At 42.7% G+C, this 121,896-nt stretch overlaps 1 protein-coding gene and 1 long non-coding RNA gene across 38 annotated transcripts; one reads left to right on the forward strand and one right to left on the reverse strand.

Annotated features, from left to right (window-relative positions):
* The first annotated feature begins 5,666 nt into the window (after window positions 1-5,666).
* On the forward strand, window positions 5,667-16,948 carry LOC129347362 (uncharacterized). Of its 2 annotated transcripts, none has more exons than XR_008599428.1 (4): window positions 5,667-6,987; window positions 7,750-7,883; window positions 8,864-9,012; window positions 10,233-10,732. It is a non-coding gene; the product is annotated as an uncharacterized LOC129347362 (long non-coding RNA). The 2 variants fall into 2 exon arrangements; XR_008599429.1 differs by lacking the exon at window positions 5,667-6,987 and adding an exon at window positions 15,004-16,948 and having other exon boundaries at window positions 7,356-7,883; window positions 10,233-10,529.
* Window positions 16,949-30,081: 13,133 nt separating this feature from the next.
* tcf7l2 (transcription factor 7 like 2) lies at window positions 30,082-121,584 on the reverse strand. 36 transcript variants are annotated; one of them, XM_055004384.1, is made up of 16 exons: window positions 121,017-121,584; window positions 120,754-120,820; window positions 120,330-120,454; window positions 89,330-89,431; window positions 82,423-82,482; window positions 48,330-48,462; window positions 45,778-45,880; window positions 44,700-44,786; window positions 40,420-40,560; window positions 40,157-40,319; window positions 39,852-39,960; window positions 37,741-37,803; window positions 36,771-36,821; window positions 35,538-35,610; window positions 34,287-34,347; window positions 32,220-32,358 (listed from the first exon to the last, which is right to left on the reverse strand). In XM_055004384.1, exons 1-15 carry the CDS (start codon window positions 121,203-121,205, stop codon window positions 34,305-34,307), a joined length of 1,509 nt encoding a protein of 502 aa, XP_054860359.1. In that variant the 5' UTR covers window positions 121,206-121,584; the 3' UTR covers window positions 32,220-32,358; window positions 34,287-34,304. The 36 variants fall into 36 exon arrangements, with proteins under 36 accessions (XP_054860346.1, XP_054860345.1, XP_023141892.2 ...); XM_055004388.1 differs by having other exon boundaries at window positions 34,287-34,311; window positions 121,017-121,583; XM_055004386.1 differs by having other exon boundaries at window positions 34,287-34,314; window positions 121,017-121,583.
* Window positions 121,585-121,896: the final 312 nt, after the last annotated feature.

Below are 121,896 nucleotides of genomic sequence, written 5' to 3' on the forward strand. Positions count from 1 at the left end.
GGGGACTATTATCTAAAATAGTGCAGATTCTATAGTACTTCCAGGTTTTGGAGCCAAGCGGAGCCAAAATGTTACTTTTTTAAATACCTTGCATCAAGATTTTTGTTTCTTTGTCACACACAATGAGCTGTGCAAAAACTTACTGTAAATAAAATACTCTAAAATTATCAGCACAGTTTTGGTATTGAAACATTTAAATCAGTAAAAAGCATATGCCTTGTAATAGAACGCAGCATGGTACGTATTTATATTTCATGCCTTGAAAATATGCTTCTATGAATACATCAGTCTTTTAAGGCTGGATTTACTGTCATGTGTCTATGGACCTCAGTGAGGCAGATACTTGGGAGATCAAATATCCCCAATTTTAATCCACATATTTAGCGCTCTTCAGTGATTTCATGCAAGATCCTCCTGTTGTCTGCTGGGATTTCCAGAGGCGTCTTTCTGCCACGATCATCATGGTTCAATTAGAAGCCAGTGGGCAAAGGTGAGCGCAGCGCTGAGTTTGCTTTTGGGAAAGCAGGCCCTGATCCCCTCAGGCACATTGTTCCAAAGCATAGCCGTCCTGACAGAAGAAGACTTTTAACACTCTTGACCTTCAGTCTAGACGTTGGAATGACCAAAAGACTGAGGTCCTAATGCACGTCTCAGATATTCAACAATATTTCTGAACCACTTACAGTTAGGATAAGACTGAAAATATGTGAATATATCTCCAAATGTGGGAAGAAGTAAATCGGTAGGTTTAGTTGCAGGTTGTTTTCCCCAAAAATGGTTCATCTGAAATTGCCAGTTTCATGATAACTTCTGTAATTTCCCCTAAATTAAAGATTTTATGGGATATTTAGAGATTGAAGCTTCTCAGAGTTGCTCACATGCATGTTTAAAAGTTTCGGGAATTGTGCCAGTGGCTAAATAGCTGTTTATAGCAGATAACAAAAGTTAGAACTAAATGCGTTTAAGGTGCTCTTTGGGAAATTTAGCAGGGATAACATCTAGTGGTCAGTTAGAGGATCTTATTTGAGATACTGTATATTCAAGAGCTAAAGGCGCATTGAGTTCAAAACAGCTCAACAGCTGTGAAGTTACTGATAGCAGGTCAACAGGAGAGAGGGAGCAGGCAATATATGGGCTATTTCGAAAAGAAAAACAGATAAAAAACCTCAGTCTGCACTCTTCTTTAGCAAGGCTTGACTGCTGAGGGAATTAAAGCATGATGTAAGTGTGTATTTCAGACCGGCGTAAGAATTTTTGGATGAAATGATGGAGTGTTGAATCTCTAATGCCGAACTCAAATTAAACCGATTGTAAATCTTCCTGCACGGGGATGAGAGAGCACCGCAGTGGATTTCTACTCTCTGTTAATGCCACTTAATGCCCTTCAGGTTGGGTCTGGTAGATTGCCAGTACAAGACACACATGGACACGCACACACTTTTACATAAATACGTATTCCACCCCCTTGTAGGAAACGCTCAAGTTTGATTGATGAGGAAATAGATGGCAAATTGCAGTGTCCGTCCTGATGGATGACATCATTTGGCCCGATGTGCTGATCACGTATGCCAAACCAGAGGCTCGCCCGCCCGCCCGCCTCCCCCCTCCTCCTCCCCTGCCTCCACTCCCTTTTTTGCTTACAATTGATCAGTGGGAGTTTTTGTACGCCAGCCTCCCTTTGAATTTAATGCATGAGGAGGGAGAGCAGTTGACATGGCTCTTTACTGCCCATCCCAGTCCCTCGGCCCCCTCCCTCCCTTTCCACTCCCCCATCCATCTTTATCTAGAGGGGGGTCCAAGCGATGACAGATCCAGTGGCACTCTGTTTGTTTACCCATATATGCAGACAATCACTCTGTGTTAAATGGCCCTTCTGCTTTTAGATGGATTATTGTTTACACATGTTCAATTATCGGAGCCCGTCTAAATGGAGACTTATTGAAGGGGAGGCGAAGAAAGATGGGCAGTGATTGTCAGTCCTTGATATTTTCTGTCAATGTTTGTTCTCATCATCAAACTAGAGCAAACATTGTCGAGCTTTTCATTTCTAGCCAGTGTGTTTGCCAAGGAATTTTGTAAAAGTCTGTTCAAACAATGAGCGTCAACATTAGAGGCAAATATTCAAATTGACTTGTAAAGCCTTGACTTTTGCCACGAGATGACGAGATGCGCCTTATAATGTGTAAATAAGTCTGGAGAAGACCTCTGACTGGGGCGAGAGCGGCTGTCAAATCTATTGGCACAGGAGAGCTGTGCATATTCCTCAATCAAAATTCTTACATGTGTAAACAGCTTTGCCAGGCCTTGTTCTCCCAGAAGCTTATTTTCTGGAAGCCATCCAAGCGCCACCTCATATTCAAATGGGCTGACAGGTGAAAAAGAGTCGGAGGAGGAGGGTGGGGGTGGAGATGTCTTGATTGATGGGCCAATGGCACGCGGTGGCGGCTGAGTTTATGAGCCAGAGCAAATCTGAATATTGAGAACACGGCCATCGTGTCACACTGGACATATTAAGAATTATTTGACAATGCATTATGTTGGAGATCTGTCACGCAAAAAAGATGAGCATGCCCTCCCCTGTGGATGAAATTACAACCTGCGGTGCGGTGAGAAGTAGCTCCCACTTTGTCAATTCTCTGTGGACGAGTTTTGACGTGGGGCACCTCTGACCGGGGCCCTCCTCACTTATTCAGAGTTAGCGACTGCCAAGATAAATAATAAAAAACATCAGTATGCATGGATTCCCCTGTCATTTTGTGGCTCCGTTTTATACTGTATGCTGTGCTCCGTAGAAATGACTTTTGAACTTGAGGTAGCAGCGGGCCTATAGGCCTGCACTTAGAGACATAAGATTAAATGCACACCTTAATACCGTAAACTATACCACACATTAATGCAGAAAAGCTGTTGTGTAGAGCTAATTTTCTGTTCATTAATCTACCAACTATTTTACAGAATACTCAATTAATTTAATCATTTTCTTCCAAAAAGCTACATTACCATTTAATTTAAATAGATTTTATTTTTGAAAAACTGTATATCATTTTAGAATGCAACACAATACAAGATTGTAAACAAAGGCTTAGATATTTAGGTGCAACTCCAACAAGATAAAAATGAATAAAAAAGAGGGATTGTTACTGAAATTACTACAGAAGCTGCAAAAGAAATCCAAGTGTCTATCAAACCCTTTAAAAAAGAGAAAAATCCTGTGTATTTAATGAAGTGCAACATGGACGGGGTTGATATTTTACAAGCACAGAGCAGGTAACAGCATTTTTTTTCTTTCTTTGCTGTGTAATTCTTCTCTGACTTTGCTAGTGACCTTCAATTCAATAAAAATGCAGCTGAATTTGCACCACAGCTATTACTTTAACTCATGTAATGATTAGTTTGTCGGACATAGTGGCAGTTATAAAATCAGGGCTTTCGAGGTGCACCTGGGGATTCCCTCTGGTTAACATGTAGTTTTAATGAGCCATGTTTCAGTCACTGTTTCATACTTATTCTGTGGTTTCAAAACAGAACAGGTAAAATGTGTAAATGAGAGCAGCTTTACTGAGAATCTAGCAATGGTAAAATACAGTATATGGAGGCACAGAGAGCAGGAGAGAAGCAAACAGATATTAAAGTATCCTGGCTGAGTCGAGTTTTTGTGTTTTCTCTTCAGGTGTTCATGCATTGCAGTGGTGTACAAGCAGTCTCTTTGGTTCTTCGATAATTTGAAGTACTCCCATACTTAAAAACTCTTCGGCTTTTGGAAAATTTTACACTGACCCAAGTCAGACATTGCTGCAGCCATGGTTGTTTAAAACTATTGCAATGAAACAACTAATGTCATAATGCCACTATAAGTAATACTGGGGGAAAACATTTGCTGTAATGAATGAAAGTACAACAATCTTGGGTCAGTTAAAACTGTTGATGCATTGTTATCAATCGATGATGCTGACAACAGCAACAGTTTTGTTTTTTTTTAAAAAGGCGTTGTGTAATCTGAATCTTAGAAAAACCTCCTACACTGTGATGACTGTCTATTCTGGCTGATGTTTTAAAGAGTTCACAGCTCTCATGTAATGTGGTTTACTATTACATGGAAATTATTTGGCCTGTAAGCGTGCCACCTCAGGTCCATCCCAAGGCTATTTTACGCTGAGAAACGACATGGCGCTAACAAATGGCTTCCACCTGGACCTGCTGGATCGGGATTGTCCTCCTTGGCTCTTCCCCCTGCAGCTAATCTTAGCTTTCTGAGCAGCACATGACCATTTTTGTCACCATGAAGGAATCCTCATCTGGTTACAAGAGGCACGGCTGGACTGCTATGATACAAGTGATCTCTGACTGCCATGTTTGTGTGCGTGGAGCATGTGTGAGTCTCATTACAAGGTGTCAAATTGTTTCCAATTTGGATGTTTTTACTGAGAGACATTAACCCTGAGGCTGTGTGTGTCCGCTGGAGATACACATGAAAAAAATAAAATCTCCTGAGCGTCATCCCATTTTTATTTTTGTGTGTGCGTGTGTTTAGCTTTTCGTGCTGCATGGACTGAACATGACAAGAGAGCGCTGTAATAACTTCAAGGTATTAATCTGATATTCATTTAGATGTGAGCCATGTTCCTTCAAATGGTGGAGGAAACAAATCATTGGCCCTTTAATAATAATCAATGCCTGCGCCCCCACCCACCGCCGCCCCCTACTTTCCCTGTGCATCATCTGGTGTGCTGTTTGTGTGTGTATATGCTATGGTGTGTGGTGTTTCTAGGTGTACTCTGTGAGCCATGTTTTTTCCTCTGGGGGTCTCTTTGGCTGACCCCTCGACCCCTCTTTCTCTGAGGACAGCCAGCTAAGAACCAAGCAACATATCAAAGAGTGGGGGGGCACAGCCAGGCCACTGGGTTTCTGGCAAAATCATCTCAATAAATAAATATCACAAGACACCGCTGGAGGGGAAAGCTTTGATGTGGGGGGGTTGAGCCCCATTCTCTCTTTACTCTCTCACTCTTTTGCAACCTCAATACAGGCGCTTCTCCTCTGGTGTCTTCACTCACCGCCAAACCCTCACCACTTGCTCTGACAAAATGGCTCATGTGTGCTCCTCTATACAAATCTCAGCAGCACCAAACGTTCAGGGGCTTGTAGTTTCCCTCTCGGAGGAGGTGAGAGTTGGAGGAGAACAGTTTTGTTATCAATAGATGCAGGGCACAGGATTGGTTGTGAGTAGTTGGCACCGAAAAGAGTTCGAGACAAGCCTTTATTTTCCTCCACAATGTTGTGACACTCAGGAGAAAAAAACAAGTTTAGTCTTTGAAAAGATGTTTCAGTTCAGCTTGAGTTGTTTCCTCAAGGTAAGATAAGAAAGGATTATTGGGTAGAACTACTCTGTCGTCAATCATTCTTTTGATTTCTTATGTTCCTATCTAAACAAAGCTGCGTGTCAGTTCCCAGCTGTGAGTAAATGAGAAATAATATAGGCTGCAGCTATATCTTTATATCCACAAAGCTCCCCCACGACAGAATAATCATCTTCTTTCTCATTATGCACCAAAGCTTTATCAATATCCATTCTTACTCTAATTACTTACTCATGATCCATGTAAATTAGCTGTAATCTGCTCTTACATTTAACAAGACAGACAGGAGTTTTGTCACTGGTGATTGTTTTCAGGCCTGAAAAAAGATAATAGCTGAAGAAAATGTCCTGATGTAAGTGTCCTAAATCTGTTCAAGAGAATTGCAACACTTTTGCCGGCTGTTGCCTCAGTCTATCACTAGACAGAGAGGTTTTTTTATAGGGTGACCCTTAGGGATGAATCTCAGTGTCTACTTTATGGAGGAATAAACACACACACTGGACAGTACAAGCTATTATGTTTCTCCTTTTGCAGAATTGCCTCATGCCCGTGTCTGCAAACACTGAACTTGAGCACTGAGCATTGAAAATAGCTGACTGCTCTAAAACATATCTGGTGCACTTTCCAGCAAAAAGATATGAAAAAAAACTCTGTAATGTTTACGGAACACAAAGCTGACAGCAGCATTGTCAGGTATTTTGTGTGATCTACATGAAAATACAACACTTTAACAAGTGGTGTTGTGGGTTTCAGGTCAGTGCTAAGTGTTTTTTTTTTTTCTCCCCCTATTTCCTGAGGATGAATTTCTGAAGGAAAACATTTCTCTTCGACAAAACCGGAACAAATCACCCACATTATTTATTTGTTGAAAGGTGCAAAAAAGTGCAAAAGCAAGTCATGTCAAATTAATCTCAAAGCTGCACCACTTACAGTAGGTTTTAGAATAACAACCTGGAATTAATATTAGGTCCGTGTATATTTTGGCAATTGGATTTTCCGTTCTGAAACGGGTATTGAAAAACAAAAAAGGAGTGGTTTTGGATTTTCGTTTCAAAATACAAAAATTAAAATTGAAATACAAGGTGTTTTTCCTTTTCATGATCAAAAAGATATATACAAAATTTTAAAAATGCTTTGATTTTCATTTTATATTTAGAATAACAAAAAAGTAAAATCAGTAAGAGATAGAAACGAAAAAAGGTCCGTTTTTTCCATTTTCTGAGACCGGAAGTGGTCATCAGCAAGTGTGGAGCCACACAGAGTACGGTGCAGAGACTGTATATATATTTTTAGTTAGTTTTCATGGTCAAAATGGGAGATCGGGTGGCCGATCTTAAAATAAATCAATATTGATTTTTTTATAGACCGTTAAAGTTTTGCGAAGCCAGGGGGCGGGACTACTTGACTGACAGTCCGGTCTGGAATGATTGACAGGTCCTATGGAGGAGGCAGCAGAGACTCTGCTCTCCTCGTTTGGATTAATTCTGATATAATAACTGTTGGTTTATTTATCGGTGCAGCAGCACAACCTTTTCCACAGACAGTTTTCCTACCCGTTGGCTTTTTTTTAACCAGTTTTCTGCCTTCGGCTGATTCTACCAGCAGACACTGAAAGGACTCTGATAGTTCGGTAAGTTAATGTTTATTTTCGTATCGGTGCCGCTTTTAATGCACTTTATATGCAGCTGTAGTGTCAGATATAATGTGTGCCATGCACTCCAGATGTTGGTGGAGTTTATTTCTGTGTGTGTTGACCAGAGAAGAAAGTTAGCAGAGTAAATACTAGTTTTAATGTTACCGATGCTAACCGAGCTAGCTGCTCAGTCGTCGTCTGATTAAAGCTAACATAGCATTAAGCTAACGATGTTTGTGTTGACTTTTATGTAAACACCTGAAGTGTGTTGTGTTACTGTAATGTGGTACATTTAGTTAATAAAACTGTTCATGGAGACGCTGGTTCACATTAATGTAACGTTTAGGAAACCTAAATGTGATTAAAACAGTGAGGTTAAGGTTCTGTGTTGTCAGTAATCCTGAATATCTGCTGAGTCTTTGAAGTTAAACTGGAGAAAACAGTAAATTTACTCTCTAGTTGTTAATATTGTTTAATGATTGATTCACATGTTGTAGTACGTATTCCTGCAGTGTAGACTGGAAAAAATAAACTCCCAGAATATGTCCAAAGTAATGATGAACACTACAGTTACTACATTTAAATTACAGCACAGATAAACTGGATAATAAAATCCTCTCCTCTAAAGCTAAAGTGACTACAGGCCTTTCTGTCTTTCAGTGCTTGGAAAACTATATGACAGAGGAAATCCTTCCAGGGATACTTTAAAATGAACCTCTGCTGTTGATGCTGATACTGTGACATCTGTCTTCATCTCAGGTGTCTCATGTTCACTGTGAGGATCTTCTGAGTGAAGCCAGCAGAAGGAAAACCTCATCTGGATGTGAAGAAGGAGACTGAATGGACGGACATCCTCAGTGAACCACTTCCTGTTTAACTTTCACTTACAGAAGGTCAGACCAACTGTTTAAGCAGTTTATTATTCTCTGTTCCTAGTATTCACAGGTTCCACTTATCATCTTTAACATCATCTCTGCTATTGGAGCAGAAATACAATATAAAAAGTCCATGTTATTTATAGCAGATATGCAGCATTAAAACATCAACACATTCAGGTCAAGAGCTTCATTATTTCCTTTATTGCACATTTAAAAACTGCATTTAACAATTCTGAACTGTAAAGATGTGTAAACACATGAAATAAATGGATGAAATAACTAACGTTGCTGACAGTGAAATGTAAAAACTGAACAGTCATAAGACAAGTTGTATTCTGAAGAGAGGAGCTGAATCTGCAGCATTATTGATATTACTGGAAAGATGAGGAGGACATCAGTGCTGCTCTTCCTCACAGTGATGAAGGAGAAAAGACTCTTCAGACAACCACAGATGGATGTTCATGTTCTCTGTAGCTCTCAGTCCATCAGACCAGATGTTCCCAATGATCCAGACCAAGAGTGGAAGGAAAAGACACTAACAGTGAGGAAATGATCTACAAGGTTCTTTCATTCCAACTGCAGGAACGTTAAATATGAGAGTGAACACAGCAGGATATGAATGGAACACAATAGGGTGTTGTATTTTGTCCTATTTTTTAATCATATGGAAATGTTTCTTTTCCTGATTGAGGGTAAAGACCATTTTACTGCCTTAAATGGACAATAAAGTTTATTCTTTGTATTCTAATGTATCATTAGCATTAACATGAGCTCCACAGTTATCTGACCATACACTGTTGAGGAGAAAAAAACTGAAGCAAAGAACAGAGATATTAACTCTGTTCTTTGCTTCAGTTTTGCTTCTGCTGTTTTAATGATCAGCAGATATAAATAAATCTATGTTTATGTTCTGTAATTCCGTTTTGATGGATGTTAAACTTTCACTCAAAGCCGCCAGGAGCTGGGTCTTTAAAATAACCACCGTCTCGTTACAGAGTGAAAGTAGCAATTCCTCCTTAAAGTCAGAGATTGCAGCATCTGAGGGCCTCTTCAAAAGAAGACGTAGTTGATGAAGGTGTTCTGGAGCAGGACCAGAAAGACCACGACCAAGCAGCCTTGAGATCTTAGGCAGCGTCTCCCTCAGGTGGGTGTTAACGGTGTTCATGGTCAGGTCTGTGGTAATCCTGTCAAAAAACAAAACAGAAAAAAATCTAGATTATAAATCAACATGTAACCAAAGCACTCTGTGTATAATGCCATAGTATAGGATGTAGTTCAGAAAATGTCAAAGTATAGTATACTTTTCAAGAATAACAGAGTATGGCCTGTAGTTCATAGTATAGCATGTTGGCAAAAAAAAAAAAAAATTGATTATAATGTGGTTCAAAAAGCGCAAAATGTTAGGATGTTGCCTAAAATTGTCATGTATGATATGTGGTTCCAAAAATGTGATAGTGCAGTATATTGTAAAAATAGTATGTTATTCAAGAAAACAGAGTATAATATGTCGTCTAAAAAATGCCATAGAATAGTATTTCATTGCACAAGTAAAAGTATAGTAATTTTTAAAACTATTCAAATTCTTGTAATATGTTGCTTAAAAAAAAAAAAAAAAACTGAAACAAAAGGAACATCATGGTAATATGTCAATTAAAAAAGCCTATAGTATAGTGTATCACCCAACAAACGTCATAGTATAGCATGTCGCTCTAAAAAATATCATAGCATAGCATGTCACGTAACAATGTCATAGCATAGCATGTCATTCAACAAACATCATGGTATTGCATGTCACATAAAAACGTCATAGTATAGCATGTCGTTCAACAAACATAGCATGTCGCTCTAAAAACGTCATAGTATAGCATGTCGCTCAACAAACAGCATGTCGCTCTAAAAAAGTCATAGTTTAGCATGTCGCTCTAAAAACGTCATAGTATAGCATGTCGCTCTAAAAACATCATAGTATAGCATGTCGCTCTAAAAACGTCATAGAAAAGCCTTTAGTCCACAAAACGTTGTTATGTCCCGGCTGTCTGAAGTAGGTGAGGAGCAACACAAAAACAGTCCAAACGCTGGTTTCCAGAGGGGTAGACGTTTATTTATTTGAAAGAGTAAGTTTACAACACAACATGTGAGGGGGTTAAAAGCAAATGGGTGTTAGTAAAATAAAAAATAAACAGAACTAAAAGTGAACTTCATGTTGACATTGATGGGCATTCCAACCAGGAACAAAGTAAAAGACAATCAATACAAAAAAAACCTCTTCCTGTTCACCTCTTAAAACCCCAAAACACACCGCAGTAGCACCCTAAACTAAAACTACCAATGGGTTCCTTGTTTTCCTTTCTGAACAATTCAAAGGTCCCTCTCTATCTCCCCACACATCCACCAACCACTGGAACACATCTCCAAAGTTCTGCTGGGCCAGCTCAGCTTCCCCTCAGAAGAAGTGGCGCCACCTGCCAGATGAAGGAGCCTTTTGAGAGGCAGCTGGCATCGTGATTGGACTGTACTTTGGTCTGTTCCAATCCAGCTTCAGCTCCAGAGACCTCAGGCGGGACGAGTCAACGGAGGCCGGATGGACGAAGGCATGCAGCTGAGTACAATCCAGAAAACAACAGAGGAGGAGTGCAGGGCCAGAACAACCAGAGTAGCATGGTATGTCTCTTAGAAAACATCATAGTATAGCCTTTGGTATGAAAAAACGCCATCAAATACATTGTATATTGTACAAATAACAAGTCAAAGCAAAGAGACATACATTGTAGAATTGTAGTAATTGTGGACTGACTGATTTACTGATTATCAGTATTTTATTTTTTACTGAATTACGGTAATAAATCAATTTAAAAATGCCGCTACTTTGGCTCTGAACCTTTATCTACCTGTGGTCGCTCTGTCTTCTGGAGTGATTTGATTGGTTATACGTCACGAATAAAACTCCTTTAAGTTAACATCTGTAAACAAAACAAAAACGTATCAACAAAGTTTTCTGTTAGAGTTTGTGTTCTTCTAAGTTTAACTCCAAGATTTTAAATACTTTCATTTACTGCAAATGAATATCTACTCCAAATGTCTCACTAATAATCATTATCAGCCTTAAAAACCCACAAAACACCCCTCTATACTCGACCACACTTAGTACAGTCCGGTTCCCCCTTCTATAAATCTGCTTGGAATCTTCCACTTCCTGTTTGTCAAAGTGGCCTTCTACCTGGACAGGTTTTGTTGGAGCTCATGCAACAAACATTTTGGGTAACTGCACTTTAATATGGATGGATGACACTGAATTAGAGTCTGTTTTAATGAAACTGAGTTCAGATGTGTAGCTCTGTCATTAAATAGGAAATTATTTCTCAGAATTCACAGAGAAAAGTCTGAAATGTTTGCTAGGTTAGCGTCCCACATGTTCTTTGGCTCAGCTAAAGCTAACTCTCTCCAACTTCTGGATCTCTTGAGTTGCTTATTGTTAAAATATCTTGCTAGAGGTGCTGAAGCTCAGAAAGTCTGAGATGTTTGTTCAAAATAAGCTCATTCTCAAGTCTGATCTGAACTGTCCTCTTTTGTTTGAACTTTCCCTAAACTTAGGAGTTAATGACAGAGCAGCACATCCAGACTCAGTCTCATTTATGTAGCGATTAAACTTCAGTGTCATTCATTGATGTTAAAGTGCAGTTTTTCAAATGTTTGTTGCACATGCTCCCGACCAAAGCAGTCCAGGTGGAAGACGATGTGAAGAGAAAGCTCCAGAGGATGAATATCACACATTTACATTGGAAATAAATGTCCTTTAATTAGACATTGTCATGCAAAAGTTGGATTTCCCTTTAATGATGTTCAAATCTTTGTTGAGTGTTTTGTTGATGTTGGTTTCTAAATGTTTTTTGACACTTGGCCCCAAAGATTAAAACCTTTTACGGCTCACAAGCTGCAACAATTCACACATTATCAACTATCTTTCTGACTAAACTAAGAGAAAAAGTGGAAAAACTGCCTGATTCCTGCATCATGAATGTAAATCTTTTTGGTTTTTATGACAGTAAACTGAATATATTTGGGTTTGACATTTTGTAAACCAAAACAAGAAATGAATTATTGGAGAAAACAATCAACAGATTAATGGACAAAGAAAATGTGTTTTCCAGCATATATGGCTGAATTACTCCAACATTACAAGATACATACAATTTTAATTCAATTTTATTTATATTTTGCCAATTACAGGTCAAACTGTCTCAAGACGCTTTATTTTTATAGTAAGAAATTTAAACCTCTTGACTAATCCAATTTATAATTTGGTTTTTAAGAGAGTAATGGACAATTAAAATAACTTTCTCCACTAAAACTAATAAACATGAGGTCAAATAGAAGGAACAGTTTTAAATACTGCAGTAACACGACGACAAGAATAAAGTTTCTCAACAAAAACTAAATCTGCTGATGGATTCCATTAAAGTCCTAATAAATGATAATAAAATGTGATACTAAAGGTTTGTGGTGCTAAAAATGTCAAAGTCAAGATATCGAGTTGAACATGTGGATGGAGGTTGATAAAAGTTGACCTCCCTTCAATTCTCTGGAGCGACTCCATGGATTTTATGGATGGTGGTTAAAGACCTGCTCTTCTAGTGGTCTTCCTTCTAGTGGCTGTAAAAAGTCAGTCCATCCTGGCCGACTTCAACACCTCTTCATGACAAGTTGTTCTGCCTCCGACCTGGTGGAAACTCCAGAAACTTGGGAAAACCTGTGGAGACTCGAAGAACTCGTGGAGACTCGAAAAACTCGTCGGGCGGGGGAAGGTGTGGTGGGCCGTGGGGGGAGTCAGGGCGGAGAGTAGGCGGGGAGGTGGGTGGTGGCCTCCCTCTCTACTCCCCCACCCACCTCCCCGCCTACTCTCCGCCCTGACTCCACCCAGACTCCGCCCTGACTCCACCCATGTGGTCACACAGAAACTACGATGTCAAAGGGACGACGAATTTATTTCTTTTTATCTGATCTGTAGCTCAGTGAGTTAAGGATTTGCCTATGGAGCTGCAGGTCGCTGGTTCAAGACCAGACACTTCTTAAGTTTTCTCAAAATTCTGACAAAGACAAAGAAAGAAAAAGGCCGGTGGCGGGTCTTGAACCTGCGACCCTCCAGTCCGCAGTCCTCTTCTTATCCTCCTGAGCTACTCGCTCAGATACTAATTCTTCTTTTTTTTGCGCATTTATCATCTATTTTTTGTCGTTTTCGAGATTTTTTTTAACTCGAGTCTCGACTCGACCGTTTTTCTCAGGAGGTGGGACTTCGGCCTTTGTGCTGGAGGGTGGAACCCTCAGTTCCAAGACTTTCCAAAGCCTCCACACCTCCCGAGTCCTCAGGACCTGAGCTTTCAGACAGTCTGAGGGCTGAAATTTTCTAAGTCCCACAGTACTTCTCTGTTAGTTTGAACCTTTAGACAGTCTGAGGACTGATATCTTCTAAGTTCCTGAGTACTTCTCTGTTAGTTTGAACCTTTAGACAGTCCGAGGACTGAAATCTTAAAGGTTTCTCAGTACTTCTCTGTTAGTTTGAACCTTCAGACAGTCTGAGGACTGAAATCTTAAAGGTTTCTCAGTACTTCTCTGTTAGTTTGAACCTTTAGACAGTCCGAGGGCTGAAGCTTTAAAAGTTTCTCAGTACTTCTCTGTTAGTTTGAACTTTCTGGTTAACAGAAGCCTTAAAACTTGTGACCATGAGTCTTGATTTCACATTTAGATCATCCATCTGAGTTCTTCTCAGACCTTCACCTGTGGGTTTTTTAGAAATCCTCAACAAACTTTGATTCTCTTCACTGAACAGTAAAGTTTGTCGAGATCAGAAGGTAACATTAGTTTGATCGATGCCTTCAACTACTAGTAGACTTTATCTGGAAAGCAGTTTTCTGAAACGAGTTCTTAGTAAATCTGTCCACAATCAAACCAAGAACATAGAAAGAGGAAATGTTTGAAGAAACAACTTGTTTTCATTTCAGACTAGAAAACGCTTTAAGGCTTTTATCTCTTTTTGATCGTTTTATTGTCTCTTCTGTTGAATTTGATCTTCTAAAGTGTAACTGGTGTCTTTTCAAATGTTTTGTCCTTAGTTTGATTCTTCTTAAATGTTTAGTTTTGTCCTTTTCTCACCTTTTATTCTTTTCTAATGTCTGATTTGATTTCAAAATGTTTAGTCTTTTTAATGTTTGTTTTTCTTCAAATGTTTTATCAGCTTGTTTGAAAAATTTCCTTTTCTTTCCGTGTTTAATTTTTTGATTAAATCTTTAAGGTTTTTCTTTTTAAATGCTTTACCACCTTTTAATGTTTTATTTTTTTAAATGCTTAATTTTATTTTGTTTAATTCCTATTTAAATTTTTGTCTTTAAGATTTAAGTTTCTAATTAAACATTTAATTTTTTAATTAATTGTCTTTTTAAAGGTTTCATAAGCTCATTAAATGTTTTGTATTTTTTAAATGTTTAATATTCTTCTTGTTAAATTGTATGTTTTAAATGTTACATTATCTAACATATTTCATCTTTAATGTTTAATATTTTTGTTTAAGAAAATGTTTGTCATAATTACATTTTGTATCTTCTGTTTAATTATCTAATTAAATATTTTGTCTGTTTAATATAATTTAATTATATTTAATGTTTAATTTTCTTTTTAAATGTTTTATTGTATTAAATGTTTTTTCCTTTGACTTAATTGCTTTTTTAATGTAGCTTATTTCTTTAATCTTTTTTCCTGTCAAACCCTTAAATCACAATGAAAATACTTCTGTTGTCACAATCATGAGTTTGTCAATTATTCAGTTTATCAATTCAACTTTATTTGTTTAGCACCTTTCACACAGATGACAAAACTAAACAAGCAAAGACAAAAAACTGCTAAAACTATGATTAAAACTCAAAAACATATTTTTGAAAAAAAAAAGATTTAACATGGTAATAAAATCTGTTGCGTCCAGGGGATGGAGGGAGTTTATTGAAGTCTTCTTGGGCTCACATGGGAAATCATTTAAAATATAAACTTGATATTCAGTCTAAGGAAACTGGAAACTGCAGAGCGACAGAAGAACCAACAATATCTCCTGTTTTCTCCTTTCATGAGTCGATTCTTCTTGTGCTTTCAGACCAAAGAACTACAGACTCTTCACAACCTGCTCAAACTCTTGGTACAGGACCTCACCACACGGGTCAAGAAGGTTTCCGTCTCATTTCTACTCTGAAGCTCACCTTCTCCTGCTCAAACTGCTGACAAATGTTTCTGCTGCTCTAAAGTCTGCTCTCCAGAACTTCCTAAAAACTCTCAAAGTCTCTTCTGCTGCAGGTTGCTATGTAGAACTGTTCCAGAAAACCTCACTAAACCACATGGAGGGGCCTCAAGATAGTCGTCCAAATGAAACCGTACAAAAACCAAACTAGTACAACCCAAACGCTAAAGTCTCCTGCAGCCTACCAGAGAACCTCTGAGAACAGAGAATCAGGACAGGAACTCTTACCTTCTGGACAACCAACGCTAGTTCTCAAACAAGAATACAGAATGTGTCTGAGCAAAAACCTCTAAAGACTCACTACAGCCAAGATAAAGACACAACTCAGCTGTACCAAATCCACTAATCACTGCACACATTAGCACCATGTGCTAACTGTGGCTAAAGAACCACATTTACCAAGACAACTATCCGGTACAAAGCCCTAAAACACACCAAGAAACACATTAAAGACGATTTTACTGCTGGAAGCTGCAAGCCAAAGAACAAACTAAAGCAATGGAGCCAAACCCGGTTCAGTGGTCAAGAGAAGCAGAGGAAATGTTTGTCTGCAGCTAAATAAACGAGGAAGACACTGAGCTGCTCAGGTGTTCCTGATAACACCAAGCAGCCACCTGGACAGCCAATAGGAACACAGCTTCCTGGAAGTCCAGAGGGCTGGGTCAGTGAAGTAAATTTAGTTTAAAGTTGAAGCAGAAAGTTAACAAAGTTGAAAACCACCTTCTGATACCTGATGAGTTTTCACACAAAGAACACCTGAACATGTCAAACTGGCTCCATAGTAGAACCCTCATTGTAAAACGTCATAGTATGGTGTGTTGCTTAAAAAACATTACGACCTGGCTGTCTAGGGTTGCCGAGGAACAACACAAAAACAGGACAAACGCTGGTTTCCAGGGGGTTAGGAGGCTATTTATTTGAAAGAGTAAGTTTACAACAATACAACATGTGAGCAGAAAAATCACAAAGTCTGTCTTTAGTTCAGCTGAAAATAACAGTTTTTGTCTTTTTTATTGACCAAACTTTTCAGGAAGTAGAAAGAAAAACACCTTAGTTTAGTATGTCGTCCAAAATGTGGAAAAAAAGGTCATAGTTTAGTATGTCGTCCAAAATGTGGAAAAACACCTCATAGTTTAGTATGCTGTCTAAAATGTGACAAAAACATCATAGTTTAGTATGTCATCCAAAATACCGGCGTTACTGAGTCCAAAGCTGCTGTTTCAACACAGAACGTTCACATGCATCCACAAACCTCTCAGCACTCAAACACCCACAGACAGGAGGCCGGCTGGGCCGAGGCTCGGCGGCGTCCTCAGACCCACGAGTCCGGGAGTCGGTGAACTTGTTGGTCCGGTTTGAAGGCCTCCGTGTGGTCCAGTAGAAGTCCATGTAGTCGGTGTTGGCTTTGAACCGCAGCGACCGGCCACCATCAGGTGGACCGGCTCGTCCTTGTAGGGCTCCTCCTGTAGCCTTGAGGGGACCACAGGAACATTCAGTAGCTGTTGGAGTTCTTCCTGTCAGGCTCGTGGAAGAACGGCTCTGAAGAATCTTGTACTTGTCTTATCTGGAACACTCTAACAGCCTAAACTGTTAACAGCAGTGTAAAGAAGCAAACACACAGGCATAGATTAGGACTCAAACTAGATTTATTTTAGAAAACAAATCAACTTAGAGGCATTTGTTCACACGTGGCTGAATAGGAGGCCGTCCAATCAGATTTGAGGTCTTCACTCTGTAGGTTGTTTGTTGCTTTCAGATGGAAGGATTTACTTCTAAGTTCTAATTCAACTTTCAGTTGGAGCACATTGCATTCACAAAGAAAAACAGCGAAACTTTCATAGCAACATTTAATAAACCTAAAGCTTCCCTGTTAGCACATTGGTGGAGTTTGTTACTGAGCATCTGAACCTTAAATCCAGTGAGACGACCATCTTCAGTCGAGGCCAGTCAGAGAACTTCAAGACCTTCCATCGGCTGGACCAGATGTGGCATCATCTCCCTCTGAACATCTGGATGACAGGAGAAAAGACAGAAATCAAACACAGATCACAGAAATACAATTTATTCACTTTCATCATTTTATAAAAGTAGCATGAACTTTATTAAAACTTAACATAAGTAATGAAAGTAAATGTTTTTATCTCGTGTTGAAGCTAAATTTAAAGTCAATTTTAATGACAGTTTATCCTGAGAGGAGTGAGAATGGAGCTTTTCTTTCCTTTTTAGAATATTTCCTCAAAATATTCTGTTTATTATTGGCTTTAGAAGCATTTTTCTTTACTTATTTATTTTTAGATACTTCAGACTGATGCACTTTGCTGGTTTGCAGATAATTTCATGTACAATGACAAGATCTTCTATTACAACATATTTTGCTAAAAGAAGAACTGCAACCCTTCTCAACCATCTCTCAGTCTGCAAAATTCCAACTGCGAAAAAGAATTATCTGATGTAGTTATTATTCTAATCTTTAGTGAACCAGCCCTGGAATTAATAAAAATCTGTATATGGATATGATTTTCTCTAATGAGACCACTATGGAAGCCGTAGTAATTATTAACTAACCTTTGAAGGGACAGACTGGGTCTTCATTCAGGTGGATAAAAAAATGCTCTCCCTTTAAAAAAAAAAAATGCATACAATAAAGTAAATCTCTTCTGCACTGCACACATTCTACACTTTTGTATAACTCTGGATGTCAGAGTAAAGGCAGACAGATCCACCCATCAGCCACAACATTCTGACCACTGACAGCTGAAGAGAACAACATCCATCATCTTGTTTTAATGCAACGTTCTGCTGGGAAACCTTGACATTCATGTGGATGTTTGACATGTACCACCACCTAAACACTGCAGGACAAACAACCCCCTAGTCTCCATGGCAACAGCAGTCCTTGATGCCAGCTGCCACCCTCAGCAGGACAAATTAAAACTGTTCAGGAGTGGTCTGAGGAACACGACAGAGCTAAGCTGTTCACCTGGGTTCCACACTCCCCACATCCACATCTGATGGAGCATCTGTGGGATGGTCCAGGATCAGCCTGGTCTAGGTAGGATCCACCCTGCAACCCACAGGACCCACAGAATCCACAGGACATCCCCAGAGGTTCTGATGAACTACTGGGTCAGAGGAGTTTTAGCAGCATAAAGGGACCAACACAGTATTAGTCAGGTGGTCAGAATGTTCTACTGTTATACTGTCATGCTGATTATATGATCAGTAAATGTTACCATCAATTATAACGTCCACATTGATCAGGAAAAAAACATACTATCAGTTCATTCAGAAACTGTGGGGTTAAACCTACAAACACAGACCTAAACAGTAGTTTGTTTCAAAGTAGAACACCAGCCAGTTTTCACTAAAGAAGCTTTCAGAGCAACAATTAAATGACAGTTTTGTTCTCAATAAGTTCAGTCAGCCAAAATAATGTATACACACATCAGGAAAACAGCAACTTTTATAAATATTTAATTTGTATAAGTACTTCTATACATATAGATACCTCTTTCAAACTTTGATCAAAGTACGTTAACTCTGTGTCCTGTTGTACGATGTTTTCCCAACAGATGGCGCTACCCTCATGAATGGAGCATCAACAAGTGACGTCTACAACACAACAGAAATGTCTGGAAGCCAGTGGCCACCACTTTGAGCACCTCTTGTAATTGTAGAGGTCAAAGATAACTTTTATTAATCTCGTAATGTCTGAATAAATTTGGTATTGAAACATTTATGCAAGTTTTTCTCTTCCTGAAGTGTGTAAACATTATTTTGGCTGACTCTGTATAATGGGTTTCTGACAGGTCACCAGGCAACATCTTTTTATAATAATGACAAACATACCTGCATTCTACAGGAGTGATTTTCCTCATGTGCAGGTAAAGATGTGTGAGGAGCTTAGAGATGAAAGGAGCAGGAGTCATCCTCACTAATTCAGCTTCCACCTAGAAACAGAAAGACCACAAACAAACACACTGATATACTCTCAAACGTTCAACCTCACAGCCTCAAAATATCTGTTTAGGAAGTGTTGTGTTTCTAAATTCTGCTGAAAGCATTGACAGACATTCTCTTACAAGGTTGTGTAAAAAGCAGCCTGTCCTCTGAGCTACTGAGAAATCTTCCTGAACAAATTTTCTACGTGTAAATGGGCTCAACAAAAACTAAAGCCTCAGTCAGAGATAACAGGTATCGCAAATTATAAACAACTTTCTTTGTTAACTCAGACTTTCTGCTTCAACCTCACATAAAAAGAGGAGTTTAACTCATCAGGTGACTGAAAATGAACGGCTTGTGCAGTTCTAGATCCAAAAGTAGGATGTTTCATCTCATGTTTTACTAAAAATACATGCAATAATAAATAAATACAATGGCTGGTTGTTAGTTTATTCACCATTAATGTCACTTTATATACTGGATTGAACTTGAGCAGTGGAAGAGAGAAGGAATTTATTGAAATTATGGAGATTCAGAGAGGTAATGTTGCACAATGTTAAGCGCGGTTTAATTCAAACCAGCTGAATGTTAAACTTCAGTGCAGCTCAACGGGTTACAGTTAACCTTAAAGTAAAATAACTTTTTTAAAAGCTAACATACACAGTAGAGAAATACAGGCTGAGAATTTCATTCTAACAATGACGGACTGCAGCAACTAACACAGGTGTTCAGCGGTAAGTTAGCCACCTGTGTTAATTAGCCCGCTAGCTAACTTAGCCGCTTAGCTAGCTAACGCGTCCGGACCAACTGCTCGAACACAACAAAACTCTTCACAAGTCGCTGACTTAACATAGAACAAAACAACGCTGCTGGTTAGAAGTATTTATCTTCTTACCGTGTTTCACTCCAAAAACAAGGTCAACAGCTGCCAGACATGCTACAAGACCTGCCGACCGTATCTATAGATAAGACGAGATCCGCTAGCGCGCTGTCTTCTACAGTATCTATGGTCTGACCAATCACTGCTCTCTTGCTCCGCCCTCTGAGAATCTTGTTGTCGTTTGGCTCCACACTTGCTGATGACCACTTCCGGTCTCAGAAAATGAAAAAACGGACCTTTTTTCGTTTCTGTGTCTTACTGAATTTAGTTTTTTGTTATTCTAAATATAAAATGAAAATCAAAGCATCCTTAAAATTTCATATATCCCTTTTGATCATGAAAAGGAAAAACGCCTTGTATTTCAATTTTAATTTTTGTATTTTAAAACGAAAATCAAATAACCACTCTTTTTTTGTTTTTCAATACCCGTTTCAGAACGGAAAATCCAATTGTCAAAATATACACGGACCAAATTATCATTTTAGAGATATAATATAATGTGCCATTTGGTAAAGTACTGGTTATGTCATTAGTTTATGTGTGATTTCTCCCATCAATATTCAAAAAATATTTATCAGATCCTTCAAATCAGTAAAGGACACAAAGAAAAACATTTAAAAAACTACATTTACCAACTTGTTTTCTTTCAAATCATATTGTGCCATTAGGCTTTTATATAAATTATTTAGGTCTATCTTTTCAGAGATAATAGTTCATTTTTTAAAAATTATCTGGTCGGTCTGCTCTATGAACACTTGACATCATCATCATCACAGACACTTGTCACTGGAAAAATTCTCATCTCATGGCGCAATGAATGAAAAGACCTTGTGACAGCATGATAACATAACAACACGATAAAAGTGGGTGGAGGAGGTGAGGCTGGATTGCCTGGAGGGTGAAATGTAGGTACATTAAGCTCAGAAATTGGTCAATAATCCTTTCCTCTCACTATTGAGGGGCAACTGAGTGGAATGTGGATTTGAGTGTTTGCACGCTGTAATACATCGAGCACTATGGGGGTTAAACTGTGCGTCTCTGGGGACCATGTTATCGACTGTTGACCAGCCCAAATTAATTTTCAACAAGCCTCTTCAGGGGAACAATGGAGATGGATTACTATTGCAGAGGGAGGGCCTCGTGAGCTTTAGGTTCACTAAGTGGATGACTGGCTTCTTAATATGCCTCCACTTCAGCTGAACCTCACTGTGCTGCTTTTGTTCTAACTTGTTGTCTGTTAGTTTTTTCGATTATCCGCTGTAGAATTTCGACACGAAGGTATGCTGACAGAAAATCTTCCTTTTTTGCCGCCAAAAGTCTTTTTTTCCCCCTCTTTCCAATGACGCTGAGCACAGTCATTATTTCCAAAGTCTTCTCCTCATATGGATTTAAATGTGCCTGTGTAGTTGATGTGCCTCGGCTGAGGAAGTCAAACAGCTGAGTTAAACAAGAGGCCTCATTGTTAATTTGAGCATCCTGGCTTATTAGTTTGGTTTTGATCTATTGGAGGCGGCTGGGTGTCATCCCATCGCTTGTTTTCCCTCTCCCACTTTGAATGGTACAAGTGACAAAAGGCCTCCCACACACAGTAGCTGGCGCAGTGTGATCACTGCATGCTGAGACACAGGGAGGTGTCAGCACTAATCTCCTTTAAAATGGCTCTCTTGTCTTACATCCGATGCTCACAGCACATCCTCAACACTGTAATTGTGTCTAGTCGATGAGACTTGCCGTCCCACTTTTACACCACTTTTGTTTCATACAGTGAGCGGGTGCCACTGAAGTTATGATACATTGCACTTGACTGAGGAGTTGAAATTCAGTGAAATGTTTTTACCTGCTATTCTCAGCCACATCGGTGTGTCTTGTGCTTTCTAATCTCCCATCACTAAAAGAGGTAATAAGAAGTAATATGCAGTACAAACACACAGTCTGCTCCCATTGTCAGCCTTGGGATGAAACCAACTTGTTAAGTATATACTCAGGCAAAGTGATTGAGACTGCTGAATTTCACAAGGGCTTAGGAATACTAATTGACGACTGCCTCTCCTCCAGGACTTATACTCGGTACCTTGCAGGAAAAAATTGGAGCAGGATTTGAGGTTTTATTTTAGGGGGCTGCTCAAGTTTTTCTTTGGCAACTAAACCGAAATAGGATCACTTTTAACTGATTAATGTTTTACATCCAGGTCTGTGCATTAGTGCATCTCCTTATATCACTGTTAAGTTCTTACACCGTTTGTGCTTCTTTGTAAGGTTTTCTTACGTATAGTTCAGAATTTGCAAGCCAGACTACTCGACATTAAATTTAGATGCTCTATTTTTAATTAAACTTTCTTTATTTACTGCCTGTTATTAAATCATGATCTGCTCTCTTTGCGAAAAATGTGGCTCAATGACACTCCTTGATTGTATACAGCGGAAAAAAAATTATTACGAGACATTTTTTTCCCTTTTTAATGTCCCCTTGCCCGCCCTGTGTCAGCCTTTTACAAATTGCAGTAGACTGCAGCTGGGTAGACAAAGTGGAAAACATCTTCTACATTGACCTTCGTGTTGTTGTGCAGGATAAGGTCAGGGTCAGCTCAATAGCGTTGCCTCTAATGCAGGAAGAAGAAACTGAAGGGGACGAGGATGCAAGTCGCTCCATTTATTGAAAATTAACAGAAGAGAGAGGCGCAGCCACATGGCATTTGGAAAAGACGTTTGTTTCTCTGGAATTTTCTCATCCTAATCCCTGTGCAGCGAGCTTGGCTGCTGTGTTTTCTGCAGTATTCTGTATGAGAAGAAGGCCTGCAGCTGAGGTTGTTTTCCCAAGGTCACCGCCTGTGATGATGAGGAGCAGAGCTGACTTGATGCATCTGGACTTCATTACAGGAGGCTGGAACATGCTCCGCTATCATTCCTGCTATCTGCTGAGGGAGATGGAAGGCAGCCACGGAGTCTAACTTAGCAGGGGTTGTCTTCCATCTTTCCTCATGTTTGGGGGGTTCGCCTTCCATCTTTCTCTCATTTTCCCTTTTGTTATTCGAATAACTTCATCTTTATCTCGTCGCCCGCCTCTGAAGTGCTGTGTGTTTATGCAAAACCCATGTTTGGCATACTTGTCGAGACTGAAGTGAAGATTGAAGTGCTCGTCAGTACTTGAACTTCAAGTCTGCCTCACTTGGATGCTTCCCCTCCTGTTTCCCCCCTCCTTTTTTCACTTTGCTGAGAAAGTTTCTTCTTCCTCTCCCATGCCTCGTTGTTGCCCCGGAAAAGTCAGAGCTCTCCCTGTCTCGCCCCCAGGACAGAGAGCACCTAGCCACATGCCTCGTAGGCTCGCCAGGAGCTCAGCGCCTCTGAACCGACTGATTGCCACTCAGACAAAAAAAAAAGAAAGAAAAACTCCCACACTGTTGCCATTCTGCCATTTGCCGCCACGCGTGCAAACATGGAGCACATCAAAGGGGCATATTCATTTACCCCTTTTCTCCACAACCTCATCAAGTCATACACCACCGTTCCCCGAATGCTTCCTCCTCCTCCTCCTCCTCCTCCTCCTCCTCCATCACCATCCAGCCTTATTCTTCTCTCTTTGCCCATTGCAAATTATTGCAGATGAAATAAAGGAGACTAATTTTCATTGTGTGTCAGAAGCAGCGCACTGAAACGTGTGGCTAAGAGGAAAAATCAATGCAGCCCTAAGTGGGAGATCAAACTCAATATGTAGGTTTGGATTGAGCCATAGTGTCTTCATTACACCAATAAATCCGTCTTTCTCTGTTGAGTGTGTGTGTGTGTGTGTGTGTGTGTGTGTGTGTGTGTGTGTGTGTGTGTATGTGAAAAGTCCACACCAACACAAGGCTGCAGAGGCTGTATTTGTTCTCATCTTGTGTAGAATGAAGTGTCATCTCAGCGAGTAAGCAGTTTTTATTGTGTTTCCAGAGCTGCCTCGGCTCCTTTGGTCACCCCACCGAAAAAGGTGAAGGCTCGGGTATTAGTGAGCTGTTTCATGCTTTACCTAACTTGGAGAATAAGCTGCGCTTTCCTCGTCCAGCCATAACAAAACTCCTCCTCAACCTTGGTCATTAGCCGTCTCATAAGCAGCCAGCCTGTTAAGACCTTGCCTTTACAATTCGGTAATTAAAACGAATGTAAAGATGTTTTTTTAAAAAAAACCTGTGCACTTCATCTCCTGTCCTTGTCACCTTGTATTATCGGCAGCTGTAATTTATTGAAAAGGAAAAAGCAGCTCTTTCCGTGCGAATGACACAAGTAGCCACATTTCTGTCTTCATTTGATATGTCATTGCTGGACCTTGTACCATATCAAGAAACAACAGGGATCCATTATTGATATCTGGCAGCTAAAGTTGCATCACCTTGAGAGTTCCGAAGGTGAAAAACAGCATAGCACAACTGGGTGTTTTTTTCATTTTATTTCTTTATTTATTTCTGTTTCCCTCTAGTGAGATGTCACTTCAAAAACAACCCGACCAAGGAATGCTATTATGCTGAGAGAATGTCAGCCAGTTACAATAGGCTGCTTAATGAGGTAGTGTGGCAAACTTTCAGGCAGGCCATAATATGAATTATTTGTCATTGGCTCTGTGTGTGTATGTGTGTGTCTTTGGAAAGGGCCCAGTGTAAAGCGGGATGAAGGCAGGCCTTGATGGAGAGATGTGGCACTAGCCTGGGGGCTCGCTCCACTGTGAGGGTAGTTAGCTTACTGCACACCGCCATCATTAGGGACTAGGGCACTTGTGCTGGGAAGGTGAAACACAAGCCTACATTCAGACAGCAGCACATGCATGTAACACCTGTAAATATGCTGCACTTCTTCTCTGCAAATTCTCTCTGTCTCGGTCTGAAGGTGCTTTATAATCGCCCGGACTCAAGTCGCCCTATGAAGTGCTGCTTAGCTGAAATGCAGATCTTAACAATAAGCATGCTTGATGATGATGATGATGATGATGATGATGATGAGACTGGAAGTAAACTTTTACAGTGCAATGATTTGGATATTTAATGTTTCTGAAAGGGACATCAAGTGACCCAATAGAAACTTTTCAAGCTGTTCTGAGCTAATATTCGGATAATTTCGTTGAGGAGGGAGAAAAATGTTGAAAATATAAAGTTATTATCACCTTTCAGAGCTGATATGAAACTCTTGTTGCTTATTTACTTGTTCAGCAGATGCAGAGCTTCATTAGCATCTAGTTGTGTTTTCCTTCATTTGAGCCCAGATTTAAAAACTGCGAAAAGCAGTGAATTGTAACACTTGAGAAGCTGCAGTCGAGAAATGTTTGGTATTTTTGCATAATAAATGACTTAAACAATGAATTGATTGTTTTCAACCCAGTTTCTGTCAATCAGATAACAAAATGTCACATTAATCTCCCAGGTAGCACATGTTTGACACGATGAATCACGGTGGCTACTGTCTGGATCACTGTTGGCCTTAAACTTGTCACCAGTGAGGAAGCTCTAAATCCAAGTGGTCTCTCATGCGGCATATTGTGTGTTTGAATCTGTTTCTTCTCTTATGTGTTGTCACCCAACTCTTGTCACCGCCTGGCCTTTGGTTTCATTCCACAGATATCGTGGTATTTCATTTTAAAGGAGGGCTGCAGGTCTATGAGAGAGACTGAAGCTGAAAAAGGAGACGCGCTCTCCATGTTTGGGTCTGAATTGCTGAAATTTTCCTCTGATGGAACATCCCTGCCCTCCCTGTTGCTTATCCTTCCTCTCTGTGTACTTGATCGCTGCTTTGCCTGTCCCTCCCATCAGAATCTATTGTAGTGCGACACACACAATATGGCCCTTATGGATCCAAAATCTTTCTGATTAAAGCTGGCCTTGTTGCTGGCACCCCACAGATTAGTCCTTTAGGAAAAGCATTGTGCACCAAATTGTACCAAATTTTCCCTTGTGTGGTAGCCGCTATTTATATCTCGGATAAAAGGGACTCTTTCATATTGTAGGGAAGAGAAAATCTCTCGAAATACCTACCTTTCATGTGCCTCATTTAGCTCTTCAAGGTTAAAGGACAATTGTTACTGAATAAAGAGTGGGATGATTCTTTCAACAATAGTTTTGGAATAGAAGAAGATATTTAGTCTACAAGTTACTCAGTGTACATATTAAAATGTATGAAAACAAGAGGGTTTGAGCATCAAAAGCTAATGACGTGAGAATGAGCAATCGCAAATAATTTCTGAAATCAATGTTTTTTTCGTTGTTGGCTCCTGCAAGTCAGGAGGTCCTATCTTCTCTGTTTTTAAGCACCTCGCATTGAGCTGAAACTGCTGAAGAGTGGTGTTTCCACAACATGAAGCATTTAGCAACATATGTAACAAAATATCTACAGATCATTTTAAATGTAGGATGGGGGATAAAAATTTAAAAAAGGTGCAGCAAATATCAAAAGTAGCTTCATATTTTCATTTACTAATTTCATTTAAATCACAATCTAATGGATTTTGAGGGATGACATCTTCCCTTTAATATTTAAAATGCCGTTGTGTTTATTTTAGCAATTTTTTTTTCTCCAGTAATGGCAGCCAGGAAATGATGTCATCCTGGACTTTTATTGAGTTAGTTTCATTGTCTTATTGAAATTAATGTAGGCTTTGGTTGCATCCTGCACTTTGTGTCTGTATGACTCTGATTCTGGTCACGTCGGTTGTTCATTTTTCCTTTTCAGAAACCACTTTCTTCAAGATTTCCGAATGGCTTTTCACCCCTATTGTAACACCATCTTTACTTTCTGCAGACAACGTTTAAGGACAGAACACAACATTGTTGGAATCTTACTGCAATGTAGTTTTTTCAATCCCATCTCCTTTATTATCTATACCGTGGAGTGCAAACTTATAGTTATTATTGACACGACCTCAGAATCCTTTAATTCTCTGTGTTTTCTTTATTTTTCTCTGACAATTTTAATCAAAATTTCCAATGTCATGCCATGATCAGGGTCAGGGGTATACATCCCTCTCCTTTAAAAAAATAAAAATAAAAACGCATCCAAAACAATATCTTTTTGTGTCTTGTTTGTTGTAACCTAGGGGACATATTTAATGTTTTGCAATGTTTTCTGATTTGTATGCTCGCCTGAAGCGATGGCCTTCAACATTGTTCCTCCATGCCACACTGACATCAAAACACATCGTTTCTCTACTCAGGTATACAAAGGCTTCCCTCCTTCTTAAAATGTAATAGAACCGTCACGGACGCTTCCATGTTATACGTAGCTAGTCAGTTTATAGTTCAAGGGTATATTCCACACAAATGCATTAAGTGTGCATACTGTATACTTTCAAAGGGAACAAAGGAGAGTCCTGCATTTTCTTGATCACAACAGAATCCTTGGTTTCAGCTCCTCTTTGCTCGGTATTCACTCTATACGTTATGGCCATGTTCAAGTACAACGTGCTCGCTGTATTTCAGCTACACTTTAATACTTTTGCGTTGTTTGCTCGGCTACTTTGTAGATATAAGCAAACTTCAAATAAATAAGAAATCAATGCTGCTCTCCTCGGTGTGAGGAGTGAATCCATAAAATGTTGCTCTCACTTGTGAGCATGTACACAGAGACTGTTTTCTTGCAAAGCTGCTGTTGATCCATTGAGAATGTCATGTAAGTCGAGACCAGCTCAAAAACAAACGCAGGCTGCTGTGACTGAAATATAATGTCTGTTGAGTTGTTCTTATTACGGAGAAATTTGTACACAAAATGCCTCACGTAGAACTCCAGCAGAGGAGGTGAGATAATATTTAACAGACGGTGATTCTGGAACCTGATGCAAAATTAAAACGTCTAACAACCTCCTGTTGAAGGCCGCGTTACGTAGTCAGAATACAGAATACATTCTAGAGCTAAAGTATAATCTTAGTACAATGTACAAGCCCCTTTGTTACCTAGAAAAAGTCTGATTTAAATGTTCTCCCATGAGTCAGTAAATCTCCAGTTTCAGAGGTCCTGTTGCTCTGCTTGAACTCTGGTCTCCATATAGATAGAAACAAGGGATTCAGAGAATTTCCCAAATGGGATTAGAGAAGTTTCACCTTGTTATTAATTTATTGTAAGAGGTCCACTTAAATGAAACACAGGTGTGTGTCAAATAGATTCAGATAATGTCTGCAGAATGGATGTGCGCAAATTTTCTCACCTTTCCCACCAGTTTCCAGCTTGTTTCTAAAGTCCTCTCTCACATTTATGCTACTTTATGCCACTATTTCTACAAAAGCACAACGTCTTTTACCTGTTCTTACATGACACTGAAACGCATCGTTGGTGATGCAGACAGTTCAAAGAGAAGACGGGGTACAGGCTGCATCCTGCATGTTTATGTGCTGCAATGTGGATCTACATCGATCTCAGATGTTCAGGTTTATATTGCACATATAAAGCACAATAACACCTTTCACTGAATTTCTTCTGTGTCTGATGAAGGATACTGAACACTAGAAGTCCTGCCTTCCGTTTGTATACATGGCCTTGTGCACATGTATGATTAGCCTGTTCAGCAGCAGTTGTTGTATTTGTGGCTAAAGCAAGATGCAGTCTGGTCAATATTAATATCTGGCTATGAGATATAAAATGTTCTCTGAATGCGGTATTAACTGAAGTGTTGCAACATTTGTCTGTGCAAAGCGTCCTGAACAAAAATGTATTAAATAAAACAAATACATCATTATTAATATGGTGATAAAAATGTTGGTTCTCACATGATTTCCGTTGATACTTAAGGAATCAACTACTATAAAACTGAACAGTTTTTCTGCCAACAAAACCAACTGCTACAGTTTTGTCCTTGTTCTGTTTTCTCTTTCTTTTCTGGCTGTAACAAGACTGAGTGTCCCACAGACAATGAATATAATTAGACATATAGATTCAGTGGTAGTTTCTGTCATTAAATATCACTTTAGAAGAAGTCACACTGCCCTGCTATATAGTCTAATGTTGCCTAAAAAAATTCCCTAATGATTTTGAATGTTTATTAGGTGCAGTTTTCTGTTTCTGATGTGTCTTGATCATGGGAGTAACTTGCAGTGTTGAACCAAAATGATTAAAGATCTATAAGGAACACTAGACGGAGGACAGTTGGACTAATTAAGGACGATTACCTTAAAACCACTTTGAAAACTATATTTACACATAAAGGTTCCTTTGAACTCAGCTAGAAAGTGGTACTTTACCACAGCTAATAGAGGTGTGCAGTCTTTAAGGCATTCCTGAAAAGCAAGTTTTGTGTGTTTTTTATGATCTTCGTGTTGTTGAGTATGTATTTCGTTTTGCATTCCCTGGCCTTTGCACAGCAACTTGAGGAACTGTTTGCTTGATAAGATCCAACAGAAGAATCCTGATTAGTTTTGGTTGTCTGAGGCTGATATGCTGAGTTGTTTTTTTAATGTGGAGACTTGTTTTGGCAAGATTTATAAAAGTTGCCTGGCGGCTGAGACAGAGGACACTGAATTCAATAAAACAGGGCATCTCTGTTGTGCAAATTGAACGTTCTGAAATGCACTGCTTTTTTGGAAATTGTACATCATGATTTGTCTTGCAGCCACGCAGGTTATTATTTAGTGTCTTATAAACCCATTTGATTGTAGGACTCTCAAATCAAAAATGAATCAAGTGATTGATTGCATGGATACATTTATACCCTAAAAAAAAGTTTATCTTGTCCGTAACATTCAGTAAACGTACAGTGGAAATTGGTTCAGATCTGTAGTCATTTATTTCAGAGTAGGTCAAGTTTGTTGTTTGAAGCCAATTAGGGCTTTTTGTGAGTCAGTTTGAAGTGAAATATGAAGTGTAAGATGAAGTGAAAAGCTTAAATATTGTGTCATCTGTGAAAAACACGTGGCACTAAGCTGCCTGTCTCAGATAATTTCTTGCTTTCTGTTAGTGGCTACACAAGTAACCTGTTTAAAGTTAATAGGTTTCAAAATAACTGTTTTTAATAATATATCCAAATTATGCCCAATTATTTGTACATTCTCTGTTATTAACTAGGAAAACTGTAGCTGAATAAGAGCTACATGTCGAGACGCTGGCTCAACCTTTTTTTTTTTAAGCTCCTTGCACCTGCCAGCGAGGCTCTGAATAAAAGGAAACCACAGATGTGCACATACTAAGTTGCTTTTATTAATACAGAACTGCATGCTACAGAGACTGTACAGCATAAACATTTATTCATTACAAAAAAACATGGTTTTAGAACCATTTAAAATAACAGGAAAAAACAAACAAACAAAAAGATAAGAGCATAAAATAGAACAGGAACATCACAGCCGTTAAGGAAACATTCAAACTATTTATCATTAGCATCTTAATAAACCAGAGAAGAAATCGACAGATTACAGTCGCGTCATGTCAACTACAATGGCACCGAGTGGATGATTCTCTTGTAGCTTTTTTTACAGCCTCTTGCAACATCAACATGCCTATTTTTTCTATCTACCTATATGTAGTAGTGTACTTAAAAGTGGCAGTTTGTGTATTTTTTTGTATTTAATAGTTTTTTTATGAACCTCCTAATATACATAATTTGGCCCTTGTGGGTTTATACAGTATGATGTCCGTCTTTTTATTAAGTTTAAATTTTAATATTTGACAATTTGCTACCAAACACATTTGTTATAGCAACATTTATACTACATACATAGCAATCTATGTAACGTCACAGCAAAGAATGGTATCGAAATAAAAAACAAAACAAAACAAACAAACAACAACAAAACAAAAAAAAATAGAGAGATCCCTACAGCATGGTTAGGGGGGCTGAGAAAATTATCACAAAATTTGGCACGGAAAATCTGTACACGAATCTACAGTCTGAGAGATGTGACTGTGCAATAAAAAAGAAGGGCTTTAGACACTTTTCCAACTACTGAACACACGGTACCCACTGTCTCTTGTTTCAAGTTTTCTTTTCTTCTTTTTGTAAAATGGCTTATAGACGCATTTCTTGAAATGAAGTTGTGCATACTTCTGTTCATGAGATCTACACAGTACACTGAGTGGAATCCAGGTTTTTTTCAGCGAGGAAAGAAATCCATAACAAAAGATTTGCCTTTGAAAACCTCCTTGTAAAAATGGATCATTCATATAGTTGCTTAACCTTAAGAAAAAATATTTGTACAATGTATTAAGAAAAAAAAGTCAAAAAGAGACACATACAAGATACAACAAGCAATCTCTAAAGCAATAAATACTACTGGTCCTAGCGTTGTGACATTTTGAATTTAATAACCCGCAACCCTCCCACCCGAACCGCCCCTCAACCCCACCCAACTCGCCTGACTCCGCCCCAAAGGTAAACAACAAAGAAAAAAGACAACGCAGTGGAAGAATGCATATTTAACACAGTAATCCCCTCCCTCCCCGTTATTCTGTACATTTAAACAAGAACAAGTAACATCACAATTAAAGTTGTTCCTCAGAGAGGTGTCACCGCTAGCCTCATGCCCTCCTAGAGTTTGAACAGATGTCAAATGATTGGTTCGCAAGCTCGTATTTAATACAAATAAAGAAGGAGAACCAACTCTTTCAAGAAAAGGGCTCATTGAATAATCTAGCCTACCTTTTTATATCCGTCTTTTAAACATTTTGAAGTTGAACTAGATAATTTTTCTGTTTGCACTGTTTTAACACTACAAAAAAGACAAAAACAAAATTCATAAAAATTTTGGCAGATTCACAAAGCTATACTACAGCTCATTGTATCATTTCTTTATAATAATTAGATTTTTTTTCGATAATGACGGGTCAAATATTGACCAATGAACTTTAATAAAACAAAACAAAAATTTCAAAGCCGTATGGCACAGAAACGTAAAGAAGGAGAAAAAAAAAGAACTGACGGCAAGTGAAATATAGCAGAGAGGGCCTAGAAAGGTGTGTGTGTGTGCAGAGCTAAAAAAGAGGAGAAGAATAGGGTAGACTATTCTATAGACTTGGTCACTAGCGACAGAGGCTGAGGGGCTGTGGAGGGGAGGAGCGAGTGGGAATGACACAGCGATGCCGAGGGCCGGGCCATTGAGGACGCCACAGAGGAGCCCGGCTGCCGCGAAGACGAGACGTCACCGTGCTCCAGAGCTCCGTTGTGGGAGGAGGCGCCGGGCGTTTTGCTGGCTGCAGCAGAGTTTTCCAGCTGAACCAAAGATGGCGGTGGAGGCCCAGCCAGGAGGTGCGGGTGGTGGAGTGGCTGGTGGGCCGGTTTCATAGTCAGTGAGAGAGGTTGCATTTGTTCAGTCTGAGGTTTGGACTCTTTTGAGGAGGGGGAGGGAACCACTGAGGAGGGGGAGGATGGGGGGGAGTCTAGTAAGCTTCCGTCCGTAGAGGGAGGACTGGCACAGCTGCCTTCACCTTGGATGTAGCGAATGCACTTTTTTTTTCTCCTGAGGGACAAGGCGAGAGAAAGAGAGCATCTTTTAGCATCTTTTGAACTGCATCGCCTCTTAGCACTGTTGCCAACTTAAATGCACCTTTTTTTTTTAATAAAATAAAATTAGAAATTACTTGAAGCAACACGTTGGATTAGAGCTGCAGGTGCATTTAAGCAGCTTTACAAGCTTCGTGCTAAGAAGTAAAAGTGGTAGAAAATTCCAAACACTAGATCGTCAGACAGGACAGACATTAAGGAAAAGATCACAGGTGCAGCACCTGGACAGGAAGCAGAAGGGGAGGATGAAAAGCGAACACACAGAGAAAGGGATGACGACAAAATGAAGCAGACTGGATGTGGGAATAGTTGCTCTCTGGATCTCCTTTATTACAGAAAGAGCTACAGCTGGGGGTCGGCCTGTTCTCTCTCTAGCAGACGCGAGTTTACTGGACCCTCCTCTACTTCTATCTCTTCTCCTCAGGGTGTAGAGTTTGGAAATACGAAAAAAAAAAGTCAGCAAGATCCACACACTACTCCGCAATCTGCCCCACAGACACGAGTGTGTGTGTGTGTGTGTGTGTGTGTGTGTGTGTGTGTGAGGGGTCAAGGCATCATGTTTGCATTCCTGCCTTGGGGTTGCGAACCTCCCCCCTTTGCTTGCCGAGTCCTGAGGCCAGGCCCCGTTGTGCTCAGTGGAACCCGATGAACCAAACATAGGAGGGAGGGAGGGATTGCTGCATTTATCTGCGGTGACTCTGCTGTGAAGGCTGTGCTCAGATTTGGTTAAGGGGGAATCTCTGCCCACCTCATCTTTACCCTGACCCTGGCAGTGACCCCTCTCTCTCAGCTCTCCATTCTATCACAAGGATGCCTGAAGGCCATGAAGTAGTGCTATTTAAGACTTGCAGGGACATGGAGTAGGTCAAAAAATATATAAAGGTACTTAAAAAGAACAGTTGAGGCTTTTTTGGAACATATTAGGCTGATCTACTGTTTAATTACGACTGGAAAATTAAACCTATTCCTCTTAAGGGGACACATTCTACATTTAACAAGAGAGCAGATTACTCACAATAATAATGACATTGAAAAAGTACATACAAAAGGCCCACAAAACCTTGATCACATGCTAGATGGAAGACAGACATGCATTTCTGATGGACTTAGAGTGCAAGCACACAACATGAGACAGTACAGAACATTAGAAAAAGAGTGAGGATGAGGCTTTTTAGAGGACGCTGTAGCTCTGCTTGATCGACCGGCCGTAAAAAAGGTATCATTTTGCTACTACATAAATATCTTGGTTTCGATATCTGTCCGTCAAACTGCAACAAATGAGCTAATATCCATTTTTTAACAGACATATTGATTTATAGTATGTGCCCATGTATGTTATTGATTTCTCCGTCTCGGGGGAAATTATAGCAGATGCATCTTTTAGGAAATGGAGCCCAGAGAGAACTTTTAACCTCTCTGCTCCTAAAATGAAGCGAATTACTGCACTTTTCAGTCTCCTGATCTCATAATGTTCTATTATTATTTAAGGATTTAATGCCGTATTTTGGATAATGGGTAAATCAGCTGGATGGGGAGTAAGAGGCCAGCGATGGTGGAGTGTAGGAAGAGAATAAACCAAAAACGTGTGGGCGAGCTGTTAAACTGCTATTGGTCATTCAGTGCATTTAAGTTTGTGACAAAAACAGAGAAAAGTGCTTTGAAAAAGGTTCACAAACTAGTCAGATTAAACTCTTAATATGGTAAATTGCATAAAAATACGAAGGCTAATGGTTGAATTTGAGTCAAAGCGCATTGAAAACAGTGAAGATGAAACGTGTTGCAATGTTGGCATGAAAAAGAAGTTGTGTGAAGAACGAGGAGGGGCAGGGTGTGGTCCAAGCCAGACACAAAGAAGGGTATTACGTAGCAGAAACAAATACCTACCATGAAAATATTCCCAATTCAAAGACTGCTTGTGTCAGAACAGAAAGACAACAGGTAGGGACTAAGTAAGGGTTATTGAAGAGGAGTTTGGAGGAAGAAGAGGTGGAGAAGGAGGAGGAAGAGGGCACAGAAAAGAGTGTCACTGAGCAGGCCCTCAGAGAAAGCAGGGCTAAATTTGTAAGCATAACATTGTTATTCAAAGGGTGCCAATTAGAAAACATACAGAACAGTTAAGATGGGAGGGAATTATCCACTGCCTGGAGAGAAAATGGATTTCAACCATAGCAATTTAGGTGGAAGAAATGCTACTCTGAATTACATTAGGAGCCGTGATGTTGCAACAAGATGTTTTGTTTAGATGAAATATTCAGCAGCCTTATTTAGAAATCCATTTTCTGCCACTGGGCTTGAACTGAGTTCAGTGAAGAGAAAAATAGCAGTGCGGGAATTCAGAGGAGCAGGAAACTTCTCAGTGAGGAAAAGGAGCTGAGGAGTTTTCCATCTGTTACCACACTAATGGAAACATGTTTTAGCAAAGACATCTGAGCCAGTAAATCAAGAAGAAGATGCTCATTGTGGATGTCTTCCTCCCATTGGTACTACAGCAGTTATACCTGCATGGTTTGCACCATAAACTCAGCTGGTCAAGCCCGAACAAGGCACGACACTTCTTTGGGGTATTTGCATCTGTTAGCCAAAGAGGTAGACACAAACACACACACAGAGACAAAAAAAAGAAAGAAAAAAGAAAGAAAAAGAAAATGGACACGTCATTGCACAGACAAAAACATGTAGCCAGGGCTTAGATTTAGGCTGGCAACACTGGGATGTCCTCCATATTGACCAAACCATCAGGCCCCAGATCCTCCAAGCCCCCGACCTGCCAGTTTAGGACTTCTGACCAATCTCAGTAATTGTACTGTAAATCCTGTAACGGAACCCCTGTGACCCCACAAATATTTCTTTGTCAACACATACGCACAGACGCCACTCACACAACCACTCAGGCATGTGCTGTTAATACCCATCTTCCCCAAACAGGAGGTAAAAAAAATCAAGAACCCAGAGATAGACCGGCAGGGCGTGGCTGGAGGAAGCTGAGAGGTCATGATAGCCTGGCGGGACAGACAAGGGAGAGAGGCGAAGAGGAAGAAAAAGGCAGCAGCAGAGAACAGAGGAGGAGGAGGTCCCAGCGTAGCGTTACCCAGCCTTCACCTGGCCCTGGCCAGTGCAAGCACACACCATACACACCTGCACGGGCCACACCAGTTATTCTGTTGATCGAGCCCAAAGCGCGCTCGACACTTCTTAGGAGCGCTCAGGTCTGATGCCGCAACAAGGAAGGGAAGCCAGCAGAAAGGAGGAATAGAACCAAAACCCATAAAATAACAGAAGAGAAACCAAAAGGAGGAGAGAAATGAGGAGAAAAAACAGATAACAGTGAATCTATGAAGCTTGGCAGTGGCTCAATGTGCAAGAAATCCCCCCCTAAAACCCCCTTAAAGCCATAATCAAGAGTGCCTTTAAAGATAGAACTGAACACAATTAGTGTGTTTCACACATTTAAGGAAAAAATGCATGCATATTGTTAAATCATATTAATATGGAAGCAATCGCTTTTAGCCTCTAAACTCTAACTGGAGTTAAAGCTGCAGGTAAACTTGTTTGGTCGAGAGGATATAAACGGAGCAAATGCAGACTAGATTCATTTACTGTTAGATGTTATCAGTGCACTATGGTTTCCAAAAAGACAAGGTCAAGGTGGTAGAACTAGGCAGCAGTAGCAGATTGCTAGAACAGCAGAGTCGTGAGTTAGCCGTAGCCAGGGAAAGGATTAAAAAGGCTGGAGCCTGAAGAGGGAATCTACTCTTCAGACCTGGCATCAAACAGTTGATTGTTTTCCATCAGCATTGGCTGTCTGCTGCAGGAACAGCAGCCAGTCACTTGCAAGCTCTACCCAGTAATAGTGTCATTATCAGAAGTAGAGCAGAGTGTAAGTGTTTGAGTCCAGGCCTTGTCTGAGTAGAGACACATTTTAAAAGGGGGAGTCGGCCAAACTCATGCTGGCCTATAGGAAAGGCACAAGCGCAGCTACTGAGGCATATAGATTAAGGAGGTTTACCCTGACATCATACCTTCAGGTCATACTTCACAATGATAATCTAACTGTGTATATCTCATCACTTTCTCAAGCATCCTGCATAGTGGTTATTGCCAAAATATGGAAATGCTCTAAACTAAAATAGCAACAGCAAATGGAGGTAAATCAAATGAAATATAATCTAAACAACAGCAACATTTTAAGGAAAAGAAAGCAGCAAACAAAGCAAAAAAAAAAGAGTATATTTCAAAATAGAAAACTTAAGCTTAACTCTGCCCTCATATTGCACATTCATGGATAGATAGATGAATAAATATACATTACTTTAAAAGGAAGAAAAAAAATAACAGTTAGTGATTTAATACTCAAAATGACATTAGCACCTGTAATCGGAGGGAGTGAAAGGCAAGGGTTTGGAAAATATTCTCTGTGTTCTGAAAAAAAAGAACAGATAGAGAGGCCTTCAAGAAGAAATCCGTCACCAGAACGAGCGCAAAATACATGATAACAAGTCGGCATTGCTCCTTTACAAGAAGAATATGAATCATTGGAGTAAAAAAATAAATAAATAAATAATGGATCAATCACAGAATTAGCAAACCTCCTTAATTTTAAGATGTAAGTGATTTTTTTTTAACTTATGGTTGGTATAAAAAGCATGCATGGAAGCAAGCAAAAGGGGGAGGGGGCGGGGTAGCCCAACAAGCACGCACATGCACAGTCACACAAACGCACACACACACACACACACACACACAAACGGTACAGTAGTGGAGTCGATCTGCGGGGCACAGGCAGCTTTAAAACGGGGGGCCACGCACACAACACTGGCAAAGTTAATGGCTTTCACGATGCTTCAAGTTCACATTCTCAAAAAAAAAACAAAACACATATCACAATACCAGAAGGCTAAGGAGCCAGAGGAGGGGGGAGGGAGGGAGGGGAGGGTGAGAGGGGAGGTGAGGAGGACTGTGGGGGGTCATGCATATTCAGTTGTTATTAGCTAGGGAGAGCTAGGGGTAAAAAAAAAAAAAAAAAAAACAGGAAAAGGGGAGGGGTATTACAAGCAACTCTACCATTTAAATATTGCATTGGGTAGCATAACTATACCAAAAAAAAAAAAAAAGAGCCAGGCACAATAATATATACACACACGCACACACGCACACACGCAGACACACACACACACACACACACACACACACACACACACACACACACACACACACACACACATACACACACACAAACATAACACAAAAAACTAGCTTGACTTTTATCTTGCAAGATGTCACATCTGCCTGACACATGATGGGGCTCTTCTAATATGAGAGATAATTGCAGCTCACTTACCATTGCTCTCTGCTTGCTGCTTTTCCCTTTTTCTCTTCTTCCTTTTCCCCTGTTGGTTAGCCGCCAAAAAAATAGAAAGAAAAAATAGACAGAGACAGGAACCTTAGTTATTATATTGCAGAATGCCCAAAACATGAAACAGAGAATAGGACTCATCTTGGTGTTTACTTATTTATTCATTCATTCTTTCTCTGCCTTTTTTCTGTCTTTGCCCTCCGGTTTGTAACAGCCACTGCAGGCCAGACCACAATTCTCCCTCCTCTCTCTGTTTTTCAATCTTTTTTTTCTGCCCTTGTCTTCTTTTTCTGTAATCTTTTGTTTTATTTTCCTCTGTTCTGCGAAACATCTAGACATCTTGACACACTTCTGGTTTTGGAAGACAGATTTCTCTGGGGCTGCTCATGGAAGACTCCACTGGTCAGCTTGATCCCCAAACTGGACAAAACTGATGAGAATCTGGCATTTATGTGTCAGAACAAAGTGTCCAGGGTGCAAAACATTCACCAAGGGTTGAAATCAAAAGCTTTTGTTGCAAATACAGTCCAGACCATACGTATTTGGACAGTTTCTTTCATAGACTTTGTGATTCTGAACTTTCAATCTGAAATAAAGAACTCCATTCTACATTAACATTTCAGCTTTAATTTGAGCCAATTTAAAACAATATAGAAAGAACTGTGTGCGAGATATGGTGTATTTTAATCCACTGTGTCCAAGAGTTTAAAAATAATTGGCCACTCAGCTCGTAAGTTATTTCAGCTTTAGTGCATGTACTAAAAAGCTACAAAGTTGATTGAGGTTGAGTTGTCTGAGTAAAGAGTGACTATACAAGTGAAGACGTGAATGAAGAGGCTCAAAAACCAAAAATCTGCTAAAATAAACAGATGGGTACATTTATAAAAATAAAAAAGGCCGCTGTGCACAGTAAAAATACCAAACCACTTGCTACAACTCCTGTGGATGACCAAAAATTCATTTGCATGGTTAAGAAAAAGCCCTCTATGACTGCACACCAAGTCAACAATGCTCTCCAGGATGTAGGCGTGAATGATTCCTTGTCAACAATCAAGAGGAGGCTCCATGACAATAACCTCGGAGGATTCGCCACAAGATGCGAAACCTCTGGTGATCCTCAAAAACAGCAAGGCCAGCTTCCAGTTTGTAAACACATGCAAAAAGAAACCAAGTTGTGGAACAAAGTTCTACGGAGCGATGAGGCTAAATCAACCTCTAGCAAAATGACGAACTGAGGAATAAGTAGCACTATGTTCTTTTCAGGTATGTATTCCTGCCTGGAGAGCTGGCACACTGGCATTTATTGATGGTTTCACTGCTGGTGGAAGCAACAGGATGCTATAACAAGAACACACTGTGAGCCGAGATTCTCCCACATGCATTAAAACCACCGTACGACATTTCGCAGCTCAGCAGAAGAGCGAATCTAAACATATAGCTGAAGCAACCGCAGAGCTTTTTACAGTGAAGAGGTGGGATATCCTTGATTGATCTCAATCCAATTGAGTTGCTTTCCTTTTGCTGACCAAAGGCAGAGATTCATCACAACAAACACGAGCTCGAAGTGAAGGCTGAGGTAAAAGCCTGGGAGAGCATTACCGAGAGAAAATACAAAGCTTCTGGAGATGTCTACGGCCTGAAGGTTTCAGGTAGTCAATGACTGCAAAGGAGTTGGCAGAAAATATTAAATATGATGATTTAGTTTGAGTTGATGTGCATGAGTCAATTACTCTTGATCCCCTAAACTTTGGGCATTGTGTGTTAAAAGGGCTGACTGTTCTTTCTATATTGATGTAAGCCTACTCAAATTCAACTTCATCCACCTGTTTAGTTGGAAATTGAATGTGCTGCCGCACAAGGCCTGTACATCCAATAAAGTGTAGATCTATCCAAATACTTATGGTCTGGACTGTATTATTCACAGCACAACAAAAGATTAGACTTAAGTCCTGGCAGTTTGTCCAATCACAGATAGATGAGAGGAATTTCATCTCTCAGGCTACATAAGGAATAGAAACAGAACTCGTCCTGGATATGTGACCTAGTGAGAGGAGGGGAAAGAACAGGCAGTTACGACTTGTAAACTTAAAAACTTACATAGTTGTCTCGTGCTGACCAGCCTGGGTACAGCTGCATGTGGAGCTGTCGTTCTTTCCTGGCCAGCTCGTAGTACTTGGCCTGCTCCTCCCGCGATAGGGCGTGCCACTGTATAGGAAGAAACAAGACACAGAAAGAAGACGTAGAAAGAGTTTGAATATGGACAGGAAATATTAAGGTATAAGCATGCGAATCTGTGAATCAGGCCTAAAATCTGGATTTGAGCTCCAGGATTGAGATCTATGTTCCTTTGGGTCTTCAGTTTGACCATTACAGTGTTGGTGTGTGTCCAATAAGGACTTACCCTCCGCCCCAGGATCTGGTTGATGGCAGCACTTTCCTTCAGTGTGCACTCCGCCACCACCTTGGCCCGCATCTCCTTCATGTAGAGCATGAAGGCGTTCAGAGGCTTCTTTATGTGGACCTGTTTCTTTTTCTCTTCCTCCTTTTTAGCGTCTGACTGTTTCCTGTTATGGGTCAGAGGACAGGAAGGTGAGTAGAACCCAGAACTGGATCTAAGTGCATGTTAAACTTAGTGCGGGGTGCAGAAAAGCAAAGGGTACTCACGAGCTGTTGAGAGAGCTGATGTCACTGTGGGAGGATTCCTGCTTGACGTTGGGTGTGACGATGGCTGGGTGAGGGATGCCCGTGGTGTGCAAACTGTGGTGAGGGGGCACCATGTGTGGGGGGAACCTAGAGGACAGAAGACTGTGTAAATCGTCAGAATGGACACGGGTGAAATGAGAAGATGGAGCACATGTACACACAAGACTCTACAGCTGGGCTGGCTCAATTCCATTCTCATCTTTCTATCACATATCAATGTATATAGCGTTTTATTGTTTTTTTTTATTCAGTTTCTCTCATAGAAATGGAATTGAACTTTAGCCTCGAGAAACAGATACAATAAATGTACATACAAACGCCCACGTGAAAACGTCCGAGGCTGATTTCTGTATTAATCACAGCCAGTTAGAGGAGATTTTACAACTCAAAATGAGGTCAAATATCATACGATTCAATATAAGCAGAGAATATAGCCTGGACAGTTATACAACACAGAGAAAAATACTGCAACAAATCTAAAACATGATTTGGAAAAGGCTATATTGTGTGGCAAGTGATAAAATCTTTTGAATGCCATGTTTGACCAACCCAGAAAACCTATACACTTGAGCCAATGTCACTTAATTACAACCCTGTGGAGATGAATAACATCTTTATCAATTTGCAGTGAGGACTCTATGAACTTTTCTATTTATAGTTGGTGCCTTCCATATCAATGCTGAAACAGATTAAGCATGTGTTTATACCCACAATAACATTTATCATCCAATAAATGAGCAGGTTGTTGCCAAGTAAGATTTTATTGACAATGAGTTTTTATATCTCTCAACTGTAGACGACAAATGCCAATCGCATAACTTCCCTGCATTGTACTACTTGAGGAAACTGCATTTTGGCAGTTAAACTGATATGAAGATGCCAGGTTTTGGAGGGGGTGAAGCTTGAACCATTATCTCTTATCAAGGCATACTGCAAAGTAGATTAAAATGTTCTATCAAAGTCTAGTATCACTTCAGGTATTGGGTCTCTATTTGCTTCCTCCTGTTCTTTTCTGCCCATTCAGCACTGTCAGCAGCACTGACATTTTTATCTTCATCCCTCTACACTCCTATCATCATTTCATCATCTCCAACCGTTCCACATATCGAGGCCAGAAACCCCTTATTTATGAAATCATTTCACAGGCCAGAACAGCCACAAGACACCGCTGTAGCGCATGTGTCAGTGGATGTATGACACTAATTATCTGTGGGGGATTATTTGAACATGTATATCTGCATGTGTATGTTTACAGTGCTACGTCTCGCTTCCACGTGACCACGCACAAATTTAAGAGAGGAGGATGAAGGAGAAGGGGAAAAAAGGAGGAATAATTCCTTTTTTTTTTTTAAAAGTAGCTCATTATCCGGCTGTGTCTGGCTGCATGGCTCCGAGCCAGAATATAATGATGAGGATAAACTCGCCAGGAACAACTAGTTTCTGTTGGAGGCCATCTCAGGGGAGTGCCAGTGCTCCCCCCTCAAACTCTTTCCCTCTTTTTCTCCTTTCCCCTCTTCTCCCTTCATCACTGACACACTGGTGTTTGTGCCATGTCATCCGTTGATGGGGAGCTCGGCAGCAGTGGCTGCATATCGCCCATCATTAAGGCTGCTGCATTTTCTTCACTCGCTCCGTTTCCTCTCCCTGTTCACCCTCCCTCCTTCTCTCTCTGTGCACTTGTTAAAATTTCCTCTGTTCCAAGATCTATTTTTTCTCCTCGTCTTCTTCTTCTTCTCTACTCCTCCCTGTCCCCTCATCACCTCAGCGCTCCTTCGCTTCCTCTCTCCATCCCTCCCCTCCTCCTCCCCGCTGCCACTGCATGGCCCAGGTTATGGTTTAAACATGACGGCCATCCCTTTGAAGCACGGGGGCATCATCATCATCACCACCATCATTGGGTTCATCAGCAGCAAGCAGCGCCTTGGACCAATTTAACCAACACAGAGAGTGGGAGACGCAATGGAGACCCCCACCCATCCACCCCAACCCCGGGGCTCCTACGTCTCAATCTGAAAGGTAAGAATGGCTGCCGGGAAAAGGTGGGTCGGGGGGGGTCACTGCCGCAGCAAGCCCAGTGTCAGCCAGTGCCATTTAATTGCCAGTGCGAGGCAGTAGCCCCCGTGCCTGTTTAATGTATAATGATCCGGCCGGTGCGCTTCTCCCGTTCCCCAGGAAAAGAGAGGGAGCGGGATGATGGGGGGAACATATCAAAGGGCAGGCTTAAGCGTAAGGGGCAAAGGGGCCTTCACATCCACCCACCTGTCACACATACATTCACACACACACACACACACACACACACACACACACACACACATATACACAATATGGGGGACCTGCACTGCCTCCAACCCCATTATCAAAATAATGTCTTTCATTTGCTCCGCTGACTGTCTCTACTCTCCTTGGCTCTTTTTTTCCCCCACCCTTTTCTACAAGAATGTATTTTTTAACAGGACCTAGGTGTAAGGGGCTCATTGCAGGACTACGAGGTACCAGATTCATTCCCTGCATCCTAATTCAGTTCGGGGCTACAGCACAGGGGACTGATATGAAGCAGCGCTCTCCTGCAAAGACCTAACTCCCCGACAAGAGTACAAGGCCAGGATGTCTTTTCTCTCAGATTTCCTCCAGTCAGCCTGCTCGCTACAAATCGTTTGAGCTATCACAACAGTCTGGCCCGTTCTTTGAACAAAACCAACTAGCTGAAGGCTATGTATGAAGGGAGTCTGCTATTTTGCTGACACAATTAGACAAATTGTTACTCGATTGTGTCAGTTATTCCAATTTTTTTTCTCTACTTTGGTTGGAGGGTTTTTTTTTTTTTGGGAAGTGAAGGGGGGGTAGGATGTGCTAAACCCTCCCATTCTCTAGAGAACTCCCAGAGCCCTCCATCTATTCAGTTATACTAATTCAATTAGGGGCCTCATCACAGGGCATTAGCTCTTCCCCATGGCCAGTCCTCCCCACACACCCCAGCCAGTATATTCAATTAGCTGCACTGGAAATAAGATGATCACAATGTAGAGGCTGTCATTAAGGGACCAAATTAGCAGTCACTTAAAGCCCAGGTTGGCTGGGTGCTTTTGCCAGATGCCAATGTCTGGACAGATCCAACATCTGACCCTTTGCACCTGAGACTTACTGGGGATGGGCAGCGAGGGGCGAATCTGACTCTAATCCAGACACCATTCCAAGGAGCTCATGCAAGGAAGGGTATATATTTACAAAAAAACTGAGCTCACAAACTAAGCTTTCACTTATTCTAAGGGCTATACTTTAAAAAAATATATATCATCCCCCTCCTTGCAACTGCTCTCTCCCTGCATCTACATGATCCATCAATGTCACAGAGGTCTAAACAAGCCGCCCTCAGGAGCTGCTTTTCCAATCAGGCTGTAATTAAACTAAAGCTTGGCTTCATCCCTAGACTCTAAACCAGCCCAAAGTCCCCTGCTGAAGGGGCATGTAGAGGGGAGGAGGGAGGAGCAGTGGGAGTGGAGCGAGTGGGAGGCTGTTTGTTTTATTTTGTGTGTGTGTGTGTGTGTGTGTGTGTGTGTGTGTTGCTTTTTTGGCTCATCCAGACCCACTAATCATGGGCTTTTAGGCATCCAAAATTAATTATGTTCGCTTCCCACACAATATAGAGGACATGCATTCCTCAAGGGAACAATGAGTAGTTAAACACCAGCTGACAAATACACACACATGTATACAAGATGGCAACAAATACACATACCCCCCATGGGTGCACTAAATGTCCACAGCAGCACTTGAACTGGACCCTAATGGGGCTGGACCAAAGCGCTAGCCAAGTGTCAGGCCCCGGCTTATATCATCTCGTCCCCCTTCAAAGTGTTCCTGTTTGTTTATCTGTCTGGCTGCTCAAAAACTCACAGCAAGGACATGCCCCAGCTCATTTCAGATCTGCCTGACATGCAGTGGGGGTAAATGTTCTTCAGGGGCCTCATTAGAAAATGATAAATATAATTAATATTTGAGCATGCTTGCTGGAGCCCCACACTAGAGAATTGCCCTTTTGAACACAGAGATAGGGAGTGCAAGCTCTCCTTAAGGGAGAAGTTTCTGCTCACTGTCTGTGCACGTGAGTGTGTGTTGCTTGTGCATTGCCCTCACAGCCAACACAAACACACACAAATGAATGTTATGTAGCGAGTGAGAACGAGTGTATGTGTGTGTGTGTGTGTGTGTGTGTGTTTAGCTCCTAGGGCTTAACTCACCTTGACATGGATGCGTTGACAGTGAGCGCAGTTGGGTAGGGGTGTCTAAAACCCCCTGTTGTGATTGGATAAACAGGTTGACCTTGCCTAGGAAGGGGGAAGAAAAGAAGAAAGACGAAAAGGTAAAGGATCAGGGTTGATGGAAGAGGAGAAGCCAAAGCCCTCTGTCTCTCACTTCTCCCCACAGTGGGCCTCTTTATTCTCATTTGATCAGGACAAAAATCTAGGGGATTGCAGAGTGCAGATCAAAGGCATGAAAACTCTGAACAATTTGAATGCCACAAATCTTGATAGCAATGGCTAATTAAATTTCATAACCCTTCGCTCTGTGTCGACAGAGTGGGGCCCTGTTCCTCCCCAAGCTGGAGCTAGGTGTTTTGTTGTGATAATTAAAGACGAAGCGCGGGTCTCTTTAATGGAGCCATCACACTAATTGAGGTCTACACATCCAAAGACAAACAATAATGAATGTAAATTTATACCAAAATAAAGTGCAGCAAATCAAAGGGCGCCATGGCTGCGCTCAGGGCCTCTCTCGGTATTTAGATCGCGGTGAGAAAACATTAAATTAACAGAGCTTAATTTGTAGCCTTTTGTCATATTAACAAGTGTTGACAAGAGTTACCAGGGGAGAGCCCCTATGTGGAATTGTGTGTAAAATACGGGCAATCACAGTTCATTACTCTAATTGAACCATACACAGACATGCAAAATAGTATTTGCCACAAAATAGCAAGTTGAGGCTGCTGAGGGCCTGAGGAGGCTCCAGTGGGCTGCTGTGGTCCTGGAGCAACAGTGTTGGAAAGTTAGGGGTCAAGTTTCAGTTTCAGCGAGAAGATCGACTCCGCAGGGACGAACAAGAGACAGAGAAAGCTGCTGTGACTGTATATACAAAGCTCAACATCCTGCTGCACTGTATACACATGAAAGGTAATGTTTATTGTTTACTGTTTTTCTCTTTAATGACTTGTCTTGATATGCACCTTCCGCTCATTAATCTTGTGAATATTTCTAGCCTTTTCACACAACTCACAAGAGAATGCAATAGAAAGAATAATAAAAAAAGGGATTCGCTTACTGTGGTACTAACCATCCTAGCGGATGGGGTATCTGGCCGACGGTGCCAGGTGACAGTGGGTAATAGGGAGATATATCTGGAGGATGTGGAGGCCTTGGAATTCCTGTGGAAGAAACAGGACGACAGGAGCAGAGAGGAGGTGGACAGACAAGACGATGACAGAGACAGAAAGAGAGAGAGAGAGAGAGACAAGCAAATCCTTGTCAGTGCTGAATTCATTCTTTGTTGAGTTTTCACATCTGAACGGGGCAGACATCACAGGAGTGCAGATGGGAGGAAGAGGAGGAGGAAGAGGGCTTGTTGCTCGCATGTACACAGTGCTAAATCACACTTCCTGATCAAAGGCCTTTGAGGCGGCGCAGCGGCACAATGTGTTGGAAGAGGCAGAGGGGAGAGAGGTGAGGAGAAAACACCAACACGATTCTTGTCACATTTGTCTGGCGAATCAGGAGATTAATGATATAAAATGACTGAGGTTTAGAAGTTAACAAAACACAGCAACATAATTAAAGCCTTCTCTGTGATCAGAGAGCTGCCAATATGGGAGTCGCAATGGAGTCTGCCTATTTATTTACACTGACATTCTGGCTGTATGGATATAAATTTACTTGACATTATATACACGAATAAACCAACATGTGCGCAAACTCTGCACCATCTTTCAGCTTAAGTCAACACTTCTGCTTAACTCGCATTAACTTCTGTAGCTCTATATTCACTGTAACCGTAACTTCCAGCACAATTAATGACAATCTGAACCACATTTTAGGGTCGCTGGTCCCCAATTGTTCAACTGATCCTCACATTTAGCACAAGAAACAGCAGTGAATCTTGTTTGTTATCCCCCACTGACGAATGGTGACAAAGATGTCCAATTTAAGGACAGCTCTTTGTGAGGGCTTCGCCGAGCAATCACAGCATCCACGGTGTTGCCTTTACTTTCCGTGGCAGCTGACAGGCAAAGAAACTGCATCGACAAGCTGCCCTGAATGAATGCCTTGAAAAGGTCTTGTACACAGCCGGGTGTAAAAATAACTTTCTCTCTCATGACAAACTTGAAACAGGGAACACTAGACATGTGTAAAAGCGCGGCAGGCAGGGACCAGAAACTCAGGGGCTTTCATTGTAGCTGACATGTGGTTCTTCCACACAGCTGGTTTTGCCTGTGCAGCTGTTGTTGCAGGTATTTTGGTCAGTGCCACCGCAGCTAAAGTAAAGCCAGAGGAATCTTTAAAGATTAGAAATTGGCTGCAGCTGATTTAGCTTGTCAATGCCTACAGCGTGATGGGCTGCACTTTGCGTCTATGTGCGGAAACTTAACTTGTCTTCGAATGCCGCTATAACAAAGGCAAGCTCTATTAAAAAGGAACGCCTGAGAAACATTATCCCATCGCCACCCAGCGCTCAAGACCTAATATAGCTCATTAATTAATTAAACACTGTGCCCAATTAAGCAGCGCCATTAAGCACTACATTAAACAGCAGCTGGCACATTATTTCCCCTTTGTAAGGGCCATCATAATAAGGGAACATTATTACCTAAAAACATTGACTGAATCCACCAGAGACCAGTGAAAAGCACGAAATTATTCCCCACACTGGAAATGCATTAACCTGAAATGACGGGCTGAATGACAGTTAACAAAATTAAGTGCTGGGTCAAGATGTTCTTGGAAATTAATGGAATTACCTACAAATGTTTTCTGAATGGTTGTGGGAGACAGATGTGTGGGTAGACGCTGACTGCTAAGTCTGGACACTGACTGCAGAACCAAAAGAAGAAACTGCCCTTCTAACAAACACAGAGGTGGTCATTGTCAACCTGCATAAAACTTGAATAATGTGCTCCACTTTCCCATTTTTCTCATTTGAGGACATCCTTCCAATAACGCAGTCGGTTCACCAGTATGTAGATGTGAAGAGCTCCAACTACAGTGGCTAACTTGTTTTGACTATTGGCAACTGGAGCTGTGGTCATGAGAGTTCATGGCTGTTTGCTGAATTCCCCGTTTTACGAGAACTTTATGAGCCACTGTTGGGGCTCTTGTTCGTGAATGCAAGGCCGCTATTCCACTGAAACCACGTTAATGAGTGTGATAGCTAAATCAATTACAAACAGATGAGAGCAAGTTGTCAACAAGAAGCACTTGGGTTGACCTTGTCCTACTTTAAAACTATCACAGTCTTGTAAACAGTCACATATTTGAAGTCATCAAATAGGTAATTAATGGAGAAAAAGAAGCATCTCGTCTAATTGATTTTCACATTACCTGCATTGTAAATATTGCTTTTCAATGACTGAACTGTTTTCAGAAGAATGTGTTTACAGACTACATCAAATGGTGTCAGAAAAAATGGAAACGCTTTCTAAGAGCTGCATCTACATCTGTGAGACTTAACTTTAACAAGTTTTAAGCTTACTGGGGTTTTAAAACACGCTGCTTTAAAATCAGATGGTGTTTTTAGCTAGAATCACGTAGAGCTCCATTCTGAAGATAAATCTCCACGTCATTTAAACATGGATGCGAAGCAAAAACACTCTGGGTTTTTACCTGTTTTAGGATCCACGTCTGTCTGTAGGTGAGGTGGGGGGTTCCCCGGTGTGAAGTGCTCATTGCTGTAGGTGATCAGAGGCGTGAGAGGGTGCACATGGTGGGGGTGCTGTACCACTGGAACCTTATTAGACTGAGAGAAAGATGAAGGACGCACAGAAAGAAGAGAGAAAAAGGGGAGAAAGAGAAGGAAAAAAAACAGGAGGACAGGGTGTTAATATTTGCGTTAGGGGTTAGAGATTGCAGGCGCCTGCCACAGAATTACAACTTGGTCTCAAAGTTCTGCAAAGAGGAGCTATCAAATTCTGGGTACACGCGAGGCGCCAAACCGCCAAAGCCACAGCGAAAATAGCATGGTTTGTAATTAAAAACACTTGTGTGGTGTCACCCTGGAATCCAGTAACACAATCTAAGAGGCTTGGGGGGTTGCCAATTCACATTTGGGTTTGATGTGTGATGAGGCACTTTTAACCACGGTTGCAGTCAAGTAATCGATCATCTGTAAACCACGAAATCAAGGCAGCGCGTGTAAATCCACAGTCATTAGCCGCACCGCTCGGCTCTCGGCTCGCCTCTCGAAGCCTCCTTCCATCCTCCCCTCTTCCTCGCTCCCCTTTCTCCCCTCATCTATTCCCCCAGGGCCCGGTTCATGGAGGGTATGGGTGTATTGTAATAAAAGGGTTAGGAGAGAAGAGGTGGGGCTGAAAATCCATTTCTGCATTTTTGCCAAATTAGTTTTAGCTATGTAATCTTCTCTTTGTGCTCCTAAGTGGTGCAGGCCCCCTTTTTTTCAATTACCCAAAGATTACAGTGGAGCTTTAGGGGTGTGCTGCCGTGGGCCCCCGTGTTAACCGGAGCTCAGCCCCTCTCATCAGGCCAGACTGGGACAGAGACTAATACACGCAGTCCCCCGACCACAAGATAACCAGATTAGAGCGCTGCTGTAGATTAGGCTGGTGGCAGAGGCTGCTCTCGCCTCTTTACCCACACATCCTTATCCTGCCCTCAGCAGTCAAAGAAGCAGCACTAATCAGGCTTATCATAACATGGATGATATGTTCAGGGGGAGAGGAGTGAGACACCAAGCCGTTTGTGTGTGTGTGTGTGTGTGTGTGTGTTCAGTGTGCTCTCTCATAGGCCACACACCCTCATTAGCGACTTTAACCCATGCAAGAAAGAAAGAAAAAAAAAAGCTCCACTGTGGCACATTTCCAACAGACTTTGAAAAACATTAATGGGACTAGATGTTAGCAGGGGGGCATACATACATAAGATGCTCGGTTGCCCGATGCTCATTGACAATACAAATGCAAAGCTGTGGGCCCAGGGCAAGACAAATGTGAGCGGCGCTTAATGCTGCAAACTAATCATCTGCTCAGGCTGTTTGAGACCGGAGTTAATATCAGGTTCGCGTGAGAGCCTAATACACCAACAGTCCATTCAGAGCCCCATGCTAAACTTTCACTGGGCAGTTAAAGCCGTCTATCTGCATGGTCGGTACAAGCATGGCCATCCAGACCTCTATTCTAGAGTGGCGGTGGTGGGGGAGTTGGGAGTGTGTGTGTGTGTGTTGGGGAGGGGCGGGGGGGCATTCCCTATTGCCGTGGTCCCAATGAAAGATTAATGAACCCCAGCAGAACTCCAGGGAGGCAGAGAGACTCCTGGGACTCATTCACAGCCCTGAGCTGAAAAGGCTAGAGGAGGGGGGGAGGAGGGGAAGGAAGGGAGAGAAGAGGGGTTCGGGGCGGGGGTGTGTATATGTGTTTGTGTGTCAGGGGTTGGGGGGTGAGTAGAGGGGAGGCGGTAGGTGGAATTGGGATTCGTTAAAAAAAAAAAAAAAAAAAAAAGAAACGCCAACCCGACGCACGCATTGTTGCGCAGGAGATGCTGATCTGATCCAGGACGGAGGGATGAAAATGGTGGAGAGAAACAATCAGGATGGAGGTTATGACAGCCAATGAGTTGGCAGCTAGAAGATGCCTCTGTCTCTCCCCCCTTTTCTCCCCCCGTCTCTCACCTCCTAACCTCCTCCTTCACGACTCCCCGCTCCTCCCTCGGGTAATGATGTGAAAGAATGTTGTCAATTCTTCATCTCTCTGCGCTGAAAAAAGCTTTAGTGGCCATTTAAATGAGTTCTTTTGTCCAGGGACCCCGGCCATTGAGGAGACAGTTCAAAATGCCCATCCACTGAGTCCACATTTAGACAGAGGGTGTTAGAGAGGGTGTGTGTGTGTGTGTGTGTGTGTGTGTGTGTGTGTGTGTGTGTGTGTGTGGAACTGAGAGAGAGGCAGCTAGAGGCCAGACGATTTACATCATAGTCACTTGTGGTGTAAGAGTGTGCGCTTTTTTTCTTTACTGAAAAGCCCAGAGTGATGCAAATAGCAATAGGCTGGACTGACAGCTGCCTCCAGTCACTTCAGTCCATTACAGGCAGCAGTTGCATGTAAAGGCAAGAAAGAGAACATAAACTTAAGTTTTGGTAGCAAGTCTGTTGAAACAATTGCATTCACTTAGAGGTCTTAATCCTCAATTCCCATCTTCTGACAAACTCAAGAAACATCCGCAGCACCTGATGCATACATCGTCAGGCAGCTGATGTGGACCGATGCCTTCAATCAGCTCATCCACACTCTCCCCACGTCCTCTGATCACTGCACACACACGGCAGCATCCACTCTGCATCCTTTTGCTGACGTCAAGGCAGCACCCGGTGGTCCCTGGGGAAAAAGGGAGGCCCAGCACCTGCCCTGTAGCCACTGTGGGACAATGCGAGCCCAGGACTCGTCTGGCAGGCTGCTGGGTGCTTCAGCCGCACAGAGCCCACAGAGCACAGAGTAACAAAGGCAGGCAACGTGGGAGGCTTTTACTCTCCCTGTTCCACATAAGCCAGGGGAAAAGAAAGAACACTTCCTGCCCCCTACACCCCCGCTGACTTGCATCCTTCCTACCACCTCTGTCGTTACAACAAACAAATATAGTAGAAATCAAACGCTCTGCTCTCCAGACATGATAACCAGATTTCCAAGCGTCAGAAAGAGATTCAAAAGACCCTGCAGAAAAATTTAAGGGCACCCTCTTGCATGAACATCAATGAACACATTTACTCTTTCCACATCCAGGACACATACTGCCTGCCTGCTGGAGAAGAAGGCCGGTGCTGTGAAATCCACACACCTAAACACAGCAAACACAAACAGAGGCAGGAAGTTGTCGCCTCTGGTTGTGTTATTGATATCGCCTTGGCTCTATTTATTCTATTCAGCTCTTCGAGGCTCATATGCTTGTAAAAAAAGATGCCTATATGCTCCAGTATAGTCATAATGTAGTCATTGTGATTGCCCTCTGTTCACAGTGGTGCTTCTCTAGAATCCCTGTAAATCGACTGGCCATTGATGGATAACAAATGCTGCTAAAACTTCTTTAAAATCCAACTCTGCAAACTCACTCTGCCACCAGAAGTGAAAAATATTTCCTCTACTGACTGGCTGACTGATGCTGTTCTGCCACCGTGTGAAAAAAAAACCCTTTGGAAGTGGACAAATGAATGAGCTGCTTCAAGTCAGACCTCTGGGGAGGGAGAAGTGGGAGGGGGGGAGAAAAAAGCGACAGCAGGACAGAGTAAGACAAAGGGAGGGCAGACAGAGAGGGAGGCTGGACAGGAAAAAGCTGTTGGCCTTGCATTTCCGCCTGGTGGCACCTCGCAGGGCCAATTTGAGCCCTAAATGTGAAGGTGGCGACCTTGCGAGCCCAGTGGGTGGCTGGGCAGGGGGCTGGAGCCTCCGTCTCTCTGCTTTATGTCATGATATGATGAGTTGTCACAACAGCTTGCGGGGCGCTAATGAGCTGTAGTGAGGCCGGGGCAAGGGGAAGGGGAGGCCGGGAGGAGAGGAGAGAGATGTGGTGGATGACAGTGGAGTGATGGATTGGGGTCCTCCAAATTCCAAAGCAAGCAGAAAAAGCTGCCAGAGTGCTGCCTCTCCTCTAACCCCCCCCACCACCCACCCCACCACCAGGACGTGCAAGTGGCCCACATCCAAGTGACACCACGCCGAAAACCCACAACACTGGGGGAGACAGCGTGCACGATTTGATGTGAGCAAAACTGAAAGTACAAACAGCGCGATCGCCAATCTAATGAATCATCCGGTGTCGCTCGATATTGTTGAAATTTGTTTACACACAACTGCTGCTGTCCTCTGGGAGGTGTAGAGTGCCCCCTCCAGGCTAAAGATCTCCATCTCCAAGCGTATCACACCAGCTAAAGGTCCACACACACACACACACACACACACACACACACACACACACACACACACACACACACACACACACACACGCCCTGGTAGCACTCACTCAAATCAATCCTCAGATTCAAGCAGACAATCTAAAGGAATACTCAGAGATTAACAGCAATGGAATATGAAATGCTCCGACAAATTAAAGCCTTATCAGACCTTGCAGCATGCCATGCTGATTAAAACCCTACTACATTACAGAAATTTCTATTTTTTTTAATCATGAGAAGAAGAGGACGAAGAAGCGAGAGGAAGAAATAATGAAAAAAAAAAATTCACAATATTAAAAACCTGGGAATTGTAGGGGGGAGGAAGAGGATTTAAAAAGCAGATATGGAGGTGTTGATCAGTTTTCTCTCGCAGAGAAGATGCGTCTCTGAGGGCAAGAGGCTCCCGAGACCACAGTATATTTAAAAGTTAATCTATTCACTTTGCTGCAGTGACATGCCGACTGCTTGATCAGAGCGCTGAACAAAAATATTATGTGGGCCAGAGCCTTTGCTCCCCTTCCTCCTGCTCTCTTCGCTAGCACTCAAGTCGTTCGTCACCATTTATTTTCGCTTCCCATCTTTGATAGTCGGCACATCAAATAGAATCGCAGAAAGGACATGTTCTGATATGTCACAGATAAATAAAACTGCGCACAAATAGCTTAAATATGAAGTGGTATTTGGTAGAACTGTTGTATTCTGTGAAGACAAATCGCCTCTTAGACACACGTGCGTTAAAGCTTTTTCCCTTTTCAGCGTAAACAGCCTCTTGAACTCCCATACCTGAGTTAAAGGGGGCTTCTCTAAGAGGTGATATTGTATGACAGTGTTAAGAGCCAGACTGAATTCTGCCTTTTGAAATGCAATCAGCCCCTCAGAATTTCAGTTGAAAGCCAAGCAATTAAGAATTTGAATTGGATGGCAACATTAACAAAGGAATATGTTAATCTGTGAGGTTATTGAAATCTTATTTTACATTTCATGGTTAAGACATGAGCTTGATCAAATAATGTTTTGTCAAGTAAATAATATTCCTCTTGAGGGAAATCGTGTCTCTGAAAATGCACCTTTTCTTTTTTTAGATTAGATGTATTGTTAATGTAGCCTTGGAAATGATTTGTGTTTTTTTAACAAATTAAAGTGTGTGACAAAATAGAATCGGATTGTTGTGCAATTTTGCATGCATGGATAATGACAATTAGCACACATGAAGATGCACAAAAGTTTCCGATGTGTCAGACTTTTTTTTTTTTTTAAATCAGATGACCACCACACTGTCCCCCCCCTCCCCTCCACCCTCCCTCCCTCTCAGCCTTCTTCTACTACCAACCTGCACCACCACCACCACAACAACAACAACAACCTGTCAAAAAATAATGCTAAAAGCCTCCCGCGGTAAGAGAAAGCAGAGACAGTGCAGAAAGCAGGGGAGCAGTGCTGCGTTACTCACCCAGCTGCTCAGATTGAGGTGCCAGCAGCCCACCTGCTGGAGGAGAGAGAGCCCGGGGCCTAGGACTCCTGCCTTGGCTCCCGTCTCCTCCGGCCCGGCTGGAGCTCCATCCCGCGGGTACATGACCCCCTCGGTCCCACCCCCGCCCCCGTCTCCTCCTCCTCCTCCTTCTTCTTCCACCTGGCCCCCCCCAGCTCCTGCTTTCCCCCCTGTCTACGCCGGGGAGAAGCCCTCTCGCTTCCCTTAGCCGCTCCTTTCCTCCACTTCTCCTCCTTCTTTGTCTGTTTCTGTCTTGGCTCCTTCCTCCACCGAGTGTGTTGCACCGGGCATGTGTGGTGTGGTGTGGTGTTTAGTTTATCGTCCCCCCCTCTCTTTGCACTTGGTGCCGCAGCCAGCTGACCATTGTTCCCCCAGGTTTTGACATTAGTGTATGTATCTCTTAGCTCAGGGTCTGAGGCCTAGTTTGCCCATAACACACACACACACACACACACACACACACGGTCACCACAATCCTCCTCACCCACCACCCACTACCATCCTTTTTTTTAAGAAAAAAAAATCCCCCAAAATCCTTCACTCTAACCACAGCAGCCCTTGCTCTTAGCAGCCAGCAGTCTCCTCTTCTTTCTCAGTGAAAGTTTTGATGCCGGTGACAAGAAGTACAAGAAGTGAAGCGCCAGAATGTGGACAGAGAGAAGGAAAAAATTACTGTGAGCAGCTTTTCAGCACTGCAGTAGTCTTCCCACTAGCAATACTCCAGAAAAAAAAAAATATACTCACAAACACACACACACACACACACACACACAAAAATCAGTTATTAGCCAAATCCCTGCTGTACGTTGGGTCTGTGTATGTGTTTCTTAAGAGTGTGTGTGTGTGTGTGTGTGTGTGTGTGTGTGTGTGTGTGTGTGTGTGTGTGGGCTCTGCTGTGCCTCCAGGATGCCCAGAGACGAACTGGCAGCTTGAAAAGCTTTGGCTACAAGGTAAAGCGAGCAAAGCGAGAGATGGAGACAAAGAGGAGAGAGCTGGAGAAGGGAGAGAGATAGAAGAGGAAAGGAAAAAAAAAAGGAACAAGACACAACAACATCCACAAAGGGAGGGCAGGCTCAGCAAAGTGTGGCCAACAGTCACTTTATCTGTGTGATGCTGACAGTCCCCTCTTCATACCCGCTTTCCAGGGGGGAGGAAACCAAGGAGAGAAAGTCTTCACTCTGACACGGACGTGGCACCTTTCGTCGCGTTCTCCCTCTTTATTTTTTTTCCTCCACGCTCTCCTCTTTTGCTTTTCTTCCCAAACAATACCTTAGAGTGGAGAACAATTCTTCTCTTAACTCCCCCCCTCACCCTCAACTCCATTCAAGGTTCATGTGAACAAGGCCTCGAGCCCCCCTCCTCGCCGCCTTCTTCTCCCTATTCTCTTTTTCTCTGCAACTATTTCACCCTCAAAAGCCATTATTCTTACTGAATGCTAAAATCAAGCTATGAGCTTCATGATGTCAGGACGATTTGTTTTCTTTTTTTTCCAAACAAGCGCAAAGAGATTGAAAAGATCAGTGCAGACAAGATGCATAAAAAGGGGAATTCCTTCAAGCAGCACTTTTAATTTGTCAAAATTATTATTTTTGTAATATGTGAAAACTAAAAATATTCCTAAAATGTAAAAAAAAAAAACAATTCAACTAAATAAATAACTGAAAAGATTAAAACATTTTTAAATGTTTTGTTTCCAGATTAAACATCTTATCCTATACAAATATTATAAAGATTCTTAATATATAGAAAACACAAATTTGAAAAATGCTACATAATAAAGAGAACTAATTTTTCACAGCAGCTAGTAAATTATAACAAAACATCTGACGGCAGAATAAACTGTCCTAAATGTGACAGCTATTTTAATTCTTCCATTCTATAATTAACTAGACTTGTCATTCTTTAATGATCTTTTATAATCTTTAACTACCTGAACCTGACTAATGACCATGACAAATTAAATATTTATTGAATAAATTATTGCCATTCAAGCACAGTAACATTTAATATATTTTTAATACAGCCCAATGAATGGCAGTGACGAAAAAAATAATGAAGAGAAATCAAGCATGTTAAAGAAATAGTGAAATCTAGGTGGGAAAAATATCTTTAAAAGTGAAGCTAAAAGGAGAAAAACATTCACATTTCTCAGCTGTATTAAGATGTTTTGTTTTTTTTTAAAGTTGGCAACATAAACAATTAAAAACTTTTCTTTTAATACAACAGAGACTTTGTTATTCCTCTTAAGACGCTGTTGCTTTCCTTTTTCCTCCTGTACTCGCTGTCGCTGTTAGGACCCTGCTCTTCTCTTGGCCTGCAGCAGGCAGTCCTGAGGCCCTTAAAGCCAAAACAAAGCCCTGGGAATGTCCTTTACACAACTTGGACAATAGCGCCGGGGCTCCAGCTTGACAAGTAAAAGAGCTCCGACAAGGCGGTGGCTAATTGCCTGCCCTCCCTCCATTCAGCCGCCCTGCCACACTCCTGCCATCTCCTTTTGTCCCACGTGCACTTTCTTAAGTAAACTGCCAGTTCGCCAGCGAGTGATGGACAGCTCCCAATCACCCAGCCACAATGGCATCAACGCCACGACACAAGAGAGCAGAGGGGGGGATAAAAAAAATACTCCACTGTCTAAGATGTTCGCACGAGACCCAAAAGTGTGCGAGAAAAGAAAAAAGCAAAACAGCAAAAAAAAAAGAACAAAAACTTTGACAAAACAAGGAAACGGAACAACCTATGACCTTTACCAAGCCGTTGTTTTCGCTCGTAAATGTGAACAATTAGACAAAACAGCAGGGGAAAAAAATGACTATTAACGCACAACTTCAAAGTCTTGCTTCTCTTCTTCTAGCATTTGATATAATAATAATTACAGCACAATTATGGTATTTCCACAAATTATATTTGATTAAAAAATACAAATACTTAACGATTTTAGACATGAAATGGAAAAGAATATGCAAAATACTAATTAAATAACAACGCTGATTTATAAAGATTAACAGAAGCAGAGGAGGCACAGCAGATGAGACCAACGATCAAATTCCCTTAAATTTAAATCTTAATCCAATATATATTTTAAACTGACTTAATATAAACAATGTCTAATATTAATCTGATTTAGTATAATTGTGTTTTACTACACAATAAGCAACAATCATATTTAGTTTGATGTCTTAGAATAATACACCCCTGTCAGGCTGTCAGGACAAAGCAATCAAACAGTGCCTTTCATTATCCAAATTGTCAATCTGTCACTTAGCAACATAAGTGGTATAAATTGCCAAACGGAGCCCAGAAAAATACCCATGAATAAATTCAATCACAACATAATATTTAAAGTCAAACAAGCGCGAGGAAATAAAACACAGCTGTAATTAAAATCTTGAAAAGTCTTACCATTTAAAAGAGCTGTATTTGGGATGCTGCTCGGTTCCTGGTTAAAACAAGCATGCTGGCACTCATGGTAGTGCACAGACTCCAAGCAGACTCCCACCACCATGTCAGCCACTAATCCACTGGGGGGCAGCACCTCATCTACAGCAGCCCCTCGCTAAAGCCCGATGGGTTAAGCCGATAAGACAGCGGCCGGAGGACCGGGCGAGAGCCAAGGCTACGCTGGAGCGACTTAGGACGGCGGCTCTTCAGGTCCCAGAGCGCAGAGGAGCAGCGAGCGGGCGAGCGGGCGGCCAGGCTGGGCTGGCTGTTCACTCGCAGCCACCTCACGCATCTAAACGCACACTCAGGCTGCGCTGCTCTTCTCCGCGTCCGACCGGGACTCCCTCTTTCACCCTCGCCCATCTTCATATCCCCCCTAATAAGCTCTTTTGTGTCCATCTCTCTTTCTTTGATAAGTTGAAAGAACAACAAAAAGAGGGAGAGAAAGAAAAGGCTTTCATTCAGCGGCTTGGCAGACATAAAGGTAGTGGAGTGCCGTCTATAGGAGTTGCCCTAACTTGGCTAAACTCAAGCAGCGGGGTGTCTCTCGTCATGTCATTAATCCCCAAAACTAGCCACGCTCCATTCACCGCTAGTCACACTAAATTAAATGCAAAATCAAAAACACAAACGCTGGGCAGAAGAAGTGTCAGAAAAAGAAGAAGAGGAAAAAAAAACGCTAGAGAAAGCATTCCGATCCAGGGCAAAGGGTGTGTGGTGTTGCAGCCACGTTGCCCCCAAGTCCTGCCCGTCGGTCGCCCCAATTTTTGATGTAGGAAGCAGCGGAAAAAACAGCCACACAAAAGACAAAAAAAGCCAAACATTTATCACCAAAAAGAGCCTGTCACTGCGGTGCAAGCTTTTGCACCTCCAACTCTCCTGCCTGAACTCTCTTAAGACAATTGAAGGGGGAAAAGGAGCCCCAACTCCAAAGTACAAACCTGCCAGACAACAAGGCAACAACAGCAGTTAAAACAATACCAAAAATACAAATAAATGGATACAAGCCGTGGATGGTTTTCAGGAGAGCTGGCAATAGAAAATTCAAGCCGGCCAACTGGTGGCTTGAAGAGAGGAAGCCCACTCTTAAAGCCGTGATCCGACCATCCACTATACCACCGCTGTGAGCCTTTTAACCACAGCAGAAAAAAATTACTATTGATCTTCAAATGGCGATAATTGAAAAGATCAAAAAGATTAAACAAAAAAAATCGAGAATGTGCTGACTTACCATGTTATGCTCCTTTTTTGTTGTAAGTTTTTGTTTAAATAAAAAAAAATATTTGCTCAAAGATGCAGCATTGGAGGTGTCAAATTTTTGTAGCCGTCTCTTGATCGTATTACTTCCACAGTCCTGGTTTCCAATGCGTCTGAACTTTTTCCCTTTCTCTTTTATTTTGTTTGTGGTACCTAGCCTTTTTTTCCCCTGCTTAAGACTTTAAAAGCCTTCAGCTCAGTAAAGCAGCACAAATTATCTTGCCACCTTGCTCAGCTCTGATGCTTTGGCCGCTAACTTTGGAAGGCCCTTTACTACTGCATCAAAATTAGCATTGTCAAAGCAGTTAATGAATATTAATATTGTATTTGTCATTGGAGCTGGCCCATTGCTGAACTCCAAGTCATCCATCAGGGACAAGATTAAGCACACAATTATTTCTGACTGACAGGGACCAAATCTGGAAGATTTTTTTTTTCCTCCAACAATTTAAAGAAAAAGACACAACATCATCTTAAGGTACCTCCCATGAGACGAGACAAGATTAATACACTTTTAATGAAGCAAGATTTCATGGTGCATGAACAGCAGGAACCTCAAGAAAAAAAAGGAAAGGAATATAGAAATATTTTGACTCAATTTTAACCATTTTCTAAGGATCGCATTTATAAATTACAACTGATTTTGATGACAGGAGACAAAATTTTAACTCAAAGAGCATCCTCTTTTTTTCTTCTTTTGATGAACTACAACAGATTTATTCTCCTTGATTTTTTTTAATAAGATCTGGATTTGATTTTTCACCTTTGTTGGAGCACAGAGATAAGAAAAAAAATGAAGATGTACAAGCGCTGCGCCGAGAACGTCGCTGGCACTAAATTTAACATGAAACATTCATTAAAATCCTGGACCTCCAGCGCTCTGGGCAGAGCCCGGCGGAGCACCGACCGCTGAGGACCACACAGGCAGCCTGCATCAGCACCACCCGCTGCAGCGTTTCAGCACCATCCAGGAGCTTTCAGCCCTCAGAAACAGCAGAAACACCGCCGCTCTGTCACACACGGCTCACACCTTTATCAAATACACCACAATGCACAATTTTAAATATTTCCCTCATAAAAAAACCCCACTCCAATTCCTCTGTTTAAAATTATTTCTGGGGTGATTCAATAATTCTAAAGCATTATATTTATATAGAGACAAAAATCACTCCTACCTGCACCTGACTTGAAAAATTAACCGGATGACATTTCATCTTCTTCACCCAAAATATCACAGTATTTTTCACACTATTTTAAAAAATCAAACATCTTTCACATTTCTCACGGATTGTAAATTCTCAGCATCAGCTTTTGCAAGTCCTTTTTTCCTCCACAATTATCAGATTACTTTTCTCCACTCGCTGATTTCGGAGAGAGGAACGGCCAAACAGAACATCTTATTTGGGTCCAATTAAAACTTATTTTTCTGCTTGCACCCTCTCAGAAGAATACGCTATAAAATAAAAGGGGGAAAGCGCTGATGGGGTCGCACAAAAAAAATGGCAGATGTGGGGCACTAATGCCAGCAGCCCAGTGAATCGGTGTGAGTGTTGGGGTCAAGCTGCGGGCTCACCTTGGAGCGCCGGGCCCCTGCCGACCACCCTGCCGGCTCCCTAATACCATTAGCAACCCTTAGATGAACATACTAAATTGGCCTTTTGTTCTCCAGGTGCCGATCCAGGCCCCACCAACTCTCTGGTATCACGGCACCAAATACAGATGGTCCTGCCTTTTTCTGAAATGAATAGCGCGCCTAAGAAAGTGCTCCTTTTTCCCGATTCTTCCCCGTCTCCAAAAGCCGTCGGCATCACAATTTCTTTTTTCCAGCATTCCGTTTCACTTTTAAAACTTCAAATTTCACTCCCTAATATTTTTCCTAATTTATATATGTCACAATGTTAATTAAATATGTATTAAAATGCACAATTTACTATTAAAAATTAGAACTTATATTTACAAGATCTCACAATGAAAGCAGTAAAGAATTAGAAATGTAGTAAAATTGGGAAGACAAACTAGATTTTTAAAAATTTATTTCAAATTTTTTGTGTGTTTTAATAATTATTTTGATGAAATAATTTGTTGCCAAAACTATCAGAGAATCTAAATATCTAATACACAGTCATTCCCATTAATAAATAATGCCTTTGTGATACAAACACAAAAGATACCGGCACAAAATACAGATATTAAAATTCAAAAGACTGCGAAGGAACGCCGTAAATTAAATTCTAATTAAACAAATGATCTTTTAATTGTTGTGACAAAAGCACAGACACTGATTAAGCGTTCACACAAGGCCGTCTATGAAAACAGGCACCAAACGCCGCGACTTAATTCAAGTTGAGAGCCTAAAACAGGTCCAATCTAGGTGAGGAGGAGAGAAGGGAAGAGAGAGACGAGAGCGAGCTGAGCAGGCAGCTCTGTGGCCCAGCGTGATCACATCAGCGCTAGTATCAAATTAACTCTCTGACTTTGAAATTTATTGATCTGCTATTAAGACACTAGTGAACTTGATGAAGTGAGTGCTGTAGGTGACTCTGGGACTTCAAAGTCTTGCACCAGCCACATAAAACAAGCCACTTTGATCCCCGCTCCGCTCCTCGGATCTGGAGAGGGGGCTTCAGAGGAACCCCCAATTCTGCTCTCCTCTCTTCTCCCACTCACCCCGGAGCCTGGGCTCCAGCTCTCTCTTTCCCTTTTCTCCACGTCTGCTGATGCCCCAAGAACCAGCAAAGCGCCGGTGCCACACAATGTTCAATCGCGCCACATTTTACAGAATAGTTACCAAGTCGAGAGCACAGCGGCGTACGGTGGCGCAGACAGATCTCTTTTCTGATTCACCGAGAAATAATAAAACCAACACACACACACACACACACGCACGAGCTCAGAAAATGCAATATGATGTCAAAACAACTACTAGAATAAGGCGGCCATCTAAGCGTATTGGCATTAAAATTCAGTGTCGATAAGAAGGGGATTCTTCATGCCAAATACGGCATGTAATAAGGTCGGCGATGAGAGAGACAATGCAGAGTGGGAGATAGCAGCACTATTGTGTGGTGAATACATCCCCCTCTTCGCTTAAGGCAAGTCTTCCCACTACATTAAATACTGTGTGCTGCCAATCACACCTGCCTTTTTTTCATTTTGTGCCACTGGGTGGAGGTAGTAGTTAATGTTTTCAACATGCACTGTATCACTACAATGTACTGAAGCAGACACAACCCACAGCTGGCCCACAGAAAAGCTCACCTCTCCTTACCAACGTTACGGGACAAATGCAAAAATAACAACAAAATAAGAAAACTAAACCAGATAAATTTTTTCCTCCTGATTTTGCAACCAAACTGCCCTGCAGAACTGGCAAACTCCATCTCAGGCTCACCCTCCACTGAGCCGCTAACTTAGCAGGACTGAGTAAAATAAATATTAACGGCTAAATTAATCATCGGCAGGACAGTGTTTGCGCTCCGGCTCCAGCGCTCAAAGGCAGGGTGTGCGTGTCTGTGTGTGTCTGCGTGTGTGTGTCTGCACTTGGAGTGCCGGGGCTAAGCTGCGTCTGTTTAATTAAGAGGGGTAAAACAGATGACAAATGCGAGACAGTTAAACATTTAATGTGTGCTTATCTCCCCCCTCATTTATTTAGTTGGGAGAGATTCAGAGTGGGTGGCGTTTAAGAGTGATGTGGCGGCGAAACGCTGGCGGAATTAGAACGCAGCCCCGTGTGCCGAGAGGAGTCAGCAGGCAACACACAGCCAGTTCCTGACAATTGTTTTGACGTTTTGCAACTTAATTCTGTTTGATGAGAAAAGAAAGGGATTAGGTGATAAATCAAATAAACACAAATATGGATTCTGCTACACAGCTGTTTCTGAAAAGCAACGAAGGAAAAAAAAACAAGAAGAAGAGTTTCAATGTAAATGACACAGTGTCACTTAATTAGGGATATAATATTTTTAGCAGCATTGCCTAAATTGTCAAAACAAACCATGCAATTAAAAATGCAACTACATCAAAGGCCTTAGTTTCTCCTTCATTTCACCTGACAAAGATTTAAATTTTTTCTCTGGTTGATCCCCATTGTGTATCTCGCACTGATGCACATTGCCTAGAGTCAATGTCAAATCCCAGCTCCAAAAGTCCCGCAAAAAATACAGAACGAACAGCGCCCGCGGCACACACACACTCCCTTTACTCAACCCACTTGCAATATCTCACCCAAAGTTATCGCTTCCAATGTGACAACGTTAAAATGGAAAACAAAAAATATATAATATTTTAGACACTGCATATCTATACTGTATTTATATTATTTTTATATATATATATATATATCACAGTATAGAACGAGGGAGATAAAAATGGCTAGTGGGGGGATAGATGGATACATGGGGAAAGCTAAAAAGGCAAGAAGAGAGAGAGAGAGAGAAAAGAAGAAAAGGAGGAGGAGGAGGTGGAGAGAGAGGGGAAAAAAAGCCCTGTGCCACAAGCATATATAAGAGAAACCTTCACCAATTAGTGGGGAGAAACGGGAGAGGGAGCTGCCGCGGCGTCGGCACTCAAAGAGCCAGGCCTCGCGGCGAAGCTGTCATGTCGGCAGGATTGATCAACAGGCCTGCTATTTCTAATGGCATGTTGTCATGAAGCTGCAGCCATGGGGAGCCACCTGCCTCAGTCCTCGCACAGCGCTCTGTGTGTGTGTGTGTGTGTGTGTGTGTGTGTGTGTGTGTGTGTGTGTGCACGCGCATGTGTGTTTATGTGCGTGAAAAAAGATGGGGTTGAGGGTATTGCAGCAGCCATACCTATTCTGCGCCCATATATCTTTTACTAACAATTTGAAAACAGCCTGGAATTCTCCTCCCACTCTCTGGCAGTCTACCTTGCCTACCCCTGAAAGAGGAAGAAATGTGCCATCTTGGATTGTTCTTTATTCTCACCCAGCAAAGCCAGACTATGGTAAAATCCCACACAATGGATACAAAATGTGTGCCAGACTGAGGTTTTACTTGCGCAATAATAATAATAATAATAATAATAATAATAATAATAATAATAATAATAATAACAATAACAATAATAAGAATTTCAAATGAAAGTTACCTTTGTTTACATGTTTTAATCAATTCCATTATCCTACACGGAGAATATCTTTACCGTTTAAGAAATAGATTCCTCGCTTGCCCTCTATGAAACACTACCCCACATGTAAAACTATCCTGAAAGGCATCGCATTTAATTTAAGCGCGCTTCCTTAACATGAAAAAACAAACAAAAAAGCAGGCTGTCAAATGATCAGCCAACAATGGAAACTCGTCTGCGAAATGTCATCGCAAAAAAAAGAGCGCAGTCAAAAACAAGAAAATTACTTTATACGAACAAAAAGAAAACGTCACGCTATTCTCGTTTTTCAGTAATACGGCAACAAAAAACTGCTTCCGCTGCCAAACAAGCCCGGACTCGCTAACAATAAAAAGTCAAATAAAAGTTACAGAACTTGAGAGTTCAAGGTAGCGCCGGCTACTTGGAGTGCGTGTCACGTACAGTTAACCTTTTTATCGGGCATGCCTGTGGTCTCATCAGTCGATGAAATTCTTTGCCCGCGGCGGTGGCTTAGCCGAGGGACACGGACCAATAGAAAAATATTTCATTGTGTTAGCATTTCAAATGGCGAGTGGAGGGTGGAGAGGAGGGCATTTGGAGGGGCGGTGGGGGAAGAAGCTCGAACCGATCGTTGCCAGCGGAATTAATTGCCTATTCTGAGAATAATGTCCCTTAACCACGATCCTCGGAGGGCCGAACGCTAGCAGAGGCCACTTTTTTTTCTTTTTTTTTTGTTTGGTGTCTTCAAAAGGAAGAGCGCTTAGGGGTACTGGCCGTATTAGGGGTTTAGCTCGGTCCCCTTTAGGCTGAGAAAAATAATCAGAAGCACTGAACCAAACTCAACTAATCCGTACTCCAATTAAAAACGCCGGACCCATTACACCTAACATTAACGACAAATAAATACTTTCAAATGAACGATAGAGTGATGAAAAACTGGCAAAATTCTCACGAATAATTTGAAAATTCGTGGAAGTTCACTTTAGGAGAAAGAACATAAGAAATAAAGCATCTTCTTTTGGCTTTCGGCCAGCGCTCGATAAATGGCTCAAGATGGCGCGACCCCGGTGGTGCTTCTATCCTTTTATTTAAGGGGATTTAAGTTTCGGCTCTGCTACACATTGGCCAAGCATATGCAATGACCCTAACTGATATTGGTGCATCTTTTAGCCACATCTTAATCTAACCTTTATAAAGCTCTGCGGCTTTTCAGGCTCAAAACAGCATTAAGAACGAGTATTGTTTGGAGCAAGGAAAGAGGCGGCCCTGGGAGACGACTCAACAGAAAAGCTGGACCCGGGCCGGGGCAGGAGCCCTCTGGAAAAACAGCTGCTTATGCACTCCAATCAGTAGCAAAACAAAACCCAAATCCAACCGCTAAGAAGGGAGGAAAAAAAAAAAACATCGCTTTTTTTTTTTTTTTGTGAGGTGGATGGGGCATCCCAAATGCTCCATCCCTCCATATCGACCTCTACGGGCCCATTCGCGCTCGGTGTCGATTTCATCCCTCGGCAGATGGACGGGCGAATTCGCAGCAGTCCCCATTACACGCCTCTCCTTCGCTCATTGTGAATTCAGTCAACGAAGTCAATCTTATTAACTTCCGCGCCGGTTCACACATGACATTTTCTTCAATTTTCTCGCCGACATCAAAAACATCAATTAGCAGCTCGAAAATGGGAAGGAGCGAATGACAGAGTCCGATAACGCAGACTTATTTGAAGACGAGGGTAAATCTATTCTCCAGTTTTGAATGTGTTCATTACAATTGCGTTTTCAAAGAAGACCTCCAAATAGCAAAGAAATTAAATTTATCTCCTAGAAATGTCCAGAAATTGTTTTTTTTCTTTCTTTCTTTTTTTTTTTTAATCCTGTGTCTATCTCTCAGCCTCAGTGGGTGACACAAAGCATTGTGGTGCTGCATTTTCTTTTTCTCATTAGAACAGATCACAACTCCCACAGAAGTTGAAACCCTATACTGTAACCTCTAGCGTAACCCGTAAAAATTATTTTAAAAAGAGTCCAACATTTCTTCACGAAGAAAAGAAGGCGATAAAGTAGCTGGCCCGTGACCTACGTTTTCAACAAAAAAAATACACGATGTTGATAAATGCAGGATCTATTTTTACTCTACAAGAGGAGCTATTATCAGATTAAAGAAAAAAACGCTTTACAGGAAAAATGTTCCTTCTTTTCTTTTGTGTTTATCAATTTTTAAAATCAATCTTCACATATGCATTTATCATTTGATTTGCAGCACCACCGTTTAGAATGTAAGGTTTTATTTTGTATTGTATTAATTCATTAAATTAACCTCTGCAAATAAAAGAAATTGCAAAATAAATTGCATACATTTAAGACATTAAATGATTTAAAGACACATTTTAAATAAATGTATTTCTAGACCAACTGGTTATTACTAACAAAGCCTTCAATCAATAGATTTAAGACTGCTCTCTTAAAAAAAAGTAATGTAAAATACATTTATAATAAATTTATATTAGACTCTGTATGCTATCTTGAGATTTTGTTACAACCTATATTTTAAATTAATTCTATATTATTTCTGCAGAGATTAGATGTTGCTCCTTTAGACTAAAAAAAAAAAGAAAACTACCATTTTATCCACAGGCTCATTGATCATTTCCTGCTATTCCACATCACGGTTACATCAAAATGTGAAATACAAACCTCCACATTAATGAAGCTCTCTCATGGCTCAACTCTTCTGCCTTCCATCTCTGATGAACATGTAACTCAATAAACCTTGGCCCGTAACCTTTAAGTAAAAGGCTATTTTTGCCGATATCCAAACATTGTCAGACGGCTTCCTCATGCTTGAGTTACGTCTCCGAGGGGGTGAACAAAAGCAACTTTAGTGGCTGTGGAAAGACACTCGTAATGCGAAGGGGGGGAGCGGGCCGGTCGCATACGGAGCCGTGCGGATCACGTTCCTCCGGCCCATTGATTTCTGATCTTTTGACATTATTTAGTTGCTTTTTATTTTCTTGCCCGTCTTTTATTCCATGTCACAAAAGACAGAAATGTCCAAACAAGTGATGTTGGGAATATCTACTATCTGTCAAAAGAGCAGGCTTTTCCCGGCATTAAAGCGACCAAATGCTCTGACGCAGTGCCGAGAATCGGCGGGATGAAAATATCACTCTTTATAATGGAGGCTAATCAGATTTCGGATGCCGTTTGCCTTCTAGCTAAAAGGAGATGGAAACTCGTGGAGCAATAGGGCTGTAACCAATACAGTTCATCGCCGGCCTGACCCTCAACACAAAAGGCCTGCACTTGTCTCCTCGTATCTAAACTGGTCGGTATGGCCAAGAAAAATGGGTCATGCAGTCAAAATCTGAATTAAACCCAAATGTAATTTTTAGCCTGATTTCTGTTCTAAATAGACGTGGCTGAGGGGATGAAGTGGGCATGCTAAATGCAGAGAAAGACGAGGCGATGCATCTGTAATACGGCTGTCGGCTGAATGTTGAACACACAGTAGTGATCAGTTCCATTAAGCAGGGATTTGATCATCTCCCCCGTGCGCCTTCACAGCCCGGCTTCCGATTAGATCACTGTGAAAATGGTCAAATGGTGTGTTTATCTCTCTGTAATTATTTTGATGCAGATGACAGGGATTGGTTGTTTGCATGAAGCTAGATGAATGTGCATAGTGTGAGCCAAGACACACATACACACACATACACATGCACAAATGCACGCTGCACGCCGGCGTGGAAAGAGCTGAATGGGTCCTCTCGATGCCATTAATGCATTAGATAGTTTCAACAAAGGCCTGAAAAATTATGTTTTATGTTCAGGAGGGAAAAAAAGAAGCACTGTGCAATTACTGTGCCATAATCCTTAACTTATGACTAATATTGATGCTGTTGTTGGATGACACAAATGGACTTTCAATGAGATTGAAAGTGAAAACCCCTGACAACAATGGAATGTGTTGAGCTAAGCTTACAGATGCTGCAGGAAAACGCCACTATGGAAAACATCCAGTACCTTCTAGTCTTCAAATTCCACAGCAGACTATGTGCTTCCTAGCAAACATATCTTGCAGAATAACACTGTTACCATTGTTTTTTATAGTTACTTGACATGTACGTGGGAAATTTTCGCAGAAAAATGCTGCAAAATATGAAAATGTGCAATCAGTAACAGTGCCATGTGTATGAAAGTCGTTGCTCCTTGAAACAATTTGCAGAACAATTGAGGCGCCACATGAACTGATCTCTATTGTGTGAAGGAAACTCCCAGCTTCTGCTGCACTCAGGACGCCCCTCAACCGTGCAGTGACCTTGACTGAAACCGTCTTAATCCTGAGGGGTAATTTTAAGATCTACTGCACACCTCCCGAGCTGATAATATATTCAGATTTTATACCGTCCAAGATCATCTGCGTGATCTCTCCGCTCGCCCCACTGTTCTCCATAATCACCTCTATTTTCACTTCACTCAACTTAGGCTGTGTCACTAGATTACTGGCCCTTCGTATCTACCTTTCCAATTACTTTTAAGAGTTTTGGATGGACAAATTTGTGCTTTCATGTCCCGTGTTAGCAGATGAGTTGCTGCTCCTGGCCATGAAAGGAGAGTTTTTAATGAGCTGAGGTAAGGTTAATTGGTTCACTAAGATCCTCTGAGTCATGTGTCTCTATATGAAATTAAGTCCATTTCCTGGAGTTTCCCTGGATGTATTTAATAACAAACACTTCAGTCCAATTTTCATTTTCCCCACAAAGAGGTGGAGATACGGCGAGGCGTGGTCGAGGGGGAAGAGTTTGGCTGTTTGGGCTTGTGTTGCTTGCCTGCGCTGCCCCAATACAATAAACGCTATCTGTGTTAATGTTTCTTCAAAGACCGGCGGTGTAATGTCAGCTCCCATTCTGAACTCCCATGAATGCCTTGTTGTTTCCAACTGCAAATACTGCTGTGTTTTCCACAGATACCTCAAAGCTAATTACCTGCTGAATACTTTTCTGTGGTTTGTTCTTTTTTAAATCTCAAATCCTATGAAGCTGGACACTGTATTTATGTAGATTACTGTGGTTACATGTCACACAGACATCACCACATTTGGTTGTGGTTTGTTTTATTTCTCCAGCAGCGTACAAGAAAAGCATGTCCTCGGTTACATCTAAGGAAATTTAAAAAAAAAAAAAAAAAAGGTTTTCTTTATGTAGTTCTGCAACCTGACTGTACTGTGCTCTAAAATTAATACAAGTAAACAATTAGGGATGCTTCTGTATCTTAATATTTAGCAAATGCAACATTAAAACAATTTGAGTGCAGCAACATTTATCTACAAAATTCATAATTAATCATGAGCATAGGCTATATGATAAGATTAACTATTTGTAAGAAGCACGAACACCCAAAACCAGTTAGTCCTGCAGGAATGCAAATCAGCTGTGGTCACTAACTGCTGTGGTCGAGAAAAAAAAGTCCCTTAAACCCTTTGTCTGCATACAAACAAAACACACGCTTCCCTCTAAGTATGCAGCAGTGATAATTCAGGTCCCTTTCTGACTCAAGTGGCTGTTTTTCTTAAAATATCTCTCTGCAGCCTAACTCCAACATGATTGCTCCCATGTGCATTTGTTTACAAGGAGACTGCATGAAGCTTTTGCTACTGTTATCATTTCTCTTACAATGAGGGCAGATTTGCAGCCGATCACTTCAGCACAGAGGAACTGCTGCACACACGGTTACACTGATCTCCCACAAATGACTGGGCCTTTCACTTGCTATTAGGAACTACATGATGTGAATCTGCCCAGACTAAAAGACCTTGTAATCAACACTGGTGTAAATGTGTTAAGTTCAGTGTCTCGTTGAGGGGGGTTCAACGGTCCTGACAGTGTAATTACGGGTTGCCACCACAACGCAGCGGCCGGCACACTCAACACTAATTCAATCCATCTTCATTTCCAAGAGTAACGCCCCTGCCATTGATGGATAGTTATCATTAGAGAGTGACAAAGCACTGAAACAACCGAGGCGTGAGCGGCAGAGTGTGTACGTACGTGTGCGTTTGTGTGTACACTGGGCATAAAGTCAAGGAGCGGGAGGATGTGTCCTCTCAGACACACACTACTGCACTAGACAGCAGGATTATATATTACAACAGGAATGAATACGGAGAGATGGGATGGGGAAGAACTTTGGGTCAGGGAGCAGGTCTGCACGCACAAACACACACAGACAAATAAATACACAGAATACTCACACAGAGCGTGCGGGTTTGTGTACGTGTTCACATGCACGCACAAACAGTTTGGCTCGCTGTGACCCCGACACACAGAGAGGCTATGGCTCAACTCACCAGCCTTTTATAGCATGCTGCTCACACTGCTGACAGACACACACACACACACTCACACACTCACACAGGTCTGGGCACCGTCTGCAGCCAAACACTAAACCACAGGCTGTGATTGAGGCCGACTGGCCTGCTCCTCTATATTTTCAGTCTATATATTCAGTCCACCCTGGGCTGTATATCTTAATTATGTGCTCTGCCTCTTTTCCTAAAAGAAGGGGGTGACAGAGTCTGCTAGTCAGGCTCTGGAGCAGCAGCAGGCCACTGAAATGAGGCCTTTCCAGTCTTTATAGGGCCTCCAGCTCAGCCACTGCATCATTACATGACTTTTAAGCTCCGGACAAAAACACAGTGGATGCCTCGTTCCCCGTGTCTTTTCTGGTGGAACACGCTCTAACACTGCACAATAGAAACAATCCCGTTTGTGGCATTTTTTTGGTATCCTGCTGCATGCCTTCAAAACAAACTGTAACTCCAAAACTTTTTTGGGAAGACTAACAGGCTGTGAAAGGCTGTAATGAGTAAATAGCTCAAAGGGTAGAAGGGGAACAAACGGACAGAAGGATTTTAGCGCTGTGCTGTGCTCACTGATTATCTCCTTTTTCCTTGTGGGTCGCAGCTTTAGGGTCACTGCCGCCTCACACACACACACACGCACACACACACACATACACACACACACACACACACATACACACACACAGGTTAGGCTTTGCCATTTCAATGACTCAATTGCATCTGCAGCTCTCCATCGATTGTGGTCAGTGACCCAGTAAAGGCCTGTGTGGCGAGTGCCTGCTCCACCTCTCTGAATTAGACTCTGCTGGAGAGGGAGCTGGTCTCATGGTCGCCCCTGTCCATTAACCAGGAGGTGGTGCTACTGGGATGTGCAGCACTACTTCATCTTTTTTGCTTATATTGCTGAAAGGCAGACAGGGATTTGTTTAGTTGGGCTTTTTCATAATAGTGGGGATTTAAAAGGCTTTTCTGACACCTGGAGTTGTAGACACTTCCTCAAAAGACGCAGACTGTTTTTACTGTCGGTGTCGATTCAGTCAGGTGATGCTGCCTCCTTGAATGCACAAGATTCTCAGACTTGTGAGCTCTTGTTTAGTTGGCTCACGGAGAGGAATGAACGGTGCGCTGCCTCTCTCCAGACTCATGTGCACATACACCCACGCAATTAAATCCGATGCTTACTCATGCACATTCCTAATGTGCCATTATACACGCACATATGCCGTACATTTATGCAACAGCTTTGGCGATTTGTACACATGCATGGAGGCATGAGCTCAGCGGCCAATGTGCTGCCGTAGACTGGCTGGCCTGCTTGCAGACCCTGCAGTTTGTTTAGCAACACTCCTTTTGACGACGCCCGAAGGGTGCAATTAAGCCCAATTAGAGCCTGTCGGTTTTATTAAGAGGCACAGACTGGCCAGGCTCGGGGGCAGTGAGGGGTAGAGGAGGAGGGAGGAGGAGGGAGGAGGAGGATGAGGAGAGGGAGGAGGAGGAGAGTCTGCAGCACCAAGCTACTGCTACTCTTGAGAAACTAGGCAAGCACCACTGAGAGGAAACTGGTGTAAATATACTGTATGCCAACTAAACAGATACTAAACAGAAATGGCAGCTGTGACAGTTATGAGGAACCAGCGCCGGACTTTGAGACAAAGACTTGCCGAGGACCGAATCACGTCTCCATAATAAGGCAGGTTATGCTGCTAACCTCCGGTGCTCTCTGTTCAAATGCATAGAGATTACCTTTATGATGGCACATAAAAGCTGCTTAAAAGTACAATTTTGGGATCAGAGAACTTGCGGGGATCAATGGATGACAAAACCAACTCATCTATAAATACTCGCTGGCTACAGTGAATGCAGACATGTGTGGATGCAGATGTCACAAAGCATTTTCGGAAAGGGGTTAGGGGGTGGTGGCTGTGTAGTTATGCGATTCTGCCCTGATACATTAGTGTGGTAGTGAAAAGAGCAATACAGCTGGCTTGGAACAAAAACTGCAGCATCTCTTTCATCAGCAAATCAAAAAAAAAGGAGAAAAAAAAGAACGCAAATGAATGTATCATTTTCCCCCCTCACAATTCCTTTTCCGTCGACCCCTCGACAGAGATGTTTACAGATAGCTATCATTCCCCCTCTTTTTCACATTTGTGCTTGGACATGTTTCAAAAGACCGGGCCTTTTCATCTCCCCTCTCGCTGTGAGGAAATTTGCTCCTTAATGGCTTTCAAAACAGGAAGCGCAGACAATAAAAAAAAGGAGAAGTGAGAAGAACGCTTCGCTCCCCAGTCCCCCCTTCAGTCGACGCATCCTTTGCGGAGCTGAGTGCTGCTGCACACTGCTGCTGTGCCAAGGTGCCAACTGTGCCAGTCACACTGACCTCCATCTGCAGGCAACTTGATACCATCTCTTCAACCGCCGCGTACTCCCACTGAATGGGTTCGCTCAGTCACAGTGAAGTCTGAATGCCATTCAAGGCTCAGGCTTGGAATTGTGTTTCCAGTTTGTGTGCTATTGTATTCTTTGTTCACAGCTGCTGTGTAAAAAAATCCTTTATCACTAAACTGAATACTAAAACGGTTGTACTGGAGGAATGCACACAGGAATACATTACTGCCAATGTGCAAATCATTCCACTATCAGGCAAATTAGAGCTGATTTTTCACAAGTCTTTATCAATGACCCTCAGAAGAGTAAGGCTGAGCTGCTACGGACTGGCTCAAATTACTACTTAAGATGGTCTCTTGCCAAGTACTAGGCTTACTATTTTCATAGTATATGTAGGTGTCTGTTTACTCATGTTGTATTCATAATTCCGCCTCCTGCAGGGCATCCGTGTCCACTGAGTGCCCTTGAACATGCCATGAGTAGTCTTTCTGCGCCTCAACTAAAAAGAGACCTGAACGACAGCTACACACGCTTCCGCACAGTTGGATAAAACAAACCTTAACCACACAACTCAACCTCACCAAAGAGCTAGCTTTTTTTCAAAAGATGTTCAGAAGAGTGTTTTTTCTCTCTCCTCGTCTTTGCTTTTTCTCTCCCTGGGTAAAACAAATGCATCATTTTTCAGCAAAAAAATAAAAAAAATATATATATATCCTTACTCCCTCGTCTCCCTCCCATTGTGCCATTTCCGTGTATGGAAGTGTTCCCTCCCATTGATTTTTCTCCCAGCCAAGGCCCTACCCAACACGAGCCGCTTCCTTGCCGGTGTCATCTCCTTGTGCCTTTCTCCTTTTAACTGTGTTTTACTCTTGTGGCATAATGTACAACTGCCAAGCTGGTGTTGGGGAGGGGAGTGCAACGGGAGGAAAAACTGATACATGAGCTCAAAAGTTTTGGCTATTGATTTCTTTTTGATGCAGATAGGGAAAAAAAGAAAACTGCTCAAAGCTGCAGAGAGCTTTTTTTTTGATCAACACTACAGTGGAGCCAGTTGGTAATGCTGTTGGTAGTAAGGTATTGCCCGTGTTAGTCTGTGCGTTACATTGCTTTGTTGTGCTACGGTTCAGGCCCTGATTCTGCACAGTCACAAGGCTTAGTAAATGCAGTGAACAACATAACAATGAATGCAGAAAACGTTAATTCCAATGAGGAGTGTCAAGGTAGCACAAAAAACACTGCAGCCTTGTGAGAAAATACAAAGATGGGCTCAGCAGAGTTGCCAGATTTACAGAAGCCTGAAAGACAAATAAAGAAAAAAGGTGCACGTCAGGAATATTCATGACATCCATTTACTTGAGACTGAAATCAAAAAGAAGCAGACAGCCAAAGATCCAGATATGCAGGAGAAAACTAGCAGGAATATTTTTCCAGCCAGTGCAGCTCCTCATCACAGCTTCTGCTCCCCTACTCTGCCAGCCCTCTGTGATGTGTGCCTGTGTCCACTGGGGGCTACAATTAGTCCATCAAACTCATTCCAGCTGGGAATCCACACTGCCTCTCCAATCCCCTTTTCTGACTCTCCAAAGCCCGGGCTCCTCCAAAGAGACAGGCAACTTGTAAGACTAGGGGAGGTAGCCTTTGATGTGCCAGGTTTTGCCGAGGCCTCCCTTTTTGCTCATATCAAGGCTGAAGAGATATAACAATTAAAATGGTGGGAGAGGCAGGCTGACACGGCACTCGTGCAGGCACCGTCTAGGACTCTGGCCCTGGCAGGTAGGGGGTGCACCTCAGCATCAGAGCAGCGACCGGTGAAGCAAGACCAAGTCACATGCAAGTTGAGATATGTTCTTTATGCCAACGCTGTCAATCTGTCCTGTGGCTTCTCCTGGCTTCTGATTGGCTGCTGGCGTTTCCGTCTGTGTCTGTCAGTTAAGAGCTTTTTACCGTGCAGCAGCATTTCACAACCTTTTCTGGCCTCTAGCCTCGTATTTGTAAATCAGTCTGCCTCAAACTAATAAGCAATTGTCAAGTGTCAAGCAAAAATAAGCGAAACGTGTTGCTTTTTTGTCATTTCCAATTAAAATGATGCTGCTTTTCCATGCTTACATTATTAGAATTAGAATTACTTTGAGTAAACAAGCAAGAACTGGGTTGAATATGGGTGAAATCATATAAAATGTGGTATATTTGCAGATTTTTTTAAAGAAAAATATTGTATGGAAAAAAAGAAATTTGAGACAACATATCTCAATGTCAATTTTAAGTCCGTCTTTAGAAATCTCCCGTGACCTCGCCTGCATGTCGACCAGACCCCAAGCTGAACAAACTGTGGGCCAGCGGTTCAGACGGTCTGCTGCGTTACGTCGTGTAAGACACAGCTCCACTTCTGTCTCCGCTCCAGTGGGGCTCGGTGGCAGACAGCCAGGTAATTACACAGCACTGACTACCAGCCCGAAGAGAAAGGCCCGCTACGACACACACACATACACAAAAACACTTATTTGCATGCACAGAGTATACAGCTCACACTACCCCACCTGCACACACACACAATCTTTCTCCCATTCTCTCTCTTTCCTCCTCTCTCTCTCTCTCTCTCTCTCTCTCTCTCTCACACACACACACACACACACACACACACACACACACACACACACACACAAGACCAGCCAAATACAAAGACTACATTATGTCAAGGAGGATTACAATGACTCCAACCTGACCTGGCTCTGCAGCCGCTCTGCCTCTGCCTGAATTTACCGTTTGAGGTAAAAGACAGTCCACAGTTCAAACAGGTGTGTACTTTATGCAGATGCACAGCTCAAACGTGTGGTTTGCATTAGCTGCTGCTACACTGGAGCCAGAGTGTGCTTTTTTTTTTTTTGGCTGGAGCAGGAGTCGAGCCCAACATGTCATTTGGGGTTGGTGATCTATTCACTTTTAAATCCTTGAATTCAGGAAGTGGACATTTCCGCAAATTCCAAAGTGAATGAATAAATGAGTCACTGGCTCCATGGGTGCTTTTTTTAATCTCTAGCAAAATTTGGAATATTTGAGTAAACTTGCTTGTCACTGAAGTCTGATACAGAAATAGTGTGGGTAGTAATGCTACTAAACTGAGGGAAAAAAAATACAAATTCACAAATATCCTAGTATGACATCACCATTTCATAAAAACCTCCAAACACAATGGTGCACAACACAGACATGACTAACTCTGCAACACAGTCTGAGGATCACTTCAAAAAGCAGATATTTTAAATAATCTCATCCCACTTTTTGTTATTCCATCACCAATCCCAACAGGCTTTGAGTAACAGACTGTGAAATAAAAACATCAAGCATAAAGCGGCAATTTATTATGTTTATTTCCACAATCATGAGCACATTAGTGTTTCAAAAAACTTCATATGAAGTTGTAAACCGAATGAATCTATGGCTGGAGCACAGCAACAACATGGGTTAGCCATTTCATCCTGACAAAAGCACAAAAGAAGCAAGAAGTGAGCTTGGCATAAAGGCAAGTAAATTGCACCAACAAAACAAAAGGGAAGTCATGCTTCAAGGAAGGAGGAGGTATTCTCTCTCCCTTGTTGGTTATTCCACACTTTTTCTCCAAAGAAAGAATCTTGTTTAAAAAAAAAAATGCCATGGATTCCAGTGAATGCCAGTGAGAATCAAGCGAGCTATTCATGCTGCCAGTTGATTTAGGCACGCCTCGCTACACACCAATCAGCCCAGTCCTGGCCTCGCCAGCCACTCACTTGTCTGCCATTCCAACACAAGATGGAGACAGTGCCAAAAGTTCCAATTAAAATATCCATTTGTGATGTCTGTGCAGAAAAAAAGAACAAGAAAAAAAAAACAAGTACCAGGCTTTTTCGATGGCGTAGGAGAAAATACAACAAAAGCTGCCAAAATTCTGTGGACAAGCCACATACTTAAGAGTTTTCTGTCTACACAAACTAAATAAGCGCGAGGAGTGTGTATGTAGGCAGGGTGTGCGTGAGCGAGCATGGGAGTAGCAGCGTCTTGTTATGGAGGAACAGAGCATGTTGCAGATAAGAGGGCGACGCTGTTCAAAGAAAAAGGCAGGCCGGTAAAGTGCGCGTCGATTCGACATCATCGCCTTACTGTCCCTTAATGAGCCTGGAGAGGAAGTCTGGTGTCCACAGAATCTGCTCCTGTCTCGCTCCAATCACGATGCCGGGCTTTTTATTCAAATCTCACACACAACTGTCACACAGCCAGTCTGGCCGCGCTGTTTATCTTACTCCAGGAGGATGTTAACAAGACAAATGAATGAATAAATACACAAATAATGCGTTTAGGTAATGTTAATAATGTATGAAATGGAAGCTGCTTTTTGACAGTAGTGCTGCACTAAGGATTCTTCCCAACTTTGGTGACAGGCTTGTTTATTCTTTTCCCAGCATGCATTTCTCTGCATCTCTCGAGAGGCGATGTCTGGCCAATACCGGGCGTCTATAGCACATCTTGCTGATGAGAAAAAGTGCTCTGACACATTAGTTTAGACTTCTCTCTCCATGAAAAACAGCCCACATGCCGTCACTATTGAGCCTTCATCCAAAAACCTCCAGTACGACGATCCTCCTTAATCTCACAGAATGCAGGTCTCCTTTTCACCCCATCACACTTCCCTCCTGCTATTACATGACTGATTCCTGTGACATTTTAACAGGCCACTCAATTAAAGGAGCCTTCATTTTGAAAGGCTGGATAAATAAATACTGAAGCATGTGCACACTGGCGTAGGTATGCATGAGCAGTCAAATCACAGCGTCACCCGCCTCAAAGAAGTGTCCCAAACTTCCAGGACTATTAGAAAAAACAAAAACAAAAACAAAAAAAAAGCAGCAGCAGGAGAAAAAAAAATTGCTCAAAGAAAACTGACTGAGTAGGAAAATAAGTATCACATCAAATTCCTTCCCCGGGCCGAGACAAAAGCAGGGCCTGGCACTCAGACACTGTCGACTACACACACTTGGAAGACGGAGGAGAAAAAAAAAACATAACAACACGCACATCAAAACCAGAGCCAAACAAATCCAAGAAAAGTTCACATAGGTCTTCACTGGAAACTGTAGAGAAAAAAAAATCAAATAAATTGGGGGGTTAGTCTCGTTCAGGCTGCCCCGGCAAACCAGAAAACGCTGTTTAGAATATATGAGGAAGGTGACGGAGGACAATGCTAAATGACTCAGAAAGCAGATACCCGGTGTTTACCCCTGCAAACTCCAAAGAAAAGCCCCCTCTCCTGCTATAACGCGGGTGGGAACAAGAAAACTGAATTCAAGGCAGCTTAAGTGCTCTCTGGAATCACTCAGCATTCCAGCGTCTTCAACACACACACACACACTGACAGGAGTTGAAATTTGACTGCGACAGTGTATTCATCCATAACTGTAAATTGTTCTTTGGGGAATTTGGTGGGGGCTTCGTATTCCCTCCCCAATCTTTCTCCACTACAGTCCCCGTCTTCTCTGCCTCTCCAAAAAGCTGTCTCCATCACTCTCAATCACATGCTGCTGCTTCATATGTAAAGAAAAAGCAGTTGCCAAAACAACTGTGGTTCCTTCCACGATCAATTACATTAAAACCAGCGCTAACTTTTAGCTGAGTGCCTGAAACACCTTTTGTTGTGGTGATTATTGATTGATTTTCTGACTGAGATGGCTTTTCTCACACCTCTGAGGCACTCTAATTTTAGTTTTAGCACTGCCTGATAGCCCACAAATTACGTGCTTAGAGCGAATTTAAATATTTGATAGAAAGACTCCTGGCAGTGTTCACTTGTCAAAGCAACAAACCAAAATTTGTGCTTCAACTTGTGACTTTCTTGCAGGAAAAGCATCGACCATCACTGATGCTTCTGTGATGAGTATTAACCGTCAGAACCACATCTTTAAATGTTTTTTTTTCTTTTTTAATCACCTGAATTGCATATTTTATTAAAGCTAAAAAAACAAAAAGTCATCAGATTTTCAACTCTCCAACTGTCCTTGAGCTGCTCATCGGGGATTCCATCAACAATATTATCCAAATCTAGGCTTTTAAGTTTGACATTTCATTAAAATAGATTCATTCTATATGCCGAGTTAAAAAATTGCCAAGAATAAGCTTTTAGCTAAATTTTACACTCTGGGTCTGAACTGCAGGCTGGACACAGGGAGCCAATAGGAGACAAGTATGGAAATAAATTTTAAAATGTACCTAATAAAGTATCTATATTATGTGGAGTCACTATTTTTCTGCTGGTAACTCCTGTGGGCATTTGGAAAAATGTAAATGTTGATTCCAGGGTTTTTTTTCAATTTTTGTCAAAGAAATAGACATTCAACTTTCCCTTTTCTCCTTTTTTACGATCTATGGTAAAAATAACTGTGTCATATTGTATAAAAGGCATTTCTGAGTTCTCTCTACTTATAGCTATGGTTGTGCTGTTTCCATAGAGGTGCAGGAGTTTCAATTACAGTGAAAAATGAGCCCACAGTGAGTAAAAATGTGACAGGAGCAAGAAAACACCCACAAACCGCTCGGAGTTCAGAGGGTTAAGCACATACATATTGTGAACTCTAGTCACCAGCTTTCCTAAAAACTCTTTGCTGTGAACGTTACTTATGTCCACGTTCCTGATATTACACAGCGACTCAAACAAGACACCCGTTGCTCTGCTTACAGACTAAAAGATCAGACAAACAGCTTCTCCCTCAACTTTGCCACTTTGCACAGTTTTCATCTGGTTGTTGTTGTTGTAAACTGACAGCTTCCTTCAGATGGAGAAAGTCTGACTTTCCTTTGTTGTGATTAGTCGGCTCTGAGAAAGAAAAAAAAAGGCCTCTAAAAGTGTCTCAACTTCAAAAAAGTTGTCAGTCGGAAAGAAGCGCAGCATCGCAAAAACACACCTTCTAGGTCTATATTTTTTGACCAAATCACGCCGTGATTTCATGAACCTACAGAACGAGGGTGGTGTTCGCGCATGTCAGTGTCATAACAATCAGGAGCCAAAAGCTACTCTCGATTGTGAGCGCCACCCCTGGGATATTCGCTAAATCACTTCAACCCCGCTCTCAAAAGTTCACTTGCAAACTTCCTGGAAAAAGGAGCAGATATTTCTGAGGAATAACAAAGAGGGTTAGTGAGAGTAATAACAGAACAGAGTAATAACATTGTGTTTAATCCCACACAAATCTGCCTCGTACCGGAGTGAGAGCAGCGAGTCAGTGATGGAAGGGGAGGGGGGGGGCACTGCAAAAACAAATTACCACTCCTGCAGATGTGCAGAATTAAGACTCAGGAGTTTATAAAAAAAAAATAAAAGTCTAAAAAAACTGAGCAACTTGCAGCTGAGAAGTTGCCATGTGCAACTGTTTCCCCCTTTTTTGCTCCCCCCTTCAACTCCTCTCAACTCCCCACCCCCTTCCTCTCTTCCCCTACATAACTCCCCTCTCTTTGTGGCCCAAACCTCAGCCCCTTCCACACTACTGCTGGGAAAAGAAAAAAAAATGAGGTCAAGGATCGCCTTACTCCAGCCTGCCTCCGTATGGTCACTCCCCCCCTCCACACCTTCCCCTACCAGCCCCTCTCACTTAAAACCTCATTCCATCACTGTGGCCAAATCCTCCTCATCCAACCTCCCCCCCCATCCCCCCCCCATCCCCTCCCCTCCCAGTTTCATTTCTTCCCTCCCCTCTCTTCTTCACTCCCACCCCTTCCTGTGCCCTCAGCCCAGTGCTAATTGGTAAATCTGTTGAACCATGCCATCCCCAACAATGAGACACCTGGAGTTCTGTCAAAACAAGTTTCCCTGTGAAACGGCCTCCAGTGTTAATACAGTAGCGTACGGAGCTGCTGTGAATGCAGTCGGGGGAGCGTCTTCTCTTATCTGAGGGGAATTTGTCAACCGGTGCCAGTCTGCAAGGAGTGGTTCATCATAAATCCAGATTATTCATCACCTCTGAACCTTGATCCTGGTTTTCTTTGTGCAAATAAACTATTAAAAAAAACATCTTTCTTGCTCAGTATCTGCCTAAAATCTCGTGGTTGAACAGTTTCATACACACAAAATATGACCTGACCCAGCTCTGACTGGTTGTCATCTAAACCTCAGACGTAAGGACACCACATACGGTGCAGACAAAGGTGTGTTTGTGAGACACACACACAGAAAGACAGACAGGCACACCCAGCAGTGATCCTGCCAGACCCTGTCAAACAAGTTCTAGCAAAGGTACTTGTATAAGAGAAGGAGGGGAGGGAGGCACTGAACTGACACGGGGAGAGGAATGTCATATTAATAGCTGTTTTCACCATCAAGCATGAGTTACCTTCTCCTTTTTTTTGTTTGTTTGTGCGAAGGACTTGTGTTATTCACGTACAACAAAGGCCCGACAAAGTGTGCAAAATCAACAAGCAATTGATTAGTCAAACAATTCAAGTAGGCAATCCAGAGAGCCGTGATGGTCTCAGAGGAGATTAAGACTTCTCCTCTGGGCTCCATAATGCCAGCTCACAGTGAAGCAAATCAAAACAAGCCTCACTGATGTCCTCAGCGTGTCAGCTCTGCACCAACTTTACCTTTAGGCTTCTTTAATTTCTTTACAGCTTGTATTGTGAGGATTGTACAAAAAAAAAGCACATTCAATGTTACCGTTTTCAGGTTAGGTCATCTCTACTCCCAATCCTCAACCAGTGAGTCCCTCCATTTCTTCTGCTACTAATAAAGACAACTCTATTCAAAACAGCTGCACAAAAGAACACAAGCAAAGCAGAAAGACTCTCTTCTCCTGGAGGCTAATTCAAACCAAATACACACACATTTTTTATGACAATGCCTCCCCTAAAAGAGTTGATGTTGCCAGTAAACTAGAGTGATTCAGTTAGGAAGAACATAAATACAGAAGTTGAGCAAAATCCTTAAGACGCAATAATGAGTTGAAAGCCAAATAAACTCAAGCAGGAAAACAGCTTAACTGCCCCAAGAAGCCACAAAGTCTCTGTCTGGTGTGAAATAATAAGTTGGTCAAACATGTGTCATCCAAACATTCCATCTCCTGGATTTTAGACATTAACTCTCTGAACCCCAAAGCCTGCCAGCAGGTTGGAAAGACATGTTGCCGTCAAGAAAAAACGTAACAAGGAAAATACACCATTTATTCCAATGGTTTTTGAACAACACCTCTGTGTCGTGTTGATTGCTTGGTAAATTGAACCAAATCTAAGCTTAAAATTAGGATATTTTATCAAAATCACATTTTAAAAAACTGCCAAATTTAAACTGTTAAAACTAGATTCTTGCTAAGGTGCTACATGCTGATTACATTTAATTGTAACTTTTCTACAATAGGTAATTAAAGAAATTCAATTTTTTAAATGATTTATGACAATATAACTGCACAAAACACATCTTTGGTTTCTTTTTATTTCTAGCTATGGTTGTTCTGCTTCCATAGAGGTGCAGGACTGAAATGATCCCACAGTGAATAAAAAACACCCAGACACTGCTTGGGGTGGAGAGAGTTAAACAGCATATCAGCAGCAAAGCAGCAGCACTGAATTAGCACAAAGCACAACACAGCATGATTATCATCAATGTCATCATCATCATCATCATCATCACCAGGATTTAAGGTTTTCATTCACCATTTTTTTTGTTTGAAATCATCAATTATCAGTTGTTAATTTGTGTGTGGAATCAAGCAAAAGAAAAAAAAATCCAACAAGATATTTTTGGAATTCAAAGGTCTCTCACCAAATGAAATTGGTGAAGGCTCAGATCTGACTGTCCGGGGAATTCCCAGCAGAAGGGCCCCTGAAAGGCAAAGATGGACGTTCCCAAGTCACACAATTATATCAGCTCTCCATCTCTCGTTTATTCTCACTCACACACACATTCACACACACTCACAGACCTGCACACAATCCCAGCCGACCAGGTTTTATGCAAAAGCAACATGTTCTCCCTGGAAAATAATGCATCCCTTGGCTTTTTAGTTATTTAAACTACTATCTCATCTCTGCTGGCTCAGCTTCCTCCTGGGTGCGTGTTCGGCCCCATTTATTACTAATTTTACACAGAGAGGATGGGAGAACACCGGCTCTGCACTGGTTACATGCTTGTTGGCACTGGCTGGCTGGTTGTTCAAACAATATTGCACTTTGGTAGAACATTTTATCTCCTCAGCATGCACACCTTCACAGATGTTCAGCAGCAGTCAGCTGATTTGCGGATCCGCTGTCACCACCAAACTTTGGCATGGGCTCAAAATATTTACAGGCAGCAAGATCTACTAAATACTATCACATGAGTGTCACAGAGCTCAAACTGCAATTAGAAATTAAATGCAACTATGCTGACTTTGATAATTCTTCTATCTCACTTGCTGTTCAGATAGTTGAAGTATCTTTAGAAGAGGAGGCATTCAGAGGTTAAACTGGTAGATTTATATCTACTGTCCCTAAAAGCAAGAAATAAGAGCTCAAATCTCTCTAACAGATACCAGGAGATGACAGAGGACAGGAAGAAGAGGAGAAAATAGGGGGAGGGAGCTATTGATTTCCTATGGTAGAAAGGACATGCTAGTGGAAGTCTCAGAACATGCAGAGAAAAGCAACAGGGCCTTTAGTTTACCGAAGGGCTCGACTACCTAAAAGCTACTGTGCAGATGGCTTTCTCTGCACCGAGATCACTGGGTTTTATTTGTACTTGTGCTTGACCTCGGGGCCAGCCAGATAACTTTTCATAACAGCGAACAGTGCGGTTACTGGTGAAACACGCACGCTCTTACAGATACAAATACGTATTCTCCATTTTAAATGTGCGCGTCCAACATACAGTCACACATTCCCTGGGGTAGCTTAAGTTCACGGGAGGTTATTACAGTCAAATACCGCTGCAAGAAAAAAGATAACAAAGGCCCTGGAGCTATTCACACACAGAGGAACACACAGAGGCAACACAAAAAGCTGCTGTTCACATTTCCGACAAACGAATGTTGTAATCTGGAGCCTCCTTAATGATGGTTTTCGTATATTCAATGTATGCATTTGGCAAAAAATAAGGAGAAATTTGGCAGTTTGAATTCTAGCTGGGTGGCCCTAACTATTAGAAACTCATCAGGTGCTTTTGCTTTCAAATGTTTCGGCTTTACATTCAAGGAGCGAGGAGACTCTTCAGTCATTGTTGTGGTATTGTTGCTGACTAAGCCAACACTGAGTGGATTGTCTGTGGGAACAAGCCACCGTCCAGACTGCTGGACAGATACAATGACTGAGGTGCTCTCATTTTCATTGTCACAGTTCCCGGGCCTGACGCCACGTCTCGACAGCCTCAGATTTTTTTGGCCCGAGCTGATGATGTAAGCGTGACCCCTTGAACAAACGTCTTGTCTGGAGAAGACGGGGAGAGACAGCGGACAGGCACGGCAAGCTCTGGAGGCCTGGCAAGAAAAACTGGGCGATATGAAAAAAAAAATGAAATCGTGCTAGATGTAAATTGGGATTTGCATATCAGTGCATATTAAGATACAGTGCAGTGATTGGGAAGTCGTAAAAAAGAACACTGTGTTTTATCACCCAGTCCTGCATGGTAAGAGTGTTTTTTTTACTCCAAAAGCGACCACAACAAAAAATAAATGTGCAAGATATGAGCTTTCTCTTGCAGCAAAAGGTTAAGGGTGGATGGAGGAATGCATGCACAGAAAGAAGACAAAAGAAGGGGAGAGAGGTTATTTGGAAAAAGGCTTAAAATGCAGAAGGAAAGAGCAGCTTAAGGTCGGCATAAGTCAGGATAGAGAAAACCTCCGAGGTAAAGCCTATGGACAGTGCGTGGGTGGTGCCTGTTGACCGTGGGGTCGCTCATTATCAGCGGAGAAGGGCCCAGGCCTCCCAGAGTCCTGCACAATTGTCTGGACAGCCCAGGTGCACGGCCCATTCAGACCACAGGAAGCCCCCTTTATCCCCTATTCCTCCCAAAAATGGACGGAGAAGTGGTCAAGGAGGGTGAATGTGATCCTGTCTTTCTCTAACGCTGACCTAGAGTAGCAGTCGCATGCCTATCCAGTCCTTTGGCCCATTGTGGGGATCCACAGAGTCATTGTGGTGTGTCTTTTTTTCTGAATGCTTGGCTAAAGCGCAATTCTGTCAGAAAAAAAAAAAAATCAAAAACACGTCAGCGCTTTTCACCCTCTCTCCAGCACACATTCTTCGCGAGGAACAGGTGAGACTGAATGGGAATAAAATGAGCATGTTCAGGAGTAGTAAAAGGCTCAGGTGGGAGGTCTTGCACGCCGTAAAAATGGCCAGATTCCATCACTTCCTCCGCACTAATTACCATACACCGGGAGCAAGTGCCCTCCCCTCGCTCTCTCTCTCTGTTCATCCTGGAGCCCATGCTTCACTACCTCTGACACACACACACACATATGCAGAGACGCACAATGACACACAGTGAGGTGCAGTTGGGAAATGGTTAACACTCCAGCCGTCCCCTGCTGCCAGTGAAAGCCGGCAAAACAATGGAGACATTGTTCGGCCAGGGCTAGACTCTAGACTCTAAGGCTGTGTGTGTGTGTGTGTGTGTGTGTGTGTGTGTGTGTGCCTGAATGTCAGAAAGTAGTTTGTGTGCTCTTAACGTGAGCAGGTTTTTCCCCAATTCCCAGAATGGCAAATGAGGAAATGCGATCCAATCAGAAAGACTTGAGCTTAATACACTTTCACATCTGACTGCAGAGGTGCTGCAGTATCTAAAATTAGGAGAGAGAAAAAAGAAAACTGAGATCACATGACTTTGAGAGAAGATGTCATGACATTACCAACATGAGCCTGGACTCCCGCTGAGTCTTTTACTGCACGATTGTTGATGCTATCAACACACAGTCTAAGCTGTGGATTTACAAAACAATCCTCCATGGTATGCTGTGTCACTGGGTTAATGCAGTAATCACTGTCTAAATAAAAGCGCAGATGAGACAGATAAGACGCACACACCTCTTCTTAAATTTGACAGCCAGCTTTAAGCTACTTCCTGCTGCTAAGTGTCCACAAAGAGTCTTCAAGTCCACAATGTCAAATTAAAACATCACAATGAAAAGCGAGATGACAAAGCAAGGACTGTTTATGATCTTTCCCTCGGGAGCTGTGTGAGGCAGAAAAAAATATTTCTTGGAGTCTCTCCCTCAAAAAGTACACATCAATAGGTGGATAAATATTGAATAACTTTCAGCCAATGGCATAAAAGTTCAGCGGCGGCGGGTTTTGAGGCTGCCTGCGGGGTGGTCAGGCACTTCAAAAGGTCCTGCGTGGCCCCTTTTGAGGGCATGATAAACAGGGGCACACAGCCTGCCCTCAGACACACCAGCCTGCGTGAGGTCACTTCCTCTTTTCTCGGCTGATCCTCCAGCGCTTCACCTCAGCTGAGCCTTCCAGAGAGAAAACGAAACCATCCGTCTGCATCTCTGTCCCTGTCTCTCTCACTTCTATCCTTCTCCTCCACCACACAACTTTCTCAGAGGTCTTTATCTGCAACCATCTTTGCTTCTATCTCTGTCTTTCTATTGTTGTTTCAACCGTCTCTGGGTCAAACAGGCTTCAGATCGCTGTTATCTAGCTAACCAATCAACGGCTTCTTATCACTGCCAATTCTACCGCTCTCGTCAGGCATCAGGTCAAAGTGCTTTAATATTTCCTTGCATTTGTAAACAAAGAGAGACTACCGTTTACAGCCCAATTCATCGATAAGGAGATCACGTACCGGAACATGCAAGCTTGTTAAAACAAAAAACACACACAAAAAAAAGCCTGACCGACTGAGTGACACCTGCGGGAGTCCGTGTGGGGTTATCATTGGAATTCACAACGCTGTTCATAGTAATCTGTCTTTTCTGTATCAACGACAGCCAGTATGATGCAAACCAGGGAAACATTCGATCACACTTCCTTCTCAGTCAGAGGTGGATGCTGGAGCAGGATGGAAGGAGCACCAACAATACAAGCTGCATTTCACATTCAATTTCATCACTTGTACTAACAGCCAGTTGTGTGCCTATGCAGCCGATGCTGCAATGCCTCTGATCTTACCAGCCTGTGTACTCTATCAAACAGATCACACTGGGGTTGGGCAATATGACCACAAATATTACAATATATTCTCTCATACTGATCAATGTCAGCACTAATCACTATATACGTTTAATAGCACTGCAATCTGCTTTGGTTTTCTGCTTAGAACTACAGCCTGAAGAAAAAAAGAGGGTTCAGATACTGTGATATTAAATCTTGTAAAACAAAAAAAACCTTTAGAATTCAAACACGTCTCGTAATATTACCTCATCATTTGAGATCAACTTCACATCTCATAAATCCATCAATGGCCAAAATTTAACATCGATCCAAGCAGCATAACAGCATTTTTAACATAACTAGTGAATAAAAATGTTTAAATTCCCCGTCCACAGGAGCACTTGCAACTTTCTGCTACCGTTAAACCAATTTACTCCAAACTGAGCTCCACCTTCACTTGGCACGACTTCACTCAGTAGTTTGGGAGAACCATAAAATTGCCAGATGACTGAGATTTCAAGATTCTGTTCTTTCTTAATGGGCATAGGCAGTTTTTCACTCGCTTGCTTGTTTTTACATCTCACTAACCTATTACTTATCACCAATTTATGTCTCTTATCTTCTCATCTAGCCCAATAGGTGCAGTCGCTACATGTTTTCGCTGCTGTGAATGAGTCTGTACTCCAGCGAGCTTGTTTTTTCCATCTGACTGGTTGTCCATCTTTGTTGTTTCAAGTCTGTTTTTGCCCCACAGCCACTTTCTGTTTTGTGATGAATAGCTGGTGTTGCTTGTTTGTTCCAAGCCTGTTAGTGTTGCATGCTTGACGGACTGACTGGAGCTGTACCGCGGCTTCCTTCACATGCTGTAAAAACAGATGTTTACATTTATAAAACGTGTTTTTACCATTAGTAGTTTTGCACTTAATTCATCATTGAGCGCACAGAGATGTGAATAAATCGTGTTATGACATCCGGAATGCTACAAGTTTGAGCAGCAAACATTTCCCTGCAGTTCTCAAACTTCCTTCACACAGTGAAGTGAATTGTGCGGCAGGAGTTTATGCGTATGTGAGGTGGTAAGTATTTACAGCCATATGACTCATAGCAGGATAAAACCTCAAGTATTTACCTGCAGCTTTTTGCTGCCCACGACCGGTTTAATGACTTCATAGGAGTTGGGACTCTTTTTCTCAGCGTCTCCTAAAATAACAGAGTAAGAAGAGGCCCACTGAACTCTTTGGTATAAAAATAACACCAGCATCGCAGGGGAAGATAAGGAGGGCCTGAGCCTGGCTTGTTTTGTTCAGAATAACACTGTCATCGCAAGCTCTTTGTCTTAAACACAACTTTTGACAGGGTTTCTGTTTCAAATAAACAGCCTTGTCAACTCCCGCTATTTTAAGATGTGCTTAACTTAAACGGGCAAAATACCAAGGAGGCCTGAGTTTGCCAACTTTTGAGTAACTGTTTGAGATGGTATTTATTACGGACCATAAAAGTAAGTGAACTGATCAAATGTCCAATGTGACTCAGAGGGACACCGTGTCTTGACAGCGTAATCTGCGCGATAAAATTCATCACTACCGTCTGTATGAGATCCAGAGTCATGGTGACAACCAACTGTGCTGTTTCACAGTAAACGAAAAAGGCCCCGACGTGAATTATTGGCTCCGACGCCGAGCTGTTACCACGGGGGATGCTGCATTCATCAGCACACACACTTGGAAGGCTTCTCACTCTCAAATCGCTAAGCGCTTTTCAAATTTTTATTTTCATATAAATATGTCTCCAAAACAAAAGTAACAACTGTGCCAATAATGGCCTAGGGCATTAACAGTCACCTCACTAATTCTGCTCAATCCCCACTCTCATTGATTTTCTTGACTCGCTAACCCTGTGACCACATACGTACACCTCCCTACGTTCAACCTTTCTGCTGACCTCTTGAAAACTTTAAGCCTTTGGCTAACTACTAAGTTCACATTCAGCTGTTCATTCTAGAGCTGTTAGCCTCTTAGATATTGACATGCCTGGGGTGGATGCTCTGTTATTTGTATGTATTGCATATGCCCCTATGGCTGTGCAGCCAACTCTCCTGCCAGAGTACTTCTCCAACTCCATGGATAGTGTAATCAATGTAGAAGGAACGCCCACACTTCCCTCAAAGACAGTATGTTAGCAGTCCAGCGTGAGCTTATTCTCGTGCAAAAAAAAAGGAAAAAAGTTGTCAACGTGAGGCCAGTTTTCCATAATCATCCAGCTCAGTGCAAGCGTGGCCTGGGAGTTATCATTTTCTCTGCAGATTACAGGTAACATGTCCGTCCAAAGACCAACTACTGCACCTGCCACAGTGGCCAACCCCAGTGCCATTCGCCTCCTGATCACTCGCTCACAAAAGCTCTACTTTCTGGGATCCACAAAACTCCCATTGTCAAAATGCACACACATAAAAGTTCACATAAAACTGACTCAAACAAATGTGTGCATCCAGTCACAACGGACGAGGAAAGGAAGGAAAGCAGGGTTTGTTTGTGTTCTGTTCTCTCTGTCATGAACAAGGGAAGAAGAAGAGGAAAAGTACCGAGCGGAGTGTTACTTACAACGATGTGTGCCGGTGACGGGGACCTGGCATCTTTAAGTGCTTGTCTACTTTGAAGACCTCCTGGTTGAACATCTAGCAGGGGCCATTTCATCTGTAGGTACTGAATGGCAGAAAGGAAACAGAATGGAAAGAAAGAAACAAAACATGTTAACAATGCAGAAAGCAAAAACCAAAAGAACAAATTAAAAACAGGACAAAAAAAGGGGAGACGACATTTCTTGACAAGTGTATGGGTGTGGAGACTCAAAAACATGGAAAGGCAAATAAAGATCTTAAGGCGGATGGTGGAAGGGGTGGGGATGGCCTCAAGCATGCATCTGAGAGTCCAGCAGGAGTGCACACAATGTTGTTGTGTTTTTCAGAATAATTCGGCACAAAACTTTTGTAAAAAGGCTCCAAGCTCTATTCATTTTTGTTTTCTCAAATTAGTCTTCAAAGCTATCAATAGTTTAGCCCCAGAGCGTCTCTCTCCACATATAACCAAAGAAAAGACAGTAACAGAGCAACTCAGAGCATAGTGAACTGTAAAATACCACATCGTAGATCTAAATTTGTACACCGGTTTCTCCATAAGGGGCTATAAAGTCTAGAAAACATTCACAACAGAAATTAATCACAGATGTAAAGTCTTGGCTTAGGGCAAGCCAGAACTGTCGCCATTTTTAGCTAATTTCTAGTAAGCCCCAAACTCATTGGCAGGTTTTAAAGTCATCCTATTTTTCTTAAAAATTGCCAAAATTATCCAAAAACTGTAAAGCAACACAAGGATCATCTACTTGTCATCTTTTCGGTTCTTGAACTTATATGTGTTTGTAGTATTTTATCAAAATCAGTTTACTCTACACATCACATTTTAAAATTTGCAAAAAAACCAAACATTTTGTACCAACCAGATTCTGCAAAAACAAAAATTTCTGTGTACCACGGCAGAGCTGAGAAGCCACTAGTGACTCAGCAGCGACCAACGGTTATGTGACAAAAATTTCAGGACTTCTCTGCTGAACTGCAGGCTGTGTTGATAGAAAGCCAGAGACAAGTAGGAAAATATCTAAAGCCACCATTTCTTTCATCTGTGGATGCTTGAAAAACTGTCATACATGTTAAGATGTATGACATTATAACTGGACCATACTCTTTGTACTTCTAGCCATGGTTATCCTGGTTCCATGGAGGACTTTGTATTGCAGTGAAAGAGTTAACAGTGAGTAAAAACATGAGACATAAATAGATAAGAGCAAACAAATGCCCAAGAACAGCTAGAGTTCAGAGGTTTCACAGAATTAAATCTGTATATTTTAACTGTAGTGTTTATTTAAGCTTAACTAAAGACAGCGATTGAAACTTAGCAATACCTTTAAACTATCAGCATGTTAAAATGCTTTGCACCTCCCCAAAAACAACTTCAATTTCAAAGTGAGAAAGATTCTTTTAAAGCATATATTTGTTTTTAATTAAGCAGCAGTTACGTGATTTGGAATTTCACCGAGTCACGTATTTGGAGTTAAGGGGAAGAAGTAGGGCTAGGACTGTGCACTGAGCTTATGGCTTTAAGATGACCTAATGTCATAAATGTGACTGTTGTCAGAATTTTATTGGAACCCATAAAGCGGGTAAAGCGTGGCGTCTCACCACGCTCCTCTAAAAAACCTCCTGACTGCTCCCATAAATGATTGACTTGGCCTCTATCAGAAGTCTGCCTGTCTTTCTCCCACCCTCTTTCTCTCTCTCACACACACACAGAAAAACAGATAAGCAGAAACAAGGGTCATGAGAAACATCTGTCTGTGTAATAAACTGGGTGGAGTCCTTTTTTTAATTTGATGACATCAGCTGTGGTGACTTAAAATGGACGACTTGGTACCTGTTTCTAAAACTCTTCATACATTCAGTCCAAAAAAAACATGGAAACAATGCACAAACGACTGGGTAGCCAGTCATTAAAAAATACTTTGTCTAGATTAATATGACAATGAAAAGTATTTGTTCAACATACAGCAAAACTCTCTGCAGAATTCCCAGCCACTGACTCTGACTGTTGACTTTGCTACAGTATGTGGTCCAAACTCTGCTTATCAATGTCAAAGCCACCTAGTTTGAGGGAAAGAGGTCACAGCAGCTGTTTCAGCTGTGAGGTGAAGGGCCGAAAAATTTGAAGAACGGAAACTACTGTGGAGTTGGAGCTCACAGTGTGTGAAAAAAAAAAAACACAATGACCTTTGCTAAACTGGCTGCTTCAGTTTCATTACTTTAAAATTTTCGCCTCAGTGGCTTTCTAAACGAAGGCAGCTCCTTGTATATGTACGCAATAACAAACCGCTTTGGTTTAAATAGGTTTCATTTAAAATATATCAAATAAAAAGCCCTAAAAGGTCTTTTCACATCCAAGTTCTAGCGGTAAAAGCAGTTTGTCTCGAGAAACTAAATAAAAGAACAGGAGCAATCTCTGGTGCTGGCTAATTAATGCAAAGGAGGGGAACAGGAGTATGTTGGAACCTCGGTGCCACAGACACTCATTAAAAAATGGCCAGATAGTGTGAGCTGCTTTATTACAAACTACCTAAAATGTAAAAAAAATAAATAAAAAATTGTGGGTCTATCATGCTATCTGGACATAAACCTTTAACATGATCAAAAAATCTAAACACTGGAGTGCTGTTCTTCTCTTCCAACCATCTTAAATTGAATTTCACGACTGATTGAGATCATGTGCTTTTCTGCAATAATGACGTAAGACCTGAGTCTCCATAATTATTGAACCCAGGGTCACATGTTGGTGACAAGATCTGTTTTAGAAAAGTGCAACCATCATCCATTCCTCTAAAACAGTCCATGAAGCAAAGAGTGAGCGAAGCAGTTTGTCACTTTTATGGCGATGCAGGTACGTTGGATTCAGTGTCTTCGCAATCCTGCAAAGGTGACCACTAGTTTGTATGCATGTCTGAAAGTGTGTGTGTGTGTGTGTGTGTGTGTGTGTGTGTGCCAGTGCTGGTCAGAGAGTGAGTGTGTCACGACCCTTCCTGAGACTGTGTCTAAATCAGTGGTAATTAGTGAAGAGTTCACTGTGGGGTGCCAGCCAGTGGTAGACGCTGGAGGGAGTTATTGACTCCATGTCCTCAGTTACAGCCCATGCAAGGAAAAAACAGTTTGCTGCCTGGTCTTTCTCCACCACTAACACTCATTTATGGCCCAAAGATGGCTTTTTACTGCTAAAAACCGGGTTTGTTTATGCTTGTTTGTATGTCCTCTGAGTGGAAAAAGGAAAGGTTGTAAAAACTCCAGAGTTGAGGTCTTGTGGGTTTTTATGGACCCCCCACACTGGGTATTAATTGCCATGAAGAGGGGAGGAGGAGGAGGAGGAGGGTGTAACAGTAAAAGAGGAGGAGGAGGAGAGTGACGGGGCTGCTGTCATCTATGAGGTAATTCAAGACAGTGTCCAATGGTGCAAAGATGGACTAGAAAGACGGGGAAAGGGGCGACTGAGAATCATGTCATGGGAAAGTCCTGCACATGCTCACAAATATTTAAACACAGCTGCAGCCGGGAAGAGGACATTCTGAGGAGGTGGGTAAGGAGCGTGAAGGTGACACCCCTGAGTGTGGCAACGGGGTAGCCAGACACCAAATAGACCAGGGAGAGGAGGCGTGGTGGTAGTGGGGGAGGTTTTGGAGCGCATGTCCTGACAAGTGGCTCCACTTCAGCCCCGCTATTGCAAATGTTCTCACACACTAATCTCTCCTGCAGATTTTATAAGCATGCTGAGGAAAACGGAGCCTTGGCAAGCACCGGGCTTCCCGACCACCCCCTCCTTGGCCTCCTGCCTCTCTCTCTCTCTCTCTCTCTCTCTCTCTCTCCGCCCGCCTGTCTGGCCTGCTAACGGACACACTGCCTGGGCTTGAGTAGGCCGTGACCTCCGACCCCCTCTCTCGGCTGCTTCCAAGCCCCTCCCTGTTCCACTCATTCTGCGACCTGAAAACTCTCCGGCTATGAGGGGGCCCCCCGTGTAACTCAAGAGCCATTCCAATGTGACAAATTGCTCCGGAGTTCCAGGATAACTCTCTCTTCTCCCCTGTCTCTCCTGCTGCCCCCCCTCCCACACACACAAACACTAACCAGCTCCTCTCGTCGGACCCCCACCCGCCCTGGAAGAGTCGCCCAGCGGTTGTGTTCCGGCTCTGGGGTTGTGCAGCCTACTCCTTCTCCCCTCTCCCTTTTCAGCCACGTCCCCCTGTTCTCTTTCCCCCCCTACGCTGCGCCCCTCCTCACCCGGCCGGCCCCACAATGGGAGCTGAATGACTCAATTGTCTCTGATGAAGTGAAAGACAAGGGAGTCCTCTAAATCCTTACAGAGGGATGAACTCGCCCTCACTGTCCTGATTTTGCTGTCGTTGACTGCTTTCCCAAGCACAAGGAGGGGACTGGTGACGGAGGGGGGGTGGGGTTGTTCACATTGGCTGCAACCTATAATTAATTTCATTATTGATTATTTTATCTAATAAAGAGCATAAGTCTATAAATACGTCAGATTTGCTGGAATTTGTAGAGATCCCAAGCTGATGTCTGAACAACAAACCCAAGAATGTTCTCACTCTGAGGAATCCAGAACCAAGACTCAGTCATTCTAGCAAATCAAATTCAATTGATTACTTGTTTCATTGTTATTTTGCTACTATGTTTGAGAATTTGCATACTGGATCAGTCAACCAAAACATGACTGACTGCTGCTGTATCAACGTTTGGCATGTTAGAAGCTGAAGAGTGTTAACCCAGATCCACACTGGCTGTCATCGCAGTGAAATCAAGCATTGGGGCCTGGTCCCGGTGTCACAGCTTGTTGCAAAAGGGGTAAGCAGGCTACAGACAAACTGAGGCGGGGGGCATTCACACATCATCCTCACACATCCACACTGCAGCAGCTTCCACCATTGATGTTACTAATTCAACAAGCTGGCACAGAAGCAATTTGGCCTCCCTGGTACCGCTGCTGCACTCGCTCCAAAAATAAACCATTTTTTCCTGCATCCTATGAAGCATTAACCAAACAAAGAGGAGAAGTCTTACTCCTGATTGTTTTCTGTGTGTGTTTAATGTGAAGGACAGAGTTGTCAACAACCAGCTTCTTTTCCATCAAATCTGATGTGTTTATCACATGCGGACCAGCGGCTGGGAGCGCCAGCCACCGCACAGCTTGTTCGCTTTGTTTTGGATTAAGAGCAGAGGGCTCAAGACCAATCAAACAAACAGAGTTCCTTATGTGCCAATGTAGCGCCCAAACACTGGTCGACTTCCCAGCAGGGCGATCAGGAGACAAATGATGAGGAACGCTAGGGCCTGCATCAAGCATGTCAGCCATGTGAGCAATGTGAGAACGGATGGAGGGGCAGACACAGATAGACAGACAGACAGATAGCAGCTTGGGTTTAGAGTCAGCATATGGATGCTGGGTGTTGCTCCAGAGAGTCCAGCAGATCTTTGGGCCATCTGTGGCCGCTTCATATCACAGACATGACATAGCTCTACACGGGCATCGTATACAGATACCACATGTACATTCACAGTAAACCCCCCCTCCAATCCCCACCCTGACATATTGTACATGCTTACTCACTGATTCACACCTGAACAACAATGCTCTCCCCCATATTTGAACATCCCGTGGTCGGCCGGCCCGGGAGCTCCTCAGGGAGCGTGCTCAGAGATGGGCTTGACAGCTTGCAGATTACACCAATCAGACCACTACTATAAAGAGCTTTATTTAAGTCTGAAATGATCAAGGCTAGTAAGAGGAGCCCATTCAAAGCTCTGTAAGTAAACTGCACCGAGCTTAAAAGATTAGTCCATCCAGTTTGACTACAGTTTTATCCCTTTAAAAATGAGAGCTGAGCGTATTGTCTTGATCTGTTGCGGATAATGCTCGCAGTCTTTGTCCTCGCAGGTGCAACAGAAGAGGCGAGCGCATGCTTATGTAAACACATGATTTATTGGGGAAGGGAAAGTAATTTTCTCTAATTGAGGGAGCCAGCCCGTTGAAATCTTATTGGTAAAAAAAACAAAAAAAAAAAAAACAGCAACATCATACATTATTGTGTCTATTTCTGCATACAATCTATGTATTTGGAGGAATGGTTTTACTGTAAAGAGAATGGAAGCAGTGCAAGAATTCCTCGACAAAACTGAGAGAAAGTTAGCCAACACAAGAGGGCCCATCATGGCTGCTTTAGTTCTACTAATGCACATTTTATGAGTAAATATTAAAGAAAAAAAGCACCCCACCTGCTCTGATAGCCAGAGGCGTTTTGCAACCAGGAAAATAAAAGTGAAATGTGGGAAGGCCTGGGGTTTGTGTGCCCTGGGGCGGGAAGGGGTCCGCTGGGCCCATATTTACTCCAAAGCCAGAACCGCTTGGGGGTTCCACTGGCCCTGACAGCACTGGGGCCGCCCCCTGATCCAAAACCTCCCCTCCTCACCTCCTACCCCTACCCCCTTTGCCAACAATCTCCACCTCAACCTCAAACTCCCCTTCTCTCTCTTTTTCTTGCAGAAAAACTCAACCTGACACTTTCATATAAGCTTTTTTTTTCTTCTTCCACAGGGGGAAGGTGCACGTGAAATCTCCTTCTCTCCACCCAACTCAGACTTTGCTCACCCCTTAAAATGAGGCTGTAGAAATAGGCTTGTGAAACTACTATTGTTCAAAATATCTCAGCCTTTGACAAAAAATAAAGATACGTTTTGTGTCCTTTCTTTAGGACTTCTTTCGACGAACACTTGATTTTTATCAAGCCTGTTCTAGAAGTTAGTTTCGCTCTCTTAAACACAGGTTCATGAGATAAGTATGGCTTTGCTCTGACACTGTTGACTTAGCAGGTGTGGACAAATGTGCTGTTCAAACACCAGCTGATTGACCGGAAAGTTTCAAAGGATTGCACAACACATACCTGACACATTTTTCTGTAACAATCACAAGCAGACAAAATTATCCACTAGTCAAACGGTCAGTAGAAATCCAGTCACTACCTTTAAATAAATGGATTAGATGGTGTCCGAATGTAGCAAAGATCACACACACACACACACACACACACACACACACACACACACACACACACGGATGTACCCATAAAGTTCTCAAAGGAAGTGTGAGGATGACACAACTGCATTCCAAAATACGCCAACTTCTCAGCAAGTCTTAGAAAGTAAACAGCGTTCCATTTCTGACTTTTGCACCCCCGTCTTCCCCCTTCACCGCTGTCCTGTGTCATTAAGAGTATCTCTCGGCTGCTCTATAAATAGCGGCAGCGAGGGTGAAGGCCAGCAGGAGATGGCTAGTCTTCCATCAGCCCCGCTAATGAACAGGCACTCTGGCACCTTTAGCATCAGGCTCTGCGGCAGAATGCCTCTTCTTTCAGGTGTTTCTCCGGCTTCACAGAGCTGTACTCGCTGCTCTTCTATCTGAGTGACTCTTACACTTTCCTGTACTCAGATACAAATAGAACTCAGGCTCTGGGGTGCTTTCATTGGCTTCCATAATTATTAAGGCGACAAACTGCGTGCTATAATGCTGAAATCTTTGAGTACTGCAATGACAGTAAATAAAACTGAATTAGGTCAAATTTATCAATTAACAGAGTAGTCTATTCTTGGTATTTCTGTACACTTATCTACATAAGCTAAAAAGATGTCTAGGTTTAAACTGCTGTCTAAACGGTCTCTGGGCGTTTTTGCTCCTGTCACATTTTTATTCACTGTGGGCTCGTTTTTCACAGCACAATAAAACTCTGCACCTCTATGGAAACAGCAACGTCATTGTTAGAAGCAGAGACAATTCAAAACTGTCTTTTTGTCAATATGAAAAATGCATAACGCCATAGCTCATAAAAAAAACTTTAAAAAAATGAAAGTTGAATATACAAAAACATAAAACACCTGGAATCAATATGTGCAACATTCTCCCACGTGCCCACAGGTGTTACTAATATGTATATAATATAATATATAAAATGTAACTCTGTATATTATAGATGCTTTACAAGCTACATTTTTAATTTGTTTCCATTTGTCTCCTATCTGTTCTGTTTAAAGAACAGCCTGCAGTTCAGCCCAGTCCAGCTGGAAGTCAGAGAATTTCTGTCACATGACTGTTGGTTTCAGCTGAGTCATTACTGGCTTCTCAGTCATGCTGAGGAGCAACGTTTTTTGCAGAATTTGGTCAGAGCAAATGATTTACATCAGGCAGTTTTTTAAATGTGATGTGGAATAAAGTGATTTTGATGAAATATCATGATTGTAAGCTCAGATTTGGTTTATTTTGCTGATGCCATGGCCCATGAAGCGCTGTAAAGTTGAAAATCAAAAAAATGATGGAAATTTAGCGATTTTGTAAAGATATCAGCAGATTAGAGCAGCATTGATAAATCTAATTTTTTGGCGTGACAGCAAAACATCACTTTATATTGCAGCTAAAGCATAATCCTTGTGTTCAGGTGCTCTATCAAGCCAAGATGATAAACAAGCCACAGTACTTCAGTCATCCGTGTAATGAAGAAGATGTCAAAGGCAACTGGATTAACTGGTTTTGTTTCATGAATGATCTTCTGTTCTGTTCATCTGAGAACGAATAAGTTTCTTGGATGAATGGTTAAATGTCTTAAGGGGTAATACAGCAAGTTCAGTTGCCTTTAACATGGTGTGGAGAGACAACACAGTGCTATTGAGACCCATGTAAACATCTGCTTGAACTGTTCACTTAGTCCGACTGTTCACAGCAATTATGCTTTGCATGCATTCTGACACTGTGATTTAATTAGCATCATTATTAATGGTCATCAGTCCAAGACCCTCAGCTGGGTGGAAGCGCAGACGGAATGACAGGGCAAAGATCGCCTTCCTAGCTGGAGTCTCGCACACACTGACCTACTTAGAGGCTACATGGAGGTGAACAGGCACGTCTGCGGGCCTAGGTGTGTCTGAGCCCCTTACACAAGGCCAGGCCGGGGGGTGGGAGGGGAAGGGGCTGGGCAACTTGTACGCTCACTACACGCTTACCTTTGTTTGCAGGAAGCAGGCTTAGGGGTGTGGAGGGGAGAGTTAAAAAGGTGAACAGCAGCTGAGCTCTGCTAAGGGAGAAAAGTAAGCTGATTGCAGCGCCCACGTTCTGCTGGAGAATGCTGTATTTGGTATTGTGCTGGAGGAGAGTTGAACGCTGCCCTTGATGTTGGGTGTCTGGTTTTGTTCTGCGAGAGTTCACTATGAATTAGTTAAACGGTAGACTGGATATAAGGAAGCTATGAAACATGCCTCAGAGGGAGAGAATGTGTACACTCTCAGGCTTCACAAAGACTTCCGATATTCTGAAAACACTACATGCTATCACACAATTCCACCTACGCATATTCATCAATCAGAAAGCATTATGTCAAAGGCATCACACACACACATACCAACAGGCAATTAATCCCCACAAAAAAACGAGGAATCATACGAAACCAACAAACATTCAGCCTGTTTGGTGTGTCTCTCTCACTCTTGCACATACACCTTGAAGCACTTCAGCCTCCATATTCATGAGGCCTACTCCCTCAGCATACCTAAAGCCCAGGATTTTAAGGGTTTCAACTCAAATCTCAAATATGGTTTCAGGTTATGGATTTGTAACCCAACCAACTAGGGTAATTCATCGGCTTTAAGCTATCTATTTTAGGTTCAATTAGCTTTAACCCAACTTATTATTGCTGTTACGAAACACGGTATTTACTATGATATCGTGCATGAAAGACAGAAGAAAAAAAAAATCCCACACAAGCAATTACATGCACACTCACACAGTGGGGTACTGCCGCTTTGCCAGGGTAGCTTAATGAATAAATAAGTAATAAGGACTTGGTTATTGGAGCTCATTAAAATGGGTGATGCTTCCAAGACAATAAGACCTGAAGAGGGTCAGGGGAGGCGGTTGTGTGACGAAGGCCACAGTCACCCCTCCCTCCCTCATCCCTCCACGACCTGACCACATGGCCCCGGCGCTCACCTCCAAATCAACTCTGTCACCCCCCAACTTCACCCTCCGCATCGCCCACCTTCCCCTGACATGCAGCAGCACATGCATCCTCCAGACTAGAGCTGCAACCAGAGGCTTTAAAAAAAAAAAAATGCGTGCACACCTCTCTCATCGTTAATTACCACTTAGCTCAATCACGTGGTGATCCGTCCATAAGAGCCCACCCCCCCTCCCTCCCTCCCTCCCTCCCACACGGCACAAACAAGCAGCACACATGCCAATTATTGATGAATCTTTAATATGCCGTTTTACAAAGTCTCCATCTCATTTCCGACCACTGAGCCCGATGATTACACATCCAGCAGAGGCTGTACTATCTAAAACATCACATGCCTAAAAACTGAGTGAGAATAAATTAGCTTAATGTAATATCATTGCAGGGCCTGAAATAAAGTGGCCTGAGCCATTTGGAGGAAAATAGCTAACTTTTTTTTCTTCTTCTTTTTGCTCCTCCTTTCTTGCATCTCTGGCTAGCTCTGTTATAAAAACCCCCGGACAAAAATCCCACGCCGTGATAACATGTCAATAATGAGCTGAGGCCATCTATTGATCAGCTTAATTTTGCATCTATTAGCTGGGGAACGGCTTGCTCCGGGGGCGAGGGAAGCCGGGCGCTAACACGCACCGACAGGCTGGATGGAGATCATTACAACTGATGTTCACACACACGCTGTGATTGACATGGAGATAAGGCAGGAGAGAGCCCAGGCTCGCACGCCTCCCCGCACACTAAGCTAATGATACACCAAATGTGTGCTTGGTGTGTGTGTGTGTGTGTGTGTGTGTGTGCATGATAGAGAGAGCGTCTATCTAGAAAGAGAGTCAGAGCAGGAGGATAAAGAGGAAAAAAAGAGGAGAAGAAAAGCCGGCCACACGCCTTTGCTAATTGGCACAGTCAGACAGGGAAGCTCATAAAGGACGAAAAAGCATTTAGTGGAGCACCTCAGCTTTCTAGATCGCCTTATCAAGTCTGTGTCATTTAAATACAGTTGACAACACCACAGGAAAAAAAAAACTGTCTTTGACCTGGAATGCATGGCTTCATCTGATTCTTGCTTAATTTAGAGAGCTTGCATATAAGAAACACAGTCGAGGCGTTCATTATGAAAATGGTTGTTTTCCTGTGAACGAGTGATTGCGAGCTTTTACGTGCCCCGTGTCAACACAGCAACCAAAGCAGCTGGAGGAGGAAAAAAAAGAGCTGAGAGAATGTCTTTCTCATCCTCTGAGCATTTCCTGACATTCGGAGGAGAAAAAAAAAGCCAGTGAGGGTCAGGCCTCTTCGAAACGACGTCAGAAAATGCGTTTCTGAGCGGACAAGCTGGAAGTTGGAGAGAAACGCTGGTCGCCACTCGGAGGGAGGGAGGATTTTATTCAAAAGCAGCAATAACAACGAATAGACAATCACTCTCGGGTGACATTGATCGCGCTGCATTGGGTTGCACACATGAAAAGTGACACAAATAGCAAAAGCAAGTGGGCAAAAGACAGCTAGAAATAGCAGCGCTGCTCCAGTCTAACCTCCACACAGCAGGTCATTCACAGCAACGTGTGATGGTTTGAGAAATGACAGATAATGGGAGACACCCTCGCATGGTTTGAGGGGTTTATGAAGTTATCCGAGTGACCATATATCCAGCTCAAAGATGTATCCATACGGGGCAGATGTGCAGAAAAACAATACGGCATGATGCCCCTTTCCTCCCGCTAACCTATCTACCACCGCTGCAGCGAAGGGCCCGGCTTGGTATTGATGCAACAAGCTGCAATATAGGATGCTGCACGTTACCCACACAGAAGCAGAGAAAAGAAGAAGGACCAGGCCGCTGGATCTGCACCTTTTTACCTCACAGCCAAAACAGAAAAACGCCTGAATCTTTGTGTACACCTCGCATGCACCTGAGTTTTTTACGGGGATGGGATCTTGTTTTATGTCAGCTAGGTTTTTCTATGGAGGTGAGGTCAGAGGAACGAAGAAAAAAATCCTCGGCTACAAACTGTGTGTTTTTGTCAGCTAAGGGATGCAGCGAAGGGATCGAGGGAGCAGCGGGAGGAGGGAGGTGAGGTGAGGGAGGGTGAGGAGGGGGGGAGAGAGAGAGAGAGAGAGAGAGAGAGAGGAGGAGAGAGAGAGGAGGAGAGAGGAGAGAAAAAAAAGCCCTCAGCCAAGCCATCAAGTTGAACATTGAACTTCACAGTAGTAGCTGCCTTTCTATGCCTCTCCTTTTGATGTTACCTCCAAAGCAAAGGATCAAAGGCTTGGAGTGTGGCGTGGGGAAGTCCCAAGCTCTTAGCCTGCCAGCCTGTTATATATGCAAAAGTCTACGCCAAAAGAGAGAGAGAGTGGGGCAGGGAGAGAGAGAAAGAGGGAGAGGGGGGGAGGAAAAGGGAGAGAGGAAGCTTGCATGGAATGTGGCTAAATAGTATGTTTTGTGTCTAATGAATGACAAGAGGGGTGACGCAATCAGCCGGTTAGTTACAGCGTGACGTAGAGCAAGTTTGCAGGCCCTTTCAGAGGGGCCGGGCATGTAGGCAGGGAAGGAGATGGGACGGGGTGGGGTAGAAGGAGGGTAGCTGGAAGTGTTTGTTGCCCCTCACAACTCCCCCGCCCAAACTCCCCCTCAGCTCCACTCCGACATCAAGGGGGCGAGAGGCTGTGTCGTCTTGACATAAATATACAGTGTGCCGTTAAAAGAGAGGACTACAGTAAACACAGCGCACATGAAATCCTGGTTGTGTCTCGCTGGAGCAGAGACACTCACAACAGAACACAACTCACACACACACACACACATTGTGGGCTCAGCTGGGCCAAAGAGTGGAGCAGAGGTGTGCTAAAATTGACAAATCTCTACGAGACAAACACAATCCACACACACACACACACACACACACACACTCTGGCAGAGACACACAAACTCACACACCCTTTCCCCAAGGCTGTAGGATTAAGAGGTCCAGCTGGCTGACAGCAAGCCCTTCCTTCCCACGTATCCCGTCGATCTCACCCCCCTCTCCCTCTCTCTCACTCCCAGTCTCCCACCTCCGGAGCCCCTCCCACACTTCCCATCCCCAGGTCTGCCAGCCAACCAGCTTTGCCAAGAGGACGCACCTGGATTCACGACACGAGCCCATTTCACCTCACTTCGCCCCCACGTCGGAGAAAAAAACGGGGACTCCGAAGATAAATATGGATGTTGGCAAGTAAAGGGCTACCATCAAAGCAGGCCTGTCCATCCATCCAGTCTTCTGTCAGTGGCGTTGGTTGTATGTTCTTCAAGACATAGATTCCTCGAGAGTCGTGGCATTGAGAGATGGAGGAGGGAAAGGGGGGAAACATGAGGAGTGGAGGAGGTGCTGGTGATATATTGTAGATAATATATAATGAGCCCTGTTGATGGAGAAATAAGAGAAAGAAGAAAAAGTGGAGAGAAAAAGAACAGAAGCTGCCAAGTGGCTTTATGTATGTCTGGAAGAAAATATGCTTCATGCTGCAGGGTGTTGTTTGAGAGCTCTGTCGACAGCGACATATGTGCAAGAAAATAAGCATTCCAGAGTGAAAGTTGGGATTATGTTACTGGATTTGGTTTAGCAAATGCTTCATGCTAGCATGAATCTAGGCAAGAGGAGAATGATGAGGCAGAACAACTAGAGTCCATCAGACATTGGAGATCTATGGACAAAACTGCATTATTTGACAGAAACCACCTTAGGCGTTTCTCATTTGTAGTTTTCTACTTAAATTCCAACAAACAGTGTCTCCCAAACGCTAATATCTGCCAATCTGTTCTAGAAACTTGCTCACTTTCAAAAGAGAAGTGAAATTAGAAGAACCAAATGTCATCAGAAGGGCAATGAAAAAGCAGTGGATTCTGTCATTTTGAGGAAGCATCACATGTAAACAAGCTTCATACTACAACCAATGCTCCATCATTCCCTCCACCAGTATGACTATTTCAGCCTCAAGGGAGGAGCTTGTGATGCCCAATACTGACTTGCAGAATCAAAGATGAATTCTTCAACTTTATGGGTAAACTTGGGTTCCAGAGGTGAGCGACAGGCTTTGGGTGGAGAAACAAAAAGGGCAAGTTTAGGTGAGTGGCAGCAGCAGGGTCTTACTCCGGTTGTGATCACAACCAGAGGATGCTAAAGCTCCACTCGGGGCTGCTGCCTCGCCCCAATGGACAACTAATGAGAACAGAGAAAAATCTATCCAGCAATTCACCAAGATATCATCGACAAGGGCAGATAGCTACCACAGACTGGGTTGGGTGGGGTATAGGAGGAGAGAAAAAAATAAAAACAGACAGGGCAGCGGTGTAAGGAAAGAATAAGAATTAGGGAGTGAGAAATGTAGAAAGGAGAGAGCAAGAGAGCAAGAGTTGGAAGGGAGGAAAAAAATTCACAATGATGACACGTAAGTGCAAAGAGCGATTAAGGATTTACTTTCAAAAGGACTCCCATTGATCTTTTTTGATAGACCTGCAATAAATCAAACCGGATTGACTCGCATGAGAACCAAGCCTAATCCTTTAGTCAGATCCAGGAGAACTCCAACCAAACCAGCTGTTAATTTAGGCTTTACAAGATAAAGCGGGAGAAATCCAACCTGATGTACCCTAGGGCAGAGGCTTACATCATCTCTGTAAAGCAATCAACTTATTGCCAGTTTGGAGAGGTAATCAGAGCACATACTGAGAGAGGAAAGGGAGAGACGGGAGGGACTGCTGGGTGGAAGGGAGGGAGGCGGGAAAAAAAAGGGTAGACGAGAGATGGCTGAAGAGGTTAGAGAGAAAACAGAAGCATATTAATGAAAGAAACAACAGAAAATAAAAATTGAGTTCACTTTAAAAATGTAGCGAAATAAAAAAAAAAACCTTTTCTTTCTGCATGCTGGGCAGATACACAGGTCCTCTGACTGAAACGCTGAAACTTAACTTTGAAACAAAAAAAACATGTTTACACAGAGTACAACTCCAATTATCTCCAGAGGGTGAAGATGAAACGGAGAGAAGCTCTCTCGCTGCAAACAGAAGCTCTCCGGGCTGACAGCAGGGATTGGAGGACGGACTCAGTCCCCCTCCCTCAACAACTCAAACACCGCCCTGTAATTTCCCTGGAGGCCGGCCCAGACCTCGTCCCCATCCCCAGCGGCCAGTGCCACCTCAGCCGGGTCCTACCAGCCATGCTGTGGCTGCACCATAGCACAACCATAGTAATTAAAATGGTTATTTTTGTTTGGGGAAACAAGAGGGATTTTTTTTTTCTTCCCAAAGCTCTGGGCGGAAGTATTGCAAGACACCATCCAGCCAACACTCAGTAAACCACGCTGATGTCTCTTTCAGTTGCGTGTTTGTGTGAATACAGTATGTCATCAGGGTACTACAGGGGGTTTTAGTTCCTCTTCTTCGCTGGGTGTGCGATACCACGTTGGAGGATGCAGGGGGTGAAGCTGAAGAAACCGCACAAACACCCCACCACCGCCGCCGCCTAACCCACTGCACACGCTGACACAAAAACTCATTAGCTCACCATCTCGCCTGTCTTTAATGTCCTGTTTACAACGCAAAACAACCAGATCAGGACTGAAATCCAATCACGGGGCTTTGCAGGGCCCTTCACGTCGGCCTCACACGAGAGCTGAGGAGAAGCAGGCCTTGTAGTCTCTGGACACTGTCCAAAGGAAACCAAACCTCAGGAGTCCAAACAAAACCACACATAAAATCAGAGTTAAAACAGCAGCCTCTATTCAGCCCATCGTGACCCCACCACACACACACACACACACACACACACACACACACACACACACACACACACACACACACACACACAAACATACACTCCCTGACCCCTGCCTCTCTATCCTCTCCTGGTTACACTGTATGCACACAGGGATCACATCGACTTCAGCAGGGCTCCTCTGGCATCGCTAAATTGACTGAGGATCGGCGACTTGGGCTTTGACATGGACTGTGTGTGCATACTTGAGCACCCAAACACAGGACGCATCCATGTAAAGAGTGCCACTTAAGCTCAACTCACATCAGCCTGCGCTATCTTTAGCAGCTGGGCTAAACTTTTAAAACCGCACAACAACTCTACCCCCTCCCAGCCAGCCTCCCCTGACTTCAAATAAGACAGCCTGGCTCTTTGGCAGTGGCTGCCTCCCTCCACGGCCGCAAGGTCACACGTTTAATTACACAGAAAGTAGTAATCTCACCGGACAGATGGCAAGCGGGCCGCCTCTCAATTACTTTATGCCCAATTGAATCATTACTGATGTTATTTGCTGAAATATGGCACGCAAAAAACACTGCAAAAACTGGATTTGTGATACAAGCGGGAGGAGGGGGGGAGTAACAGGGTCGCGTCAATGTCAGGACAGAAAGGCAGATGTGCCTCGTGCCAAGCAACTGTGACCGAGATCAAAAAGGCGTGAAGAATACAAGCGCAACCGTGTTAGCTTTTGGGAGAAATTGGAAGTTTAATACCACTGTGATCGGTGCCAGAAAAAGCAGACCCTTATTTTTCTCGAAACCAAAACTGGTACAGAACATTGGCCTGGGTGGAAACAGTCGGCTCCCAGCAGCCCAGTTGAGGAAACCGCACGACAAGGCCAATTTAAAACGTGAAGAAAGTGTCTGTTTCTTTAAAGAGGGCCAAGAAAGAAAGAGTTGGGTTTTCTAGAGCTGTTTTTTTTTACCCTCTCTTTAGGACAACCAGTTTGTCATTGGGGAGAATCCCAGTGGGCTCAACTGTTTTCCTGAAAAATCCCGAATGGCAAACGTGAGCCGTCTCATCTCAACATCCACCCCTGTTTCCGAGCCGATGCCTCACTCATCATTTCTTAGCTCCTCCTGCCAATGGTTTCTGTGAACAATTAGAAGTTGACTTTCCCAGAGTCTGAGACCGCAGCATCTTATTCTCGGGCCAGGAAGCTCCAATAGTAAAGTGAGCTCGCCAAGAAATGAGATTCTGCTCAAGTTCAGGTCTGAATTTTTCTCTTTGCTCTTCGCTGGCTGTCAGAGACCCTTCTCAGCCTGTTTATGATTTAACAAAACCACAGAGCTAAATAACTGACCCGACTCATTAATGTCAAGCATTAAGTGCTTTCACTGATATCATTTCTGAATGTGTGAGGTTTACCACAAATGTTAACTTTAACTGCCAAAGCTTGGTTCTCGGGCAAAACAAAAACAGATAATGCTTTGGCCGGCATGACTGTAAATTCTCCAGCTTCGTTGGGGTAACTTCTGCTTTCACCTACGGGTGACATATTAAACCACAACTTTATGTGTCATGCCAGGAGACTACATAATGTACAGCTGAGACCAATAGTTAAATCTAAATTTACCAAAGCAGAAAGGGAAGTAGATTAGGAGGTTGGTTCACTGGCTATAATGTTACACCAAAGCCACGTAGTATGAAACTACAAGCAGTGGTGCTGAAAAACTTTGCCCTACTGGTGACTGCAATAAGTCTGGAAGCTCGCCACTAACTGGGAACAGTTGTGTTGAGAGGCACGTCTACTGATGTAAAATGATCTGTGGGAGCATATAGAAAACTTCCAGGTTTTTTTTTTATTTTATTCTGAGTCAGGGTGAGGAATTCCTCTGGCGTATAGATGGCAGCCAGCAGTTGTTCTCCCATGAGGAAGGAGGTGGTAGTGGTGTGAGGGGCAAGCATCTGGGAAGAAGTGAACAAGCAGATCAGGAGAACATGACGACTAGATCTGCATATTTACAGCACAGAAGTTCCAATTTTCAGGACTCAAAGTCATCCCAAAGGCGAGTGTAGGAAAAAAAAAAGGGTCCATGAAATTTCCCCTAGAAGGCTCAGAGGACTTATAGTAATGGCTCCCAGGCACATCTACAACCCCAATACCCTGAGAGGATGGGGGAGGTTTCCTGTTCAACTTCCCACTTGTGCTACACTACTGTTTAATACGACAATATTCACAAGGCTGTAGGTATTCAGAGACTGTAAAACACTTACAGAAGGGTTTTTTATAAGATAATATTTCTGTGAATGTGCAGTGTGTGTAGGGTAATCAACATGAACTTTAGAGCTGAAATGAAGCTGCAACTGGATCACAAATCCAGGAGTCATTAGAAAGCATTTCATTGTTTTTCTTTCTTTAGTAATTAGAAAACAGATGTTACATAGTGGAATATATTTATCACTGAAAGCCATGGCATGCCTCTTGCACTCTCACATCAACAGTGATGTAATGACAGCATGTGTGCAGATCTGCTGCTCATCTCAAAATTCGAAGCACTTTAGATGCACCAACTGCCCATTGCATGGCATTTGGTGTTTGATTCTCAGTGAGAGACGGCGATGCAACTGTGGACCAGACTGGATGTTTGTACAATGTGTAGATTCTTCCCTACAAAGATGCAAAGACAAAAACACATAAAGTATGAATGGTAGCCCCTGTGGCTGAAGTAGGTGCATGCACAGGCGCATACGGACTGTCTCAACCTTAACCCACAGGACTGCAGGGGAGGCCTGCCCATTTCACCCCCCACTGACAGGGAATTCTAGCTGATGCTGTCTCCCAGTGGCCCACACTTGACCGTGGGCCTTGCAGTCTTTCCCCAGCTGCTGTATGGCAGGCATGGGCGGCAGTGCTGGCACCTGTCTTTGACAAGCCTCGGCATTCACACTGACTCTAGTTTCCTGAGGACGGCTGCCTGGCAGTCAGGTGACATATGCTAACGCACACTTTCTCTGACACAGACTGCAAACACACACTCACACACACACACTCACACTCACACGCAGGCAATCCAAATCTACTAAACCAAGAGCCACTTAAGCATGATCCCAGCCACTTAAAAAGCATCTGCATCATAGTGAGAGAGGTCTTAGCCTCTCATGTCTCTCTGTCTGATAGCAAACCCTGCCCTGATTCAGGCTGTGGCTTGAAGCTGTAAACCATAGCTTCCCTCAACGCCTCTCACCCGCCCGGCTATGCTCTAACCACTGTTTTTGCATACCACTCAGCTTGTGTAACCGTTGAGTGGTTTTGCTCTGCCAAGACAATGGCTGTGTAACAGACTAAGCAGAGTAAAGCCATATAATGTCAAAGCATCGCAAGAGTTGATAAACAGAAATCAGTGTATGCTATACAAGAAACACAGACGAAAATACCCCGAAGCACTGAAAAACTAAAGAGCTTCCAGAACAACATTATAAAAGTAAGTGAGATGAGACTGCCAGTGGCTGAGGCAAACACTGCTCAGCCAAAAGGAGAGATTTCTCAGGTGAGCTGGTCATACTCTAAGAATAACCACATCCACAGTGTAATTATAATTCACACTGAAACTTAAGAGTTCAAAGAGATTATCAAAGTCATTTGGGGTCAGGATTAATTGCAGCATCATAAGCATTAACATAAACCCCAAAGCAACACTTTATTTGTTACTTTTCATTCAGGTTTGATCATCTTCTTATACTTTCTTCTAATTACAGAGAGATTAAAATGTTTCTGAGAACTCTACTTGATAAATTGTCTCTGTAACCAGAAGCTGGGTGGTCACACTGGTCACAGTGTGGCTGCACCTGCTGCATACAGAAAAAGCAGTCATTTAACTTGCAGGATGTGGGGGTGCCGACAGGACCTGACTGAGCTCTTGGTACAGCAAAGCATGCTGGTACTCACTCTGCTGCCCAGCCGACCACAGCCACGTTTCTCCACCTCATTTGCAAAGCAATCCCGCTTCCCTCCCACTCAGTGCACTCAGTGCATCTTTTTGTCATTTCCACGTCCAGGCTCCATTGCTTTTGTCCGCTGAGACGGCAAAGGGTGTGGAGTGGAGGGACGTAAGGAACCAGGTCTCAAGGAGACTGGTCTGCAACCAAAGAGCATCTTCACAAGTAGCCCCCCTCCTCCAAAAAAATAAAAAATAGACATCCACCCAGCACTGGGCCAACACACACTCACCTCTTCCCCCGCCTGACTAATGTGCCCTGACACTCGTACATCACCCGTAAATTGGCCAAATGAATTAACCACGGCCCCTGCTTAGCTTTACGGGCTTTAAATGGATTTTCTCCTCTCCAGGTCTGTCCAATAATTGCATTTATCCATCTTGTTGAAGCCAGGTTTACACACTCACAAAGATCATGCCAATCCCCGGATACATTTTCCGCTCTGGTGGCAGGAGTGTGAGAGATTTGTCATTGGATCATAACAGGTAATTCAAACAACAATTAGCTTGACGACTTCGCTGTATATCAATGTCTGGCTCCCTGTTGGACAGGACCTTGTTTAGACCAATGAGCCGCCTTCCATCTCTTCATCTGTCCGTACATCTCTTATTGTTGCCCTTCCCTCATGTCTCAGTGTGATAAATAGAGCTTTGTAATACTTTTCATTTATCATTCAAGCCTCCAGGTTAAAGCAGCAAACATCCACAGTAGGAAAGAAAGTAGTGGCTATGAGTCTTCGTTGTTCACACACAGATTCAGACAGAGAGAGGTGGTGTGAAGGCAGAGCTGTGAACACCAGCATCAGCGGGGGTCATCTCCACACTTGTGAATGTTTGAACAGAAGTGCATTAGACACTGGGGGGGCCCAACGGACAATTCAGCTATGTAAACATGCAGCAATTTCCTTCCCTCCACTTCTCCAGGCCTGCACTGAGACAAGCCACTGTTTAAACAGCACACACAGCATTCCTGTGCCTGGGCCCCGGCCAGCTGCTGCATCCTCACTGCAGGCCTGCCTGCCTGCCTGAGCAGAGACAGATACAGGCCTTACAACAGTAGGGCTCATCCACAGCAGACAAAAGGGCTTTTAGAAGCATGCAAAACTGCATTCATCCCCAAGAAAATGCTCCTGAGCCGTGTGCTGGCTACTTAATTGCTGACTGCCGTAGTCCAAGCTAATCGCCCACGGAGGAGAGATTAGCTAAAATCATCACAACGGTAAAAGGACACATCCTGAAATCTTAACCACTTGATGCCGTCTGTAATGACGAAGCTGGAAATTTATCTTTATTGATATTTGAAATATGCAAAGTGTGGCAGCCAATAAAGATAGATGAGGCAGTAAAGAGGAGATAAAAAGCCTCCTGGTTCTAAAGTGCACTGTGACGTGCATCACATGACACAAAGGCCATCCATGCTTTGTGATGCCAGCCTCCAATCTTGACTTTCATTATTGCTGTACTTTAGGCTTCAGGTTTACTGTAAATATCTAAAATTGACATCTGCTTGACAGGCCAAGGGACAGACAATTACAACAATTCCCCATCTGAAAATGCATTTTCAATTCTCAAAATATTTATGGTACTGTTTTTTTCTCATACAAAAATAACCATTTTATAGCTACTGAACAAAAATATTATGCAAACAAAAAGCAAATTTGGTTAGTATTTAACCAGAGCGTCACCCATATTTGATTTTTCAGGTCAACTGCGATTTCAGAGAGTAAGAAGATTCTGAGCAATATATCCACCAATATACACTAATATATGTTCACATATATATGTCAGTTATATTAAAAATGTGTTTATTAACTTTCAAGTCATGTATTTCACAAACTAGTCAGCAGCTCACCATGAAGACAAAGCTTTACTCTGCACCGTTATCTGCTCAGTTGTGGCTCTGCTACATGTGCTGCAGACAGTATTGCAAACAATGGAGTCGGAGCTGCTCAAAATGGGATAACGCCATTTCAAACACCTGTTTCTGTATGAAGCTCTGTCAAAGAAGGTTTTCATATTGATGTATATCAGACAACATGTACAATATCTGTCAAAAATATCAGCCAAAAAATATATCGGTGAAACTTTATATAACAGTATGACATCCAAAAAATACAGGCTAATCTCTCCTCACTAGTTCATTCACAAAAGACAAACTTTGTAATTTTGTGTGATTAATTTTGGAATTTGAGGGAGCTGGTTCCACTTAGGTAGGTTTCAAACCAAGTAAGAAATGTTGGAAAGGGACTGCTGCAAGAGAAACCTGCTGGAATTAGACTAAGATGTAGGAAAACCAGTTGTAGAATAATCATCCTGGAACACACCAAAGTATGTGAAATCAAGTACAGGGACACGTACAGCAATGATCTCAATATAATACTTTAACCCAGATCTACTAAATCAGCTGTGATTCATGCAGGCTTGGTCTGACTATGGAAAGACTACAATCACCACTTCCTCCTTGTGTCAGTGCCTCCACATTGAGCTGCCAGTCACGGTGAACTGCAGGTCATTATTTCAATGAAACCGTAACGTCAGGGTGACTAGATTGCATTGTTTTCCACCTCAACAGTGCCACATTCCCCTCTTCGCCTATCTGTTTGTCTGCCACTTCATTTGGTTGCTCCGTCTGCTCTGTCCGCCCGTCCATCAGTCCATCCCCTCTGGCTGGATGGTGAAGGCCACTCATCTCACCTCGTGGACAGTTGTCCAAACAAGGCACTCCATTCACTCTGACCCCTCGAGGGAGGAAGACAATTGACAATTCACTTCCATGAGTCAATTTGTTCACTTTTGGAATTGACCCTGAACACTGCTGACACACTGGCCTCTCACTGGAGTGGAATGAATACATAATATTGAGAATATCAGAATGGGGTGGGGGGGCTGAAGACATGCTAAAATATTGTTTGAAAATCAATCTTAAAATGAATTAATGCCTGTATAATATGACTGAAAGAATACTGAAATACATTTAAATTTGCATTACCAATCATATTTCTTCATGCTGAAATTTGAAGCACAATAAAAACTTAACACACTCCAGCCACAATCACCTACACAATGGTGGGCAGTTCAGTGCTCATGTGTTAGGTGCAGGCCATGTGCGGAGGGACAAGCTGTTCACATGAAATGTTATCCAGTGCTGTACACAAGTTGACAGCTGTCCCTTTATAAGAGGCGTATTATTATTGTGTGTAAATAGGTTTCTAACAGCTGGTTAAAGAGCTAACATGGGAATTTACTCTTAATCTGTTTTCCACTGGAATTGGTTCATCAACCAGAGGGGAAAACGAGAGAATCTAACGCTGCTCCACATTGCAGGGTAAAGGGGTTACATTTTATTAGCCTTCTGCATATTTTAAGTAATCTTGCCAACATTTTTTTTTCTCCCAAATCCCACCATAATCCGCAGATTAGTAGATGAATTTATTTCTGCCTGCACTCTAAAACCTCCCTCACCTTTCGCAGGCAGTTATGAATCCTCCACCTTTAACGACAAAAACAAGCAGACGACCACCTCATTAGCGGACTTCGCCTCGCTTCCAAAACACACACATAATCGCACTCCTTGGAGCTTATCCCGCTACAATTAAAAGTTTAATTAGTAGATTAAAAATACATTGACTGGAGTTTTATCACCTTAAACTCCCTCATTATGTGTTTAGCACACACAAGTGCCTCCTTCCCATCTGAGCCATTTTGAACAGATTATCTGCATACTGAAATTCCCTTGACTGTATTAAGGCTGGAGACACAAACTGGACACAAAAACAAGACTGCTGCTGCTGTAAAACAACATCTGCAGAATATATTGTACGAGGCTGAGCGAATGTTGACAGTTTGATAGATTTGTGGTTAATATCTTATTGTGAAAATTAAAATATTCCAGGATGTAGGAGCCATGACAAGATGCATAAACTCAAGCTGATGTAAAATCTTGTTTATGTTCAAAATGAAATATGCTGACGATGAAGGTGCAAGTATTTTCTGCTACTGCTGTCTGATTATTGATACACCAGAAGAAAGGGTGGTATTTAAAAAAGAAGATATCCGCATGAATGAGATTCTTCTTCTGTTGTACGTTCCAGGGCATTCTACCACATCCATAAAAGGCTGGCGTACCACAGGTGTTCGCTGCACACTGGCACGGCTAGTCATTATCTAGCCCAATGTGATCATTAAGAGCTGTGATGGCAGTGTGGCAACTCCTCCCTGCATGTGCAGACACACAAGCTGGGGGAAAAAGATCCAATCGAGACTCAAGCACTCCCTATCAGTCGTTGTAAAAAAAAAAAAAAAAAAAAAGGGGGTGAGAGGGGAAGCTCCTTTCTCAACGAAAAGCATGTCAGCGCCGATGCACTTTGACCCTTCCCAAACACACTCCACAATCCAAACAGAAGGTCGGCACCACCAGAATTCCTCCAGCGTCACTGCGTCACCCTCTCACCCACAGCTTTAAAGGCTTTTTTTTTTTGAGGATGCACGAGGAGAAACATGGAGGAAGAAGAAGGGGCTGGATGGGTGGGTGGGTGGGAGGGAGGGAGTGGGGCTTATTTAAAAACCACACACATGAACACATGCTTGCTCGTCAAGCGTGGCTGAAAACTGAAACTCTCCTGTTCCAATCTGTGTTCTTCTCCGCTCAGTCCCTCTTTTTTTTTTTTTTAAACAGGAAGATAAATGTGAAGCCTAGGGGCACTATTGTTTGGACATCTAACCAGGAACTGTCGCTGCTCTCATTGCCCTGGCATTAACAGCAATTATGCGCTCTATTCAGACGGCTTTTGTGCGTCCGACCCCCGGGCCCCCCCACCGTCACCCCTCCGCCTCCCCTCCCCTACACTCACAACACACACACACACACGCAGACACACACACGCAGAGGCCTAACACACATTTCCCGCTTTTCTCTGCCCCCTCCCACTCCGCTACTGGTGAACTCATTTGGCTACTGGAGCACTCTGGTCCCATTATGAATGAACTTACAGAAATATGCACATTCAGGCAACGGGAAGGAATCCACACACACCAAAAGCATTTCTGGAGAAATCCGAGCTCACGCAATTCTTCACATAACAAATTCCCACTTCTCAGTTAAAATATGCTTCATTTACAGCTTCCATGCTTCAACCGCCTTGCTAGAAAATGACATTTTCAGCAGTTGTGATTGTGATGCTTTCTAGAAAAAAAAAACTGTTGGTAATCATCTCTTGAAACCAAGCTAATCCTAACCCCAGAACCACAACCTTCATATCTGAAAAAGATGCGATCAATAGTCATTTTAACCTTATCTTTTTTAGCCTGGACGCAGCACAGTAATGCTGCCAATAAAATCTCATGTCTCCAGTAAACCACTTCAAATTATCTTATCGCCACTTTCAATAAATCTGTATCACATTTCCATTCTGCGAGTTCATTCTGTTGGCCAGACAGTGAGAGGAAGTGTCACATTTTTACCAACCAACACTGACAACACCTGCATTTTGCACTAGGGGCCACTTAACAGCAAAGCACCATCCTTCAAGAATTTAAAATGCAAAAAGAGACATGTACTTGTAAGAAAGTTTGGGGTATAGCAGTGTTAAAATACTCCAAGATGCATATATTTTCAGAAGACTGAGAATGAGAAAATGGTCAGAAAGCAGATTATTACTGGCCGCTAAACATGTTTCTGCATTGATATTATAAATAAGCAGTTCAACGAAGTGCAAGATGAGCTGCTCACCAAGATAAAAAAGTAGTAAATAAAATAAGGCAACATGGTCTGTATGCAGATTTAACTGGTGCCTACATGCACACACACACACACACACACACACACACACACGCACACACACACACGCACACAGACACACACACACACACGCACAGACACACAGACACACACACACACACACAGAATAATTTAATTTCCATGTTTGAGGGAGCCTCTATCCCTGTGGGCCAGGAGCGAAGCTAGCCTATATTTAACAGATGACACAAGTTGCATTCCAGATGTACAGTACTATCTTTGTGTTTAGCTCTATAGAAATGCACTGGACAAAGAGGGGTGGGTGAGAGGGGGTAAACTCTGAGAGGAAGGGGTTACACTGGGGGGGCTGTGGGGTGAGAGGGACCCCAGTGCACAGCTGCTTAACTAATGCCTTTTTTTTTTTTTTTTTGCTTTGCTCAAAAAAAAAAAAAAGCAAAATGTGGTGGCGCACTGACTGAAACAGGGAAGGATACAGGAGGTGAAACTGGACTAATTCATTCTGAAAGGAATTTTTCTTATTAAAATTTTAAAAAAGCTAAAAAAGCAAATAAAAATATCCAGGACTATGCTCTGACTTAATGAGTAACAGGCATAATCTGTTACATTGAAGTCAAAATTAGGCCTCAGATTAGCTGTTATTACATTAAAAACAATGAAGTCAATGATTTAATTAAAAAAAAGAAAAAAAAGGTTCAGCTCCAAGCCAGACTTGACTGCAGCTGCTACACCCAAACCCAGCTCACACGCTGCCACCAGGGAACCGCTACTCCCTTCGCACTAGTTTAAAATCTGATTAGAAACACACCCCACAAACTGATTTTTTTTTTTTTTTTTTTTGCGTCTGTGGTGTTTCAAGCAGAGTGACAGATCGACGAGCGCGTAAGCTCTCACACGGCTCAGCCTGCCAACATCATCAGCATTAGACAATTAAGCCTCGCTAGCTGGAAGAAGAGAAAAAAATATATATATATCTCCTCGGTAAATATTTACTGCACAAATCTTTTCCATTCATTCACCAGGCACTAACAAAACCTTACTGTACTCCTTCTCCCTCTCTCTCTTTCTGAGTCCTCACCACCACCACCCCTACATCTGCGATTCATTGACTTTACAATTTACCACATGTCGAGATGGGAGAGGTCGAGCCTCCATCTGAATCACGGCACAAATATGCGAGTGATTTATTGTTTTAAAAACCCTGGGCCGATTTTGTGCAACTCCACTTTTCCTGAGCATTACTCCTATTGGCAGACCATGAACAATTACAGTTCGGACTAATTAAGCTCCGAGAATGCGCTGTGCACCGCTAATGTCTAGCAGACCCCAATTTTAGTTTAATGGTGCCAAACTTTGCTTCCCAGCTCGTTCTCGCTCTCTTTCTCCCCCCCTCCACCCCTCTTTCTCTAACTTAACTCCTCAAATCCAAAGCAGATTGTACTTTTTATGACTGTTTATTGAGTCGGAGAGAGAAAAAATAAGGACCTTTTCTTTCCCCTCTCCTAGCATAGGATGCAAGCAGAGAGAAAGCGAGAGAGAGAGAGAGGAAGAGAAGGAGTAGTGGGAGGGAGAGAGAGAGAGAGAGAGAGCGGGAGCCGCTTCCGCCATACTTTGTAAACAAAAGTGATTTGCAAGACAAAAGGATCGCAACCTTCCAACTAAATTCAGAGTGCATTTTGCAGCTTGAGGCACAAAATGTGGCCACGTCGTGCCACGAAACCCCCCGCAGACACCAATTAGGCCCTATTAACATGTAAAGCCAATTTGATAAGGTGTGGGCCCTATCCCTTAAATCCGCATTAAACTATCTTTCCTCTTGTCACAGCCAAAAAATCCATTTACAGCAGCCCAACACACATAATCCATATGATATACCATTGTTATGCTTATGCTGCTGCCATGTTTAGGAAAGATACTGTCTGTGTCATTTAGAACAGATAAGGCCGCGGCAGAGTGAGCACAAAGGAGGTGCTGCTGCCTTCACTTATTACAATAATCTCAACCAGAAAATCCCTCATTATTTCTTCCTAAAATAAATAAAAACGATAAAGGAATGAGTGTATCAAAGTGGATTTAATTTTTTTTTTTATTTTAGGGGAAGGTGAATCTGCAGCAACACGAGCGGTCCTGGCACGACAAGACAACTCACACAAAGAGGGGAAAAAGGGGAGAAAAGCTATTGTTTCAAGCAACACAAAGCCTTTTTCACCGTCTTCTAGTAGAATCATCACGAGTTCTGGGAGCGTCTTCTTTAGTGCATGCTCCCCCCCCGCCACCACCACCACTCCACTTTCTTTTCTTTTTTAAACTACTCGTAATTATACGTCGAAACTCAAAACCTCCGCCAAAAGTCTCCAGGTCAGGAGAATTATGGGGCCAGGGGTGGCGTCAAATATCTTAACATTCATAAGTCCGAGAGGCAGTAAATAAAGCCAGTGGATTTACGGCCCTGCAGCCCCGATGCAGGAGAGCTGGCCGCCCCAGATCCCACTCTCTCTCCTCTCCCTCAACCTCTGCGCCTCCAGACCTGTTGAGGTGTGATGTTAGCCCCACAGCAGCCGGAGTTAACCCGCCGCCTTTTTTCCACAAGCCCCGTGTTAGCATCGGCGGGAAACAAAAGGTAGACAGGGAGGAGAAGGGAGATAGAGGGAGGAAAAGAGAAAAAAAAAAGATAAAGAAAAAAGGGAGGAGAAGGGAGGGAGGGGAGAGAAAGCAAAAGGAGATAGAAAATCAGGGTGAACTGGCCAGGCCACTTCTCCAATTCAACCTGCACCCAGTGATCCAGCAGGCCTTTGTGTGAGGTTTTAGGGGAGGAGGGAGACGGCAGGGAGAGGAGAGGAGAGGAGAGGAGAGGAGGAGACGAGGGCAGGAAGGCTTTTAAAGCCCGGGCACAACGTCATGTCAAATTGCTAAATGATACTAAATTGTGAGCCTCCTTGGGGTTAGGTGGTAGGAAAAACAAATTCTCACCGGTTATGACTCCCAGGGGTCAGACAAACTATGGCAGCGGCCACATGCAGGAATTTTTCTTTCCCCCCTCGAGTCATGCAAACACAAAAATCACAGAAACAAGTTAAGCTGTCCAGATTGATCAGGATCCCAGCCAGGTGACGGAGAAAATCACTAATTCAGCCTGAAAATATTTGAAAGATTTATTTTTAAAAAAGTCTCAACGTGAATAAATTCTCCAAAATATTAGAATTAAAAAAGCCCTAGATGTGCAGATACACACCCAAGAATAATATCACAGCATCGCCAAACCCAAGAGGAAGAGAAGAAGAAAACTGAAGGGAAAAGCAGCGAGAATCAAAGCCTTTCATGACAAGACAGAGAAAGTCTCATTCTAATAATACTAGCAGTCATATTCAGCACCTAACATGACATGTTAGGGAGCAAGACAGCTAATCAATGTCCAGGTGAATTATTTATGCCAGCTTTAAGTCTAATAGATTTATATTACAGCGACCGCTGACTTCAAAGCTCTAATGGCTGGACACACAGGGCGCTGCAGACAGAGGGGGCCGAGGCAGTACAGTAGGAAGACCACCGCGAGCCCAAAACCATGTTCAGCTATAGCTACAGATCAATGAATGTAGCTGTAATAAATGTTGCCTCCTAATCTGCTAATAAGCACCGCTGGGTTTTTAGATTTGGCAGTGACTTTATCTCCAAAACGGCGCCGAGACGACACAACAGGTAACAAAAATGAGCGTGTTTGAATAATAAAATGACACAGAGATGCGTCATATTCCCAAATTAAAACAGTATTCCAGGGGCAGGATTATACGAGCAAAGGTCAGCAGCGTCTGCTGCAGCATCCTCCAAAGCCACACCACACAATTTTCCTGCTATTCCAACTGCTGCATAAGCACAATGAAGCGAGCGCTGCACAGACTACAGGACTGACTGCTGCGAGTCACAAAGAAAACTACAAAACTCCGAAACAAGGAAGTGCTTCAGTTCAAATCATGCGTGTTGTCGTGAATTGTGTGTTTGTGTCAGTGCTGATGAGAATAATGAGTGACTAATTCCACATACCAGCCAGCAGCGTTAACAAGGCTGGCTGACTAACACAGAGAAGAATGGCAAAATGTTCTCCTGTGTGTGTGGACAAAAACAAAAAAAATAAAAAACACACACAGGGAGAAATTGTGTTAACAGCAAAAAATAAATAAAATAAATTTCACGTGAAACCGTGTTGTGATCAAGTTGAAGTCAGGAATTGTGTCAAAGCACAAAAGGAGGCATTATGTGTCATTTATTTTCAAGGTGTGCACAGAGTTTAAAAAAATAATTTAAAAAAATTGAGGTAAGAAATCTGAGTTTGGTGAGGCAGAGCTGAGGTGGTGTGTGGGGGGTGTGGAGGGTCATATTTCCTATTGCCTGGTCTTTGCCTTAACCTTGTAAAATGAGATGACAGGTCCTAAAGCACAGACTTGTAATTGCAACCGTTTAAAATAGAGGGGCAAAAAAAAAAAAAAAAAAAAAACACCCAATGGTTGAGAAAATTCTGCTGCTTAAGGATTGCCATTGCCCAGTGGGACCAGCGAGGTGCTGAGCAAATGAGTAAGTGTGCATAATTACAGCGTGGATGATTGTGTCTAAATAAATAACATGAATTTATTTATAAATATGGGTTCACGTGTGTGTGTTTCGTGAAAAGGATTCCCCGATCACTGGGAGCAAAAGCGGTGCACGTGCAAAAACACAGCATCATTTCCATTCAATAAATCGACACCATTACAAAACAGTATCTCTTACATATGTATATATTACATATATTTATATACATACACAGACTGTAGTGGGAAGAGCAAATATTGTTTCATGTTTTGGAGCGACAGCTTTCATGCATGCAACCCCTTTCACATAATGTCTTTACAGGCTTTGACACATGCAAATCACTTTTCGGAGCAGCTCATTTGCATATTGATTTTATTTGTGTTGCTTTTTTACAGTGTGTCAGAGAGCCAGCGGAGAGGTCTGAGCTGGTGTTGTTGTTAGTGTGTGTGGGGTGGGGGGGGAGGTGGAAAAAAGGGCATTTTTGATGAGGAGTTGTGCACAACAACCGAGCCAATTGCATTATTCAGTGGGTCTAAAAATCATGCACTTGTAGCCTGGACTGAATGAGCATCTGCAATAATAATAATAATAATAATAATAATAATAATAATAATAATAATAATAATTGAGAATAATTTTGCAGTGCTCATGCATGTGGATTTTTTTTTAGAAATAAGAGGAGCTTGCAATAGCAGAGTTAGCATGCTAGCCTGTGTGCATGGATGCATGCCACTGCACTGTACACTTCATGGAGGAGTTGCAAAACTTGGCTCTGCTTGTTTTAGTTTTTTTTTTTTAAGTGTGTGTGATCGGCTGCACTTGTGGGTGACAACACTGCAGCCTAGGTTGCAGTGTGTGTGTGTGTGTGAGGAGTGTGTGTGCACATAGAGCAGCTGTAAATAAATGAACTTACTGTGCGTGCTGTTGGAGAAAGTGATCCATTGGGAAGGTAGGGGCTTGTGAGATCGGGGATCATAATAAATGGATAGCCCGGGTACGGTGGGCTCTTGAACAGCCCTCCATCTTGCCTTTTCGCAGCTAACATGGCGTGGGGGGGAGGAGGGGGGAGGGGGGAGGAGGAGGAGGGGGGGGGGAGGAAAGAGGGGAGGGAGGGAGAGGAAGAAGAGGAAAAAAAGTTTTTAATAAAGTAGCTTTGACAAGTTTTTTTTTTTATACTATATTGCAAAAATAAAAAATGTGCATTTGGGGAAACGAGTGGAAGGAGCTCCAGCAGCAGCAGCAGCACTCCAGTCCGTAAGTACACACATGGATATAATGTCATGATGCAAAGGAACAAAATAATACAAGAGCGGAACAATAAAGAAGCAGAAACTCACCCTCCTCTAAACTTTCTCTTGTTTTGTCTCTGAAAGTTTCAGATCTAGGCGGAGGCCGTCTTTCCGCCTTGAAATGCAATGAGACACAAGGATTGCGTTAAAGTTAACAACACAAGCGAAGCGGGGCGACGGAGAGGGCGAACTTTTACTGTGTTTTTAAACATTGCCAAAAAAACAAGTAAATACAGGCCCCTAACTTCCTCGATCGATCCCCGTGTTTATTTTTTTTTTCAAAGCACAACAAAATAAAATCTGCAACTTACCTCTGAATCCGACGAGCTGTTTTGATTCGTTTCCGACTCGTTTACGAGCGAGGATTTGACGTCTGCTAAATCCCTTTCTGCCGAGGAGTTCTCCGAAATTTTCTCCTCCTGCTCCCCTTCGTCTTTGAAGGAAATCATTTCATCGTTTGCACCCAGATCGTCCCCTCCACCGCCGTTGAGCTGCGGCATTTTTCCCCGAGCGAGAAGTGTCGTTGGCGGGGGGCAAAAACGCAAAGTTTTACACCCTTGATCTCGGCTGACCTAGAAAGTCCGAGTTTAAAGTTTTTTTCTTGTTTCTTTTTTTTTTTTTTTTAAAGGGGAGTGAGTCTTGTATTGGCGTTTTCCACAAGCTCTGGCGGGTTGGTAGCTCAAACTCAAAAAAAAAGAAGAAGAAGAGGGGAATCTTGGCAGAAAAAGGAAGCCGGAGAAGGAGCCGAGCCGCTCGGATTGAGTGAGTTGAAGTTGGTCGGAGTGGTTTTCAGTTCAAAGGCGGCGCTGATTGACAGATAGAGAGGGATGGAAATAGAGAGAGTCTGGATTCAGGATTATTGACAGGGAGAAACACACAAGAAACTAATGAGATTCAAACAGGGAGGGACTTGAAGTGACGTTTTCATAAATAGGAGGTAAGAAAAAAAAGGAGAGGGGAGAGAGAGAGAGAGAGGGAGGGAGGGAGGGAGGGAGGCTGGATGAAGCCGGCGGACGACTGCAGTGAAAAAGCATGTGAGGAAGGAAAAAGGCAGTTTGGGAGCAGGACAGTGATGGTAAAATAGGAGGAAGATAGGAGCTGCTTGCAAATGTGGATTAAACGCACATATGGGCGGTCTCCCAGTGGAAAAAAAAAATGAAAAGAGGGCACTTCCTCAGGCTGTTTGCAACC

This window comes from Amphiprion ocellaris, chromosome 18, assembly GCF_022539595.1.
Source record: "Amphiprion ocellaris isolate individual 3 ecotype Okinawa chromosome 18, ASM2253959v1, whole genome shotgun sequence".
Classification (NCBI taxonomy): domain Eukaryota; kingdom Metazoa; phylum Chordata; class Actinopteri; family Pomacentridae; genus Amphiprion; species Amphiprion ocellaris.

Coding starts and splice junctions, on each gene's coding strand:
- tcf7l2 (XM_055004371.1), bottom strand. CDS start 121,205: ATGCCGCAGCTCAACGGCGGTGGAGGGGACGATCTGGGTGCAAACGAT. Junction 34,974..36,770: donor TTCACTCCCTCCGATTACAG/GTGCTAATGTCA, acceptor TTTGGCTAACAG/ATGCAAATACCCCAAAGAAG. Junction 32,359..34,900: donor TTATGGTGCAAACCATGCAG/GTATAACTGCTG, acceptor CTTGTCCCTCAG/GAGAAAAAAAAAGTGCATTC.